At 41.4% G+C, this 144,179-nt stretch overlaps 3 protein-coding genes across 8 annotated transcripts; 1 reads left to right on the top strand and 2 right to left on the bottom strand.

Annotated features, from left to right (window-relative positions):
- Positions 1 to 21,202: 21,202 nt before the first annotated feature.
- Positions 21,203 to 38,602, bottom strand: tfap2c (transcription factor AP-2 gamma (activating enhancer binding protein 2 gamma)). 3 transcript variants are annotated; one of them, XM_014168130.3, is made up of 8 exons: positions 38,151 to 38,602; positions 36,538 to 36,996; positions 36,271 to 36,322; positions 34,508 to 34,591; positions 33,318 to 33,540; positions 27,935 to 28,053; positions 23,157 to 23,298; positions 21,203 to 22,811 (listed from the first exon to the last, which is right to left on the bottom strand). In XM_014168130.3, the coding sequence occupies exons 1-8, from the start codon at positions 38,196 to 38,198 to the stop codon at positions 22,517 to 22,519; spliced, it is 1,422 nt and encodes a 473-aa protein (XP_014023605.1). In that variant the 5' UTR covers positions 38,199 to 38,602; the 3' UTR covers positions 21,203 to 22,516. The 3 variants fall into 3 exon arrangements, with proteins under 3 accessions (XP_014023605.1, XP_014023606.1, XP_014023607.1); XM_014168131.3 differs by having other exon boundaries at positions 34,520 to 34,591; XM_014168132.3 differs by lacking the exon at positions 34,508 to 34,591.
- A 3,962-nt stretch (positions 38,603 to 42,564) lies between these two features.
- Positions 42,565 to 104,420, bottom strand: rtf2 (replication termination factor 2). Of its 4 annotated transcripts, none has more exons than XM_014168125.3 (9): positions 104,208 to 104,420; positions 103,619 to 103,713; positions 99,273 to 99,366; positions 98,756 to 98,895; positions 98,080 to 98,170; positions 61,029 to 61,142; positions 58,613 to 58,667; positions 43,955 to 44,032; positions 42,891 to 43,583 (listed from the first exon to the last, which is right to left on the bottom strand). In XM_014168125.3, exons 1-9 carry the CDS (start codon positions 104,274 to 104,276, stop codon positions 43,372 to 43,374), a joined length of 948 nt encoding a protein of 315 aa, XP_014023600.1. In that variant the 5' UTR covers positions 104,277 to 104,420; the 3' UTR covers positions 42,891 to 43,371. The 4 variants fall into 4 exon arrangements, with proteins under 4 accessions (XP_014023603.1, XP_014023600.1, XP_014023601.1 ...); XM_014168126.3 differs by having other exon boundaries at positions 98,092 to 98,170; XM_014168128.3 differs by lacking the exon at positions 58,613 to 58,667 and having other exon boundaries at positions 42,565 to 43,583; positions 98,092 to 98,170.
- Positions 66,547 to 78,105, top strand: gcnt7 (glucosaminyl (N-acetyl) transferase family member 7). The gene is made up of 4 exons (XM_014168124.3): positions 66,547 to 67,090; positions 75,381 to 76,382; positions 77,105 to 77,200; positions 77,401 to 78,105. Exons 2-4 carry the CDS (start codon positions 75,389 to 75,391, stop codon positions 77,637 to 77,639), a joined length of 1,329 nt encoding a protein of 442 aa, XP_014023599.1. The 5' UTR covers positions 66,547 to 67,090; positions 75,381 to 75,388; the 3' UTR covers positions 77,640 to 78,105.
- Positions 104,421 to 144,179: the final 39,759 nt, after the last annotated feature.

The following is a 144,179-nucleotide window of genomic DNA, read 5'->3' as shown; positions in this document are numbered from 1 at the left end:
ATTCAACGTCTGCTTTTTTAGGTGCCTTTCTTTGTAAGGCATTGGAAAACCTCCCTGGTCTTTGTGGATGAATCTGTGTTTGAAATTCACTGCTTGACTAAGGGACCTTTCAGACAATTGTATGTGTGGGGTACAGAGATGAGGAAGTCATTAAAAAATCATGTTAATCACTATTACTGCACACAGAGTGAGTCCATGCAACCTATTATGTGTCTTTGTTAAGCAACTATTTACAACTGAACTTATTTAGGCTTGCCATAACAAAGGGGTTGAATACTAATTGACAAGACATTTCAGATTTTAATTGATTTGTAAAAATGTCTAAAAACAGAATTCCACTTTGACATTATGGGGTACTGTGTGTAGGCCAGCGAAACAAAATCTTTGTGACACAACAAAATGTGGAAAAAGTCAAGGGGTGTGATGTATATGTTTATGTGTGCTGTAGGTTTGTATATGTACAGTAGCTATATGTATAGTACAGTACCTGTATGTATAGTACAGTAGATATATGTATAGGACATTAGCTATATGTATAGTACTGTAGTTAAATGTATAGGACATTAGTTATATGTATAGTACAGTCGATATATGTATAGTACAGTCGATATATGTATAGTACAGTAGCTATAAGTATAGTACAGTCGATATATGTATAGTACAGTACCTGTATGTATAGTACAGTAGATATATGTATAGTACAGTAGCTATATGCATAGGACATTAGCTGTATGTATAGTACAGTCAATATATGTATAGTACAGAAGCTATATGTAATGTACAGTAGTTAAGTGTATAGTACAGCAGTTATATTTATAGTACTGTAGTTAAATGTATAGGACATTAGCTGTATGTATAGTACAGTAGATATATGTATAGTATAGTAACTATATGCATAGGGCATTAGCTGTATGTATAGCACAGTAGTTATATGTATAGTACAGAAGCTATATGTATAATATAGTAGTTAAGTGTATAGTACAGCAGTTATATTTATAGTACTGTAGTTATATGTATAGCACAGAAGCTATATGTATAGTTCAGTCGCTATATGTACAGTACTGTAGTTAAATGTGTAGTACAGTAGCTATATGTATAGGACATTACCTATATGTATAGTACTGTAGTTAAATGTATAGGACATTAGCTGTATGTATAGTACAGTAGATCTATGTAGAGTACAGTAGCTATATGTATAGTACAGTAGTTATATGTATAGTAGAGTCGATATATGTATAGTACAGTAGCTATATGTATAGTACAGTCGATATATGTATAGTACAGTAGCTATATGCATAGGACATTAGCTATATGTATAGTACAGTAGCTATATGTATAGTACAGTAGCTGTATGTATAGTACAGTAGATATATGTATAGTACAGTAGCTATATGCATAGGACATTAGCTATATGTATAGTACAGGAGCTTTATAGTACAAGAGTTAATTGTATAGTACAGTAGTTATACGTATAGTAGAGTATGTATATGTATAGTATAGTAGCTATATGCATAGTACAGTAGTTATATGTACATTACAACAGCTATATGTCCAGTAGAGTAGCTGTATGTATTGTACAGTTGCTATATGTACAGTACAGTAGCTACAGTACAGTATCTATATGTATAGTATAGTAGCTATATGTATAGTACAGTAGTTATATGTACATTACAGCAGCTATATGTATAGTACAGTAGCTGTATGTTATTGATTTATTTAACTAGGCAATTCAGTTAAGAACAAATTCTTATTTACAATGACAGCCTACCTCGGCCACACCCGGACAACGCTCTGCCAATTGTGCGCCACCCTATGGGACTCCCAATCACGGCCGGGTGTGATACTGCCTGGATTCGAACCAGGGACTGTAGTGAAGCCTCTTGCACTGAGATGCAGTGACTTAGACCGTTGCGCAACTCGGAGCCCATATAGCATATAGCTAGTACAGTAGCAATATGTATAGTACGGTAGCTACGGTACATGTACAGTACAGTAGCTATATGTATAGTATAGTAGCTATATGTATAGTATAGTAGCTATATGTACAGTACAGTAGCTATATGTATAGTAGGGTAGCTATATGTATAGTACAGTAGCTATATGTACAGTACAGTAGCTATATGTATAGTATAGTAGCTATATGTATAGTACAGTAGTTATGATTACATTACAGCAGCTATACGTATAGTACAGTAGCCATATGTATAGTACAGTAGCTATATGTACAGTAGTTATATGTATAGTACAGCAGCTATATGTACAGTACAGTAGCTATATGTATAGTACAGCAGCTATATGTATAGTACAGTAGTTATATGTATAGTACAGTTGCTATATGTATAGTACAGTAGTTATATGTATAGTACAATAGCTATATGTTTAGTATAGTAGCTATATGTTTAGTACAGTAGTTATATGTACAGTACAGCAGCTATATGTATAGTACAGTAGTTATATGTATAGTACAGCAGCTATACGTACAGTACAGTAGCTGTATGTATAGTACAGTAGTTATATGTATAGTACAATAGCTATATGTACAGTATAGTAGCTATATGTATAGTACAGTAGTTATATGTACAGTACAGCAGCTATATGTATAGTACAGTAGTTATATGTATAGTACAGCAGCTATATGTATAGTACAGTAGCTGTATGTATAGTATAGTTGCTATATGTACAGTACAGTAGCCACAGTACATTAGCTATATGTATAGTAGCTATATGTATAGTACAGTAGTTATATGTACATTACAGCAGCTGTATGTATAGTACAGTAGTTGTATGTTATTGATTTATTTAACTAGGCAAGTCAGTTAGGGGCAAATTCATATTTACAATGACGGCCTACCTCAGCCACACCCGGACGACGCTCTGCCAATTGTGCGCCGCCCTATGGGACTCCCAATCACGGCCGGATGTGATACAGCCTGGATTCAAACCAGGGACTGCAGTGAAGCCTCTTGCACTGAGATGCAGTGACTTAGACCGTTGCGCCACTCGGGAGCCCATACAGCATATAGCTAGTACAGCAGCAATATGTATAGTACGGTAGCTACAGTAGAGTAGCTATATGTATAGTACAGTAGCTATATGTATAGTATAGTAGCTATATGCATAGTATAGTAGCTATATGTATAGTATAGTAGCTATATGTATAGTACAGTAGCTATATGTACAGTACAGTAGCTATATGTATAGTATAGTAGCTATATGTATAGTATAGTAGCTATATGTACAGGTCAGTAGCTATATGTACAGTTCAGTAGCTGTATGTATAGTACAGTAGCTATATGTATAGTACAGTAGTTATATGTACAGTACAGTAGCTGTATGTAAAGTACAGTAGCTGTATGTATAGTACAGTAGCTATATGTATAGTACAGTAGTTGTATGTATAGTACAGTAGCTACTGTATATGTGTAGTACAGTAGCTATATGTACAGTACAGTAGCTGTATGTACAGTACAGTAGCTGTATGTATAGTACAGTAGCTATATGTACAGTACAGTAGCTGTATGTATAGTACATTAGCTGTATGTACAGTACAGTAGCTGTATGTATAGTACAGAAGCTATATGTACAGTACAATAATGTTATGTATAGTACAGTAACTATATGTATAGTACAGCAGTTATATGTATAGGTTTATATTTTAGCTCAGCTCATATATATGCATATGTATAGGTTTTAGATCAGTGGGCAGTTTTGTGGTGTACCGGAGGCCCGGTTTCAAACCCCATTTAGTCACATATACAGTATGTTACATTAAAATAACAGAGGAATTGCTTAATAAATGTTTGTGCGTGTGTGTACGTGCGTGTGCATGCGTGCATGTGCGTGCGTGCGTGCGGCATGTCAATAAAACCTTCCAATGGCAGGTTAGCTGACAACATCACAAAAATTATGTGGGTGCTTCCCCTGTGTTGTTATGGTTCTGGATGTCCAGATAGCTATTATCAATGACAAGAAACTGCCATGTGGTAAATCGTAAGTGGCTTGTTTCAGCTTGTTTGATCTTGTTTTTGATACCATGTCTTGTTTTGAGATGATTTGACTGATGTCACATCTATGCTAATATGGCTAAAATGTGCTAGCTACTGTAGCTAGCTAACCAACAACTGTAACAATGTATTTGAGAGACAATAGCTCATTGTGCAACTTTATTTATGTTTTCAATAAACATTGGAGACTAAATATAGTTTACATATTGTTAACAGTCTAAGCCAACCCAGTCTATTTTGCCCCATAGTTGCACATGTGTCGGTTTGGTTGCTAAACAACCAACCAATATATAGGGCGTTGCAATACACCACAAGACTCATTTGTGTTATGATACACAATGAGGTGGTTGCTAGATTTCCACAATGTAATTTGGTACAAGCTCCCTCATGCCCAGACAAAAACTCTTGCAATAAACCCAAAGTGATAACGTGACGTGGTATCATTCCCAATCTGTATTATTAATGTTATGGCACAATAACCTTTACCCCTCGACACATCTCTATGGTGACAACCGTCCGATACACACCCAACCCTCACACCTGCTGTGACAATACCCCAGCCATCTGATAGCACTGCAGATATCAACACAAAGACAGACAAGCACAGGGATGCAAAACAAAACAGGCACTAACACACATGCATGAACATACACACAACGTTGAATAGCTGCACTGATGTCTTGTGAGAATGTGTTTTAACTGGATACTCTGAAATGAGCTCTGGGCATGCTGTTTATCAATGTTATGAGACAGTAGTCCAATGATTGATTTATTATTATTATTATATATACCAAAAAAAAATATATATATATATATATATTTTTTTTTTTTTTTTTTCAGCAACACACAACAATTGGTGCCCAAAGGTTTTGTATAATATCAGCCAGTAGTTTTGAAAGTTGTGCTCAAGAGCCAGAATGGGTCCCCCTGAAAATTGTGTACAATTGTGTACTACAGTACATCATCCATTTTGTATGATATGTAAAAATATATATATATATATATATGCATTTCGTATGATATGTTGCGAATTCCAATTAGTACCCTATGCTATGAGTTTTCAGTTGCTTAAGATTCCTGACAAGACACTATTTCTTTAAGTAGGTGTGCACAATTTTTTTTATAAATAATAATTTAACAAATTAAATGCATAATTCATAATCAAAACAAAGTACAGCTATCAATCACATTATACAAAAAATACACTTGTCATTTTTCTTGCAATGTCATTGTGTTCAGTTAAAATGCACATGACTCCTATTGTCAGGATTGGGTGGTAAGAAACTACTATCAGATAATGCAGACATAAAACCTTTAATCTGTTTGTTTTCTCTGAATACACCTTTGAGATACTATTTTTTTATATGGCAAATATAGAGTGGAGTGCTTTGATGCTGAATCTTTATTTTGATGCTGATAATGAATATTTATACTGTAAGAAAGCTGCAGTTAGACCACAGTGTAATCAGACAATACTGTGTGCAGCATCTCTCATAGTGAAAACATGCTGAGATAAGACGTTTATCAGCCTCACTGTCTCTGCCATCTGGGATCTATCTACTGCTATCTCGCTCGTTATCCTCCGCTAGCCTCTCTCTCCTTATCTCTCTACTATGCTTCTCTCTCTCTCTACCTCTCTCCCCCCTCCACTTGGCTTATTTCCCTCTCTCTCTCCATCTACTCTTCTTCCTGTCAGTCCCTCTCTCTTTCTCTCGGTGCCCTCCCTCTCTTTTTCTCTCATGCTCTACTGTATTTTGGTCATTTTTTCTCTCTGATATACCCATTTCTCCTGAAGTGGGGGCGTCAGCAGAACCGTTGTCTGTGGTAGTCACGCTCATTTAGTCTCTCTTTACCCAGGACAAACAGGTGCACGGGCGGAGTGCTCTCTCTCTCTCTCTCTCTCTCACTCACACACACACACACACACACACACACACACGCACACGCACACGCATGCGCGCGCGCACACACACACACACACACACACACACACACACACACACACACACACACACACACACGCACACAGACATATTGCAAGCACAATCACACGCACACACATGCACAGCCCGCAGATGAGAGAGAGAGAGATTTCTGCATTTGTTCTGTGGTTTGACATTTCAGGCCATCTAAGTGTACCCTGCTGTTCATATCTAGCCATTGATGTGAACTCTCCTCTCCTCTCCTCTCCTCTCCCTCCCTCCCTCCCTCCCTCCCTCCCTCCCTCCCTCCCTCCCTCCCTCCCTGTTTCACTTTCTCTCTCACACAAGGTTTAATATTCAAAGGCATTGGAAGCCTACCACTTTAATCCATGAAAGCTGGTCTACCACAATTTGTTGCAGCAAAGTAAGCCAATTTAATGCCGTGCACATTACAACCATATATCCCTTTGAACTTGCCAGTGAAGCGACTCTAAAGCAAATCTAACGTGATAATATTCCTAAGCCATCGAGAGCCAGAGTTTCAAAGTAAACAGTTGTACCACCAAAAGTGGAAAGATGTTCACCAAACGCTTTGCGCTATCCTGTGTTATTTCAGAAAATGCATGTGTTCTATTATGTTTAGTTAAGTTTTACCTCAAAGTAACATTATGGTTTTACCTCAAAGTAACATGTTTTTACCTCAAAGTAACACAATGTTTTTACTTCAAAGTAACATGATGATTTTACCTCAAAGTAACACGATGTTTTTACCTCAAAGTAACATTATGTTTTCACCTCAAAGTAACATGATGTTTTTACCTCAAAGTAACATGTTTTTACCTCAAAGTAACACAATGTTTTTACCTCAAAGTAACATGATGATTTTACCTCAAAGTAACATGATGTTTTTACCTCAAAGTAACATGATGTTTTTACCTCAAAGTAACACGATGTTTTTACCTCAAGGTAACATGATGTTTTTACCTCAAAGTAACATGATGTTTTTACCTCAAGGTAACATGATGTTTTTACCTCAAGGTAACATGATGTTTTTACCTCAAAGAAACATGATGTTTTTACCTCATAGTAACATGTTTTTACCTCAAAGTAACACGATGTTTTTACCTCAAAGTAACACGATGTTTTACCTCAAAGTAACATGATGATTTTTCCTCAAAGTAACATGATGTTTTTACCTCAAAGTAACACGATGTTTTTACCTCAAAGTAACACGATGATTTTACCTCAAAGTAACACAATGTTTTTACCTCAAAGTAACACGATGTTTTTACCTCAAAGTAACATGATGTTTTTACCTCAAAGTAACATGATGTTTTTACTTCAAAGTAACATGATGTTTTTACCTCAAAGTAACACGATGTTTTTACCTCAAAGTAACATGATGATTTTACCTCAAAGTAACACAATGTTTTTACCTCAAAGTAACATGATGTTTTTACCTCAAAGTAACATGTTTTTACCTCAAAGTAACACAATGTTTTTACCTCAAAGTAACACAATGTTTTTACCTCAAAGTAACATGATGTTTTTACCTCAAAGTAACACGATGTTTTTACCTCAAAGTAACATAAACATTTCACTTAGCTTTTACTGAGCTTTAAGAGCTGGGCATGTTGTGTGTGTGAACTAGAATGGACAGCAATACGCTATCATACCATATCAGACCTCTTTACACCTCTCAAGTCTCTTGACTTAATGGTTACGAGGGGCAGAGAACTTCCTGATTCAGGTAGAGAGATCAGCAAGGGTTTTCTTCCTCCCTCCCCTGTTGTTTCAAGATGGGGAAGCCAATTTGACAGGGCGGCATTGACACTTTTCGTCACCACCTTCCCTCTTTTGGCAGACATCTGTACCCTGGCCGGATGCCAGAGTATACTGTAAGCACTAGTCTTTCTCCAACACATGAATAAGTGGGTGTGGTGGTGAGTATGGAATCTATTACGAAACAGTATTGTCACCGGTTATAGAATGATGAATAACCCATTTCTTAATCAATGTACAGTGGGGTCCGGAATTATTGTATTCCTTGATAAAGATGAACAAAAAAGACTGTATAAATCAAATTATACAGATACTGAGCTCAGTATTTGTATTTTATTTCATACAGTCTTTTTTCTATCAAGAGATGCAATAATAACCCCCCTGTACATACTGCATCCAGCACTACTCTACCAGGTTGCTTCCCATAACAATCCAAGAGTCTATCATACATCAATTGTTTACTTGAGACTAAAACATTTTGCTAGCTCAAATCAGGCATTTCTTTGGAGATATCCAATGTCAATCAAATAAGAATTAAAAAAATACATCCCTCTCATCGCTCTTAGAAGATGTCCTAACATTTTCTCTTTTGGTATTGTCTATCTTGTCTAGTCCCTAAACTATTGTCATACGGTACATTTAAAGCACAGCCATGGCCCTACCCTGGATAATATGGTCCTCTCTGTCAGCTAATCTTTTCCCCCTCGATCCTGCACATTGCAAACAAGTCGGGACAGCTTGTATCACATCTCTGCTGAATAAACACATGCAGGAAATGAATGTGGTTTCCAGTGATTCACTCCATACTGGAAGCATTTATTGTACGAAAGCCCATTCAACATAGCTTTGGCCTCACATGTTCACTATTGCCTCTTTATCAGATACATATCTAATTTTTTACAAATATATATTGTAAGCTTCTGACTTATTAATAGTTTATCGAGGGAATTTTTTTATTTAATATTGGATTAATCTTTGGTAAAGTTTTGATGTAAATGTCTGTTTCTATCTCACTGTAACAATATACTTCCCTCAACGTTTCAATGTAACCAGAACTGCTTTCTTGGTGAAATTGACTTACATATTATTTTTGGGGGGGTTCTCCCTTGCTCTGCTCTGCTCTTCTATCTTTATAGTACAGCTGGTTAGGGACTGTCGGAAGGAGCAACGAGTGTTACCTTTAGCTGAACCATAAAGGCTGATGCGTGCCTATGGGCATTCCCCCCACCTGTTATCTATCGCTCCCTCCCCTTACAGGACAGGCATTTTCCACACATCCAACTGTGCCACAGCAACAACGACCAACACAAACAATAAAACAACACAAACACTGAAAACAAACATGAAAGTGGTCAAGTCAAGACATATCACAGAATAGCACAGAATATCTCATCCAGATTTGTTTTGAGTTATTGCTGGTTGTATTAGTTACATGAACTGTATGGTATTACTGTTCAGAACCTTCAAGAGTCGCTACAATTATCCTGTTGAAGTAAATTCAAATTACGATGATAACAAATGTATTTTATTAAACAACAGTACTGATGAACTTGACTTCCTTACAAGGGTCAACCAGTACACCGTCTATGTGTCATCAAGGCCAAGGTTTCACGGGGAGAAAAAAATATTCAGTATGGCTTATCCCTTTAAAGGCATAGATGACAGTTAAGATAATATCCTGTGAAAAGTGTGTATGATGCAATGGCATGCTACATCTAGAGGTATGACAGCGTATAACATAGACAGGACATGAAGCCAAGTGTTGGGTAGGTTACTTTCTAAATGTAATCCGTTACAGTTACTACTTAACTGTCCAAAATTGGAATCAGTAATGTAATTTTTGGATTACGTAATCTGATTACTTTTGGATTACTTTCCTCCTAAGGGCCATTAGAAAAAGACAAAAAGGATCCATCAAACGCATTTGGTGTGTCATCATAGGGGTCTATGACTTGTGGTCAGACTCACTCAGGTGGAACAAACTTGAATTTGCACCTTTTTTCAATTATTAATTTAATGTCATTGAGAAAACAGAACGGTGTCATAATGTATTTTTTTGCAAACTGAAGTCTGAATTTAAGTAATCATGTAGTTTTTAAAAGTATCTATTGTCTGATTACAATAGCTGGTAACGTAACTGATTACATGTCACCTGATTTTTTTGTAAACAGATTACATGTAACTGATTACATACTGTGCATTTGGAAAGTTTTCAGACTTCTTGACTTTTTCCACATCTTGTTACTTTACAGCCTTGTTCTAAAATGGACTAAATTGTTTTTTCCCCTTCATCAATCTACACAGAATACCTCATAACGACAATGCAAAAAAAGTTGTGAAAAATGTTAGCTAATTTACTAAAGAAAAAAACCTTAAATATCCCATTTACATACGTAAGTATTCAGACCCTTTACTCGGTACTTGTTGAAGCACCTATGGCAGTGATTACAGCCTCGAGTCTTCTTAGGTATGACGCTACAAGGTTGGCACGCCTGTATTTGGGGAGGTTCTCCCATTCTTCTCTGCAGATCTTCTCAAGCTCTGTCAGGTTGGATGGGGAGCATTGCTGCACAGCTTTTTTTCATGTCTCTCCAAAGATGTTAGATCGGGTTCAAGTCTGGGCTCTGACTGGGCCAATCAAGGACATTCAGAGACTTGTCCCGAAGCAACTTCTGCATTGTCTTGGCTGTGTTCTTAGGGTCATTGTCTTGTTGGAAGGTGAACCTCTGTCCACTCTGAGGTCCTGAGCACTCTGGAGCAGATTTTTATCAAGGATCTCTCTGTACTTTGCTCCATTCATCTATCCCTCCATCCTGACTAGTCTCCCAGTCCCTGCGCTGAAAAACATCCCCACAGCATTATGCTGCCACCGCCATGCTTCACCGTAGGGATGGTGCCAGGTTTCCTCCAGACGTGATGCTTGGCATTCAGGCCAAAGAGTTCAATCTTGGTTTCATCAGACCAGAAAATTGTGTTTCTCATGGTTTGAGAGTCCTTTAGGTGCCTTTTTGCAAACTCCAAGTGGGCTTTCATGTGCCTTTTACTGAGGAGGTTTACTCTACCATAAAGGCCTGATTGGTGGAGTGCTGCAGAGATGGTTGTCCTTCTGGAAGGTTTCCCCATCTCCACATTGGAACTCTGGAGATCTGTCAGAGTGACAATCAGGAGTCTTGGTGGTTCCAAACTTCTTCCATTTAAGAATGATGGAGACCACTGTGTTCTTGGGGACCTTCAATGCTGCAGAAATATTTTGGTACCCTTTCCCAGATCTGTGCCTCGGCACAATCCTGTCTCGGAGCTCTACGGACAATACCTTCGCCCGCACTTAGTTTGTGCTCTGACATGCACTATCGACTGTGGGACCTTATATCGACAGGTGTGCCTTTCCAAATCATGTCCAATCAATTGAATTTACCACAGGTGGACTCCAGTCAAGTTGTAGAAACATCTCAAGGATGATCAATGAAAACAGGATGCAACTGAGCTCTATTTCGAGTCTTACATCAAAGAGTCTGAATACTTATATAAATAAGGTATTTCTGTTTTTTATTTTTCATAAATTTGCAAAAAGAAATGTAAAACCAGTTTTCGCTTTGTCATTATGGGGTATTGTGTGTAGATTGATAGATTGATGATGATACTTAAAAAAAAAACAATTTTAGAATAAGGCTGTAACATAACAAAATGTGGAAAAAGTCAAAGGGACCGAATACTTTCCGAATGCACTGTATAATGGTGATGCCTTCACAGACCATGCACATTAGTTCAAGACAGGACATGACTAGGGCTGTCGCGGTGACCACATTACCACCACACCAGCGGTCACAAGTCATGAAAGCAGTCAAATTCCAGTTGACAGTGTAGTCACAGTAAATAGGCTTCTCCAAGCTCATGCTGCTGATGGTCATTAGTAGTCTACCAACCTGCTAACTGCCTGGTACTCAGTACTCTATTGTCCCTCTAATCACTCTGACAGCGATGCTAATTTCATGGAAAATCTATTTAAACACTTAATGAGAGCCCATGTGTTCATGTTGCACAACATTTCTATATGCTATGCAATTGCGCGTGAAAACAGAGTGATGGCCTCTTCTAAAAAGAGGAGGATCCCATCAGCTTTCTATAGGCAAGGCCTACTATATTCATTTCTCAACTTTCCTAATATCAAGCACATTGATCATATTTACAACAGGAGTATAGCCAACCTGGCTGGCATGAAAATGAACCACAGGAAAAGTGTCCTCCATTCGCTATTTAAGTGCATAAATGACATGTATTTTTCTCCCTGCCCCTGTTTCGAGACAGGTATATGATAATGGTCCATTCTAAATCAAAACAAATTTCACACATATATTATTTAGTATATGTAAAGACAATATAAAATCAAGAACAGTCTGATGGGTGAAAATATTAGCCTATAACTTGTGAATTATATATTATCACTTGTGAATAATGCCCAGCTTAAGAAACAATGCATTTTTTGCAACTTTTTCAAATCATAGTCGCACACCTCATGTAGCCTAGCCCATTGGCCTATATGTTTTGATAAGGTTTGTATCACAACTAAAGTGGCCAAATAACTTCTTAAAATTAAGCACATTAATCTGCTTTACAAGGGGTATAGAGCCTAACTGCCATTTGCGGTCACTTTTGATAATGGTGTTTTTCCACTAATGGAACATTCGGGCTTATAGCCTACTGCCATGTGTGCAGTGCTGTGCTTATAATGTGAATAAATAGCCTAATAGTTTATCAACATTTTAAGCTAAATGTTCTGATCTGTTGAGTTCATTTGGGATCTATCGCATCACACAACTGTCTCAGACTATGTTTGGAATATGATGGCCGCAGCCCTAGAATTGATGCCTTCACAGACCGTTCACATTCATTTGAGACAGGACGTGACTCCTTCACAGACCATGCATATTAGTTTGAGACAGGACATGACTCCTTCACAGACCATGCACATTAGTTTGAGTGTCGTCTTCTGAGGAGTAAGAAATATCGGAACAATACGCAGCGTGGTAAGTGTCCATACTTAACTTTTATTTTTTAAATGTGAACACTAAACAAAACAAGAAAAACCGAACGACAGTCCTGTAAGGCTACACAGCTATATAAAGAAACAACCACCCACAAACACAAGAGAAAATAAACCCACTTAAATATGGCCTCCAATTAGAAGCAACGACAACCAGCTGCTTCTAATTGGAGGTCGTTCCCAAAACTAACATAGAAATAGACAAACTAGAAAACCCACATAGAAATAGAAAACATAGAACATAAACCAAAAACCCCGAAACACACAAAACAAACACACCCCTGCCACGTCCTGACCAACTACAATAACAAAATGACCCCTTTACTGGTCAGGACGTGACATTGAGAGGACATGACTCCTTTATAGACCATGCACATTAGTTTGAGACAGGACATGACTCCTTCACAGACCATGCACAATAGTCATGACATTCAATCTATCCTTGGATGTAACATTTATTACTTGAACTAGTCTAACTACCCTTAGATACAGACTGGTTATAGGGCAGTTCTGGAAAATACAAGACGGGCTGGTCCATCTTTAGCCCAGTGGGCCGGTCTAAATTGGGGGTTTTGCGCAGAATAATCCAAATTTGGCTGATAACGGGTGCCTCGAGGGGAAAAAAATTGGCCAGTTTAATAGCACCAAATGGGCGAGTGTGTTAGAATTGCCAAGGGCCAATTTCTGGTCCCAGTCCATCCCTGAAGATTGTTAATCTCAAGTGTTCACTCTACAGTCACAAACATTACCATACTTTGAAACCAAGGAGGTTAAATGTCTCGAGGTTCATTTGAAAGCATGATTGATGGTAAACAGACCAGAGAGGTGCATTTGAAGGCATGATTGATGGTAAACAGACCAGAGAGGTTCATTTGAAGGTGTGATTGATGGTTAAGACCAGAGAGGTTCATTTGAAGGCGTGATTGATGGTAAACAGACCAAAGAGGTTCATTTGAAGGCTGTATCTACCTTGTTTCATGGGTCATTTGAATTCTGCTACAGCACACAGTATCTTTCGCTCTTGCTTATCTTTACTCTTCCTGAAATCTTTGTTGAGCTAGACATTGCCTGGACTTTATTAGATGGTTCAGTGGTCTGTAAAGAAGTTTAATTACAATATACTAAGAGGTTGAATTACAATATACAGTTGAAGTCAAAAGTTTACATACACTTAGGATGGAGTTTTCACCCACTCCCCAAATTTCGTGTTAACAAACTATAGTTTTGGCAAGTCGGTTAGGACATCTACTTTGTGCATTACACAAATAATTTTTCCAACAATTGTTTACAGACAGATTATTTCACTTATAATTCACTGTATCACAATTCCAGTGGGTCAGAAGTTTACATACACTAAGTTGACTGTCCCTTCAAACAGCTTGGAAAATTCCAGAAAATGATGTCATGGCTTTAGAAAATTCTGATAGGCTAATTGACATCATTTGAGTCAACTGGAGGAGGACCTGTGGATGAATTTCAAGGCCTACCTTCAAACTCAGTGCCTCTTTGCTTGTCTGGTTCATCCTTGGGAGCAATTTCCAAACGTCTGAAGGTACCACGTTCATCTGTACAAACAATAGTACGCAAGTATAAACACCATGGGACCACGCAGCCGTTCTCCTAGAGATGAACGTACTTTGGTGCGAAAAGTGCAAATCAATCCCAGAACAACAGCAAAGGACCTTGTGAAGATGCTGGAGGAAACAGGTAAGAAAGTATCTATAGCCACAGTAAAACGAGTCCTATATCGACATAACCTGAAAGGCCGCTCAGCAAGGAAGAAGCCACTGCTCCAAAACCGCCATAAAAAAGCCAGACTACGGTTTGCAACTGCACATGGGGACAAAGATCATACTTTTTGGAGAAATGTCCTCTGGTCTGATGAAACAAAAATACAACTGTTTGGCCATAATGACCATCGTTATGTTTAGGGGAAAAAGGGGGAGGCTTGCAAGCCTGAAGAACACCATCCCAACCGTGAAGCACGGGGGTGGCAGCATCATGTTGTGGGGGTGCATTGCTGCAGGGGGGACTGGTGCACTTCACAAAATAGATGGCATCATGAGGGAGGAAAATGAAGTGGACATGTTGAAACAACATCTCAAGACATCAGTCAGGATGTTTAAGCTTGGTCACAAATGGGTCTTCCAAATGGACAATGACCTCAAGCATACTTCCAAAGTTGTGGCAAAATGGCTTAAGGACAACAAAGTTAAGGTATTGGAGTGGCCATCACAAAGCCCTGACCTCAATCGTATAGAACATTTGTGGGTAGAACTGAAAAAGCGTGTGCAAGCAAGGAGGCCTACAAACCTGACTCAGTTACACCAGCTCTGTCAGGAGGAATGGGCCAAAATTCACCCAACTTATTGTGGGAAGCTTGTGGAAGGCTACCCGAAATGTTTGAACCAGGTTAAACAATTTAAAGGCAATTCTACCAAATACTAATTGAGTGTATGTAAACTTCTGACCCACTGGGAATGCGATGAAAGAAATAAAATCTGAAATAAATGATTCTCTCTACTATTATTCTGAAATTTCACATTCTTACAATAAAGTGGTGATCATAACTAACCTAAGACAGGGAATTTTTACTAGGATTAAATGTCAGGAATTGTGAAAAACTAAGTTTAAATGTATTTGGCTCAGGTGTATGTAAAATTCCGACTTCAACTTTACTATGTAAAGAGAGAAATCTGAGAAATCTCATCTGTAACATTGCTACAAAGTCACAACCAGAATTCCTGCTTCATGATTCACTGCTACAATCTCCACTGTTGGTTTTAAAATGCTTTTATTCCATTGGAAATATCAACACTATAACTGAGAAACAATGATGGTATATGCTTTATGTTCTGTATGTGTCAATAGGCCATCACATAGATCAGGTTTTGTCCCAAGTGACTTTTCTGATGCATAGAAATTAGCTGTGTCATGCACCTCAGTAAATTCCCTTCATTTTATTTCATTTTCTGTAATTTTCCACTTTTGCAATAACAGAATGTACAACAGAATTTCATAAGGTGCTTCGTTTGGCTACATTTGAGTTGTATTCCATAAAACCTTTGCTTTTTGAAAATATGTGTTTGGTAATTCTATCAGCCTAAATTCTTAAATTTATAGTATCTGGGTGTCACACACTGATTGGCAGTTGGCATCACCAAGCCTTCCCATGATGCATTGGGCTGGCCTAGCTAACAGGTGGCTCCTGGGTGACTCCTGTCCCTCTCCCCCACAGAGTCCTCCCACTCAGTGCTAACGGCTAGCACATTACAGCAGCATTAGGAGTCTGCTAACAATCATTAACACCATAGCCTTGGGAATCAGCCATGTGGTCAGTAATGAGGAGGAGACAAATAGAGAGAGAGGGAGACCTAGAGGAGAGAAGTGGAAGAGAAATCAATAATCTCTTCATAATCCATAAGGACCATAATCCATAGAAATTGAAGACAATACTGGACAAATGTCAAAGGATATTACTTATGCGAACAGACATTTCAACTCCATTGTTATGAAGGCTGTGTTTGTCAAGCCATTTGGGCCGTACAGTACCACATCTGTGCACATGTAGTTTGTTGACCAAACAGCTTGTTCCAATTACTGTTGCTGCTCAGTGCTAGATAGGTGGACAGGGCTGCCTGTGTGTTTGTTCGGGAGACGACAGACGCTTTTAATTTGGCTAGAGATGCTGTGTCGGCCATCTTGTAATTTATCTGTTTTTCTGTTGTTGTGCTAAATAGAAAGAGGGAGGAAGAGGAGGCCCTGGCGAATGGGGGGAATCTTGTCCTCGATAAAAGTGACCTCTTTCACAAGTGGCAGAGTCCCAGTTAGTTAGCAGTTCGAGGAAGAGGGAAACATCCTTATTTTGGTTCCTAGAGGAGGTAGCTAGCAAAGCTAGTTCCCTGAGAAATCTAGACATCTGTTGTCTATGAGGGTAGTAAAGGGATAGAAGGGTCGCTGCGGCCCCTGGCGACACTGCAGCCTGGACTGCAGCCTAATTGGTAGAATTTGTGAGGAGCAGGGAAGGGAGGGGTGTTGGGTCGGCGGCCGAGGAGGAAGAGGGACAGGCCACCATGTTCCCACAGAATGAGTCCAAAATAAAATAACAAAAAGCAGAGAAGAGGAGTCACTTAGGCAGTGAGTGCCTCCTCCCTCCCCTTTCCCCACTTCCCTGGGTCTATGCATCCCTCCTCTCCACCCTAGCTAAACCCATCCTTCCCTGGGTCTATGCACCCCTCCTCTCCACCCTAGCTAAACCCATCCTTCCCTGGGTCTATGCACCCCTCCTCTCCACCCTAGCTAAACCCATCCTTCCCTGGGTCTATGCACCCCTCCTCTCCACCCTAGCTAAACCCATCCTTCCCTGGGTCTATGCACCCCTCCTCTCCACCCTAGCTAAACCCATCCTTCCCTGGGTCTGTGCACCCCTCCTCTCCACCCTAGCTAAACCCATCCTTCCCTGGGTCTATGCACCCCTCCTCTCCACCCTAGCTAAACCCATCCTTCCCTGGGTCTATGCACCCCTCCTCTCCACCCTAGCTAAACCCATCCTTCCCTGGGTCTGTGCGCCCCTCCGCCCCACCCTAGCTAAACCCATCCTTCCCTGGGTCTATGCACCCCTCCTCTCCACCCTAGCTAAACCCATCCTTCCCTGGGTCTGTGCGCCCCTCCGCCCCACCCTAGCTAAACCCATCCTTCCCTGGGTCTATGCACCCCTCCTCTCCACCCTAGCTAAACCTATCCTTCCCTGGGTCTATGCACCCCTCCTCTCCACCCTAGCTAAACCCATCCTTCCCTGGGTCTGTGCGCCCCTCCGCCCCACCCTAGCTAAACCTATCCTTCCCTGGGTCTATGCACCCCTCCTCTCCACCCTAGCTAAACCCATCCTTCCCTGGGTCTGTGCGCCCCTCCGCCCCACCCTAGCTAAGCCCATCCTTCCCTGGGTCTGTGCGCCCCTCCGCCCCACCCTAGCTAAACCTATCCTTCCCTGGGTCTATGCACCCCTCCTCTCCACCCTAGCTAAACCCATCCTTCCCTGGGTCTGTGCGCCCCTCCGCCCCACCCTAGCTAAACCCATCCTTCCCTGGGTCTATGCACCCCTCCTCTCCACCCTAGCTAAACCCATCCTTCCCTGGGTCTGTGCGCCCCTCCGCCCCACCCTAGCTAAACCCATCCTTCCCTGGGTCTGTGCGCCCCTCCGCCCCACCCTAGCTAAACCCATTCTGTCTGTAATTTAGATGGATTTCTTCCACATTTTCTCCACACATTTAGTTGTTTATCATCCCCGCTGTAGTTCGATGTCCTTGTTATTTAACTGACCCCTCCACTGACCCCCATGTTTTCAACCTTGTGCTATTAAGTGGTTTCAGTGGTCGAGAGGTTCAGTACCGATTAGAGCGACTACAAATTACTCTTAATGTAAAGCAGCAGAATTAAAAGGCGGTTATGTTGCGTCTGTTAGGAAACGGTTAAGAATTGAGTGGATAAAAGAAGTGATGAGCTTCTAATTGACTTTGACATTTCTTCTATGAAACTGACATTGACATTTTGGAATGCAGTCAATCATACATGAACACATTCCCACTGAGGGGCTGTCAACGGAACCCATTTGTTTAAATCAAGACAGGATAGATAATTTGCCAAAAGAATGTGACACACAACTTGGGTAACAATTGAAGATTCTTGTCATCTTTGAAGCCAGTGAGTGTTTCATGATCTGTCCTCCTCTATCTTGAAACAACAGTGTCATGTTACTTCTCGTGACCTAAATAGAAAGGTCATCGAGTCACGGCTTACATAAAATACGTTTATGGCCCGATGAATTGAGAGTTGATAACTAGCTCCGGGTGTCGAAATGAGATCAAAGAATTATTATATATTAGCTCGTCAATTATGTTTCGGAGAACAGACGCAAATTAGAATCAGTTACAGGTACACGTAACAGGTCCAAACTTGCTTCACATATAAACCACCCTGTGTTGATTGAAAATGTGTGAGTGGGTGCAGCAGTTTGACCATATAGTGATACAATTAAAAAACATAGTTTTATACTGCTGAACTGTCATGCTCCCTTTGCTATCAACAAAACACCATCAAAACAAATAACATGTCTATGAAAAAGGGGAAGGAGGAAAGGGGGTTTCCATAACCCTTACTACCATGTTATGAGTGGAATATTGCCAATGCAAATGAGTATCTAGTTGTGATGAATGTGGGGAAGTGGCAGAGGAAAAACACTTTACAAGTTCATCAACAGGCACAAATGCAGGATCATTCAGCTTTTATTGAATATTGTACATGTTGTCATGTAAAGGAGTGAAACGTGTCAATCTAAAACCTCGCTACATAGAAGGCCAAGCTATCTCTGACCGGTGGCGGTTCTAGACCATTTCAACTGGGGGGGCCAAGCTGTGGCCAGTTGTACTGTTAGAGGGGCCAGTTACATTAGACGTTATTGTTGTCATATCGTTTTGCATGTGGTACGATACTGTTGTGTTCCGCCTAAAGCCATCCCTCTAGAAAATGTGTGGGTTAATTAGTGTTCCGCGTTGCCACTGTCTAATAATGGATGTAAAAAAAGAATGATAGCAAAAATGTGTTATGTAAAAATGATTTCATACTCCACATTTAGGGGGGCCACAAGGGGTCCAAAATTGTTGTCACAGGGGCACTGCCCCCCCCCCCCCCCCCCCCCCCAACGAATCTATGACATCCACTGGCGGCTTTCAAAAGGCCAAACAGCGATGGCAAGAACTATAAACAGTTACTTAGCTAATAACTAGTTTGTGGCTAAAGCTAACAGCAAAAAGCAACACCTGGGAGTAGACAAACATTAACAAGTATTTGATAGTGGAGAAAAAAATAAATAAAAGCTCCTCTGGTCGAAGAGGAAGGAAGTGTTGCCGTAACCGTGCTAGACCAGTAATCAAAGACAATTGAAGCAGTTCCTTGTGTCAGCTTTCAACCCCTCTGGAGAAATAAATAAATGTAACTGAAGGCAGTTACGGACTACCGCTAGCAGAGTGCTCAGCTACAGCGGGGGTGACAGGTCTGGTCAAACAGGTTCTAAGGGAGATGCTCCTACTTGTTGGGCTGCTAGACATGACATGAGTCAAACAGAAAACTATTTGTCCAACTAGGCGGTGTCTGTGTCCGAATACCCATACTAGCGTACTACATACTTAAACTGCATACTCATTTCGGTGTTTGATCTACTGTGGTAGAATTCGCTTGTCTTTTCCGATTCACGTGTTTGACAACAGCTGATAATCAGATAAATTGACGCGCTGTACCAAAATGAACGAATGGCGGGGCTCAACGCAGTTGCACATTAGATGGCGCATTTGGAGTACTAGTTTAGACATTTCGCTTACTATAAAAATTTTTTTTTCGCATACTATTTAGTACGCTAGTATGGGTCTTCGGATACGGCCAATGGTTTCTTAGTGAACAACACCGCAGGACACAGGGTAGTAAAATAGGGAGGTCAGTAGTAACACATTTCAATGAGGCGTTGGATAGCCCAGATAAGAAGTATGTTGTAGGCTTCCTACATACCGTATGTGTCACTTAAGTGAAAGCTACTCTGAAATCCCGCTGTAATCTTGAGTCAAGTGTCTAACATGGATAATCGTATGATACGTTTGTTTCACATGGGGGCAGGGATTTGTGTTGAGAGTTGATGTGATCCATGTAAATAGACTTGCTGCATGAATCAGTGGTAGAGTATTACGGTGCCTTGCTCAAGAGTCAACACATTGAGCACCACAGCACCTTAGTTCAATCGTTTTTTTCCTCACAGATCAAAATGGTCTTCCCCCTATTGTGAAACATCCAACTCACACATTTGTCAGTGTGTCATATGATAAAGTAGAGATCAGCTTAGATTAGGCAACACATGAAAACACCTGTTCCCCAGATGGGCATATGAATGTGAAAAGGGGGAACCTTCTAAAAAATAAAGTCCACAAAATTAACAACAGTTTTAGGGGGACAAACAGGTATGTGTGCTGTGCACCAAACGGTTAACTAAGTGAAAACATAAACTAGCAATGTTTGGCTCGGACCTGAGTGCATGACCCTCAAATGAATCCTTTTTCTACCATTTTCATGCACCAAGCCACATTCCTTATTTGTGTAGCTAAATTACTACAGATAATGATGCCCAATGTTCCCATTATTTGTGGGACTTTTACTGTTTATTAATAGGAAAATCTTCACACACATGACTTGTCCATCATTTATGAAACACAAAGCTGAAAAAACAGGGGCTGTTGTACTTTGTGTGTGTGTGTGTGTGTATGTGTGTGAGCATGAGTGTGTGTGTGTGTGTGTGTGTGTGTGTGTGGTTGCGAGAAAAAGAGAAATGGCGAGAGGGACAGAAGTCCTTGTCTGATAGCTCATTAACGTCTATGCAAGGCTCTCGCCCAGAGAGGAGAAAATCAACAAAGTCCTTATAACAGGGCTGTCTTTTTATTATTTTTCCTAGGACTTTAAAACAGTTTTACACATATTCAAAAAGCATATCATACCCACTGCCTAACCTCTACATTATAAAAACTAACCCATTTATAAAAGTTTAACACATTGTAAAAAGTTAAGCCATACACCAGAATGATACCATTATTTACATATCCCATTAAATTACAACATCAATTAGAAAATATTTACATTCAGGGTAAAGGTAATGGACAAAAATATAAACATTTTGCACACACACACACACACACACACACACACACACACACACACACACACACACACACACACACACACACACACACACACACACACACACACACACACACACACACACACACACACACACACAATGAAACACATACACTCTTGCTGGCATACTGGCTGAAAGAGATACAGTTCAGATGAAAATGTCTTATTAGGATTGGATACATTTAACATCAATGTTGAATAGTTTTTGTACTGAAGGTGAGGGATATCTAATCTGGTCCAGGACTGATTCCTTTTACATTGCAAAGTTTACAAATACTAAAGGAACCAATGGGCAATATGAGTACTTAAAGACAGGATTCAAAGTAGCAAAGAGCCCATTGCCTTTTGTCACAGCCCACAAGTAACCATCCGGTATCAAACACTGAATGGCTGCTATTGCAAATCACCTTTAAGGTTTCTGGGGAAAACAGACAAACACACAAACAGGCTTTTTTCCAGACCTACTAAAAAAACTCCCATGAAAAAAACCACAATAACACTGTACCCATTGAAGCCATTTTGAAAATGTTCTTCTCTTCCGTAGAAAAAAAGTGTCCTTTGGTAAGTCCAATGGGAACTGAGCACCGCGGAAGAGACACAGGAAATCAGAGGCTTTGCCTCCAGACAGAAGAGGGGAAAAAAGCTGAAAAGAATTCACAGCCACAGCAACCCATCTTGAAATGATGTCCTCTAGGGAAACAACAAAGTCTGCTTTCTGTTCCTTACCCCATGTCAACTAAGTCCAGACCCTTTGGCTGTGCACACTTTAAGCACCCACTACTACAGTAGGCACCAAGGTAGGTCGATCTCGCATTGAAAGCAGCCCAAAGGTGGTAGCCGGGCAAAAGCAGTGTTATTTGAGAAACTAAACTTGTAAACATTGGCCATAACGGGGTAAAATGTTCAATTCAACTGGGCGGATACACAAAAAAATCTAGAATCAGAATCATACAGATCATTTTCGCTTCTAAATATCGATGTCAAAGAAGTCCAAAGGGGAAACGGGGGGCTGTACAGTCCAACAGGATAGTATTTCCTCATTTCCTGTGCTTCTCCATTTTGTCAGAGGCTTTGCTACCGTTGTCGGAGGAGCCCTGCGTGTCGCTGCCCGAGCTCAGGTACATTTTGTCCACCTGTTTGAGGGCCTCATTCAGGTAGTTCTGGAGGGAGGTCATGGCGGCGCAGATGGCGGGCGAGCCGAAGCCGTGGGTGATGAGGCTGAAGTGGGTCAGGCAGCCCTGGATGCCCTGATCCAGGATGGGTGCCGGTCGCGTGTTCCCCAGAGGCGAACGGTCCTGAGTCAGCAGATCAGTGAACTCTTTACAGATTTGCCTGGTGAAAAAAAGATGACAGAAATGTTGATAGCGAAATGTACATGACCCAGACTTGGACTACTGGATTTACATCTAGTTGACAATGATCCAATCAGAGAAGTACACGGTTTCATGTTGACACTATGAAATTGGGAGGTCTCAAAAGTAGCATAGTTATCAAGATGTTTTATAAATCAAGAGCAGATTGAAAACTACAGATTTTTTTTTTTTGAAAAACGTTGAAAACCGAGTCAAAACTTCACATACCTTCAAAACCCTGCAGGGCTTTTATGTAAATTACATCCCTTAATTTGGAGGAGAGAGAGAGATAGAGAGAGAGACAGAAAGACAGAGAGATACTCACTTAGCAGCAAGGAGCATGTTCTTGCGGGAGTTGACCTCATTACGTTCCACGTGTGGTCGACCAAGGTATTCAGCGATGGCCTTTGCCGGGAACTCTGTCTCACACGAGTAGCCAAAATCCCTTGCTAAGTGAACGGCTTCTCCTATAAAGACAAAGACACAGTTTGAAAACTCCACAAACAGATGCAAAATAAGACACCAAAACTCTTATCTTGGAGACCGAAATGCAAATGTGGTCTTGCTGACATACCACAGCCCACAGGGGCACTATATGTAGATAGTGGAACAGTGCAAGGAACAATAATCAGTCGTGCTCAGTCTCTTAGCTAGGGTGAAGACAAGCCACTGAGGGTGAATGTATCCCATCTTCAGGGGGGACTTCCTGCATGGTCTTTAATGGGCTGATGTGGCTAACTGCACCCGGACGGCCTGTAGCACCAAACAGAGTCACTTATTGATAAACACGCACATCACATGGGGAATGTAGCAATTCAGAAACGCTAGGCTTTAAGGTCAGTTGGCCCTCCTGGCAAGTGGAACACGTGATAACCAGCCTTGATTCAGACTTTGAAGGTCTCTAAATAACACCGGCCCCGAGTCATTCTCCTGCACCCATTTATAGGGATTAGGGATAAGAGGGAAAAAATGAATTCACACGTGGCTATGAGCGGTTAGACGTGATTAAATTAATATTGGGCACACAGCTATGCGTCATTGTTTAGACATTGTCTAGCCGAGGTATGACTGATGAGGGCGTCAAAGATGGGATTCATAAATAAACGGATGTGACTATTCTGCCTCAAAACAACAAACAAATCTAGACAAGAGACATCTTCATGAAATACTTCATGAGAGGAGATGGGCAGGGTCGTTGCTACATACAGTTGAAGTAGGAAGTTTACATACACTTAGGTTGGAGTCATTAAAACTCGTTTTTCAACAACTCCACAAATTTCGTGTTAACAAACTATAGTTTTGGCAAGTCAGTTAGGACATCTACTTTGTGCATGACACAAGTAATTTTTCCAACAATTGTTTACAGACAGAATATTTCACTGTATCACAATTCCAGTGGGTCAGAAATGTACATACACTAAGTTGACTGTGCCTTTAAACAGCTTGTAAAATTCCATAAAATGATGTCATGGCTTTAGAAGCTTCTGATAGGCTAATTGACATAATTTGAATCAATTGGAGGTGTACCTGTGGAAGGAATTTCAAGGCCTATGTTCAAACTCAGTGCATCTTTGCTTGACATCATGGGAAAATCAAAAGAAATAGAACTGTTTGGCCTTAATGACCATCGTTATGTTCGGAGGAAAAAGGGGAATGCTTGCAAGCCGAAGAACACCATCCCAACCGTGAAGCACGGGGGTGGCAGCATCATGTTGTGGGGTGCATTGCTGCAGGAGGGACTGGTGCACTTCACAAAATAGATGGCATCATGAGGCAGGAAAATGAAGGGGATATATTGAAGCAACAGCTCAAGAAATCAGTCAGGAAGTTAAAGCTTGGTTGCAAATGGGTCTTCCAAATGGACAATGACCCCAAGCATACTTCCAAAGTTGTGGCAAAATGGCTTAAGGACAACAAAGTCAAGGTATTGGAGTGGCCATCACAAAGCCCTGACCTCAATCCTATAGAAAATGTGTGGACAGAATTGAAAAAGGGTGTGCAAGCAAGGAGGCCTACAAACCTGATTCAGTTACACCAGCTCTGTCAGGAGGAATGGGACAAAATTCACCCAACTTATTGTGGGAAGCTTGTGGAAGGCTACCCAAAACTTTTGACCCAAGTTAAACAATTTAAAGGCAATGCTACCAAATACTAATTGAGTGTATGTAAACTTCTGACCCACTGGGAATGTGATGAAAGAAATAAAAGCTGAAATAAATCATTCTCTCTACAATTATTCTGACATTTCACATTCTTAAAATAAGGTGGTGATCCTAACTGACCTAAGACAGGGAATTTTTACTGGGATTAAATGTCAGGAATTGTGAAAAACTGAGTTTAAATGTATTTGGCTAAGGTGTATGTAAACTTCCGACTTCAACTGTATGAGTACACTGGAGGTCAGGAGCACAGTATGTATTATTATTATTATTATTGTTTTTAATAATACTGTTGAGTGTTATAGTAGTAGAATTCACAAGGTGCAATTTCCAAACTTGATTGTCTATCAGGAGTTTTCCTCTTGTTAAATTCACTCACTGACAGTCAGTCAATTAGCCCATGTCAGTTAAAACAATTTAGATTGGTAAAGTAGTCTAGTTAGTCTAGCCAGCTATCTAAACTTGTAGTAATCATGGCTGAAATTACCGACCGGGCACACAGGTCATGTGCCCAGGGGCCCTGACTTCGAGGGGGCCCCCATTGATTTCGTTATTCACTCTAACTTAGATACACTACACTGCCAAAAGTATGTGGACACCCCTTCAAATTAGTGAATTCAGCTATTTCAGCCACACCCAGGTGTATAACATTTTGCCATGCAATCTCCATAGACAAACATTGGCAGTAGAATGGCCTGCACTAAAGAGTTCAGTGACTTTCAACGTGGCACCGCCACCTTTCCAACAAGTCAGTTCGTAAAATGTCTGCCCTGCTAGAACTTCCCCGGTCAACTGGAAGTGCTTTTATTGTGAAGCGGAAACGTCTAGGAGCAACAACGGCTCGGCCGCGAAGTGGTAGGCCACACAAGCTCACAGAACGGGACCGTCGAGTGCTGAAGCGCGTAGGGTGTAAAAATCGTCTGTCCTCAGTTGCAACACAATACCGAGATCCAAAATGCCTCTGGAAACAACGTCAGCACAATAACTGATTGTCGGGAGCTTCATGAAATGGGTTTCCGAGGCTGAGCAGCCGCACACAAACATAAGATCAAAATGCGCAATGTCAAGCGTCGGCTGGAGTGGTATAAAGCTCGCAGCCATTGGGACTCTGGAGCAGTGGAAAAGCGTTCTCTGGAGTGATGAATTAAGCTTCACCATCTGGCAGTCCGACGGACAAATCTGGGCTTGGAGGATGCCAGGAGGATGCTACCTGCCCCAATGCATAGTGCAAACTGTCAAGTTTGGTGGTGGAGGAATAGTGGTCTGGGGCTGTTTTTCATGGTTCGGGCTAGGCACCTTAGTTCCAGTGAAGGGAAATCTTAACCCAACAGCATACAATGAAATGCTAGATGATTCTGTACTTCTAACTTTGTGGCAACAGTTTGGGGAAGGCCCTTTCCTGTTTCAACATGACGATGCCCCCGTACAAAGCAAGATCCATACAGAAATGGTTTAGCGAGATCGGTGTGGAAGAACTTGACTGGCCTGCATATAGCCCTGACCTCAACCCCATAGAACACCTTTGGGATAAATTGGAACACTGACTGACAGCCAGGCCTAATCACCCAACATCAGTGCCCGAACTCACTAATGCTCTTGTGGCTGAATGGAAACATGTCCCCTCAGCAATGTTCCAACATCTAGTGGAATGCCTTCCCAGAAGAGGGGAGGCTATTATAGCATTATTTTGGAATGGGATGTTTGACGAGCACGTGTCCACATACAATACCTGGCCAAAAGTATCATATTAACATGGCATAAGTCATGGCAAAATGTGTAGAATTGCAGGAAATGTGCTTTTAAAACTGAAAACATTTATCCCCACCCTATAGCAAAATGTGTAGAACTGCAGGAAATTAGCTGTAAAATGGCAACATTTTTTTCCCCTATGTAAAGCATTTGCTTACCTATTGTTAATAGAATACTTTTTTTGATAACAGATCCCTCTGTTATATTTTTTAATTCCTGTGCTGAGTTAATGTGAATTAATGTGTATCGGCTAATTAAATAGCTAATAGACTATGCGTTTGTAGATCGACTGAGGTGAATGAAGCTACAGTACCCAATGTGATAATGGCTTGGGTAATTTTAGTTTTTTTGCCATTCTACAAATAGCATTTTAGAGTTATTAAATTGTATAGAAAACCCCACCAACCCCAACACACACACACACACATTAAAACTCACACCCTGGCTACAGCTCTGGAGATGTGTACTGTGTGGTGATTTCACATGTTCCCTTTACATCTTTGAAGAGTTTGTGTGATCTGTAAGACAGGAAGGTTACAAGCTACACATTTCTTTGTCCTTTGGTCATGTGTGTTGTATTAGATAGTGTCACAGCCGTAATAGACAGGCCTGGACTCGATAAAGTTTCAGGGCTATTCTCGTGCTCTTTGGTCTTGCCAGCTTCGTGATAACCTCAAAATATCACCAAGACAGTCAGTGTGGATAACGTCAACGCTGCCTTGATATTCAAAGACAGAGGAATGCCAGCAAGAACTCAAACATCAGATTGGTCACAGCCATTTTGACCAAAAAGGAAGAAATTACAAGAAAGGTACTAGCCACGTTTACTATATACTATATACAGCCAGTATTATAGTAATACTGTCACAGTAGCTTAGGGATCTCAACTTTTCTGTTTATCATAGAAATACTGTATAATGAATAGATAGATGGTAGAAACAACCATGGGTGTAAGCAACGGTGTCTGATCACCATCTCAGACAACTTAATCAGATATTGCTAATCACATCTCTCCGTGCATAATATGTGCAATAATCAATTCAATTGACAGACCATTTTTGGATGAGCCAGCTTGTTCAAAGAGTAAAGATGGAGATGAGTTCTATGCATTGTATTTCTATGGTGTTATATGTTGAGACCACTCTGGGGCACATTTACCACAGTTTAAGTTTGAAGAGGAAATTGAGCGGCGTACCTTCTACCAGTGCAGTTAACAGGGTGACGTTAGCAGCCTTTCTCCTTCCAGCGGGCAGGTTGAGCCCAATCTTGTCCAGCTTCTCTCTCAATGACCGGCCACCATTTTTAGACTTGGCTCTGCAGGAAAAATAGTGTCATCATTAATTGACAATATGTAATCTCTCTCTCTCTCTCTCTCTCTCTCTCTCTCTCTCTCTCTCTCTCTCTCTCTCTCTCTCTCTCTCTCTCTCTCTCTCTCTCTCTCTCTCTCTCTCTCTCTCTCTCTCTCTCTCTCTCTCTCTCTCTCTCTCTCTCTCTCTCTCTCTCTCTCTCTCTCGTTTTTAAAAGAAAGCACATTTTTTTGGTCCATTAAAATAACATCAAATTGATCAGAAATACAGTATAGACATTGTTAATGTTGTAAATGACTATTGTAGCTAGAAATGGCAGATTTTTTTATGGAATATCTACGTAGGCGTACAGAGGCCCATTATCAGCAACCATCACTCCTGTGTTCCAATGGCACGTTGTGTTAGCTAATCCAAGTTCATCATTTTAAAAAGGCTAATTGATCATTAGAAAACCCTTTTGCAATTATGTTAACACAGCTGAAAACTGTTGTACTGATTAAAGAAGCAATAAAACTGGCCTTCTTTAGACTAGTTGAGTATCTGGAGCATCAGCATTTATGGGTTTGATTACATGCTCAAAATGGCTTTTTCTATGCAACTCTGCCTAGAAGGCCAGCATCCCGGGGTCATCGCTTCACTGTTGATGTTGAGACTGGTGTTTTGCGGTTACTATTTAATGAAGTTGCCAGTTGAGGACTTGTGAGGTGGTCTGTTTCTCAAACTAGACTCTCAATTGTACTTGTCCTCTTGCTCAGTTGTGCACCGGGGCCTACCACACCTCTTTCTATTCTGGTTAGAGCCAGTTTGCACTGTTCTGTGAAGGGAGTAGTACACAGCATTGTACGAGATCTTCATTTTCTTGGCAATTTCTTGCATGGAATAGCCTTCATTATTCAGATCAAGAATAGACTGACCAGTTTCAGAAGAAAGTACTTTGTTTCTGGCCATTTTGAGCCTGTAATCGAACTCACAAATGCTGATGCTCCAGATACTCAACTAGTCTAAAGGCCAGTTTAATTGCTTCTTTAATTAGCACAACCATTTTCAGCTGTGCTAATATAATCACAAAAGGGTTTTCTAATGATCAATTAGCCTTTTAAAATTATAAACTTGGATTAGCTAACACAACGTTCCATTGGAACACAGGAGTGACGGTTGCTGATAATGGGCCTCTGTACGCCTATGTAGATATTCCATAAAGAAATCTACTGTTTCTAGCTACAATAGTCATTTACAACATTATCAATGTCTACACTATATTTCCGATCAATGTTATGTTATTTTACTGGACAAAAAAGTGATTTTCTTTCAAAAACAAGGACATTTCTAAGTGACCCTAAACTTTTGAACGGTAGTGGATATACAGTTAAAGACGAAAGTTTACATACATTTAGGTTGGAGTCATTAAAACTCATTTTTCAACCACTCCCCAAATGTCTTATTAACAAATTATAGTTTTGGCAAGTCGGTTAGGACATCTAATTTGTGCATGACACAAGTAATTTTTCCAACAATTGTTTACAGACAGAATATTTCACTTATAATTCACTGTATCACAATTCCAGTGGGTCAGAAGTTTACATACACTAAGTTGATTGTGCCTTTAAACAGCTTGGAAAATTCCAGAAAACGATGTCACGGCTTTAGAAGCTTCTGATTGGCTGGTTGACATCATTTGAGTCAATTGGAGGAGGACCTGTGGATGTATTTCAAGGCCTAACTTCAAACTCAGTGCCTCTTTGCTTGACATCATGGGGAAATCACAAGAAATCAGCCAAGACCCCAGGAAAAACATTGTAGACCTCCACAAGTCTGGTTCATCCTTGGGAGCAATTTCCAAACGCCTGAAGGTACCACGTTCATCTGTACAAACAATAGTACACAAGTAAAAACACCATGGCACCACGCAGCCGTCATACCGCTCAGGAAGGTGACGCCTTCTGTCTCCTAGAGATGAGCGTACTTTGGTGCGAAAAGTGTAAATCAATCCCAGAACAACAGCAAAGAACCTTGTGAAGATGCTGGAGGAAACAGGTACAAAAGTATCTATATCCACAGTGAAACGAGTCCTATATCGACATAACCCTAAAGTCCACTCAGCAAGGAAGAAGCCACTGCTCCAAAACCGCCATAAAAAAGCCAGACTGCGGTTTGCAACTGCACATGGGGACAAAGATCATGCTTTTTGGAGAAATGTCCTCTGGTTTGATGAAAAAAAATAGAACTGTTTGGCCTTAATGACCATCATTATGTTTGGAGGAAAAAGGGGGAGGCTTGCAAGCCGAAGAACACCATCCAAACCATGAAGCACGGGGGTGGCAGCATCATGTTGTGGAGGTGCTTTGCTGCAGGAGGGACTGGTGCACTTCACAAAATAGATGGCATCATGAGGCAGGAAAATATGTGTATATATTGAAGCAACGTCTCAAGACATCAGTCAGAAAGTTAAAGCTTGGTTGCAAATGGGTCTTCCAAATGGACAATGACCCCAAGCATACTTCCAAAGTTGTGGCAAAATGGCTTAAGGACAACAAAGTCAAGGTATTGGAGTGGCCATCACAAAGCCCTGACTTCAATCCTATAGAAAATGTATGGGCAGAACTGAAAAAGCGTGTGCGAGCAAGGAGGCCTACAAACCTGACTCAGTTACACCAGCTCTGTCAGGAGGAATGGGCCAAAATTCACCCAACTTATTGTGGGAAGCTTGTGGAAGGCTACCCGAAAAGTTTGACCCAAGTTAAACAATTTAAAGGCAATGCTACCAAATACTAATTGAGTGTATGTAAGCTTCTGACCCACTGGGAATGTGATGAAAGAAATAAAAGCTGAAATAAATCATTCTCTCTACTATTATTCTGACATTTCACATTCTTACAATAAAGTGGTGATCCTAACTGGCCTATTCTTACTAGGATTAAATGTCAGGAATTGTGAAAAACTGAGTTCAAATGTATTTGGCTCAGGTGTATGTAAACTTCCGACTTCAACTGTATGTATATGTATATATACATATATTATGTATATTATTATGTATATTCTCTTTTTGGGGGGGCAAACTCAATATACTTTAAAATGACTGAAACCAAATAGAAACTGTGTAGAAATATAATGGACCTACATTCATACAGTTTCTTGACTGTGTCCAGCTCACCAAATAATCACTAATATGAAATCTAGACAGTCAGGGAACATTTTTAGTGTGGCCCTCTGGGCATCTTTGAAAACCGAATGTGGCCCCCGGGGCAAAATGAGTTTGACAAATCTGCTCTAACTTTAGAATTTAGCATGTTCCATTCTATAGGCTATTTGTGATGGAATGGTTTTTCTATAAAGCGCAGAGACAGCAACTCCAGACTTCCTGTCACCCTAACTCCAGACTTCCTGTCACCCTAACTCCAGGCTTCCTGTCACCCTAATTCCAGGCTTCCTGTCACCCTAACTCCAGGCTTCCTGTCACCCTAACTCCAGGCTTCCTGTCACCCTAACTCCAGGCTTCCTGTCACTTTGAGAGAGCATAGCAGTGAAAGGCCCATCCCTGAAGGAGGCCACATCATACACTTTTGAAAACAAATAAATCAAATGAAAAAGAGCCTCCGATACCCTTCCTGACCTAAAAATAAATAAAACACTGACACAAATTATGCTTTTCCCGCCTTAAGCACATAGCAGGGAAATCACACACACACACACACACACGATTCAGTTTTCCGCATGACTGATTGGCAGGCTTCGCTCCCTCTGTGGTGGGTGAGAGAGACAGCGTCTTTGGGGAGGCATGTGTGTGACTGCCTCCCTCTCTCCACAGCCCCCACTCTATCCTATCGCTTCATGACCTACTTAACAGTGTGTGTGTGTGTGTGTGTGTGTGTGTGTGTGTGGTGTGTGTGTGTGTGTGTGTGTGTGTGTGTGTGTGTGTGGCATGTGAGAGAGGCGTTTAACGTCTGTGGCACTGGCAGGGGCACATGGGAAGTGAGAAACATGCCTTCCCAGCAGAAACAGGCAGGGGCCCTGGTCAGAATCCCATAGTCCCTCAACAGACTGCCTGCTGACATATGGGGCACAAGGTCAACTACTCAGCAGCAATTAAAATAGCCCTGCAACCCCCCTGAACACACACTCTGTCTCCCTCACTCTCTCATATACTGGTGCTAACTACTCTGATGTAACCTTTCCCCAAAGTGAAGTACCAGGAATTGCAGAGTATACAAAAAGGTAGTCAAGATGCTTTCAACCACACAATTACTGAAGAGGAACAGCTGCTTTTAGAGAACCCCTTTTTTACGAATCAGTCAACGTTGCTTTACTGACCTACTGTCTGTCTATGAACCAGGTCAGAACTTTTCTTCACACTACAGACCTGCAACTGATACCAAGCTTTCATTAGTTTAGTATCCAGCAGTATCCTGAAGCTTTCATTCACTTAGTATCCAGCAGCACCCTGAAGCACTGTGCCTTCACAAAGTATTCATACCCCTTAACTTATTCCACATTTTGTTGTGTTACAGCCTGAATTCAAAATGGACAAAAATAGATTTTTTGTATCACCCGTCTATACAAAATGCCCCTTAATGACAAAGTGAAAACATGCTTTTAGAAATGTTAGCAAATGCATTGAAAATACATAAATATGTAATTTAATTTAGCATACATACCCCTGAGTCAACACATCTGAAGTAGCTCACTATTTTAAAAAATATATATATTCTAAAAACCTGTTTTTGCTTTGTCATTATGGGATATTGTGTGTAGATTGATGAGTTGTATTTATTTTTTATCCATTTTAGAATAAGGCCGCAAGGTAACAAAATGTGGAAAAAGTCACGGGGTCTGAATACTTTTCGATTGCACTGTACATCTGTAGCTCACTAACTATAGAACAGCAGCATTATCCAATTTACCAGGGACATCTCTCGGAGACATGCATGTTATGTTTCGTATGGACATCTCTCCATCATTTCCTAAATATACCATATCAGCTAGACCAAAATCAGTGATCCTTTGAGCTGCTGTCAACCATATTGTAACAGACTAGATGTTGGGCATTGTTCACAATTGCACCCAATGAAAAAACAGTAACACCTGCCATTATAATGCATTATGATGCAGTTATAATGGATTTGCTTATTTAAATCTTTGGGGTAACACTTTACCAGGTATAGCACATTATGATTGATGTTATATTGCTTTGCAAGACCTGTCATAAGCATGTTTAACACCCTTAAAATGTCTTATAACCATCTCATAATGGATTCATATTGTGCGGATACTGACCTACGAAGGACTCCCCCCAGCAAAGAGGCGTTGAGGCATTCGGGAGGAGACAGACGCCGCTGCACCTCTGCCACAGTCACCTTGTACTTGGAGGTGGAGCTGAGAAGCGAGAGACGTCCAGGCACTGAGCAGAACACCTCGGTGGGGTTGGACACCATGCCTAACAGGGACTCCTTCTGGAAGGGCAGGCCCAATGAGTTGCCCTTGGGGAGGGACACGGGGCCTGGGGAAGGGGTGGAGAGAGAGGAGAGGTTAGTATGAGTGTTGGTTAATAATGTTAATAATGTGAAGAGACATTATAATGAGAGGAAAAGTACGAGGAAAAGTTGGAGTATCAAGGTTAATGTAGAGTATCTTTACTGTCCCATTGGAAATTATGGTTTGCAGAGAGGATAGACAGAAATTAGACAACATTATTGGACTTTATGGAGGCTGTGCTACATTGTAAACATGTTCTGGGTGAAGAGACTGTTTCTTTGAGAAACTCCAGAAAATGTTTAGTTTTTTAAAAGGATTTGAGTCATCAAGACTGGTTGCATTTGCCGACAGTTGTAAAAATCCCTCTCCACTGTCTGTTGCCGCCCCATACTGCAGCTTGGATTCCAACTTTAACATGCTTTCTCTTATAATAAACTGTGAAATGTAACATCATCATAATGATTTGTAAAAAAAATCTGTATAACTCAGAATTATTACATGTACACAACAAACCTGTTTCCTTTGCGGAAGCCAAGATGTACACCATAAGTGGCCATTCACTAGATAACTATGATGAACTGGTGTGTTTTTCACCAACAGTCATTCCTGAGGTTTCACAGCTAAAAGTCCCCTCATTCCTACCACCCACTGACATGACATCCATACGCATACACAACTGTTCCATGCTACTTCACAGAGAGTCCCTTCTCCCTGCCTTGCCGTAGACCAACCCTATCGCTACTTCTAATTGAGTGACTAAAATAAAGACTTGTTTTATAGAAACATGGCCCAAATTGGATGGCCATTTTGGATCAAATGTTCAATGGTCTGTAGCTTCTAATCGAGTGAATAATAAGAACCTAACCTAAAAACTTCTGTTGTACAGCAACAGGGCCCAAACTGGCAAACTGGGTGGCCCTTTTAGATCAACATTTCAAGGGTCAAACCACACAAGTTACACCCAGACAAACATACAAGTACACTACATATACCTTCGTCCTCACCCGCAAGAATGCCCCCCTCATAATAAGTCCTCTGTAAGCGATCAAGGTTTCTGCCCCCTCGTAGTCCTAGTACTGAGACAAGAATCACAAAGGGGGACAAAATTACAATTTACAGCTCATCTATAGGGTACAAGGCTAAGAGTGAGGTATTGCTGCCGCCGTTTACAAGAATGTAGGCTACCCAGTCTGACCTTGAGTGGAGATCAATAAAGTGAGCCAGCACACACTGTAACGAAGACTATATGTCCTTTATCGTGCTGTACAACTTGCTACCTCCTTGATATTGTATGTTTTTTATCGGATTGTCGAATTGATTTAAAACGAATCATCAAAGACGTCCACCAATTTAATACAATCCAAAATGGCTGCCATTGAGAAAAATATGCAAAACAAAGCATTAATACCATTTAGGTAGCTTTAACACAAATGCTTATACTGTAGCTGGATTTAATATTTTATTCAAGCTTTCAACTGCCTAAAAAAAATGGCCATCAAAAATCCGGCCGAGTTTTGTACTAATTTTGTTTATTTGGGCTAAAAATACAAATAAATGTGTGCGTGCACGTTAGGCTATTCATTCTAAATACTGTTTACTATACATTTTTTACACTGTATCAGTCTCATACTTCATCCTGTGAAGCAAGCAGTTTAGCATTATACATGTAGGCTTTATTACAGAAAATACATGAACTATTCTTTACCGTTCTTGCCAATGTTGCGAAGGACATACCATTCACACAAACTCTAGTCACCCACCACATCACAATAATGTTATCTAGCGTCACAGTTCCTGAACCTGTATGTTCACAGTGATGTTGTTTTAACAAACCTCACTAACATCTATTATCAATTTACTACTAATATGATAGCCTTGAATTCAATATCTACAATTCATTCATCTATACATTCATTCGGTTACAAAGGTGGTGCAGAATTTCAAATCAATGCACAAAATGACTGAATGAAAGACTGTTGAGGGTAGGGCCTACTAGATAACACTGAATCCTGCTCATTCAAAATATTTCATGTCCCAACAAATTACTGAATTGTCCTTCGCATGCAAGGAGGATGCCACACCCCAGCTAAAGCTTGTTCTGCAGAAAGTCAGCCAGCGAGTCTCGAGAAGAGCAACGACCCACTGGACTGCTTTCAACTGGAATTCAAAAGGAGTCGAATGCACCAGCTTAGACCTCTAAAGACTTTCCAAAGCGCTCCCTCTACCTCTCAATGCAGTATTTCAACGGTTGCACAATGTCCTCAGTCCCATCTTGTCAGCTATAGGCTGCCATTTTGAAAAGGTTATTTTTCTGATGTTCTATTCAAACAACCTCAGCACAGGAATCCATAGAGGACCAAACTAGGCTTAGCTAAGTGAACCTCATGACTACTGGGATTATCAATGTATGTACCAACAAGTATAACTACCAGGCTTTCCAACTCAGATTTTCTATCATCAAATGCAAAGACATGTCACTGTACAAATAATTGCTAAATATTTGTAGAAGTAGAATTTTCCAGGTATGTACTTAGAAACAAGCAATCTCAGCTATGGAGTAAATGTAAACAGCTCTCAATGTTTCTCTATTGCATTTTTGTTACCTGTTGCACACCAATTTCTGGCACTGTGCCCTTATACATCAAGCATGTGTAACTCACAAACCAGTAAGGGAATATGGTCTTGAAATTGTGAAAGCATTTCTCATATGTCAATATATTGTAGGCTACATATTTGGAAAGTAAAATAAACCCACCTTTTTTGATGACTGTCTGATCTGCCATTATAATACTGTGGTCATCTACATGCTGAAAAATAAGTTTAAAAAAAGCAATATGTAATACTTATTCTTAGAATAATAATTAAGGGAGTTAATTATGAATATGACATTTCCATTCCATTCATGACAATAAAACCATGCCTTTCATTTGCAAGTCTATTTAGTTTTAGCCTGACCATTGTTTTAGACAGCATGCCTCATTCAATTTCACTCAGACAACAAAATCACAATCAAATCACTCACTTGAACATCATCCAGGCCATGGCCCATTTCATGCAGTCCTATGTTATCACCAATGATGGTTGACTCAATGCTATGGGCGTGAGGCGGTAACAGCTCTGGCCGACGGAAGCCTTCTCTCCTCAAGCCGGACGAGCCGCCGTCCAGGCCCAGAATTTGGCTCGCGAGTCCGCTTCGCGAATGAGGTCCCAGTCCTTCTTGACCATGTCGCCCCGGCCATGACTGCTGTTGGTTAGAGGACGACTGGTGTATGGAGTTGATGTTGAAAGGGTCGCCGAGGTGCGAGTAGGGGTCACTGGACTGGGGGTATGATATAGGCTGGTATGGAGGGGGGAAGTACGGGGGTTGGAAGTCTGAGTTGGCGGAGTGGGAGAGGGACGGTGACGGGCTGTAAATGTGCTGGCTCACCGCGGGGAGGTGAGGTAAGCGGGGGTTCCCATTGCTACTCCCGTCGTGCCTTTCCTGGGGACAGAAGAGAGACCTTAGTTTAGGTTGATAATGATATAGGGATAAATTATAATATATTGTGCCCCTTGTCAACTAGACAAATTCGTAGTGAATCAACAGTCCTCGACAGAATTTATTGGAAAGACAACTGTTGACAGCTAAGCCTGATGCAGATGTCAATATTTATTTTTCACCATCGATTAGGAAAGCATTTGGTGAAATGTTTTACACATTCATGCATAATATTTAGAGGCTGAAATTAATCTATATTTATAATGTTATTTCAGTACACAATTATCAGAAGAAGGCTGCTTAGAACAGCCTTGAAAAGGAAGACATGTTTCACAATTCAAAGAAAAAATGCATATTTTGTTGCACAGAAAAATAACAAAAATAATTGTCTCATTTCTGATAGCATACAATCTATGTGGACTGTTGTGATATTGCTGTTACCACATCACCTCTCAAAAGACAGTCTGGAGGGGACTATTTTACTACCCTTGTGGCCTATATTATTATTATTATTATTAATAATAATAACAACAACACTTTGGTAATTGTAATTATTTACAATAACCTGACTCGGCTCAGAAAAATAGGCCTGCCTAAGTAAATCAAAATGCTTTATACTATCACCTAAATCCAACTCAAGTAACACAAAATATACTTTATTTAACACAAAATAAAATGTTATTTACTGAAATCAAACCACATGTCGTCAGTAGCCAATGCACAGGTCGAGATACTGCGTGAAGAGTAGCCCATCTAGAATAGCCTATATACAACTTATAATGTTACATTAAGAAACATATTCAGGCTACCATTCAAAGAAGAAAAAAAAAACATTTCTGCTAATGCACTTGAACTTACACTCGACAATGAAAAATAGCATAAGCTAACCACTGATCTTTTTTATTCAAAATATGCTTCATAGTTATAACCATTTACCATTAAAATAATTTTCATTCCGTCAAGCTTTTATCAAGTAGTGTGTCTAAAAGGGATTGCCGCGCAACAAATATCTATAAACAAAAAGTCTACCTATTAAAGACGCGATAAAGCGATGGGGCGCATGAGGGCCACAATATTTTTTTATGAAATAATGTTCTTTCATATTTTCGAACCTTGTTGAAACGTAATGCCGTGCGGTTTGTGTCGCTAAAACTCACCTCACAGTCATCCTCGTACTTCACGTTATCTGCTAGTTTCCACAGCATAGTTTCTGACAGACAAAAGCTTTAAACAAGAAGGTTGACCAGGTAAATTGGTGGTCGTCTACGAGTTAATCCAGGTGGGAAACAAAGTTAGACTGTAGCCCACTTCCTAGAAATCACGAATAGACTTATTCAACTCGAGTGGGGCTGCGGTTCCTTGAAGCGCACTGACGTTGGAGCGTAGCTTACTGACGTTTGAGCGTGATTCGGGCGGCTATCAACATAAGTCTTAAAAGCAACTATGAGTGAAAACAGTTTTTCAAGCAAGATCCCTTCCAGTCTGACGCGGTAAGCAGTTACGCAGTGACTATGGGACGAAGCGCTGAATATATGAAACTCGACTCCCTCTGACGGACAAAGTGATGATGTTCAAACCTTTGCTCCTTACTGAATCCGCTTGAAAGTATGTGTACTATATTTACATAGGTTAGATATTTTTAGGGGGCGTGCATTCGTCGTGATGTCATCTTGAATATGGCAGAAGACAAAGTTTGCTGATTGGTTATTATTGGAATAAGGAGCCAATCATATTGCTGTCCGTCTGCAGTTGCTCTCTTGACAAAAACATTATAGGCATATACTTTCGATAATACTATTTTATTATTATTATTATGCTATTATTAGTAATTGTGGCCGAATAACTGAATGCAGAATATTGCATAGCCTACAATAATATCATAGTTAGAAACCTTGATTTAAAAATACTGTAAGTGATAACAATAGCCTTTGAATGTAATCGAGAAAATTGATATTTTTTAGCCATGTTAAGTTGACAATAAGATCTTCAATAGAAATTTGCAAAACAATAGCCTACGAAAAGGCTTTAAACATGAATTAACCAATTTTGCTAAAAGCTAGACTCCTTAGTTGGAACAATAACAACCCCCCCCCCCCCCCCCCATAGTTTTAACCATGTTTTGAGGCTATACCGTGTTTGTTTACATTTACGTTGGAGAAAACACTGGAGAAAAAAAGCTTATATTTGGGGTTCTGATGGGTTCTGACAGTTGAACTAAGCTCGCGATGCATTTATAGGTTACATTCTTCAAGAATCAATGGGTCAAAAATGGATCTAGGATTCCAGCTTTAATAAAGCAATAGTCAACGCGCTCATATCAAATAATCAGATTTCCATGCTAAACATTTTAAATAATTGACACCTAGACTACTTATACGTACTTAAAAAGGAATAGCTGCATTTCGAGGCTTTACCTTGACGTTTGGTACCTTCAAAACCTTAAAGCCCCAAGGCTTAAAAGCATAGTTCTTTTTCAAACCACTAAGCACCAGGCATCTTAACGAAAATCTCCCCCTTAGAGCTTCATTAACATTTTTGGTGGAGCATTGCAATGTCCAAAATAAAGGTGTCCTTGATGTTTTGATATGCATAACATCACGCCAATAAAGAAGTTATAGCCTATTTTAAAGACCATATTTGTGTTTTTCTTTTTGTTGTTTCCAATATCATTGTGAAATATGATTTACCCTATAGATACAGCAGTTAGTTAAGCTAAGGGTTTGAATAATTTTCTGTCTGATAATTGTTAATATGCATGGGAAAACAATACACGTGTCTTTATCATTAAGGTTTTGGGAATGCTTAATAATGATTCGACGCCTGGGAAACAATAACGATTGGGGAAGATCAGCTCATCCATGAACGACGCAGTGGCTTTAAGCTGCGTGTGCTTCTTCTGAGCGTGTTAAGATATGAACCAGAAATGAATGCTCACTAATTAAGGGATCTTTACATCGCGGTGGCAGAGTAAATGAGGTTAGACACGCAAGAATTGCCTAGCCGTTGTGTTTTGAACAGGGGTTTTTATCATGTCAATGACAATCATGCCAATGCCAATTCGTTTAAACAAGAACTCTTGACAGAATAGCCCATTTTAAAGTAGGCCTAAATTGTTATCCATAAAGGCAATTAGTTACAAATGTTAGGCTTCACGTGGACCATGTGGTTTAGCGTTAATATGAAATCCTCTTTCGAAATAGAACACGTAGGTGAATTATGCAAAAATTCTGTCACACTGAAGAAGCTAAACTCATGTAGAATGTATAGTATGTTTGACTATATTCAGAGACAAATTACCAATTTTGATGGACATGCAATATTAATGTAACAGATTTTCTATTAATAGTCTAATATTATTTAGGCTACTAATTTATTAGTGTAGCCTATATATTACTATTTTAAAGGTGCACATTTGGTCTAGGCTATAGGCTACTGTGTATTGTGAGACATAATGTTTTTGAAACGAATATTGACAACTGGTTTATCAGAAATCCAGTTGCCAATATGAACTATAAATCTGAGTTGACGTTGGTTATATATTTTTAAATCATACACGATATGTAATGACCAAGGTGTATGGCAAATGTAGGCCTCTCTCTTCTGCAGGGCTTTAACCTCCGAAGTCGTGAGCACCCGAGTATTTCAATAGATCAACGTTATAGGGTCTATTATCATAATTATTGGTTTAATAATAATAATTAATTGAAATGGTATATTTAGCAATAGTAAAGCCACTGTCAATGGCCGCGCAGTAGCCTAGTACAAACGACCACAAGGTCCTAAAAACCTGTAACCTACAATTAATGTAACGTGCTGACTTATTAGGTCGAAAGATAGACAAGTAATAGTCATAATCATTTAAAATAAAAAGCAAAACATGCATTTGCTTACCCGCCAGTCTGATTCGAGCCTCTCGAGTAAAGACATCTGTGAGGATCGCGGTATAATTCCAGTGGAGAGGCTATGAAAGAGGGAATTCGCAAGTCTATATTGCTGACTACACCTGGTTCTCTTGGAATGCGCATGCGCCCTGCATGGTAACGCACCTGAGTGAAACCCTATGCACATTCCTGTGATAGGCCCACTCTAAGGTTGTTCGACTTTCCTACAGATCTCTGCAATTACATTGCAGTTGAATCTACACATTCGAGGGTGGCCTAAACGACGCTTATGGAAGTGTATCTTCATAGAATAAACGCATTTAAACCATCAGAGGAGCTTCTGAATAGCCAATAGGCTTATTTATTTTAGTTTCTTTCCATTTAAATTAACTACAGTTACATTTTCTTTTCCAGTGTGTTTTGTGGATTCCTTAGGCCTAAAATACTAGACACTCAATTGATCCAGTCTCATATAAACGTTAAACGTATTTTAGCCAATCGTAAACTTGTGTAGGGTAGACCTAATTAATAACACAATACAGAAAGGTCGCTGGTTGGAATCCCCTCGCCGACTAGGTGAGAAATCTGTCGATGTGCCCATGAGTAATATACTTATTAACCCTAATTGCTCGTAAATCGCTCTGGATAAGAGAGTCTGCGAAATGACTAAAATGTCAAACGTACAGAGATTCAAATATGTATCCTGAAATAGTCGCAACTCCAAAGCCTAGTGCCAGAGGATAACCAAAACGCTTTATTACAAAGGATAGCTTGCAGCGAAATACCGATAATTGCCGCCTACAACATCAAGAAAGTTGCATTGATGCGTTCCAAGTTTCATTCAACGAACGACTGAAGGCTTATAAGGCTAGCCTTTACATCCACTGTGACAATGTAATGACTTAGGTGAATAAATGCATGGTCGCTCTATTTTATTTGATCCATCTTTAAGGAATACATGAAGATGCGTATGAACATACAGTATCTGTAAAAAAAACGGAATAATGAACAAAACATTTACAAGATAGAAATGACAAGGGCAAAGACTATCTAATTTATTTACTTGAATGGGAAACAGAATTTCCCCAATGTGACTTTTTCAAGAGGTCATAGGTGGCATTTGCACAATTGTTGGCAAAAAGAGCTGATATGATTGGTCAAAAGACCAATTAGTGAAAAAAAAATATCAGAATTGGTCTACCTGCGTAAACGCAGCTGCATATCCTAAATTAGTTGACTCTAGCCACCTGCAGAGTAGAATTCCAGAGGTCTGTCTGCTCAACACTAAGTAGATTCTAAAGGCAAAGTTAAACCTCTGCTGCCATCTTGTGGCTTGACTCAATTATTAAAGCCAAGCACATCTTTTTCTGTGCTATCAATGTTTCCTTCACACCTTTGTGTGACCCTAAAATACATCTTTGCACACCATTTTGGTTACATTTCACACTTTCATGGTGTGTCCTAGAATAAGAAATAATATAATATTAATTTAATATGAATTGAAATATAAAGCAAACGCTTTAACCCCAACACAAACCTGAAAACACAGAAGAACATGAGACACGGCAGTAATTTGGGGATATCACTAAAATACCAGCAGAAGGGAACAAATTAATTGTTTCATTCGACTTAATGCACCTTAACTTGTACACAGTACTATATGTTGTCCTATAATAAAAAGGAATACCCATTTTTAAGGAAAAAAATACTTTATTTTGACATTGTTTGGGTTGAGGGTTGAACAAACATGCGTGGGAAAAGTATTTAAAAGGTATCCGTTTAAATAAAAATCAAATATGAACATTAAAATGTTTATATCAATCTATATTTGGATTGCTGACAAGTTATTTGGAGGAAATGTCAATATTGAGTATAAACAGTGTTTACTTACATAAGCAATAAGATTTTATGAATAAACACTCACTATTCCACTTTCTTTAAACTAAGTCCTTGTAATATAATTTCAAAACATTTTTATCATATATTGCATAGCAAACCATAATCTAAAGATGAATCATAGTGATCCACATCTATAAAAAACAACTAGATAGATAGCCTAGATAAGACCAACATATAATACAGCCAATTCATAGAAAAAGGAAAAGGAGAATTAGTAACCCTAACCTATAGCACATGTATTGATTCACCAAGGATACCTACAAGAAAAAGTAATCTGTCAAATGAAGTAACACTTTATTAAAATGACAGCACCATAAGGGCTCCATCACCTACGTACAACACATTCATAAGCAGTAGCAAGTTGATATTCCCTTTGTCACAGAAATGTGCACTTATACTGCATATTTCAACTTGCCGTTGTTGACATAAGCATTTATGAAACGGTCATGTGCTCATGAATGCATTAAGTATAGATTATAAATAAAAAAAATGTTTTAGGTACCCTTCAAATAAAGGGTTACCTCAAATTGTTTCTCACTGCAAATACACAGCATCACCTGGCTGTGTGTGCTGCCTGCCATGACCACTGGGGGGTCATTTAGAAGTGGTAGGGGGTGTGGGTAACCCAGTTGGACGTCTGGGCTTTGGTGCGCTTGGCTGAACTGTGGCTGGTGAAGAGAGATTTGTAGGTCTCCGACTTCTCTTCCATGGACTGGATGGACCTCTTGCTCCCGGATTCCGCCAAGCTTCCGGATGCTGCCAAGGGTTTGACCACCTTGGAGGTGCTGGAAGAACCAGAGGGTCCAGGGACTGCTCGGGTGAGAAGACAAAATGACCTATCATGACCCCTATTGTGTAGCATAAAATAGAATACTTTGCCACTTTTGTGAAAAACAGAAATTGGTCTCCTGTCTATCACAATGCCTTCAAATGAGCACGCACACACAGGGATCCGGTCCAGGATGGGGAACACTTTAGGGGTTATGTGCCTTGCTCAAGGGCACAGTGACAGTTTTAGGGCTAAGACATCATGCTGCTGAGTTATGAACTGTAAGGGGAGTATAGTGTCGGAAAGGCAATAAAAATGAGTGCAAGCTACACATTATGGTGCACTGCATTGAATGATTGTTTGTTCAACGTGTTAATATCTCTTCCTAGTTAAATAATCCACAAATAAACACCTGGCTGGCTGCGGTCTTCGCCATTTTCTGTTGAAGTTTTGCCCTCTGCAAAAACGGTTTCGGTGGAGTCTGGATTTTCTACATAGGAACAAAACAGGTGAATGTGAACAAGAAATACATAAAAAGTTTGAACAACCTTTAACATCAATCATTATCTGTAAAGTCCCTCAATCGAGCAGTGAATTTGAAGCACAGATTCAACCACAAAGACCTTTCAATGCCCTGTTGGGCCTACCTCTCAAGGGAGAACAGATCCTAGTGCCTTGTTCATTTGTTGTGATGTACGGTTTGATGTTGTGATGTACGGTTTGATGTTGTGATGTACGGTTTGATGTTGTGATGTATGGTTTGTGTGAATCGTATCGACAACCGCTTTACAAAGTCATAAAATGAAGATAAGATCAAGCTAAGTTAAGACCAAGTTAATTTATAACTAATGTTTAATGTATTCAAAGCATTTGGGAATTTCCATGAATAGCTACACTTCCTTTACAGTGAACAAACACGTTTTGGGTAAAAAAAATGTATGCTGTACGATTTCCATAAACAAAGCCCTTGATAATATCATATGTTAAATCAATTGTGTTTAAATAATTTGAAAATGGTTTGATGTCAAAGTGGAAGTTGAATACCATAACAGCCTCTTCCTAATTTCCATTTGTTGGACCATGTTCTCTTAAATTGAGAACATAGACAATGTAACAATATTCCATGGTGGTGCAAATGTTTAGGCCTTGTTACAGTTTTGACTTAAATCAGCTTGAAAAGCTATGGCAAGATTTGAAAACTGTTTTAACCTGTTATGGCTAGGGGGCAGTATTTTCACGGCTGGATAAAAAACGTACCCGATTTAATCTGGTTACTACTCCTGCCCAGTAACTAGAATATGCATATAATTATTGGCTTTGGATAGAAAACACTCCAAAGTTTCTAAAACTGTTTGAATGGTGTCTGTGAGTATAACAGAACTCAAATGGCAGGTCAAAACCTGAGAGATTCCTTTACAGGAAGTGGCCTGTCTGACCATTTCTTGAACTTCTTTGCCATCTCATTCAATTACAAAGGATCTCTGCTCTAACGTGACACTTCCTACGTCTTCCATAGGCTCTCAGAGCCCGGGAAAAAACAGAATGTCGTCATCCCAGCCCCAGGCTGAAACACATTATCGCCTTTCTCAAGTGGCCGATCAAGGGACTGTGGGCTTAGGCGCGTGCCCTGGCCGCCCCCGTCTTTGTGATTTTTCCTCTGTTTGCCGAAAAGGAGATTCCCGGTCGGAATATTATCGCTTTTTAACGAGATAAATTGCATAAAAATTGATTTTAAACAGCGGTTGACATGCTTCGAAGTACGGTAATGGAATATTTAGAATTTTTTTGTCACGAATTGCGCCATGCGCGCGACCCTGATATACCATTTCGGATAGTTTCTGGAACGCACGAACAAAACGCCGCTATTCGGATATAACGATGGATTATTTGGGACCAAACCAACATTTGTTATTGAAGTAGCAGTCCTGGGAGTGCATTCTGACGAAGACAACAAAGGTAATAACATTTTTGTAATAGTAAATCTGATTTTGGTGAAGGCTAAACTTGCCGGGTGTCTAAATAGCTAGCCCGTGATGGCTGGGCTATGTACTTAGAATATTGCAAAATGTGCTTTCACCAAAAAGCTATTTTAAAATCGGACATATCGAGTGCATAGAGGAGTTCTGTATCTATAATTCTTAAAATAATTGTTATGCTTTTTGTGAACGTTTATCGTGAGTAATTTAGTAAATTGTTAGTAAATTCCCCGGAAGTTTGCGGGGGGGGGGGGGGTATGCTAGTTCTGAAGGTCACATGCTAATGTAAAAAGCTGTTTTTTGATATAAATATGAACTTGATTGAACAAAACATGCATGTATTGTATAACATAATGTCCTAGGTGTGTCATCTGATGAAGATCATCAAAAGGTTAGTGCTGCATTTAGCTGTCTTCTGGGTTTTTGTGACATTATATGCTAGCTTGAAAAATGGGTGTCTGATTATTTCTGGCTGGGTACTTTGCTGACATAATCTAATGTTTTGCTTTCGCTGTAAAGCCTTTTTGAAATCGGACAGTGTGGTTAGATAAAGGAGTCTTGTCTTTAAAATGCTGTGAAATAGTCATATGTTTGAAAAATTGAAGTTTTTGTATTTTTAAGGAATTTGTAATTCACGCCACGCCTATCATTGGATATTGGAGCAGGTGTTCCGCTAGCGGAACGTCTAGATGTAAGAGGTTAAACAATGGTCAACAACCAACCTGACAGAGATTGAAGAATATTAAAAAGAATAATGGGCGTACTATTGTACAATCCAGTGTGCAAAGCTCTTAGAAACATACCCCAAAAGACTCACAGCTGTAATTGCTGCCAAAGGTGTATTGTCCCAGGGGGTTAATACTTATGGGGTATTGTTTGTAGGCCAGAGACACAAAATGTCAATTTAATCCATTTTGAATTCAGGCTGTAACAAAACATTTTGGGAAAAAGTCAAGGGATGTGAATAGTTACAGCTGAAGTCAGAAGTTTACATACACCTTAGCCAAATACATTTAAACTCAGTTTTTCACAATTCCTGACATTTAAATCACAGTAAAAATTCCGTGTCTTAGGATCACAACTTTAATTTAAGAATGTGAAATTTCTGAATAAAAGTAGAGAGTGATTTACTTCAGATTTTATTTCTTTCATCACATTCCCAGTGGGTCAGAAGTTTACATACACTCAATTAGTATTTGGTAGCATTGCCTTTAAATTGTTTAACTTGGGTCAAACGTTCGGGTAGTCTTCCACAAGCTTCCCACAATAAGTTGGGTGAATTTTGGCCCATTCCTCCTGAAAGAGCTGGTGTAACTGAGTGAGGTTTGTAGACCTCCTTGCTCGCACACACTTTTTTCAGTTCTGCCCACAAATCTTCCATGGGATTGAGGTCAGGGCTTTGTGATGGCCACTCCAATACCTTGACTTTGTTGTCCTTAATCCATTTTGCCACAACTTTGGAAGTATGCATTGTCCATTTGGAAGACCCATTTGTGACCAAGCTTTAACTTCCTGACTGATGTCTTGAGATGTTGCTTCAATATATCCACAAAATTTTCATGATGCCATCTATTTTGTGAAGTGCACCAGTCCCTCCTGCAGCAAAGCACCCCCACAACATGATGCTGCCACCCCCGTGCTTCACAGTTGGGATGGTGTTCTTCGGCTTGCAAGCGTCCCCCTTTTTCCTCCAAAAATAACGATGGTCATTATGGCCAAACATTTCTATTTTTGTTTCATCAGACCAGAGGACATTTCTCAAAAAAGTACAATCTTTGTACCCATGTGCAGTTGCAAAATGTAGTCTGGCTTTTTAAATCGCGGTTTTGGAGCAGTGGCTTCTTCCTTGTTGAGCGGCCTTTCAGGTTATGTCAATATAGGACTCGTTTCACTGTGGATATATACTTTTGTACCTGTTTCCTCCAGCATCTTCACAAGGTCCTTTGCTGTTGTTCTGGGATTGATTTGCACTTTTCTCACCAAAGTACGTTCATCTCTAGGAGACAGAACGCGTGTCCTTCCTGAGCGGTATGACGGCTGCGTGGTCCCATGGTATTTATACTTGCGTACTATTGTTTGTACAGATGAACGTGGTACCTTCAGGCATTTGGAAAGTGCTCCCAAGGATGAACCAGACTTGTGGAGGTCTACAATCATTTTTTTCTGAGGTCTTGGCTGATTTCTTGTGATTTTCCCATGATGCCAAGCAAAGAGGCACTGAGTTTGAAGTTAGGCCTTGAAATACATCCACAGGTACTCCTCCAATTGACTCAAATGATGTCAATCAGCCTATCAGAAGCTTCTAAAGCCATGACATCATGTTATGGAATTTTCCAAGCTGTTTAAAGGCACAGTCAACTTAGTGTATGTAAACTTCTGACCCACTGGAATTGTGATAGTGAATTATAAGTGAAATAATCTGTCTGTAAACAATTGTTGGAAAAATTACTTGTGTCATGCACAAAATAGATGTCCTAACCGACTAGCCAAAACTATTGTTTGGGATTGGTTGAAAAACGAGTTTTAACGATTCCAACCTAAGTGTATGTAAAATTCCGACTTCACCTGTACGTTCCCCAGCAAGAATAATGTCGCCCAAACAGAAAGGGAAACTAACAAAGAGTTACTGACAACAATCAAAACATAACAGGTGGTTTTAGGAGGGGTTCTGAAAGACAAGCATGGGTGTGTCCACTGACTAGCAACAAAAACTGGAACCTAAAAGACACCCACAACAAGCGCCCACTAAATTTGCAGAAGAAGAGGCAATCAAAAGAAAAACCTACACAAAACTTAACAGGAAGCAGACCAAAAAGTGGAGCAAAATTTAAACAGGGAAGATCAGATAAAGGATTGTTTGTCTAGAAATCAAAATAGGCAAAATCGGGCGCACATCTATTAAGACAACTGAAGCACTGGTCCAGCCACTTTTATTTAATATAACTAGGCAAGTCAGTTAAAACCTCTCTTGGGCAGGTGGGACGCTAGCGTCCCACCCACGGTTCACACTATTCAACAGCCAGTGAAAAATCAGAGCACCAAATTCAGAACCACAAAATGCCATAATTCAAAGTTCTCAAACAAAGGACTATTTTACACCATTTTAAAGGTACACGTCTCCTTAATGTAACCACATTGTCCGATTTAAAAAAGGCTTTATGGCGAAAGCATAAAGTTAGATTATGTTAGGACAGTTCCAACACAAGAAAAAGCACACAGCCATTTTCCTAGCAAGGACAGGCGTCACAAAAACCAGAAAACCAGCTAAAATTATGCACTAACCTTTGACGATCTTCATCAGATGACACTCCTAGGACATCATGTTACACAATACATGCATTTTTTGTTCGATAAAGTTCATATTTATAGCCATAAACCCCATTTTACATTGGCGCGTGATGTATTTGGATTTGCCTCCAATACTCCTGGTGAATCAGCACAACAATTTACAAAAATACTCACCATTAACGTTGATAAAATATTAAACTGTTATTCAAAGAATTATAGATGAACATCTCCTTTATGCAAACGCTGTGACAGATTTCAAAAAAGCTTCACGAGGAAAGCACACTTTGCAATAATCTGAGTACTGCGCTCAGAAAAATACACTAGGCAATACAGATACCCGCCATTTTGGAGTAATCTAAAATCATAAATAGCATTAGAAATATTCACTTACCTTTGATGATCATCAGAAGGCACTTCCAGGAATCCCAGGTCCACAATAAATGTTGCTTTGTTCGATAAAGTCCATAATTTATGTCCAAATAGCTCCTTGTTGTTAGCGCGTTCAGTTAGCTACTCCAAGTGTAGGAAGCGCGCGGAAAATGTCACGACAAAAAGTAAAAAAAAGTTATATTTACGTTCGTTCAAACATGTCAAACGTTGTATAGCATCAATCTTTAGGGCCTTTATCACTTAGAACTTCAATAATATTCCAACCGGACGATTGCAGTGTCTTGAAAAACGTTTTGGAACACAGCTAACGCTCACGTGAACGCGCGCCAATGAACGCCAGTACCTTCCTGAGTCAACAACTTCCAACTTCCTCTGTTCGCTCTCTGTTCATCATAGACCTCTCAAACAACTTTCTAAAGACTGTTGACATCTAGTGGAAGCCTTAGGAAGTGCAAAATGAACCATAAGTCACTGTGCGTTCGATAGGCAATGACTTGAAAGGACTACAAGCACCAGAATTCTCACTTCCAGGTTCGATTTTTCTCAGGTTTTTGCCTGCCATATGAGTTCTGTTATACTCACAGACATCATTCAAACAGTTTAAGAAACTTCAGAGTGATTTCTATCCAAATCTACTAATAATATGCATATTCTAGTTCCTGCGCCCGAGTAGTAGGCCGTTTAATTTGGGTACGTTTTTCATCCGGCCGTGAAAATACTGCCCCCTACCCTAGAGAGGTTAAGAACAAATTCTTATTTACAATGGCGGCGTATTCCGGCCAAACCCGGACGACGCTGGGCCAATTGTGCGATGCCCTATAAGACTCCCAATCACGGCCAGATGTGATACAGCCTGGATTCGAACCAGGGACTGTAGTGACACCTCTTGCACTGAGATGCAGTGCCTTAGACCGCTGCCAATAGCACTTGGGCCAGCACAGGTGAAACACCTTCCTACTAACGAGATGGCACATGTCGTGAAACACATACTTACGAGGTGAAACCAATCGCTACGCCCTACGTGCTAAAGTCAAACCTCAAAACATAAATGGAAAAAACATAACTTGTTTTTCAGCAAACGCCTTGTTCACTCATCAAGTAGTGCATTGCTTAATCATTTTAGGCTAAAACAGGAAACCACAGAGAGAGAAAGAGAGCTGAGCAGGGAGTCTTGCCTCCCTCCAAGCCAGACCGCAGAAGAACCTGCTCAAAATATGACTGTCTGAACCAAATTCACACTTTTTGTGCAGTGGTGGATAATAAGGCGTATACTACTTTTTTTGTGCATATTCTCACTTCTTAATCCCCACTAATGCGAATCAAAGTAGTGTAGTGGAGGTATAAGCTGTATAAATTAATAAGGCTGATGGAAAAGATCATGCATGTTTATCGTAAAAATTGATTAAAAAATTTTTATTCACATTTTAAGCGCAGCAATATACACACGGCCTACGTGTGTGTAAGCCTACGCGCAAATGATCCAAAATGCAATTTATGGGAAAAAAAAGAGTTATACAATGCGCACGCACTGTGACCGGTTTCATGGACAGATGGAAATATACATTACAAATGTACAAACGGGAGATCTAAAGATGCAACAACTATCATGGGTTTCTAATATGACTAGGATAATGCCTTTGGCTGCTAAACAATTAAATGTTTTAAAAATATTTCCAACAGATATTTCTATGGTCGGATTTTGGCTGGGTATGGAAAAATCCAGGTTTCAAACAATGAAGGAACAGGAAAAATAATGATGCTAATGATAGACCTAACTGTCTTCTGGTATATGGAAAGGCTTTCCCAAAAACCTAAATTTAACAAATTAGCCTTCCTGGCAGGATAATATCATGATTATTTGCATCAATCCAGTGGCCATTTGTTTTGCAAACTCCATCTAATGTGCAGTACAGAAACACCGGACAGTTTCAGCTTCCAGGAATTGTGTACAGATCCTTGCGACATGGGGCTGTGAATTATCATACTGAATCATGAGGTGATGGGAGCAGATGAATGGCACAGCAATGGGCCATTCAATGGGCCTCAGGATGAATGGCACAGCAACGCACCCCTCCCATGCCGTCCATGGGAGGGGTGCGTCACTTGAGTGGGTTGAGTCACTGACGTGGTCTTCCTGTCTGGGTTGGCGCCCCCCCTTGGGTTGTGCCATGGCAGAGATCGTTGTGGGCTATACTCGGCCTTGTCTTAGGACGGTAAGTTGGTGGTTGGAGACATCCCTCTAGTGGTGTGGGGGCTGTGCTTTGGCAAAGTGGGTGGGGTTATATCCTGCCTGTTTGGCCCTGTCCGGGGGTATCATCGGATGGGGCCACAGTGTCTTCTGATCCCTCCTGTCTCAGCCTCCAGTATTTATGCTGCAGTAGTTTATGTGTCGGGGGGCTAGGGTCAGTCTGTTACATCTGGAGTATTTCTCTTGTCTTATCCGGTGTCCTGTGTGTATTTAAATATGCTCTCTCTAATTCTCTCTTTCTGTCTTTCTCTCGGAGGACCTGAGCCCTAGGACCATGCCTCAGGACTACCTGGCATGATGACTCCTTGCTGTCCCCAGTCCACCTGGCCGTGCTGCTGCTCCAGTTTCAACTGTTCTGCCTGCGGGTATGGAACCCTGACCTGTTCACCGGACGTGCTTGTTGCACCCTCGACAACTACTATGATTATTATTATTTGACCATGCTGGTCATTTATGAACATTTTAACATCTTGACTATGTTCTGTTATAATATCCACCCTGCACAGCCAGAAGAGGACTGGCCACCCCTCATAGCCTGGTTCCTCTCTAGGTTTCTTCCTAGGTTTTTGGCCTTTCTAGGGAGTTTTTCCTAGGGAGTTTTTCCTAGCCACCGTGCTTCTTTCACATGCTTTGCTTGCTGTTTGGGGTTTTAGGCTGGGTTTCTGTACAGCACTTTGAGAATATCAGCTGATGTACGAAGGGCTATATAAAAAGAAATTTGATTTGATTTGATTTGATCTTGTCAGTGTACATTTGCATTCAAATTTCCATAGAGAAAATTGTGTTCATTGTCCGTAGCTTATACCTGCCCATACAATAACCCCACTGCCATCCTGGGGCACCCTGTTCACAACGTTGACATCAGCAAACCGCTGGAGTAGGCTTATGGTAGAGAAATTAACATGAAATCCTCTGGCAACAGCTCTGGTGGACATTATTGCAGTCAACATGCCAATTGCACGCTCCATCAAAACTTAAGACATCTGTGGCATTGTGTTGTGTGACAAAACTGCATATTTGAGTGGTAATTAATTGTCCCCAGCACAAGGTGCACCTGTGTAATGATCATACTGTGTAATCAGCTTCTTTATATGCCACACCAGTCTCATGGATGGATTATCTTGGCAAAGATGAAATGCTCACTAACAGGGATATAAACAAATTTGTGCACAAAATTTGAGAGAAATAAGCTTTTATTTCAGCTCATGAAACATGGGACCAACACTTTTACATGTTGAGTTTATATTCAGTGTATGTCTATCTTAATTATTTTTGCACTGACCCCCTTGCTGGCTCTATGCACACTAACTAGACTCTGCCCACACACTCAAAACACACACACTTTACGTACACTGCAGCTACACTGATTATTATATATCCTGATTGCCTGGTCACTTTTACCCCTACCTACACATAGATACTGTTACTTTGACTACCCCGTACGGCTGTACATTGACTCAGTACTGGTACTCCTTGTATATAGCCTCATTAATAACTTTACATCGTTTTTTAATTAAAATGTTGTGTTACTTTTTAACTCTGCACTGTTGGGAATGGGTAAGCATTACACAGTAGTCTACACCTGTTGTATTCGGTGCAGGTGACCAATACAATTTGATTTGACTATGTCCACATGGCCCATTTGAGTTTTGTAGATTAATAAGATATGTATAAAACAAAAATAAGATATGTCCTCCACACTTCCTACAAGGAATGCACAATATATCGGTGAACATATCGGAATCGGACGATATTAGCTAAAAAGGCTAACATCGGTATCGGCCTCGATGTCTAGTTTAACGCCGATGTGAAAAACCGAAGTCAAAGCTGACATGCATACCTATATAACGTAGGTACATGACGTAATGACGCCACGTAAAATTTTGCGCTACACATGCAACACAGCATTCAAACCTAGCCCACAATGTCTGCTGTGTGGATTAGAGGTCGACCGATTATGATTTTTCAACGCCGATACCGATTATTGGAGGACCAAAAAAAAGCCGATACCGATTAATCTGCCAATTTTTTTATTTATTTGTAATTACGACAATACTGAATGAACACTTATTTTAACTTAATATAATGCCTCAAATAAATAATGAAACATGTTCAATTTGATTTAAATAATGCAAAACCAAAGTGTTGGAGAAGAAAGTAAAAGTGCAATATGTGCCATGTAAGAAAGCTAACGTTTAAGTGCCTTGCTCAGAACATGGGAACATATGAAAGCTGGTGGTTCCTTTTAACATGAGTCTTCAATATTCCCAGGTAAGAAGTTTTAGGTTGTAGTTATTATAGGAATTATAGGACTATTTCTCTCTATACAATTTGTATTTCATATACCTTTGACTATTGGATGTTCTTATAGGCACTTTAGTACTGCCAGTGTAACAGTATAGCTTCCGTCCCTCTCCTCGCTCCTACCTGGGCTCAAACCAGGAACACATCGACAACAGCTACCCTCGAAGCAGCGTTACCCATGCAGAGCAAGGGAAACAACCACTCCCAAGTCTCAGAGCGAGTGACATTTGAAACGCTATTAGCGCGCACCCGCTAACTAGCTAGCCATTTCACATCGGTTACACCAGCCTAATCTTGGGAGTTGACAGGCTTGAAGTCATAAACAGCGCAATGCATTGTGAAAGCTGCTGGCAAAACGCAGTAAAGTGCTGTTTGAATGAATGCTTACGAGCCTGCTGTGGCCTACCACCGCTCAGTCAGACTGCTCTATCAAATCATAGACATAATTATAATATAATAAACACACAGAAATACGAGCCTTAGGTCATTAATATGGTCGAATCCAGAAACTATCATCTCGAAAACAAAACGCTTTTTTCTTTCAGTGAAATACGGAACCGTTCCGTATTTTATCTAACGGGTTGCATCCCTAAGTCTAAATATTCCTGTTACATTGCACAACCTTCAATGGTATGTCATAATTACGTAAAATTCTGGCAAATTAGTTTGCAACGAGCCATGCAATGAACGCAAGAGCAGTGACACAATTTCATGTTAGCAGGCAATAGTAACTAAATATGCAGGTTTAAAAATATATACTTGTGTATTGATTTTAAAGAAAGGCATTGATGTTTATGGTTAGGTACACATTGGTGCAACGACAGTGCTTTTTTCGCAAATGCGCTTGTTAAATCACCCGTTTGTCGAAGTAGGCTGTGATTCGATGAGAAATTAAAAGGCACCGCATCGATTATATTCAACGCAGGACACGTTAGATAAACTAGTAATATCATCAACCATGTGTAGTTAACTAGTGATTATGTTAAGATTGATAGTTTTTTATAAGATAAGTTTAATGCTAGCTAGCAACTTACCTTGGCTTCTTGCTGCCCTCGCGTAACAGGTAGTCAGCCTGCCATGCAGGCTCCTCGTGGAGTGCAATGTAAGGCAGGTGGTTAGAACGTTGGACTAGTAACCAGAAGGTTGCAAAAACGAACCCCCTAATCCCTCCTGAACAAGGCAGTTAACCCCCGTTCCTAGGCCGTCATTGAAAATAAGAATGTGTTCTTAATCTGACTTGCCTAGTTAAATAAAGGTGTAAAAAAATATAAAGAAAATCGACAAATCGGTGGCAAAAAATACCGATTACAGATTGTTATGAAAACTTGAAATCGGCCCTAATTAATCGGCCATTCCGATTAATCGGTCGACCTCTAGTGTGGATCAAGCAGTCAAGTCGAGCAGTCACTTGAAAGAGTAAGAACATTTCAGCGAGACAACTCAAAGACGAAATTCATTAACGCCAAGATAATATAATTCACTGCCCTCGACAATCAACCGTCCTCTGTCGTGGGTGATGTTGGCTTTCGTGACTGGTCGAGCACCGGTACACACTAATGTTACCAAGTGCGCAATTGTTCAGATGTTGCCCTACCAGAGTTACACAGTAATAGCATCACTACTATTAACTTCACAACATACTATGGAACGTCGTTTGGGTCTTTGCCTGTCAAAAAAGATACACGTCAAATAACACTATTTGACAATAACACTATTTGACGCATTAAATAAGCTTTTAATTTGACACGTCAAATATCACCGTTCTATTATAAAATGTTGTGTGTTCTGAATTTGCACGTGCAAGCCAAGCGCCACCACTACTATCAGTAGCACTGTCAAAGCTGTACAAAAAAGTGTGCAAACAAGCAAACACCGGTCATGAACGATGTGTTTACAATACCACGTTGGTAATAAAGCATTATTTGTTTGACCGCAACTTCTGGGGTAGCTAGCTAGCTTTATCTTGGTACCTAGCTAGCAGTAATACAACCAGCCTGAAAACAATGACAAGTAGAAACTGCAGTCATTTTCACGATTCTTAGCAATGATTTAGGAATCCTTGTGAGTAAGTATTAGCTAGGTAGCCACTTGTTGTTCGCCTATTGAAATTGAACTTCAGTTCATGAAAATAAATAGTTAGCCAGCTACTTAACCCTGTTGCCCAAAGCTAACGTTATAAGCAGCCAGCTAGCTTCATCTGGCTAGTGAGGCTCAACCTGACCGGGTTATGTGTTGTGAAGCTAGCCACAATAAGGATTAGGCACAATAGTGGAATTCACGGTTTGCCTTCAAAATAAAAGTACCTCTTTATAAGTGATGCAGAAGGTTACAATTGGTGGAATCATGACTTATTTAGACTAGATAATGTTAAACAATGTTGGAATGTGAAGCAATGAAATGGGGTATCAGTCTATTCGGTGACACCCACAGAACACAACTGTGAAGAGTTTACGCAAATATTCATGTTGTAGCTCTTATCGCGGGACTCTGACTGTGTGAAATCACCTCCCCAGTCCGCTTATTGTGTGTATTGACATTCATATTGCACTGTACAGCTTTACCTAAGGATTGGGGATGAATGAAATGGGGTATCAGTCTACTCAATACCCAATATATTTTTCCCAACGCCTCCTCAGACTACAAAACATCCACGCAGTATTGTTTTTCCTCTGGAATAGTGTTCAATACACATAGGTTGACAATAAATGTGGCTCATTTCCGCAATAAGAGCTACAATTTTAATGTTCTCTGGGTGTCACTGAGTAGACTGATACCCCATGTCATTGATCCACAATCCATAGGTAAGACTGTACAGTGAAATAAGTACGCCCCCAATACAATTGTAAAGTATAATACATCTATGGTGTGATTTCAACAGATTTTTGTCAAATTAACCTGTTAGGGCTAGGGGGCAGTATTGACACGGCCGGATAAAAAACGTACCCGATTTAATCTGGTTACTACTCCTGCCCAGTAACTAGAATATGCATATAATTATTGGCTTTGTATAGAAAACACCCTAAAGTTTCTAAAACTGTTTGAATGGTGTCTGTGAGTATAACAGAACTCAAATGGCAGGCCAAAACCTGAGAAGATTCCATGCAGGAAGTGGCCTGTCTGACAAGTTGTGTTTCATCTTGGCTCTTTTTATTGAAGACTGAGGATCTTTGCTCTAACGTGACACTTCCTACGGCTCCCATAGGCTCTCAGAGCCCGGGAAAAAGCTGAACGATATCGAGGCAGCCTCTGGCTGAAACACATTATCGCTTTTGGCAAGTGGCCAATCAGAGTACTATGGGCTTAGGCGCGTGCCCGAGTCGACCGAATGCTTTATTTTCTTTCGTCTGTTTACCTAAACGCAGATTCCCGGTCGGAATATTATCGCTTTTTTATGAGAAAAATGGCATAAAAATTGATTTTAAACAGCGGTTGACATGCTTCGAAGTACGGTAATGGAATATTTAGAAATGTTTTGTCACGAATTGCGCCATGCTCGTCACCCTTATTTACCCTTTCGGATAGTGTCTTGAACGCACGAACAAAACGCCGCTGTTTGGATATAACTATGGATTATTTTGAACCAAACCAACATTTGTTATTGAAGTAGAAGTCCTGGGAGTGCATTCTGACGAAGACAGCAAAGGTAATAACATTTTTCTTATAGTAAATCTGACTTTGGTGAGTGCTAAATTTGCTGGGTGTCTAAATAGCTAGCCCTGTGATGCCGGGCTATCTACTGAGAATATTGCAAAATGTGCTTTCACCGAAAAGCTATTTTAAAATCGGACATATCGAGTGCATAGAGGAGTTCTGTATCTATAATTCTTAAAATAATTGTTATGCTTTTTGTGAACGTTTATCGTGAGTAATTTAGTAAATTCACCGGCAGTGTTCGGTGGGAATGCTAGTCACATGCTAATGTAAAAAGCTGTTTTTTGATATAAATATGAACTTGATTGAACAAAACATGCATGTATTGTATAACATAATGTCCTAGGTGTGTCATCTGATGAAGATCATCAAAGGTTAGTGCTGCATTTAGCTGTGGTTTGGGTTTATGTGACATTATATGCTAGCTTGAAAAATGGGTGTCTGATTATTTCTGGCTGGGTACTCTGCTGACATAATCTAATGTTTTGCATGTTCAAATTTATGAACGTGTTAAATTATTATGTGAAGTACAGTCATATTCAGGTCCTGATTGGTCAACAAGCTTATTTGACATGTCAAATAGTGTTATTTGATGTGTATCTTTTTTGACATGCAAAGACCCAAACAGCGTTCCATAGAAATCCTGGTTGAGAATGAAACGACTGAACAAATGAACAATGAAACAGCACAGCAAGTAAGTGAAAGAAATAGGTTTTGCTTATGTTTTACTGGTAATGGGGACATACGTAAATGCCAACAAAATAACTTTTTGGTCAGTGTGGTGAATGTGTGTGTGTGTGGTGTGTGTGTGTGTGTGTGTGTGTGTGTGTGTGTGTGTGTGTGTGTGTGTGTAACCTTTATTTAACTAGGCAAGTCAGTTAAGAACAAATTCATATTTAAAATGACGGCCTACCCCGGCCAAACCCGGACGAGGCTGGGCCAATTGTGCGCCGCCCTATGGGACTCCCAATCACGGCCGGCTGTGATACAGCCTGGATTCAAACCAGGGACTGTAGTGACGCCTCTCGCACTGAGATGCAGTGCCTTAGACCGCTGTGTCCATGTGTGTGTTAACTATCTAACTGTAATAGAATGCTTAAAAGGCTGCCAAAATGCTAAATATTGGTTATCGGTATCGTTTTGTTTTACCAAGGAAAATATTGGATGTCGGTATCGGCCAAAAATGTCATATCAGTGCATCACTACTTCCTACCTTTTGACTCTGATGGCTTGGAAACAGTCTCAGCAAATTTGCTTTTCTTTGATTTCTAAAAAAAAAAAAAAATGAAAAAAAAAATGAAAAAAAAATATACACATTTTACCGTAAATTCCAGGCAACTCACATAACTAGTGGGGAATCCTAACTTCTACCTATGGTGAGTCAAATCTACACTTTGACATCAATGCATCATGCAAGCATCATGAATAGGTGGAAAATTTACTGAAAGGGATAGTGATAGGGTTTCCTTACCCTGTCAACCAGATGTGTCAAATTCATTCCATGGACGGCCAAGTGTCTGCAGGTTTTCGCTCCACCCTTCTACTTCATTGATTAATTAAGTTCACTAATTAGTAAGGAACTCCCATCACCTGGTTGTCTAGGTCTGAATTGAAAGGAAATCCCAGAAAGCCGCAAACACTCGGCCCCCACGGAAAGATTTTTGACACCACTGCTGTAAACAGTCTATGGACAAAGTTTCAAATGCTAACTTTTTAGCATTTGTGGCACAAATCCGTTGCAAGTCAATGGTACCTATATTACAATTTTTGCGCTTCATCTCCAAATCATCCTAAAGTATCTTAAAATTGATTGTGTAACTCAATTAAGTTACTTAAATATGATTTGGACATGAAGCGCAAAAATGCTAATATACAGTGGCAAGAAAAAGTATGTGAACCCTTTAGAATTAATTACCTGTACTTCTGCATAAATTGGTCATAAAAAAAATTCTGATCTTCATCTAAGTCACAACAAGACAAACACAGTCTGCTTAAACTAATAACACACAAACAATTATATGTTTTCATGTCTTTACTGAACACACCGTGTAAACATTCACAGTTCAGGATGGGAAAAGTATGTGAATCCCTGGATTTAATAACTGGTTGACCCTCCTTTGGCAGCAATAACCTCAACCAAACATTTTCTGTAGTTGCGGATCAGACCGACACAATGGTCAGGAGGAATTTTGGACTATTCCGCTTCACAAAACTGTTTCAGTTCAGCAATATTCTTGGGATGTCTGGTGTGAACCGCTCTCGAGGTCATGCCACAGCATCTCAATCGGTTTGAGGTCAGGACTCTGACTGGGCCACTCCAGAAGGCCTATTTTCTTCTGTTGAAGCCATTCTGTTGTTGATTTACTTCTGTGTTTTGGGTCATTGTCCTGTTGCATCACCCAACTTCTGCTGAGCTTCAATTGGCAGACAGAAAGCCTTACATTCTACTGCAAAATGTCTTGATAAACTTGGGAATTCGTTTTCCCGTCGATGATGGTAAGCTGTCCAGGCCCCGATGCAGCAAAGCAGCTCCAAAACATGATACTCCCTTCACCATACTTTACAGTTGGGATGAGGTTTTGATGTTGGTGTGCTGTGCTGTGCCTTTTTTTTCTCCACACAGTGTTGTGTGTTCCTTCCAAACAACTCAACTTTAGTTTCATCTGTCCACATAATATTTTGCCGGTAGCACTGTGGAACATCCAGAAGCTCTTTTGTGAACTTCAGGTGAGCAGCAATGTTTTTTTTGGACAGCAGTTACTTCTTTCGTGGTATCCTCCCATGAACACCATTCTTGTTTAGTGTTTTATGTATCGTAGACTCGTCAACGGAGATGTTAGCATGTTCAAGAGTTTTCTGTAAGTCTTTAGCTGACACACTAGGATTCTTCTTAACCTCATTGAGCATTCTGCGCTGTGCTCTTGCAGTCATCTTTGCAGGACGGCCACACCTAGGGAGAGTAGCAACAGTGCTGAATTTTCTCTATTTATAGACAATTTGTCTTACCGTGGACTGATGAACATCAAGGCTTTTAGAGATACTTTGGAACCCTTTCCAGCTTTCTGCAAGTCAACATTTCTTAATATTGGGTCTTCTGAGATATCTTTTGTTCGTGGCATGGTTCACACCAGGCAATGCTTCTTGTGAGTGTTTTTTCTAGGACAGGGTAGCTCTAACCAACATCTCCAATCTTGTCTCATTGATTGGACTCCTCATTAGCTGACTCCTGACTCCAATTAGCTTTTGGAGAAGTCATTAGCCTAGGGGGTTCACATACTTTTTCCAACCTACACTGTGAATGTTTAAATGATGTATTCAATATAGACAAGAAAAATACAATAATTTGTGTGTTAGTTTAAGCAGACTGTGTTTGTCTGTTGTTGTGATTTAGATGAAGATCAGATCTAATGTTATGACCAATTTATGAAGAAATCCAGATAATTCCAAAAGGGTTCACATACTTTTTCTTGCCACTGTAGGTACCATTCTTGCATTGGAATTGTAGTGTACCAAAAATGCAAAAAAGTTAGCAACAAACATGTCATTTTGTAATTTGGATGAACTCTCCCTTTAAGTGGAAGTTAGGATTACCCCTTAAAATTTGATTTGAAAACTCTAGGAACACAAACCTTTGTTGCCTTGGCCTTGGCTCTCTTCTCCTCCATTATCTTTCTCAGTTTCTCCACCTCCTCCTTGGTCCCATTGAGGACGACGAGGTCTTCTTCTTTGAACGGGTCGCCACACTGCAACCAAGAGAAGGTTTAGCTAAGCCCTGACATTTTTCTACATTATTTTATGACATACATGCTTTTCAGTATCTTATTTTAATTCATGAACATAACAGTGATGGCTTAATGAAAACCTTCATTTAGGGCTTCTCACCGACGGTATGTCTATTTTATGCACAATGTTCAAAAAAAAAAAGTTAAACATATGAAATACATTTGGTGTACTTTAGAGCCGCAACAACAAAGACATGAAGCAAAGGTCATAGTTCAGTCAGTGTACTGAGGATCAATAATACAATCCAAATGTCAGTGGTACATTGTTACAATCACAAAACAATAAATAGTTGAATAACCTAAGCCTAGTACTAAGATATTACAACCCATAGAGATCCTATTATAGTACTAGAGGGGCTATGTCATAAACCCGCAAAGTTCCAAAATGGGGACAAAATGGCAGCCACCTTCGTCAGGGAGAAATCCAAAACCAGTCTAATTGGAATGAACGTCAGTAGAGGCATAGGTGCAGGAAAATAAAAGTAAGACGTGATGTATCAGAAATTGTGTGATGGAATTATAGTTAATTATAAATACAGTTTATATGGGTTTTATACACATTCTCTATTTATAGCCTCTAAAATATATGTAAACAGACCATAAATGTCTCAGATTGTGTTTTCTTGGAAAGCTGTGGAAAGCTTATGATATGATCCATTATATGGAAAGCTTATTATATGATCCAATATCAGTACCTGTTGCATTTACAACTTGTCTAAGTCCTATCATCAACTGATTTGAGCCAGTGTATGGCTGTCGATTGACTGCATTGTCTGAATGGAATGTTGCCATATTTGCAGTTAATTAAACAAAATTATGGAACCATTCCTCTAAAACTGGCTGGCTGTCTAGCTAAAGACACATACAGTGTAGATAAATTCTTCACATTCATTGTTTTGCACAATATCTTATCACAGCAATAGAAAACCATGGTTGACCAACTCCCTGACCAACATGGCTGACCTTTGGACCATCATGAGAAGGCTCATGTCCATTCCAGTATTCTACTTCTATGTTACAACCCCAGTCACACAAAGCTAACAGGCATGAATGGCATATGGGAATTTCCCTAACTTCCCGAGTTAGATCGGGAAGTTAGGAACCAATATACACAAGCAATTAGGAAAGCTAAGGCTAGCTTTTCAAGCAGAAATTTGCATCCTGTACCACAAACTCCAAAAAGTTCAGGGACACTAAAGTCCATGGAGGAGAAGAGCACCTCCTCCCAGCTGCCCACTGCACTGAGGCTAGGAAACACTGTCACCACCGATAAATCCACTATAACTGAGAATTTCAATAAGCATTTTTCTACGGCTGGCCATGCTTTCCACCTGGTTACCCCTACCCCGGTCAACAGCCCTGCACCCCCCACAGCAACTCGCCCAAGCCTCCTCCATTTCTCCTTCACCCAAATCCAGATAGCTGATGTTCAGAAAGAGCTGCAAAATCTGGACCCCTACAAATCAGCCGGGCTAGACACTCTGGACCCTCTCTTTCTAAAATTATCTGCCAAAATTGCTGCAACATCTATTACTGTTCAACCTCTCTTTCGTATCGTCTGAGATTCCCAAAGATTGTAAAGCTGCCGCGGTCATCCCCCTCTTCAAAGGGGGAGACACTCTAGACCCAAACTGCTACAGACCTATATCTATCCTACCCTGCCTTTCTAAGGTCTTCGAAAGCCAAGTTAACAAACAGATTACCGACCATTTTGAGTCCCACCGTACCTTCTCCGCTATGCAATCTGGTTTCAGAGCTGGTCATGGGTGCACCTCAGCCACGCTCAAGGTCCTAAACGATATCATAACCGCCATCGATAAGAGACAATACTGTGCAGCCGTATTCATCAACCTGGCCAAGGCTTTCGACTCTGTCAATCACCGCATTCTTATCGGCAGACTCAACAGCCTTGGTTTCTCAAATGATTGGCTTGCCTGGTTCACCAACTACTTCTCTGATAGAGTTCAGTGTGTCAAATCTGAGGGCTTGTTGTCCGGACCTCTGGCTGTCTCAATGGGGGTGCCACAGGGTTCAATTCTCGGGCCGACTCTCTTCTCTGTTTACATCAATGATGTCGCGCTTGCTGCTGGTGATTCTCTGATCCACCTCTACGCAGATGACACCATTCCGTATACATCTGGCCCTTCTTTGGACACTGTGTTAACAAACCACCAGACGAGCTTCAATGCCATACAACTCTCCTTCCGTGGCCTCCAACTGCTCTTAAATGCAAGTAAAACTAAATGCATGCTCTTCAACCGATCGCTGCCCGCACCTGCCCACCCGTCCAGCATCACTACTCTAGACGGTTCTGACTTAGAATATGTGGACAACTACAAATACCTAGGTGTCTGGTTAGACTAAACTCTCCTTCCAGACTCACATTAAACATCTCCAATCCAAAATTAAATCTAGAATTGGCTTCCTATTTCGCAACAAAGCCTCCTTCACTCATGCTGCCAAACATACCCTCATAAAATTGACCATCCTACCAATCCTCGACTTCGGCGATGTCATTTACAAAATAGCCTCCAACACTCTACTCAACAAATTGGATGCAGTCTATCACAGTGCCATCTGTTTTGTCACCAAAGCCCCATATACTACCCACCACTGCGACCTGTACACACTCGTTGGCTGGCCCTTGCTTCATACTCGTCGCCAAACCCACTGTCTCCAGGTCATCTACAAGTCTTTGCTTGGTAAAGCCCCGCCTTATCTCAGCTCACTAGTCACCATAGCAGCACCCACCCATAGCACGCGCTCCAGCAGGTATATCTCACTGGTCACCCCCAAAGCCAATTCCTCCTCTGGCCGCCTCTCCTTCCAGTTCTCTGCTGCCAATGACTGGAACGAATTGCAAAAATCACTGAAGCTGGAGACACATATCTCCCTCACTAGCTTTAAGCACCAGCTGTCAAAGCAGCTCACAGATCACTGCACCTGTACATAGCCCATCTGTAAATAGCCCATCCAACTACCTCATCCCCATACTATATTTATTTATTTATCTTGCTCCTTTGCACCCCAGTATCTCTACTTGCACATCTACCATTCCAGTGTTTAATTGCTATATTGTAATTACTTCGCCACCATGGCCTAATTATTGCCTTACCTCCCTTATCTTACCTCATTTGCACACAATGTATATAGACTTTTTTTCCTACTGTATTATTGACTGTATGTTTGTTTATTCCATGTGTAACTCTGTGTTGTTGTATGTGTCGAACTGCTTTGCTTTATCTTGGCCAGGTCGCAGTTGTAAATGAGAACTTGTTATCAACTAGCCTACCTGGTTAAATAAAGGTGAAATAAATAAAATAAAAAATAAATATATCTGCAACCAAAGTGATTTTATACAGTGTGGAAGCAAATAGGGCTGTGAGGCTCTTGGAATTTTGGATGACAGTAATTGGCCAGCCTAGCCACAGAAAAAGACAGGAATGTTCCCGCTAGACATGATCGGCTGAGATAATGGATGGGCTGGACATGCCGAGAGATTAGTTTGGATTGGTCTGACTTGTAGCATGCTTCTGTCTATAACATGAGCTGCTCAGTATGTGTAGTTAATTTTTGCAACTGTGGCTTTTTTTAAAGATATCATGGAGAACTGCAATAGTGTTGCTACTGCTATCAACATTATTGCTGCCCTGAATTTAGCTGGCGCTATTGACAAAGATCAGTGGGAAAAATGTGCGATGGACTGACTACTTTCTGGAGGACGATCGTGCCATGCGCTGACTTTCTCTGATTCAGAAAATGAATTAGACGATGAGGAAATCCCTGACTCCATAACATTGAACCAGACATTGTAGAGTCTTCTGGTGACAGCGATGGGGAAGAAATGGCAATCAACAGTGTTGTTGTCACAGAAGTTGACCAAGTTTTGAAATCACTACAATGGCCGGTGGAAGCAGAGTATGATGGCTAAGCAGATGGAGAAAGTTCTGGCATTTGATTGCAAATGCGGAGGGAGTCGAAAAGAGAACAAAGATGGCTGTTGTATAAAACACCTGTCTTTCCGGATTATATCTTCAAACTAAGGGCAACCATGGCATCCGTGACAGAGAGGGAGAAGCGTTCATCCATGTATGCGAACATAGCTAGCTAATACTGCCTGTGTACCAGTGCTGGTGTTGTTCTTGGTAAGCATGTTTCCATTATATTTCCATGATTCTAACAGTTCACATATTAACTAGGCCTATATTTTTTGCCAAAATGCTGCATGGACGAGTGTGGAAATTATAATAAAAGTGCAGGAATTCATTGTTTTATTTAACTAGGCAAGTCAGTTAAGAACAAATTCTTATTTACAATGACGGCCTACCCCTCCCCAAACCCGGACGACTCTGGGCCAATTGTACACCGCCCTATGGGACTCCCTATCACGATTTTTCCATAAAAACAAAACACTGACCTTTGTGGATCACTACTAAATGTTTAATTCATTAATAAAACGAGAGGTTAGACACATGCAGACTAATAACGTCACACTCAGCCAAAGGAAGACAAAAGCCAACCAGCAGGGGGGACCTATTGTGTCCTGGTGGCAGCTCAATGTGACCTCTGAACATGTGGCTCTGTTAACACAACGAGGGCTAATCTCAGTCGCTGATCAGGCAGCAAACAAACCTTGGCTGGGGCTGTCGTCGCTGCTGGCCTCCCTCTACTCAGTACTAAACAAACCACAGGCAGCATAACCACCAGAGAGGTCTCAAAGAAAATCAAGAAACAGACAGAGACAGAAAGAGAAACAGACAGAGGCAAGGAAATGAGAAAGGCAAAGAGAAAGGCAAACAGGCAAGTAAATGATACTCCATGCTGTGACTGCTGCACATCTGAAAATGGAAGAAAGGAGATTGGGGTGGCTTTGTTTTTTTGTTTTTTTTCAGAAATAGGTAAATGAAAGGGAGGGAGATGGGGTGAGAGAGGAGAGAAAAAAGAAAGAGAGAAAGAGAGAAAGAAAGAGAGAGAACGAAAGAAAGAGAGATGGGGTGAGAGATGGTGTGAGAGGATGAGAGAGCGAGAGCGAAAAGAGAGAGGAGGAAGAGAGTAAAAAGGAAGTCAGGAGTAGTTTGAATGGGGGAGGAGACTGTTGGTTGCTGGTGCTTGTGTGAGAGAGCGAGAGCGAGAAAGAGAGAGGAGGAAGTGAGTAAAAAGGAAGTCAGGAGTAGTTTGAATGGGGGAGGAGACTATTGGTTGCTGGTGCTTGTGTGAGAGAGCGAGATCGAGAAAGAGAGAGGAGGAAGTGAGTAAAAAGGAAGTCAGGAGTAGTTTGAATGGGGGAGGAGACTGTTGGTTGCCGGTGCTTGTGTATGAGTCTGTGTGTGTGTGCCAAATGAGAGAGAAGCCGCCTGTTACCAGGCAGGGCCGGCCAACGTCTCAGGGGAAATGCAGAGGGAGTGCTTCAAAAACAGACACGAGGGCAAGAAATGCAGATGCAGTGACAGATACCGGATACAGATACAGATACCGGATCAACTGATCTATAGTGACATACTGGATCAACTGATCTATAGTGACATACCGGATCAACTGATCTATAGTGACCTACCGGATCAACTGATCTATAGTGACCTACCGGATCAACTGATCTATAGTGACCTACCGGATCAACTGATCTATAGTGACTGATCTATAGTGACCTACACACACAAAACAAAACAGCTGGGAAACACGCAGAGCACAGCGACCTTGCGAGCCACGTGCTGCCCAGAGACAACTACAACAAAAGCAGGGCGCAGCAACAGCTTCAGCTCCACCCGCCCATCGCTTGCCGACCAATGGTTCCAGCTCCCTGTGTGCACCTGGCTTGACTCCCTGCTGGTTTCGGCTCGCCATGTTTTGGTCAGGGGCTTAATGTTTAAGATCTTCTTCAGCAAAAGGACCCGGGCAGAACTGCAATTAAGGTAACTGGCTAGCCTTAGCCTGAGGCTCTTTCTCTGTGCGTGTGTTTCATCAACTCTTGGAAGTGATGAAAGATTGTATTTATTGAAATGGTGGTGGTAACACACATCGCCCCGATGAGATTTTAATTACAAACACCTAAGAGTGTTTGAATATTGAGTTCATTAACTGGTGATAAAAATAAACGTATGGCTCCATGAGAACTAGCAGTGTTTAATCTAATAACGGCAACAGGTGGTGTTAAAGTCAGCTCTTTTTGGAAATCATGTCTTCATATACTGATCTATAGTGACCTACCGTATAAACTGATCTATAGTGACCTACCGGATCAACTGATCTATAGTGACCTACCGTATAAACTGATCTATAGTGACCTACCGTATAAACTGATCTATAGTGACCTACCGGATCAACTGATCTATAGTGACCTACCGTATAAACTGATCTATAGTGACCTACCGTATAAACTGATCTATAGTGACCTACCGGATCAACTGATCTATAGTGACCTACCGGATCAACTGATCTATAGTGACCTACCGGATCAACTGATCTATAGTGACCTACCGGATCAACTGATCTATAGTGACCTACCGGATCAACTGATCTATAGTGACCTACCGGATCAACTGATCTATAGTGACATACTGGATCAACTGATCTATAGTGACCTACCGGATCAACTGATCTATAGTGACCTACTGGATCAACTGATCTATAGTGACATACTGGATGAACTATAGATCAGTTAATGCAATATGTTACTATAGATCAGTTTATCCAGCATGTCAGTACCGATCAGTTTATCCAGCATGTCAGTACCGATCAGTTTATCCAGTATGTCAGTACCGATCAGTTTATCCAGCATGTCAGTACCGATCAGTTTATCCAGTATGTCAGTACCGATCAGTTTATCCAGTATGTCAGTACTGATCAGTTTATCCAGTATGTCAGTAGACCGGTTTATCTGCATTCTCCAGTTGTCGAAATTACATTTGTCATAAGCAAACAAGACAGCTACTCTACTTCATGAGTCAATATGCCTAGACAGCTTTCTCTGTCTGTTGACGTAGTTACTGCAGAGATCAAATTAGTTTGTTCTTTTCCTAATGTCACAATGGCCTGTGTCCTTTCTGTGGGAGACCCTTGTGATCTCATTACACTCTCACACGTTTCCATAACAAGCCCGATATCCAAATCTCTGTGACGGGTTGCCACCGATTACAGGGTTTCAGCAAGTCTCAGGTGAATACGTCTCTCTAGTGTGCTGTTAGGCGACTTTAGAGGGTGTTAAAGAGCAAAATGTCTCCCTTTTCTAGACGATTCTTATTGACTCTCGGTGAACGAAGCGAAGCAGTGTAGCTCACTTCTTAGGGAGATAATTCATCTGTTAGCAGGAGCAACTGGTAGACCTACGTGATGATTAAGCTGTGTCCACTTATTAATGAAAAATGTAAATGAATGAAGGTAATGACGGCCATGTGCTTCTATTTAGAGAAGGGATATTGTATTTAGGAGCTAGAGTTGGTCAGTGTTTCCGCTGCAGTCATTTACATATGGCGTGGCGCCACAGCAAAATCATTGCTAGATCCTCCAAAGAAATATGTAATATGAAGAAAAAAAAACACTTTCAAGATGCTAGAACAGGCAATATTTACTTTTCTTCTGCAAACAAAACAAGTAATGAATATAAAAATCAGACTACTACATAGTAGAATAGTTCATCTATTTACAGTGCCTTCAGAAAGTATTCACACCCCTCGACATTTTCCACATTCTGTTGTGTTACAGCCTGAATTTAAAATTGATAAAATTGTGATTTTCTGACACAATACCACATAATGTCAAAGTCATGTGAAGTGTTGGTCCCATGTTTCATGAGCTGAAATAAAATATCCCAGAAATGTTACATAAGCACAAAAAGCTTATTTCTCAAAATGTTGTACACAAAATGGTTTACATCCTATATAGTGAGCATTTGTCCATTGCCAAGATAATCCATCCATCTGACAGGAGTGGAATATCAAGAAACTGATTAAACAGCATGATCATTACACAGGTGCACCTTTTGCTGGGGAAAATAAAAGGCCACTCTAAAATGTGCAGTTTTGTCACACAACACAATGTCAAAGATGTCTCAAGTTTTGAGGGAGCATGCAATTGGCATGCTGACTGCAGGCATGTCCACCAGAGCTGTTGCCAGAGAATTGAACTTACATTTCTCTACCATAAGTCGCCTCCAACGTAATTGTAGAGAATTTGGCAGTACGTCCAACCGCAGACTATGTGTAACCACGTCAGCCCAGGACTTCCACATTCGGCTTCTTCACCTGCGTGATCATCTGAAACCAGCCATCTGGATAGCTTATGAAACTGTGGGTTTGCACAACCAAATTTCTGCACAAACTGTCAGAAACTGTCTCAGGGATGCTCACCTTCGATGGCCACTGGCACGCTGGAGAAGTGTGCTCTTCATGGATGAATCCCGGTTTCAACTGTACCGGGCAGATGGCAGATAGCGTGTATGGTGTTGTGTGGGCAAGCGGAGTGCCCAATGGTGGCGGTGGGGTTATAGTATGGGCAGGCATAAGCTACAGACAACGAACACAATTGCATTTTATCAATGGCAATTCGAATGCACAGAGATACCCTGACGAGATCCTGAGGCCCATTGTCATGTCATTCATCCGCCGCCACACCTCATGTTTCAGCATGATAATGTACAGCCCGTGTATCTGTACACAATTCCTGGAAGCTGAAAATGTCCCAGTTATGTCATGGCCTGCATGCTCAATGTCACCCATTCAGCATGTTTGGGATGATCTGGATCGATGTGTACGATAGCGTGTTCCAGTTCCCGCCAATATCCAGCAACTTTGCACAGCCGTTAAAGAGGAGTGGGACAACATTCCACAGACCACAATCAACAGCCTGATCAACTCTATAGGAAGATGTGTCATGCTGCATGAGGCAAATGGTGGTCACACAGAATACCGACTGGTTTTCTGCTCCACGTCCCGACCTTTTTTTCTAAGGCATCTGGGACCAACATATGCATATCTGTATTCCCAGTCATGTGAAATCCATAGATTAGGGCCTAATGTATTTATTTTAAATTGACTGATTTCCTCATATGAAACTGCAACTCTAAAATCGTAGACATTTTTGCATGTTGCGTTTATTTTTGTTTAGTCTAAAAATTAAAAGCTGAAATGTCGTGAGTCAATAAGTATTCAATCCCTTTTATGGGAGTAAAAATGTGCTTAACCTGTTTGGGCTAGGGGGCAGTATTGAGAATTTTGGAAAAAAATATGTGCCCATTTTTAACTGCCTCCTACACCAACTCAGAAGCTAGAATATGCATATTATTGTTCAGGTTTGGATAGAAAACACCCTAAAGTTTCTAAAACTGTTTGAATGGTGTCTGTGAGTATAACAGAACTCCTATGGCAGGCAAAAACCTGACAAGGTTTCATGCAGGAAGTGGCCTGTCTGACAAGCAGTCGTGCGTCTTGCATCTGTTTATTGAAGAGTAAGGATCTTAGCTGTAACGTGACAATTCCCAGGGCTCCAATAGGCTCTCAGAACCCGGGAAAAACCTGAACGATGACGAGGCAGCCTCTGGCTGAAACAGATTATCGCCTTATCCAAGTGGCCGATCAGAGGACCATTGAATGAGGCGCGTGCACGATTCGCCCCCGTGGAGAAATTTCATTCGGCTGTTTAGCTTATTGCAGATTCCCGGTCGGAATATTATCGCTTTTCTACGAGATAAATGGCATAAAAATTGGTTTTAAACAGCGGTTGACATGCTTCGAAGTACGGTAATGGAATATTTAGACATTTTTTGTCACGCCATGCGCACGACCGTTATTTACCATTCGTATAGTGTCTAGAACGCACGAACAAAACAGAGGATATTTGGATATAACGATGGATTATTTGGGACCAAACCTACATTTGTTATTGAAGTAGAAGTCCTGGGAGTGCATTCTGACGAAGAACAGGAAAGGTAAGAACATTTTTCTTATAGGAAATAGGATTTTGGTGAAGGCTAATCTTGCCGGGTGTCTAAATAGCTAGCCGTGATGGCTGGGCTATGTACTTAGAATATTGCAAAATGTGCTTCATCCGAAAAGCTATTTTAAAATCGGACATATCGAGTGCATAGAGGAGTAATGTATCTATAATTCTTAAAATAATTGTTATGCTTTTTGTGAACGTTTATCGTGAGTAATTTAGCAAACTGTTAGTAAATTCCCCGGAAGTTTGCGGGGGTATGCTTTTTCTGAACGTCACATGCTAATGTAAAAAGCTGTTTTTTTATATAAATATGAACTTGATTGAACAGACATGCATGTATTGTATAACATAATGTCCTAGGTGTGTCATCTGATGAAGATCATAAAAGGTTAGTGCTGCATTTAGCTCTGGTTTGGGTTTTTGTGACATTATATGCTAGCTTGAAAAATGGGTGTCTGATTATTTCTGGCTGGGCACTCTCCTGACATAATCTAATGTTTTGCTTTCGTTGTAAAGCCTTTTTGAAATCGGACAGTGTGGTTAGATTACGGAGAGTCTTGTCTTTAAATAGCTGTAAAATAGTCATATGTTTGAGAAATTGAAGTAATAGTATTTCAAACGATTCAAAAATCGCGCCACTGAATTCAGGTGGCTGTTACGTAGGTGGGACGAATTCGTCCCGCCTTGCCCATAGAGGTTAACAAGTCACATAAAAAGTTGCATGGACTCACTATGTGCAATAATAGTGTTTAACATTTTTTTTTATGACTACGTCATCTCTGTACCCCACACAAACAATTATCTGTAAGGTCTCTCAGTCGAGCAGTGAATTTCAAATACAACCATAAAGACCAGGGAGGTTTTTCTAATGCCTCGCATTGAAGATCCCCCATTGGTAGACAAAATAAATAAATAAAAGAAGCAGACATTGAATATCCCCTTTGAGCGTGGTGAAGTTATTAATTATACTTTGAATGGTTTATCAATACACCCAGTCACTACAAAGATACAGGCGTCCTTCCTAACTCAGTTGCCTCAAGAGGAAGGAAACCGTTCAACGATTTCACCATGAGGCCAATGGTGACTTTTAAACAGTTACAGAGTTGGATGGCTGAGATAGGAGGAAACTGAGGATGGATCAACAGCATTGTATTTACTCCACAATACTAACCTAAATTACGGAGTGAAACGAAGGAAGCCTGTACAGAATACAAATACTCCAAAACATGCATCCTGTTTGCAATAAGGCACTAATGTAAAACTGCAAAGAATATGGCAATGACATTCACTTTATGTCCTGAATACAAAGCATTATGTTTGGGGCATATCCAACAACACATCACTGAGTACCACTCTTCATATTTTCAAGCATGGTGTTGGCTGCATCATGGTATGGGTATGCATGTCATCGGCCATGCATACCCATACCATGACTAGGGAGTTTTTTTAATATAAAAATAAATGGAATAGAACTAAGCACACAGGCAAAATCCTAGAGGAAAACCTGGTTCAGTCTGCTTTCCAACAGACACTGGGAGACAAATTCACCTTTCAGCAGGACAATAACGAAAAACACAAGGCCAAATAAACACAACGTTCCTGAGTGTTACAGTTGTGACTTAAATTGGCTTGAAAATCTATGGCAAGACTTGAAAATGGATGTCTAGCAATGATCAACAACCAACTTGACAGATCTTGAATAATGTGCAAATATTGTACAATCCAGGTGTGCAAAGCTCTTAGAGACTTATCCAGAAAGACTCATAGCTGTAATCACTGTCAAAGGTGATTCTAACATGTATTAAATCAGGGTTGTGAATACTTAAGTAAATTAGATATTTCTGTATTTAATTTTCAAAAAACATTTTTACTTTTTCATTATGGGATATTGTGTGTAGATGGGTGAAAAGAAAAATCTATTTAATCAATTTTGAATTCAGGCTGTAACACAACAAAATGTGGAATAAGTAAAGGGGTATGAATACTTTCTTTAAGGCACTGTACCTAGTCAGCTTTTTGTTGTGTGTTCTATACAAGATAAATATTCCTCTACAGGTGCATCCATGTGCCATAGGGGGGAAACATGCATTCTGACAAGCACTCAATGCACAAGTTTTGCAATCGCGGGGGAAAACAGCAGGTTTGATGGCCATTGTTAAAAATAGGGGGATCCTAGTTTTCCATTCCTACTTTATTTATTTCTCAACTCCTAAATATGCAGTGCCATGGTTAATTAAGCATGTTACCGCTCCACAATTTGCTATGAGTGCATAGAGGAGAGTGGGGCTAGAGGTAACAAGGCTCAATTGCAGGGTAACTTGGTGTAAAACACCACCCCACCTAAAAATATGTTTATGTGAGAAGTAGAGTTACCCCGGGTAGCAGTTTACCAAGTTACCCTAAAAGGTAGTGCTACATTACATTCACTGTGTTTATGTATGTTTTTTTGGGACATAAAATTCATCAGTAGGATGCTAACTAGTCAAAAGATCACATTTGGTATCTTGAAAATGATTAGCCAAACAGGGTACAGTGGGTAAATGCAGATTGGAAACACCATGCTTTAATCAAATCAAATGTATTTATATAGCCCTTCTTACATCAGCTGATATCACAAAGTGCTGTACTTAAAAACCCAGCCTAAAACCCCAAACAGCAAGCAATGCAGGTGTAGAAGCACGGTGGCTAGGAAAAACTCCCTAGAAAGGCCAAAACCTAGGAAGAAACCTAGAGAGGAACCAGGCTATGAGGGGTGGCCAGTCCTCTTCTGGCTGTGCCGGGTGGAGATTATAACAGCACATGGCCTAGATGTTCAAATGTTCAGAAATGCCCAGCATTATCAAATAATAATATTCATAGTAGTTGTTGAGGGTGCAACAAGTCAGTAACACAAGAGTAAGTGTCAGTTGGCTTTTTCATAGCCGATCTTTCAGAGTATCTCTACCGCTCCTGCTGTCTCTAGAGAGTTGAAAACAGCATGTCTGGGACAGGTAGCACGTCTGGTGAATAGGTCAGGGTTCCAACAGGTCTGGGACAGGTAGCACGTCCGGTGAACAGGTCAGGGTTCCATAGCTGCAGGCAGAACAGTTGGAACTGGAGCAGCAGCACAGCCAGGTGAACTTTAGCCTATTTATTTATGGCCAAAATACTGCATCAGTTGGGCAACAGGTGATAATGCTCATTGCTAAAAGCATACCTGAAATATGGAACATGCATAGGCTATATGCATGCTCCAATATGTTAAAAATAATTTAAACAAATATTTTAACCAATATGGTGTCAACATAATTTAAACAAAAATCATTTTAGACTAGAATGTCCTTTTAAAAAGTCACCAGAACTGAGCTTCTCAGTGCATCTTCATACATATTTTTTTTATGTTTTATTTAACCAGGAAGAAATCCCTCTTTTGCAATGGAGACCTGACCAAGAAAGCAGCAGCAGTCAATACAACATTAAAACATTAAAACATTTCGACATACAATACGGGGCGGCAGGGGCGGCAGGGTAGCCTAGGGGTTAGAGCGTTGGACTAGTAACCAAAAGGTTGCAAGTTCGAATCCCCGAGCTGACAAGGTACAAATCTGTCGTTCTGCCCCTGAACAGGCAGTTAACCCATTGTTCCTAGGCCGTCATTGAAAATAGGAATTTGTTCTTAACTGACTTGCCTAGTTAAATAAAGGTTAAAAAAAAATAATACAAACAGCACGTCATTAAGAGTAGATTAGGACTACAGGAAACACTGACACACCTCCTCAACAGAATTTTGGGCCAGAGTTTTAAACTCACTGAAACGTAGTTTGCAGACTGTTCCATGCCTCTGTGCAACAGAGGCATGGAACAGTAAAGGAAGCAATTACCTAGTAGACCGCGTCTGGTAACTGCTAGTGGTAAAGGAGAGCAAGCTACCTGTGATTAGTGATTAATTTCTTCAACTTCCTGAGCCGGGTTCCTAAGTCCATCTAGCAGCACTGGCTATGTATTTTCACTCTAAACACTTGTTTCATGAGTCATCTGTTATTATCGGACTACTACGAGCTCCACAGAAAGCTGCTCTTTCTTGCTGTGTGCTGGATCGTTAAACACCTCTAGAAAGAACCCCAAACTAAGCAGCAACAAGGAAACAAAACAGAGTCTCAGATTGTAAAACATTGCCATGGATAATTTTGGTTCTTCTGTATGGAAGGGTCAGAGTCTTAGAGACTTTTAATGTCTCGAGTCGGGCTTTGTTGTTTCAAAGCACAGCCTAACCTTGGTTTTTTGTTGCAGGTGGTTGCATGGTGTCCGTCCGGTGCTGGACTATTATGCTCCAGCTGGAAGGCACCAAGTGCAGTTTCCTGTTCTGCCTGGGAATCTGCATGTTCATCTGCTCTGTGATCTACCTGAGTACCAAGGCCCCTACAGATCCCCAAGCTCAGCACGGGCCCTTGGGCTGCAGGCCCTTCTCCCAGTACTGCCAAGCCTTCCTCCCCAGCACTGAGGGCTCTCCAGCATGGCAACGCCGCGACTGCCAGGTGGAGAGAAATCTTCTGGGTATGGGGGGTGGAGGTGGGGACCTGGACTGCTCCCGCCTGGTGAGGGAGCTCCACTTCATCACCAGTCCGCTGAGTCGTGAGGAGGAAGACTACCCTCTGGCCTTCATCCTCACCGTCCACAAGGAGCTGGAGCTGCTTGTGCGCCTGCTGAGGGCCATCTATGCACCCCAGAATATCTATTGTGTCCATGTGGACGTCAAGGCTCCACAGGAGTACAGTGAAGCCGTGGAAAGCCTGGTGGGCTGCTTCCCCAACGTGTTCCTGGCCAGCCGCAGCGAGATGGTGACCTACGCCGGCTTCTCGCGGCTACAGGCTGACATCAACTGTATGAGGGACCTGGCGGCATCTACGGTGCCCTGGAGGAAGGTGGTCAACCTGTGCGGCCAGGACTTCCCCGTCAAGAGCAACCTGGAGCTGGTGCGCTACATGCAGAGCAAGGAGTGGAGGGACAGGAACATGACCCCGGGCATCAAGCAGCCGGCGTCCATGAGGCACCGGACTCAGCTAAGCTACAGGGAGATCAGGGGCTCCCACGTGGCCCCCAAGCGAGGAGCACCAAAGAAGGGTGCTCCACCCCACGGGGTGCAGATTTACTTTGGAACAGCCTACTACGCGCTAACAAGGACCTTTGTGGAGTTTGTACTGAGAAGTCAGGTGTCCAGGGACTTGCTGGAGTGGTCCAAAGACACATTCAGCCCAGATGAGCACTACTGGGTGACACTCAATCACATCAAAGGTAAAGGCCAGGCTTTAGAACCGCTCATAAAAAGCAACTTTGTAATACAGTGGCCAATAGAAGTTAATCTCCACAACACAATTGATACTGAGCTTATGTCAATATATAGGGACATTTAGAACTGTTACATCCCTGAGGAAAACAGATGAGACTTCTACAACCCTAGACCTTTCCATATGCTACACACAACCTTTCCAATTTGAAATGCATTCCAAAAGAAAACACCTAGGAGACGAAAAAGCTATGAGAAGTCAATAAATCCTGGTGGCCCAGTACCTGTGAGTTCATGTAAGTTCATGCAAACAAATTTATTTGGGGTGTTCACTGTTCAAAGATTACTTTTAGCCTTTATAAAGCTTGAAACTTAAAGGAATGGGTTCAACATCCCCACATTGTTTCAAGTACAGTAGGCCAGCCTAGCTCAATCAATTTTATAAAGCCATTTTTACATGAGCAGTTGTCACAAGTGCTTTACAGATACTCAGCCTAAATCCCCAAAGAGCAAGTAATGCAGATGCACAGTGGCTAGGAAAAACTCCCTAGAAGGACTTAAAATTAAGTTTGGGGGAATTCATTCATACGGTAGGCTCTGATTTATTTGCAGCTTGCTTATCTACAGTATATGAGTAGATCAGTGTCCCATGAATCATTGATGACAATCAAAAGGCTATGAATAATGAGAATGAGATTTAATCTGTTTTGGATCGGTTATCTGCTCCTAGAAGCGCCAGGAAGTCATGTAGACGGAGGTTGGAGCGGCGAGATCCGGGCGATAAAATGGAGGGACCAAGAGGGGACGAAACACAATGGATGCAAAGGTACAACAACTCCTGATCCCAGTCATTGTCAGTTTACAGTCTTGACCTCACGTGTCTAGGGCATGTTTTGCTCTTTGGTTCCAGATTAGATTAGCCTTCTGATTAGGAAGTAAACAGTTTACACAACAGCAGTTGATAGATTTTGACACTGATCTGATCTCATCTTGATGCCCTTTCTGCTGCTGCTCGTCTTTCCGCAGGTCGTTATGTCAGGGACATCTGCATCTACGGTCTGGAGGATTTGCAGTGGATCATCAACAGAAACAGCATGTTTGCCAACAAGTTTGAGAGCAAGACCTTCCCAGATGCTTTGGACTGCCTGGAGCAGTGGCACAGGGAAAAGGTCCTGCAGCAAGCCACGGTTCCCATTCAGTCATGGTGGCAACTTGCCACGCAAGGCAACAAAACTGGTCTTTTCAACGCCACAGTGGGACTTTGACGAGGCCGTGGGGTTCCTCCTGACCGGAATGGATGTACATCTCAAATAGACTTGTTGGTTACTGTATCGCTTTAGAGGGCTGTACTAAAGTGTGCTGCTAGGGTGTGCGAGGTGGCCGGAGAACACTTGTTATTGACATATCTCGGTTGTCCTGAAACGCTTTGTGATAAAAAATAGACTTGGTGTATCACTGAAGCCGCATGCCTGCCAGTCGAAATAGTTTCTGCATATATTATGACAACTTTGTGAACATTTTGTTCGTTTTTTCGGCTGTTTGAGCACACCACATTTTTTTTATTGAGACAAATCAAAGTTCAGTAGCCAAAGTCTACGCCCGTTCGTCAGTGATTGGTCTACAGTACTACTTCTACTAGGAGTGGGAATAGGGCTGGGCGATATGGACAAAATATCATATTACAATATTTTGGACGGTATTTTATGTTTTTGAATAAAGGTTCTAAATATGCTTTATGAGTAGTTATAGGATGTCAACACATTTCAGTGGGCGTTCTCTCTATTTATACCACGTATCAAACTCATTCCACGGAGGGCCGAGTGTCTGTTGGTTTTTTCTCCTCCCTTGTACTTGATTGATGAATTAAGGTCACTGATTAGTAAAGAACTCCCCTCATCTGGTTGTCTAGGTCTTAATTGAAAGGAAAAAACAAAAACCCCTTATTCATACTGTTCTATCCAACTCCAAACAAGAATAATTTTCTGAGTTTTCATACATTTCAGCAGGAAGCCTAGTGGTTAGAGCATTTGGCCAGTAACCAAAAGGTTGCTAGATCGAATCCCCGAGCTGACAAGGTAAAAATCTGTCGTTCTGCCCCTGCCCCTGTTCCTAGGCCATCATTGTAAATAAGAATTTGTTCTTAACTGACTTTATAAGTTAAATAAAATAAAATATTCCTGCGCTTTTATTATCATTTCCACAGTGGTCCATGTAGCATTTGGGCCCAAAAAATATAGGCCTAGTTAATATGTGAACTGTTAGAATCATGGAAATATAATGGAAACATGCTTACCAAGAACAACACCAGCACTGGTACACAGGCAGTATTAGCTAGCTATGTTCGCTCTGTACATTTAGCAAGCTAGCTAGCGAGCTAACTAGTAATTAGCATGAGCGGTTAAGAAAAGACAAACTGGCAGATAGTTGTTTGCAGATAGTAAGACACACAAAACTAATAATGTATAGAACGCTTGTGGAAAGGAACATGTCACCAATATTTGAACATGCAGAGTTAACGGCAAGAAAATGCTTGTGGTCGAGCAACTGTTCTCTCCTTGAGTGACAGTAGGCAGGTAGGGCTTGGTGTGGTTAGCAACATGCAGCAGCAGGAGGAGAGAGAGGACTCAAGTAGCAAACAGAGTAACTATAAAAACCAATATTATACACGCTAGAGTTTCGTATCACATTTAACAAACCAAACATTGAAATACTGTTATAGAAGGTAAAGTAAAAACTCAAACCGGTCCATGCATCAATACTGGTACTGTATATAGTAAAATAGGGTATACTGCCCAGACCTAAGTGAGAAGTATGGACGGGATTCTTCAATTATGTGTTTGTTGTCATTCAACGAGAGATGACTAGTTTTCACGCACATTTTTTCACTTGAGAAATACTCCACCAAACATCTTAGATGTAAAATTGCATGACTAAGACAACCTCTGCAAAAATGTCAACATTTATTACAGATTTCTTGATTAATTTTACATTAATTTGGGATATTTTGAGGAAGTGTACTGGCTATGTTGTTGCTAGGGTGGCTCAAGAGGGACAAATATTCATTATTGTAATATTGCCACTTTGTTTCTAGACGAGTTCTGCTTGGAGCAAACCAAACCTCGAACTATGTATGCAGACGCCTTAAGGGGCACATTGGTTGAGAGGATGACGCAACCATAATCAGTAAGGAATTCATAAGTCCCCCCCGCTGCGCCACACAAGGCCCTTCAGAGACATGTGGTGCACTTTGACAACAGACCCAAATAGGCCACTGTACCAAAGGGATTCAGTAAACTTTACAGGCGAGACCAATACACAACTCTCTGAACATGGCTGCTTAGAGGTGTGGCAACAACTTGAATATTTATTGCCATTTCAAAAACTAAAATAAAAATGTTATTTTTTTGTTACACTGGATTACATGTTAAGAACACTGGATTACATGATAAGAACAATCTATTTAAAGTAAACTATTATATTTGTCCTTGTGTTCTGGATTATTGTCCTGCTTAAAAAGGTGAATGTCTCCCAGTGTCTGTTGGAAAGCAGACTGAATCAAGTTTTCCTCTAGGATTTTGCCTGAGCTTAGCTCTATTCTGTCCCGTCCCGCCCGTCCCCCGTCCCCCCCCAACAACCTCCCTAGTCCTTGCCAAGCATACCCATAACATGATGCAGCCACCACCATGCTTGAAAATATAAAGCGTGGTACTCAGTGATGCGTTGTGTTGGATTTGCCCCAAACATAACATTTTGTATTCAGGACAAACATTTTTTGCAGTTTTATTTGAGTGCCTTATTGTAAACAAGATGCATATTTTTGTAATTTTTTATTCTGTACAGTCTTACTTCTTTTCACTCTGTCATTTCAGTTAGTATTGTGGAGTAACTACGTTGTTGATCAGTCCTCAGTTCTCTCCTTTCACAGCCATTAAACTATGTTAATGTCACCATTGGCCTCATGGTTTCCTTCCTCTCCGGCAAAGTCTCTTGCAAAGCCTGTATCTTTGTAGTGACTGGGTATATTGATATTCACTGCTCGACTCGGTGTTTGAAATTCACTGCTCGACTGGGACATTATAGATAATTGTATGTGTGGGGTACGGAGATGAGGTAGTCATTCGCAATATCATGTTAAACACTATGGCACACAGAGTGAGTCCATTTAACTTATGTGACTTGTAAAAAAATTTAAATAACCCCCCCTTCACATATTTAGGCTTGCCATAAGAAAGGGGTTGAATACGTATTGACTCGACATTTGTTTTTGATTTTGTAACAATTTCTAAAAACATAATTCCACTTTGAAATTATGGGGTACTACATGTAGGCCAGCGACAGCACTGTGTAAAGCTGTCATCAAGGTGAAGGGTGGCTACTTTGAAGAACATCAAATATAAAATATCTGGATTTGTTTTATACTTTTTTGGTTAATACATGATTCCATGTGTGTTATTTCATAGTTCTGATATCTTCACTATTATTCTACATTTGCACCACCAATTGAAGAGAACAGGTTCCAACACATGGAAATTAGGAAGAGGCTTATATGGTATTCAACTTCCACATCAAACCATTTTCAAATGATGTAAAAACAATTGATTTAACATATGATATTATCAAAGGCTTTGTTTATTGAAAACGTACAGCATACATTTTTTTACCCAAAACATGTTGTTTGTTCACTGTAAAGGAAGTGTAGCTATTCATGGAAATTCCCAAATGCTTTGAATACATTAAACAGAGTCAGAGAGGTGACCTGTTGTGTTGCTCCCTCTGCCTATACCACAGCAGCATCTGTTTCCCATCATCTGGCAGCTTCCTCATATAGCATGGCTCAGCCTCTGCTCAGCTGGCAAGAGGCATCATGGGAATAATGACAGGCATAGATCTGGGGGTTATCTGGTTTCCATGACACCGAGGGGCGCTCAGCATTAAAGCACCGCTAGCGTGGTGGACGGCTAGGAGGTGGGTGTTACTGTCGTACGTTCACAGCACATAGATTTTCGGAGGCCATCTGTTGTTTCTCAATAGGACTCCCTGTGTATTGTGTGTCCTATTTCTCTTATCACATTCTTACCGTAAATAGAACATGTCATCAATAAAAGGCGAGAACACTATGGGGCAGGCATGGCGGATGGCATGGTGGATGGGGCAGGCGTGGCGGAAGGGGCAGGCGTGGCGGAAGGCATGGCAGATCGGGAAAACATGGTGTATGGGGCAGGCGGAAGGATGGGGCAGGCATGGTGGATGGAGAAGTAGAACTGGGCGATATAGACAAAATACCTATCGCGATAAAATGTACCCATTTCTTGCGATAACGATAAAATCAGCGATAAATTATGTTAAATTATTTTGGGGGAAGTGCAAGAGCTGGGTGATATGGACAAAAAGGAAAATTGTGACAAATGTAACTATTTTGCTCGTTAACAATAAATACAAAGATTTGAAGAAAGTTTTAATATATGGCGTCAAATCAGCCTCTAAAGTCCATTGCGTGCAAGATGGCACTGTCGAGCAAGATGACACATAATTGAGCAAGCGAACACTGTGTCGTAAGTGCAGAAGATGGGTCACGCGAGCAGAAGATAGGTCACGCCAGCACACAGACCGGTCAAGAGCGCAGAATGTGGTCGAGCAAGCAGAGGATGGGTCCCAGGAGCACACTGGCAGGTCGAGAGCTCAGAATGTTGTCGAGCAAGCAGAGGATGGGTCCCAGGAGCACACTGGCCGGTCGAGAGCTCAGAATGTTGTCGAGCAAGCAGAGGATGGGTCCCAGGAGCACACTGGCCGGTCGAGAGCTCAGAATGTTGTCGAGCAAGCAGAGGATGGGTCCCAGGAGCACACTGGCCGGTCGAGAGCTCAGAATGTTGTCGAGCAAGCAGAGGATGGGTCCCAGGAGCACACTGGCCGGTCGAGAGCTCAGAATGTTGTCGAGCAAGCAGAGGATGGGTCCCGCCAGCGCACAGACCAGTCGAGAACGCAGAAAGCGAGCATACTATTCAAGCTGGCTAGCAAGCTAAACATACGGCTCTGAAGCGCATCTGTTTGACATCATGCACCCAAGAGGACTCAACCAATCACATGACAACACTGGACTGAAAAATGGCAAGCATTTGTTAGTTTGTCCATCACTCCAATGAAAGTGACCAATTTAAGCTGTTCTAGACACGCATGCGACTAAGTCAGCCTCCATCAGCCTGAAATCCAATCAAGAAAAAAGAGAAATTGAAACCCAAAAGGTGTCAAGACTTGAGAGCAACATCAGAAATTTAAAACGAAGACAGTAAAGTATGGTTTAGAAACTCTGTGGTGAAAATTTGACAATTTGATGCTTTCAAATAAAAAATGTACACATTTGAATCATGTTTCTTTGCTTAAGGTTCTATATTTTTTGATTCATACATACTTCTTTTTGATCTGCGGCAATGATGTTCTGCTTGCCCAAACTCACACTTGCCAGCTCTGAAGTTTGGCATGTCCACTCGAGGAACATCTGTTCTCTCAAACAAATTTCTGCGCACTCGACCAATATTCCCTCTAAGCTGTGCACGCGGGTACGCAGCTCCCCCGGGACTGGAGAACAGAAGAAATATCAGCTCGCACAGAGAAGCACGAGATTGAACTTCACTCAACTTTCTAGAGTTTTCCCCCTTAATTAACACTAATCAACCTTTCTCTTCTGTGGGAATTGTGATCAAATCATCGCAATATTAGCCACTTTCAATGAAACATACCGAAACAAAACTAACTATGCAAGATTTTGTTGTAGGCAGAACGCATCGAAGTATGATTCTATTGCATTGACATACACGACTCAGCCAGTACTCTACACAGACCATAACCAATCAGAGCTGCAGTAGAACTATATGCAAATAACTATTGCCATATATGGATCGGTGCCATTCGCTTTGAACTGGATTGTGTTATAGCATGAGCAGTTGTGAGTATTCTCTATAATAATGGTATGGGAATATTAATGCATTTTATTTTGTATAGTGGTTTCTTGCATCAAACACAACATTTTCAGTCACCTCCTTGTCTGAAGGACAAACGTCTCATGGAATGTAGGCCTACATTGAACACCACACATGATGGTAGGCCACTCTGTTAGGCCAACATTATGATCAAATAATAACAGTAGGTACTTGACCACTGTCTGAAACTGTAAATTAAAGCAGGTACAGCCTCAGTGTATTTTTTTATTTTTTTTTTAACCTTTATTTAACTAGGCATATCAGTTAAGAACAAATTCTTATTTACAATGACGGCACACGGTAAACACGCGCTGGAAATTGCACCGAATTTTCCAAATGTTCAAGTTTGCCCTCAGCAGACATGAAATTTGCTGAGTGCCGAATTTTTTTTGAGGGAACATTGCTCTGGACTGGTCTATGCGCTTGCGGCACTTATTCTCTGCTTGAGGGACCCATCCTCTGCGCGTCGACTCAGTGTTTGGTTGTTCAATGAGGTTTCATCTTGCTCGACAGCGCCATCTTGCGCGCAATGGACTTTAGATGCTGATTTGACACGATATTAATGGACGGTTACTTTACAACTGAGATGGCCTACTTTTGAATCATACCATTTCATCTAACATATCCAGGGAATGCATGATTGATATTTTGGATGTGCAACCTGTCAAAATAGGATACAGAATTACCTTCTTTTTTTTTTTTGCTCTACAGAGAAACTTGCCAACATATATAGTGTATATTGGCCTATAGGCTATATTGTTCACCACCAGGAAGTGGGAACTCAAAACACTTAGGTAGATTGCTAACTCTAAATATGATATTGTTGCTATATAACCATGTAGGCTAATTGATTAACCAAATCAGTAAATGTTGACTAATGTCCTACAAAAACCTTTTTCCCAGGAATTTACTTTTTTTACCCCCCACACCATTAACAAACATACACATACGAAAAACAAACAACATCTACCTCTCCTCTGCCCAGACCCACATGCTTACACCCCCATCCCTAGTGCATGCATTATTGTTTGCCACATGGCCTTAAATTGTAGCAATTTGTTTTTCCTCGGTCGTCCATACTATTTCAATATTTCAATAATAAAATCATTAGATTTTTCTATTTTGGTAATGATGGCGGATTGACTTTTTCAGCGCTAGGCCTAGGCTACTTGATGAAGGCCTATTCACTGCAAACGTTGTGCTCTACTCCGCAGGCCCATCAAAGCCATACTTACAGCCTACCTCGGTTGTAAAGTGGTGCCATGAACTCAATATTAACCTCTTGACGTTACCCTAGGATAGGGGGCGCCACAGCGCATTTTGGAAAAAATTCGTGCCCATTTTCAACGGCCTACTAATCAGACTCAGAAGCTAGGATATGCATATAATTAATACCTGTGGATAGAAAACACCCTAAAGTTTCTAAAACTGTTTGAATGGTGTCTGTGAGTATAACAGAACTCATATGGCAGTCAAAACCCCGAGACCGATTGAACCAGGAAGTGGAATTCTGAATTGTGGACTCAACTTCACGTAGTCGCCTATAATTCACACCATGAGATATCGTTTATTGAGCACTTCCTATTGCTTCCACAAGATGTCGCCAGTCTTTTCAAAGTGTTTTGATCCTTCTACTGTCGAAACTCAGTGAATGAGACGCGTTGGAAATTGGTCACAGCGGGAGGGCCATCACCATTATGACGCCGGCGGCCCTGTCTACCCCCACCTTTGGAAACGTTTTGAAACACATTGAAATCGTCCCCCTCGAATCTTATTGGCTCTCTTGTTGAAACAGGCTCTGAAGATTTATGTTATACAACGTTTGACATGTTTGAACGAACCTAAATGTGAAAAAAAAGTACTATTTCGAAACCACTGTGGCGCGCAAGGCAGATTAGTTGGATATGCCCTTCGGACACACTAACATCAGCAAGCTAATGGAACATAAAGGATGGACTTTTTCGACCGAAAATACATCTGTTGTGGACCTGGGATTCCTGGAAGTGCTTTCTGATGAAGACAACTAAAGGTAAGGGATTATTGACAATATTATACAACATCAGATGTGATATGCGATTGTTCCAAGATGGCGCCGAGCTGTATTTAATTGCTCATTTTCTGAGTATCGCATCCCCTTTTATCGCTAAGTGTGATTACCCAGTAAAGTTATTTTTAAATCTGGTATGACAGGTGCTTTCAAGAGATATTCATCTATAAATCTTAGAATGACAATATTACATTTTAAAAATGTTTTCGAATAGTAATTCAGTAAAATGTAGCACTGTTTCCCTGGATGCATTTGACGGGAAAATAGTTAGTCAACGTCAGACGCCGATGTAAAATGCTGTTTTCATATATAAATATGAACTTTATTGAACAAAAGAATGCATGCATTGTGTAACATGATGTCCTAGGTGTGTCATCTGATGAAGTTTGTAAAAGGTTAGTGCTGCATTTAGCTGTTTTTTGGTTATTTGTGATGCAAGTGGTTGGTCGGAAAATGGCTGTGTTTCTGCTTTTTACGATGGACTCCTCTAACATAATCTAATGATTTGCTTTTCCTGTAAAACCTTTTGGAAATCGGACGACGTGGGTCGATTCAGGAGAGGTGTATCTATAAAACGAAAAAAAAAAATATATATATATATTCTAATTATTAAATTTTGTTATGCTAATGGCGATATGATTTTTCGCTGGATTTTGATCCCGCTGACGGGATGAGACGCTGAAGAGGTTTTAAAGGTTAGAAATACATTATATACTCACAGAAAGCTGTGAGACTCTCCTTTATAACTATAACAGTAGCTGCTTTGAAAAATGTATTTTTTCACACAATTGCATTTTGAGCAATGGTCATATGCTTTTTCTTCTCAGAATGTATCTCTCCCTCCTCCATGCACACAGTGGGGAGAGGGAGTAAGAGTGGCTCGCTCACACAGCAGACGACTGAGAAACAGGGACAGGCAGATGCTTTCATAGCAGGAATCAACGGAATGCATAGGCTATTACTGTGGACCAAATAATGGTTTTAGAGCCACCTACAGAAACATTGTGTAGAAGGGAAAAAAAATGGCGGAAATTACAGAAGTACACAAAATAAGGGGAGGGCAACGTTGGTGTCGGTAACTTTGGGTTCATGGTCACAGCTTTATGGGGCAGGCATGGTGGATGAGGCACCATGGTACTTTTCTATGTGCACCATGGTATACAGAAACGGTAGCTCCTACCTTTTATTTGCTTATTTGGCTAAACAACACATTGTATCATTAACTCAAAAAAGGGAGAGTTGTATGTTCATATCAAGGCAAATTATTGATGCATTAGCAACGGAAATGTGGCCAACTCTATGGAGTCAAACAAGTGGAAAAACAGTTACTCATTCACAAGTGAGCACAAACAGCTAAATGTTCCACAGATAGAACCCCCCCCCCCCCCACCTCCACCTGACAGAAATTCCGCAGGGCACGACAGAGGACAAGCTGTACTAAAGGTTGAGTAATCTACAGTAGAAGAGTCACACAAACAGCACCACTCTCCATTAGCAAACTACCTGAAGTGACTGACTGACTGACTATAACAGCAGGTTTTGTGTAACAAAGAAAACCATGGGGCCTACACCATCACAATAAATCCATGTAATATAGCCTACACCATCACAATAAATCCATGTAATATAGCCTACACCATCACAATAAATCCATGTAATATAGCCTACACCATCACAATAAATCCATGTAATATAGCCTACACCTTCACAATAAATCCATGTAATATAGCCTACACCATCACAATAAATCCATGTAATATAGCCTACACCATCACAATAAATTAGAGGTCGACCGATTAATCGGAATGGCCGATTAATTAGAGCCGATTTGAAGTTTTCATAACAATCGGTAATCGGTATTTTTGGCCACCGATTTGCCGTTCAAACAGCACCTTCGTGCGTTTTGCCAGCAGCTCTTCACAATTCTTCAAGCATTGCGCTGTTTATGACTTCAAGCCTATCAACCCCCGAGATTAGGCTGGTGTAACCCATGTGAAATGGCTAGCTAGTTAGCGGGTGCGCGCTAATAGCGTTTCAAACGTCACTCACTCTGAGACTTGGGAGTGGTTGTTCCCCTTGCTCTACATGGGTAACGCTGCTTCGAGGGTGGCTGTTGTCGATGTGTTCCTGGTTCGAGCCCAGGTAGGAGCGAGGAGAGGGACGGAAGGTATACTGTTACACTGGAAATACTAAAGTGCCTATAAGAACATCCAATAGTCAAAGGTATATGAAATACAAATCGTATAGAGAGAAATAGTCCTATAATTCCTATAATAACTACAACCTAAAACTTCTTACCTGGGAATATTGTAGACTCATGTTAAAAGGAACCACCAGCTTTCATATGTTCTCATGTTCTGAGCAAGGAACTTAAACTTTAGCTTTTTTACATGGCACATATTGCACTTTTACTTTCTTCTCCAACACTTTGTTTTTCCATTAAACCAAATTGAACATGTTTCATTATTTATTTGAGGCTAAATTGATAGTATTTATGTATTATAATAAGTTAAAATAAGTGTTCATTCAGTATTGTTGTAATTGTCATTATTACAAATTTTAAAAAATCGTTTAAAAAAAAATATCGTCCGATTAATCGGTATCGGCGTTGAAAAATCATAATCGGTCGACCTCTACAATAAATCCATGTAATATAGCCTACATCATCACAATAAATCCATGATTTATTTTAGACAGGTCTAAAGAAACATGATATGAAGAAAATGTAGTCTATTTCAGAAGAACAGAATAACATACTCTGAGTTGTCCTTATGTTAGTTCCTTATCTGGCTATGCCATATGGCAGTGGGCTATACTAGTTCATTTAGCAGACAAGATTTGCTTAGAATTCTGTGACATTATTTCATAGTATGAAGAACACAATTGAACAAAGCGATATTTTCTCTAAGCGATTTGAGGGAATGCGCACATGCAGCTATTCTGTGTTGAGCAGTTAACAACGAAATAGGTACTCCATATGCTTAATTTATAGTTATTAATTTAACTTAAGTTGTTCTACAAACGTTGGGCTATATATTTTGATTTTTAATACATTGTAAGGCTTCATGATGTGACTAATGATGATTTGAAAAAAGTCGATTGAAAGGCATGATCTCTGCTTTGTTTTTTTGCGCAGGCTGTACACACTTCGTCAGTCTCTCATTCACAATTTCAGAACCACTTGATAATGCCTCGAATTTCCCGGTGGCATTCCCTTTGTGTGGCCATAATACACCCTAGAAAAACCCATGCCTGCCTGCCCCGAAGCACCTCTCATCTCACTCACATGGCTCTCCATCACGTGATTGGGTCTTTCTCACAGGCTACAAGTGAAGACAGACACATCCGGGACGCAGCTGCGTACGTACTTATCCAATTCCGAGGTGCATACTGAAGATATTGGAAGAACTGTCTACATTTACTTTTCATCAGCCAACAAGATGAGTAGGCCAAAGCACTAGCCTATGTCAATCAACTATCCCCCACAGTACAAAAGTCGACCTATTCTATTCTGTGTGAGAAATAAATATTCCAAACATAGTCTGGGACAGTTGTGGCATGCGATAGATCCCAAATTAAAACAACCACTAGCATCAAACGAACGTTTTGAAGCAATGAGGCTGACACAGCAGATCACAACATTTAGCTTAAAATGTTTAAACTATTAGGCTATTTCTTCACAGTATAAGCGCAGCAATGCGCACATGGCTAAGCACAAATGTTCCATTAGCGGGAAAACATCATTATCAAAAGTGACCAAAAATGCAATTATGCATATAATGCTTTTATTAAAAAGGTGCATTTTTATGGTGAAAATTATCTTCCCCAAACTTGAAACTCACGCGCTGCTTATGTATGCCAGTTAGGCTCTACACCCCTTGTAAAGTGGATTAATGTGCTTAATTTTAAGAAGTTATTTGGCCACTTTAGTTGTGATACAAACCTTATCAAAACATATAGGCTTATGGGCTAGCCTACATGAGGTGTGCGACTATGCTTAGAAAAATTCGCAAAAAAAGGCATTGTTTCTTGCGTTTATCTGGGCATCATTCACAAGTGATAATATATAATTCACAAGTGTTAGGCTAATATTGTCACCCATCAGAATATTCTTGATTTAATCTTGTCTTTACATATACTAAATAATATATGTGTGAAATTCATTTTGATGTAGAAAGGACCATTATTATGTACCTGTCTCGTAACAGGGTCAGGAAAAAAAGTCATCTCTGCATCTCTGTCATAGCGAATAGAGGACGCTTTTCCTGTGGTTAATTTTCATGCCAGCCAGGAAGGCTATACTCCTGTTGTAAAGATAAGCAATGTGCTTAATATTTGCTTAGTATTAGGAAAGTTAAGAAATAAATATAGTAAGCCTAGCCTATAGAAAGCTGAAGAGATCCTCTTTTTAATATAGGCCATCACTCTGTTTTCTCACAAAATTGCATAGCCTATAGAAATGTAGCGAAACGTTGAGCTCATGGGCTCTCATGAAGCGTTTGATTTTCAAACGCATTTGCATTGATGTCAGAGTGATTAGAGGGACAACAGAGTCCTGAGTACCAGGCAGTTAGCATGTTTGGTAGGCTACTAATGACCAGCAGCATCAGAACTTGGAGAAGCCTAATTACCGTAACTAAACGGTCACATGAAATTTGACTGCCTTCATGACTCGTGACCGCCGGTGTGCCAGTAATACGGTGGCTGCAACAACCCTAGCCACGGGATGGTTTTTCAATTCCGTTGAAACTATTTACTTTAAGTTTTTTTAAATAAATTTGAATATTAGTAGATACCTTTTATGTACAGTGCCTTCAGAAAGTATTCTTAGCCCTTGATTTTTCTCTCTCACCCATATACACACAATAACCCATCATGACAAGGTGAAAACATGTTTACAGAAATGTTAGCAAATGTATTGAAATAAAATACAGAAATCTCATTTACACAAGTATTCATGTCACACTCCTTTGCTATGACACTCCAAATTGAGATTAGGTGCATCCAATTTCCTTTGATCATCCTTGAAATGTCACTACAACTAGAGCTCTGGTACCCAACATGAGCCAGACTGACTTCATCAGGAAATGCATCGCCGACATTGTACCCTCAGTGAAGATTCACTGCTTCCCCAATCAAAAGCCCTGGATTAACACAAAGGTTGGCACTAAGGTAAAGGACAGGGGCACCCACACACAAAGCTATCACAGCCAACTCCGATGCTAGGGCTGAGGACACAAACAAGTACAAGAAGTCCTGCTACGACCTCTGCAGAGCCAAAAGGACAATATAGGCTTAAAGTGGAATCCTATTACACAGACTCTGATACCTGCTGCATGTGGCAGGGGCTACAGTCCATTACGGATTACAAAGGAAGAGACAGCTGGGATCTGCCCAACAATGCCTCTCTACCAGACAAACGTAATGCACGTTAAGCACTCTTTGAAAAAAACAACACCAAGCCTTGGATGAGGGCCCCCGCCAACCCAGAGGACTGGGTGATCTCGCTCTGAGGCTGACGTGAGTAAGGTTTTCAATCAGGTCAACACTCGCAAGGCCACGGGGCTGGACGGTTTTCCAGGGCACATCCTCAGAGCATGTGCAGAAGAGCTGGCAACCATATTCCTGGTAATTTTAAACCTCTCCTTGTCCCAGTCTGTAATCCCCAAGTCTCAAGCTGAACACCATCGTTCCTATTCCCAAGAACTCTAACATGCTGACCACACCCCCCGCGTTGTATGCATGAGCATTGCAAAATAAATGTACACATACATGTTATTCAATCATTGCACCCACACTGCTTGCACGCGTCTGCGTAGCCAGGCGCTAAAATAGAACTTGGTTCTATTTGTGACACTTGACACTCTGCAAGTTCCACCTCTCCCATCTCCTCATAGTTTTTTAGGAGCAAATACCCACGTGGGTGAAAGATGAACTGAGGTCCACACTCCAGTCCAGTTGGTGGTGGTAATTCACATTAAAGTTGTAAAGCCAACATAAAGTCCAAAGAAGAAGAAGAAGCCTGAAGGAGGAGAGATTACTGGAAACAAACTTAGTTTACCCTTTTATCTGTGGATTAATTGTCGGCATTGAGGACATTGTGCATTTCAGGTAAAATAACAACCCAACGCTTATATCCCAGGACAAATTAGCTATCAACATTAAGCTAGCTAGCTAAATTGCCCCCCAAAAATGATGCTTTTCGACCTGTCCCCAAATGAATATAGTTTCTTCAGAGTTCTTTTTGATATCTCAACCTGTGTGTCCTGATCACGTCTGGTGTGGGTGGAAAAAAATCAACATGCGCACGAGCGGTGTGGTCAGCACGTAAGGCTACCTGCCACAATGACTACGGCCCTGTAGCACTCACGTCTGTAATCAGGAATCGCTATGAAAGGCTAAGTATTGCACACAACTCCATCATCCCAGACACCCTAGATCCACTCCAAATTGCATACCACACCAACCAATCCATAGACAACACAATCTCAATTGCACTCCACACTGCCCTCACCCACCCTAGATAAGTAGAATGCCTTGCAAAAGTATTCAGACCCCTTGGATTTCTTAAAATGTGTTAAAGTGTGATTCAAATTAATTTAATTGTAATTTCCTTGTCAATCTACACAAAATACTTGAATGTCAAAGTGGAAGAAAAAATATACAATTTAAGGGAAAAAAAATGCATAACTAAAATATAGTCATTGCATAAGTATTCAGGCCCATTGTTTAGGCAAGCCTAAATTAGTTCAAGAGTAAAATTTGGCTAAACAAATCACATGGAGTCCATGTAACTTAAACAACATCTGTAAGGTCCCTCAGTCAAGTATTGCATTTCAATGCCAGATTTACCTACAAAGACCAGGGAAATTTTTGAAAGCCTCAAAGAAGTTCAGTGATTGTTAACAACAACAAACCAGACACTGAATATCTCTTTAAGCATTACCAACTTCATAGATATGCTATGGATTAGGTATTAAACCACCCAGACATATCAAAGATACAGCCGTCCTTCTGAACTGAGCAGCAGGACAGGAATGAAACTGCTTAGGGATATTACGATGGGGCTATTGGCTACAGAGTTCAATGGCTGTGATGGGAGAACACTGAGGATGGATCAACAACATTGTAGTGACTCCACAATAATGACCTAAATTACAGAGTAAAAAGAAGAAAACAAATATACAGAATACATTTTTTTCCAACCATGCATCTTGTATGCAAAGGCGCTGAAGTAATACTGTGAAAAAAACACAGCAAGGGAGGTCCCATTTTAAATACAAATGCCAGTACATCACTGGGGCCGAGCACCCTGCCATCCAGGACCTCTATATCAGAGAGTGTGAAAGGAAGGCCCGGAAAATTGTTAAAGACCCCAGCCACCCAAGCCATAGAATGTTCTCTCTGCTTCTGTGCGGCAAGCGTTACCGGAGCAACAAGTCTGAAACCAACAGGCTCCTGAACAGCTTCTATTCCCAAGCCGTAAGACTGTTAAATACAGTGGGCTCTAAAATGACTGGCACCCCTGACTGGCAATGCACAAACAATACTTTAAAAATATAAACAATATAATTATAGAGATAAACTCAAAATACCAACATGTGAGAAATACTGTACTTTATTAATCTTTCAATGGAACCCACCAAAATCATACAATTATTTAATACAATTATTTAATACAAAATACATTTCACCAAAATCAAGGTTTCATAATTATTGGCACTCCTCATTTAGTACTTAGTGCCACCACCACTGGCAAGGATAACAGCATGGTCTTTTCCTGTAATGTTTGACAAGGTTAAGGAACACATTTGGAGGGATTTTGGACCATTCCTCTATGCAGATCCTTTCAAGATCCTTCACATTCTTGGGTTTGCGCTTATCAACTGCCCTCTTCAACTCAGCCCACAGGTTTTCGATTGGATTCAGGTCCTGCGACTGAGATGGCCATGGCAGAACATTGATTTTGTTGTCAGAGAACCATTTCTGTGTGGATCTTGAGGTACGTTTTGGGTCATTGTCCTATTGGAAAGTCCACATACAGCCAAGTCCCAGCCTTCTGGCAACCAGATTGTCAGCCAAAATTGCCTGACACTTGGTGGAATTCATTATGCCATCAATCTTAACCAGTGCCTCTGGACCTCTGGAATTAAAACAGCCCCAAAACATCGCTGACCCACCACCATATTTCACCGTGGGTATGAGGTGCCTCTCCTTGTATGCATCTCTGTTTCGACGCCAAACATGCCGATGCTGTATCTGACCAAAACGTTCAATTTTGGTCTCATCTGACCAGAGCACCTTCTTCCAATCATAATTTAAATGACATTTGGCAAACTCCAAGCGCTTGCGTCTGTGTCTTGGGGTCATTAAGGGCTTTCTTCTGGCAACCCTTCCAAAGAGTCTATGGTTGTAGAGGTGGCGTCTGATGGTGCTTTTTTAAACCTGGTGACCCCAAGATGCCACCAAGGCCTGGAATTCTTTCACAGTGATTCTTTGGGATTTTGTTGCTTCTCTCACGATCCTCCCCCCTATCCTGGGGGGCAAAATGCATTTGCGTCCTCTACCCGTGAGGTTTTCAACTGTTCCATATCTTTTAAATTTTTTAATAATCGCCCTGACAGTGCTCAGTCATATATTCAATCGTTTGTGGATCTTCTTGTAGCCATTAACAGATTTATAAAAGGTCTACGACCATCTGTTTCTTTTGAACTGCCAGTTCTTTTCTTCATGGTGTTGGATGACAGTGGGATATTGCATGCGTGTTACCTCATTTTTATACCCTAGTGAAAAAGGAAGTGATGTAATGGCTCAATATAGTTTCTTAACACTTAGATAAACTTAAATAAGTGGAATTTAATTCCTGGTTTAATTTTGGTAGATGTTATTTACAATAATATTTAAGGGTGCCATTAATTGTCAAACCTTGATTTGGAGGACATGGATTTTTAATTAAATCAATAAATGATTTTGGTGGGTTCAATTGAAACATGAATAAAGTACAGTATTTTTCACATGTTGGTATTTTGAGTTTCTCTATAATTATATTGTTTATATTTTTTTTAAAGTATTGTTTATGCATTGCCAGTCAGGGGTGCCAGTAATTTTGGAGCCCACTGTAGCTAACAAAACGGCTACACAGACTGACTATGCACACAAACAGGATTGACTGTGTCCAAATACCCATACTAGCGTACTACATACTTTAACTGCATACTATGTACTCATCATCGCATACTATTTAGCACATAACGTTTAGTAAAAAGTATGTAGTATGCCACGGCTGCAACGCAGTAGCGTCTCCTGACTGGCTGAGTAGATGGGGCTAGGTGGATTTTTCCAAATTCAACAGACATGCATCGCATTAACCAGCCTTATAATAGCTCATTTCCATTTCAATTAATTTCTCCAAACTCTGAATAGAATAGGAATAGAGTTATAGGCCTACTCAGGCTGGTTATAGGCAGACTATCGCCGGACAGCAACATAATAAAGTAAAGCACGGATCATTGGGAGCAAGATCAGAACGACTGCAAATACTTGATCCATGAATTAAATAATTAAACAGGAAGCCTAACATCCATAAGTTTAAATCAAAAGGCCTGATTAACATGACGTCAAAAACGCAGCCACATCCCGAGTCCCCGATGCCGACACGTTCAGGGAAAAAAAATATGGCTTAATATTTCGTTTAAAACGGCCAAGAGAACAATAAACACTTTTCAATGAGAAAAAATAAATCCAGTATGGGTAAAAAATAATAATAATATGCCTATGATGAAATACTCGTTATTTTATGCAGACCAAAAAACGACTTGGCCTACAGTACCAGTCAAAAGTTTGGAAACGCCTACTCATTCAAGGGTTTTTCTTAACTTTTGCTATTTTCTACATTGTAGAATAATAATGAAGACAATGAAATAATACATATGGATTCATGTAGTAACCAAAGTGTTAAACAAATCAAAATATATTTCATATTTGAAATTCTTCAAAGTAGCCACCGTTTGCCTTGATGACAGCTTTGCACACTCTTGGCATTCTCTCAACCAGCTTCACCTGGAATGCTTTTTCAACAGTGTTGAAGGAGTTCCCACATATGCTTAGCACTTGTTGGCTGCTTTTCTTTCACTCTGCAGTCCAACTCATCCCAAACCATCACAATTGGGCTGAGGTCAGGTGATTGTGGAGGTCAGGTCATCTGCTGCAGCACTCCATCACTCTTCTTCTTGGTTAAATAGCCCTTACACAGTCTGGAGGTGTGTTGGGTTATTGTCCTGTTGAAAAACAATATGATAGTCCCACTAAGCGCAAACCAGATGGGATGGCGTATTGCTGCAGAATGCTGTGGTAGCCATGCAGGAAGCCACGGTGGGAATTACACATGCGGAGATCATCCATTCACCTACTCTGCGTCTCAGAAAGACATGGAGGTTGGAACCAAATTTGGACTCATCAGACCAAAGGACAGATTTCCACCGGTCTAATGTCCATTGCTCGTGTTTCTAGGCCCAAGCAAGTCTCTTATTATTATTGGTGTCCTTTAGTAGTGGTTTCTTTGCAGCAATTCAACCATGAAGCCCTGATTCACGCAGTCTCCTCTGAACAGTTGATGTGTCTCTTACTATAACTCTGAAGCATTTATTTGGGCTGCAGTTTCTGAGGCTGGTAACTCTAATGAACTTATCCTCTGCAGCAGAAGTAACTCTGAAGTCCTCATGAGAGCCAGTTTCATCATACTGCTTGATGGTTTTTGCGACTGCACTTGAAGAAACTTTCAAAGTCCTTGGAACTTTTCCAGATTGACTTACCTTCATGTCTTAAAATAAGGATGGACTGTCGTTTCTCTTTGCTTATTTGAGCTGTTCTAGCCATAATATGGACTTGGTCTTTTATCAAATAGGGCTATCTTCTGTATACCACCCCTACCTTGTCAGAACACAACTGATTGGCTCAATCGCATTAAGAAGGAAATAAATTCCAGAAATGAACTTTTAACAAGGCACAGGTGTTAATTGAAATGTATTCCAGGTGACTACCTCATGATGCTGGTTGAGAGAATGCCAAGAGTGTGCAAAGCTGTCATGAAGGTAAAGGGTGGCTACTTTGAAGAATCTCAAATATAAAATATATTTTGATTTGTTTAACGCTTTTTTGGTTACTACAAAAGTGATAACTAAGTGGCTCGGGGAACAAAACATCGATATTTTGGGTCCATGGCCAGGAAACTCCCCAGACCTTAATCCCATTGAGAACTTGTGGTCAATCCTCAAGAGGCGGGTGGACAAACAAAACCCCACAAATTCTGACAAACTCCAAGCATTGATTATGCAAGAATGGGCTGCCATCAGTCAGGATGTGGCCCAGAAGTTAATTGACAGCATACCAGGGCGGATTGCAGAGGTCTTGAAAAAGAAGGGTCAACACTGCAAATATTGACTCTTTGCATCAACTTCATGTAATTGTCAATAAAAGCCTTTGACACTTATGAAATGCTTGTAATTATACTTCAGTATTCCATAGTAACATCTGACAAAAATATCTAAAGACACTGAAGCAGCAAACTTTGTGAAAATGTATATTTGTGTCATTCTCAAAACTTTTGGCCACGACTGTACTATTCATCTTTCTTTTGTCACATACTCAAGCGGGACACAAACAAGCAGGCAGCTGAGTCCTGTTTTACCACCTGAGTAAGTACTATTTAGGACACAAGTATGGGTAATCGGACACGGCCACACACACACACACACACACACACACACACACACACACACACACACACACACACACACACACACACACACACACACACACACACACACACACACACTTCATTCTGACTCTACACAAACAGACTCATATACAATCATCAAATACACTGCTGCTAGTCTGTTTATCATATTTCCTGATGCCTATTCATACAAGTGCCTTCAGAAAGTATTCACACCTCTTTACTTTTTCCAAATGTTGTTGTGTTACAAAGTGGGAGTCCATGCAACCTATTGTGTAACGTGTTAAAGGAAAACTCCATCCAAAAACTATATTCTGGTATTTGTTTGTCCATTATCCATTGTTGACATAGTCCTAAACGTTTTGAAAGATATGTAACTTTCAAAATACAGGAAGCATCCCCGTATGATGCATTTTAATTATATGCAACTTATTATGTGACATGTTAAGCACATTTTTACTCCTGAACTTATTTAGGCTTGTCATAAGAAAGTGGTTGAATAGTTATTGACTCAAAACACTACAACTTTACATTTTTTTATTACATTTTAAATATTTAAAAAACATAATTCCACTTTGAAATTATGGGGTATAGTGGGTAGGCCAGTGACAAAAAAAATAATCACAATTGAATCCATTTTAAATTCAGGCTGTAACAACAACATTTGGAAAAAGTCAAGGGGCGTGAATCATTTCTGAAGGCACTCTATCTACCACTACCACTCCAGTATACCTGCACATTGTAAATAAGGTATAGGCACTGACCATGGAACTGACTCTGTATATAGCTTATCTACTTCCTCATGTTCTTCTTACTTCTACTTCTCATGTGCACTATGGATATTAGTTACTGCATTGTTGGGCAAGAGATTGCAAGAAAGTGTACAATAAAACTTGAAAGTTGACCAACAGCAGAACAGCAGATAGCTTGTTGGAGAGGATGCTACATACAGTCTGACCAACCTTGTGACATATCTCAGTCTTGACTTCCTTCAGGGCCCGGTCGGAAAACACACAACCACAGGTACGCAGAAAACAGAACCTGAGAGACAAGATCACACATAAGGGTTAAGGTTGTCATGCAACAAACCTCTATTGTCCCCTTTTACTCTGTCTACCTGCCCGTCTCCTTATTTCTATTCCTATCCAGAAGGAGATCAGAATTATATTCTCCTTAAAAAAATGATTAAAGAAAGTGACAATGCTCAAATAGTGGAGTGGCTCACGTTATCACTCAATCTCATCTTTAGCACTGAGTCCTACTGCACATACCCTGGTCCCAGATCTGTGTGTGCTCTTGCCAACTCCGTTACTGTCATTGTGAAGTAATGCAGACACTCAGGGTAGAGGCAACTGCACTAGACTCAGTGCCAGTACTCCGTAAGATGCAGATATTGTGAGATGACACTTTGAGACCAAACTGCACCCATCTACGCTTCTCATTGAAACCCATTGATAAGATGGTGAGAAGTTGACGAGATGCTAGTATCTAGGGTCCTATACATTAGTGCACACCGTAGCAAAACATTTTGCAAAGGAGAACAAGCCTTACTAATTGGACAAATTTAGGTAGGTCCCTGAGAGTGATGAAGAAATCCATGAGGAATAACGTGCACGCACACAGTACCTATGTTTGCCATTCATCTCCAGGCCCACCACAGGACAGATGAACATGGCACAGTGCATGTCCTCGTAGCGGTCCCCTTTGGTGTTCCTCCGCTCGCCTTCCCAGGCTGGGTTGTCAGTCAGGTTCAGCTCCTTTATATCCTGTGGAATGACACACACACACCATAATATTATGGGTTATTATTTCATTTCATTCCCTTTAGATAATGCAATGATATTAGGGCTGGGAATTGCCAGGGACCTCACAATAAGAGATTATCACGATACTTATGTAGCGATACGATATGTATTGCGATTATCATGATTCTATATGTATTGTAATTTGGTACTGAGATTTTATTGCAAAGTGATGTTCCAAACATATTGCTCACTATATGTCTGCTGCGGAAATACAAGAGAGCACGAGAAAACGAGTTCTGCTCAATCAGGGAAATAAAAGTGCAGGAAAGATGTTGGCTCGCTATTACAAAAGAAGATGTAGAACAAGATACAGGTGTGGCCACGGATAATTACCATACCTTAATGCCACGAAGGTGTGATACAACCTCGCTGTTGGGTCTATCTGCGGATTTATCCAGAAGGAACTCAATCACGGCATCTTTGTTATAAAGTCTGTAAACCAGAATAACATTTTGATTACGGAATACATGTGTGTTAGTTCTATCTAATAGACCTGTTTTGACCAAAATTTGAGAACTGTTAAATGTTAAATCTTGGCCCCTGACCATTTCCTGTTGCATGGGGCAAGATTTTTGATTTTATTTAACCTTTATTTAACTAGGCAAGTCAGTTAAGAACAAATTCTTATTTACTACTACTACTGTATACTGACAGGGCTAGCTTGCCAGTAGATGGTGAGCAATTGTGGGAGGTGTGATGCCTTGCTCATGGGCATAGTGGTAGCAGATGGTACATGGTATCAATGACCAGCAGCCTTCCAGTTGCCAGTTCAGTTCCATTCCCATATTTGTGTTGCCCCAGTCCGGGTCTTAAACCATCAACCTTCCAGTTGCTGGTCTGCCTCGCCAACCTCTGTTTCTCAATCCTGGTCCTGGGGACCCAAAGGTGTGCACATTCTTGTTTTTGTCCTAAGACTACACAACTGATTCAAATTATCAATGTATCAAGCTTTGATGATTTGAATTAGGTGTGTAGTGCTATTGCAAAAAGTAAAATGTGCAACCCTTTGCGACTCTAGGACCAGGAAACACTGCTCTACAGGACCAATAAATGAGTGTGGTGCATAACTACAATGGTTTCTGCCCAGGATGACTCTATGCCCACAATTGTTCTCCACCCAGGGGTGCTGCACTGCAGGCAGTTGGGAAAAACAGAAGACATATTTCCGTTCTAACCAACGGACAATAAAGTATCTATTCTCTCCATGACGATGTCACAAGATGACTCATTGCACATCTCTACACCCACAACACTGTTGCGAATGTCTTTTACAATAACTACTTTGAGTATTATTGTGAATTACTTGTTTATTGTGAAAGAATAATATTGTGAGAGACTAAAATATTGCATTATAACATGTTTACTTTGCCAACAAATGAGAGAGTTGAAATGAGAGAGCTAAAATGACACCTTTGAACTTGAGATGGGTTAATGGAATACTAAGTGAAATCTGGACACTGACAGGGCTAGAACATCTTACATGTAGCCAAATATAAAATGAACTCCTGCAGAATTAAGTATTTCTTCCAGGATAATGATACACCAAATGTTATTTTTGTCTCAGGAAAAGTGGAGCAATATGGCAAGATGTATTTCTTACAGTATCTCAAGCAAAAGCGAATATGCATTCATTCAGTCAGCTCTATAAGGAAATAAGAAAACAGGAAACTGCTCACCCAGAAGCAGCGCTACTTGTCCCCTCTGGGGATTTTAATGCAGGGAAACTTAAATCAGTTTTACCTTATTTCTATCAGCATGTTAAATGCGCAACCAGAGGGGAAAAAAATTCTAGATCCCCTTCAGTCCACACACAGAGACGTGTACAAAGCTTACCCTCGCCCTCCATTTGGCAAATCTGACCATAATTCTATCCTCCTGATTCTTGCTTACAAGAAAAAACTAAAGCAGGAAGCACCAGTGACTTAGTCTATAAAAAAGTGGTCAGATTAAACAGATGCTAAACTACAGGACTGTTTTGCTAGCACAGACTGGAATACGTTCCGGGATTCTCCCGATGGCATTGAGGAGTACTCCACATGATTGTGGAGTACAGGAAAAGGAGGACCGAGCACGCCCCCATTCTCATCGACAGTGCTGCAGTGGAGCAGGTTGAGAGTTCAAGTTCCTTGGTGTCCACATCACCAACAAACTAGAATAGTCCAAACACACCAAGTCGGTCGTGAAGAGGGCATGACAAAAACTATTCCCCCTCAGGAGACTGAAAGGATTTGGCATGGGTCCTCAAAAGGTTCTACAGCTGCAACATCGAGAGCATCCTAACTGGTTGAATCACTGGCTGGTACGGCAACTGCTCGGCCTCCGACCGCAAGGCACTGTAATGCGCACAGGCCAGTACATCACTGAGGCTAAGCTGCCTGCTATCCAGGACCTCTACACCAGGCGGTGTCAGAGGAAGGCCCTAAAAATTGTCAAAGACCCCAGCCACCCCAGTCATAGACTGTTCTCCCTGCTACCGCATGGCAAGCGGTACCGGAGTGCCAAGTCTAGGACCAAAAGTCTTCTCAACAGCTTTTACCCCCAAGCCATAATACTCCTGAACAGGTTATCAAATGGCTACCCAGACTATTTGCATTGTGTCCCGCCACCCCCCTCTTTTACGCTGCTGCTACTCTCTGTTTATCATCTATACATAGTCACTTTAACTATACCTACATGTACATATTACCTCAATTAGCCCGACTAACCGGTGCCCCCGAACATTGACTCTGTACCGGTACCACCTGTATATAGCCTCGCTACTGTTGTTTTCACTGTTTTTTTGTTAGTTTTTTTTTCCTTTACTTATCTATTGTTTACCTAATACCTATTTTTTACATAAAAATTGCACTGTTGGTTAGGGATTGTAAGTAAGCATTTCATTGTAAGGTCTACACCTGTTGTTTTCAGCACACGTGACAAATAAACTTTGATTTGATATGTCTGGGTATCTTATTCAGTGATTGAACCTTTTATATAACAGCTGTCAATATTTTAACGAAGGAAAATATGCATCAATGAAGAAGTGAATTCTTAACAGAAACATTCATTTTCATTTTTATTGCTTTTAATCTGATAGTCACGCAGTCAATTTATGCTACAATTTGCCAGTCGCTACTAATACCACTACTATTGAAGTAATTACTACCACGATAATCCATCCGCCTGACAGGTGTGGCATATCAAGAAACTGATTCAACAGCATGATCATTACACAGGCCCACCTTGTGCTGGGGGCAATAAAAGGCCACTTTGAAATGTGCAGTTTGGTCACACAACGCCACAGATGTCTCAAGTTGAGGGAGCGTGCAATCGGCATGCTGACTGCAGGAATGTCCACCAGAGCTGTTGCCAGAAAATTGAATGTTCATATCTCTACCATATGCCACCTTCAATGTCGTTTTAGAGAATTTGGCAGTACGTCCAATCTGCCTCTCAACGGCAGACCACGCGTAATAACACCAGCCAAGGACCTCCACACCTGACTTCTTCACCTGCAGGATCATCTGAGACCAGCTGATGAAAACTGAGAAGTATTTATGTCTGCAATAAAGCCCTTTTGTGGGGAAAAACTCATTCTGATTGGCTGGGCCAGGCTCCCCAGTGGGTGAGTCTGGCTCCCCAGTGGGTGAGTCTGGCTCCCCAGTGGGTGAGTCTGGCTCCCCAGTGGGTGAGTCTGGCTCCCCAGTGGGTGAGTCTGGCTCCCCAGTGGGTGAGTCTGGCTCCCCAGTGGGTGAGTCTGGCTCCCCAGTGGGTGAGTCTGGCTCCGTGACCAAACTGCACTGGGCCTATGCCCTATCAGGCCCACCCAGTTATGTAAAATCCATAGATTAAGGCCTACTGAATTTATTTCAATTGACTGATTTCCTTATAAAACTGTAACTCAGTAAAATTGTTGAAATTGTGGTTATATTTTTGTTCAGTGTAAATACATAAGTGTCACACCAGCTATATGACTAGTACACAACAACGGAGATGTCATTTATAGATCGGCAGGTAAGGGTGCTCTCAAGCGACTAGATGTCCTTTACCATTCGGCCATCAGATTTGCCACCAATGCTCCTTATAGGACACATCACTGCACCCTATAATCCTCTGTAAACTGGTCATCTCTGTATACCTGTCGCAAGACCCACTGGTTTATGCTTATTTATAAAACCCTCTTAGGCCTCACTCCCCCCATCTGAGATATTTACTGCAGCCCTCCTCTTCCACATACACCTGTTCTGCCAGTCACATTCTGTTAAAAGGTCCCCAAAGCACACACATCCCTGGGTCCCTCATCTTTTCAGTTCGCTGCAGCTAGCGATTGGAACGAGCTGCAACAAACACTCAAACTGGACAGTTGTATCTCAATCTCTTCATTCAAAGACTAAATCATGGACACTCTTACTGACAGTTGTGGCTGCTTTGCGTGATGTATTGTTGTCGCTACATTCTTGCCCTTTGTGCTGTTGTCTGTGCCCAATAATGTTTGTACCATGTTTTGTGCTGCTGCCATGTTGTGTTGCTGCCATGCTATGTTGTTGTCTTGGGTCTCTCTTTATGTAGTGTTGACTCTTGTCCCCGCAGGAGGCCTTTTGGTAGGCCATCATTGTAAATACGAATTTGTTCTTAACTGACTTGCCTAGTTAAACAAAGGTAAAATAAATAAAATAAAAAACAAACTGATATAAATAATCCTCACCTTCCCAGATCACAAGTAACAATAGGGCGCCGGAGTTTCTCCGTGCTGAGAGCACAATACTTCCACCGAGCAGCAAGCGCTGCATTTTTGTCAACCTTGAGTGGAGAGATTCACACTTTCAACTTAGTTCATGCCCACTGCTGTTACGTTGTATTTGGTTATATCTTAAATACTTCGTCGCTAGCTAAATACCGTTAGTGAAAGGGGACAACCAAGGAAGGAATTGTTACAGTAACTCTGATTGAGATGCAGGACCACTGCACTACCACCTGTGCCATAATGCTCCGTATTAACTAGCTAATTACACAACCATGTCAAAGTATCTCATCAACTATGATGAATGTTGATGGTTTGTTATTTCTGAAACTAGCATAACAGGCTAGCTAGCTAGCTAGCGGACTTTACGTGGGCATGGCGAGTTAGTAAGCGAACTAACTGATGAATAAAAGCAAGATAACTGTTTATATGTAACGTTATGTGGTACACTATCGCTTCTCATTTTTTTTTTTAACAAAACATCCATAACGTTAGCTAGCTCATATGCGTTAACTAACGTTAGCTAGTTTAAGCTAGCTAGCTATAAGGTTACCTTCTCAACTTTCTTTGGGCCTTTCACCAACTCATGCCTTTTAGGAATTGTTCCACCATCACATCCCATTTTGACAAAGAGCACAAAAAGTGATTTCTTGGAATGGCCTGATAATTTTGCACGGAGAAAATCCAAAAAGGCTGGTTGTAAATAAACAAAGAATATTCAAAGAACATCTCTCAATGTTCCACAAATTTAGATGTCGCTCTCTAGTGTTCAGAAATAGGTTTGCCTGTTATAATATTTTCCAGTAATGACCACCAGGGAGCAGCATATAGGTTTTTACTACGACTTCAACTAGTTCAAAAACTTTGTCAAGAGGAAATTATACCAAAATAAGATGAATAGCTATGCTATTGTTAAAAAAAAAAGGCATTTAAGTTTACATTGTTTTCCAAAATATGTTGTAAGAATTGCAAATTTTTTGCAAGCTTCTTTCTTGCACTTAAACTACAAGACGTGTTCCCAAATAAACAAATTAATATGAATATTTCATCAGGTCACTTCTAACGCAATACTTAGAACTTTACAGATCTCCAGCATTCGATTGTAACTAGAAAAATTACATTTCCTGAAGAAAATGTGGTTTGCTTGCTCCTTTTGAGGTGTTTTTCATGGTAATTAAAGAAGTAGTAGTGGTAGTGGTAGGGACGGTGTTAGAAATTGTAGTAAAAGGGTTGTCATAGGCTATGGGTTAGTCATAGTGACCTATTTTGGGATGGTTTGTAGGTGTGGAGTTATTATAGTGGGTTATAGAGGGCTAGTAGTAATGGTAGTGGTACTATAGTAGTTGTTACTGTATCAGTAGTGGTGGTGGTGGTAGTAGTAGTAGTAATGGTAGTTACTTCAATAGTAGGTATTAGTAACAACTGTGGTAAATTGAAGATTTATTGAAGCAATCTTAGTTGAGTCAGTCTGTACACCCTGGACCAGAGCTAGTTATTGAGGACCAGAGCTAGATCAATGCTACTAGCTACAGGCTGGACAAGAGCAGGACCAGTACCAACCAGCGCTAGCTAGCTACTAGTGTAACAGTGTAGGTTCCGTCCCTCTCTTCACCCCAACCTTGGCTCGAACCAGGGACCCTTGCACACATCAACAACTGACACCCCACGAAGCATCGTTACCCATCGCGCCACAAAAAGCCGCGGCCCTTGCAACGCAAGGGGCAACCCTACTTCAAGTCTCAGAGCGAGTGACGTCACCGATTGAAACGCTATTAGCGCGCACCACCGCTAACTAACTAGCCATTTCACATCGGTTACACTAGCTACGTCCTGGACCAGAGCTAGTGCGGACCAGAGATAGCTATGTACTAGCTACACCCTGGACCAGAGCTAGTGGTAGTGGTAGTCACAGCAGTAGTAATGGTAATAGCAGTAATTGTAGTAACAGGGTTGTCATAGGCTATGGGTTAGTTATAGTGAGTTATTTTGGGGTGGTTTGTAGGTTTGGAGTTATTATAGCAGGTTATACAGTAGTTGGTTAGTATAGTAGGCTAGAGTGAGTACTACAGAATGTGTTTTTAAGCTTTATAATTGTTTTAGTTTGAACATTCTGAAAGTTCTGTGACAGTGATTTCAGTTTGTAATGTTGAAGCCTGCATTCCACCATTGAAATGAATGAGGATACAACAAGCTATATAGTTTATGAAATATGAATGGTAGCGAAAAGCTTTGTTGAAGCAATCTATGTTGAGTCAGTCTGCACATTTTAACTTTGGGGTGGTGTTTGTAACAGGAACGGTTCAACATCAGTGGCAAATCCACATTTGCCTTTGAAGTCGATGGAGTTTTTATGCCCGCATTCCGTCATTGAAATGAATTGGGATACAAAAAAGGTCAATCGTTTATAAAGTATAAATAGTATCAACCAGAATGCGAATTATACCGTGACATTCAAGGGCGGGGGGTCTTTAACTTTCCACGGGTTTGCGCCATAACATAACCATGTTAATTTTGTAACATTTCATTAGGAATCAAACCCAATTCACTAATTTGGCCATTTTTCCCGCCATTTCTGGGCATTTTTTTCATAAAATGTCAAAACACAATGGCCACAACTCACAAATTAGCAAGCCTCTTGGGCTCACCGGACACTGACATGGACTCTGACCCCCAACTTAGCCAAGATAATGGCGGCTATCAATAAGTCTGAACAGACTATGCTGGCTAAGTTGGAGTCACTATCCACTGACCTATCCACATAAATAGCCACTCTCGCCACTGAGGTCAACACAAAGATTGGCTCTACAAGACGTGGCGAAACAGGACACCCGATCATAGTCTGCCGATGGAAAAACGTATGTGCTATGGCTTTACACCCACTGCTATATTGTGATAAGAGTTACCTGTCTAACAGAACACAGATGGTGTTCTTTAAAGGAAGCCTCTCCAACATAATAAAATAGAATAAGGAATTCCCCAAGGCAGCTGTCTAGGCCCCCTACTTTTTTCAATCTTTACTAATGACATGACTTTGAGTAAAGCCAGTGTGTCTATGTATGTGGTTGACTCAACACTTTACATATCAGCTACCACAGCAAGTGAAATCACTGCAACACTTAACAAAGAGCTGCCGTTAGTTTCAGAATGGGTGGCAAGGAATACATTTGTCCTAAATATTTATAAAACTAAAAGCATTGTATTTGGGACAAATCATTCACTAAACCTTAAACCTCAACTAAATCTTGTAATAAATCATGTGGAAATTCAGGAAATTGAGGTGACTAAACTGCTTGGAGTAACCCTGTATTGTAAACTGTCATGGTCAAATCATGCTGATGCAACAGTAGCTAAGATGGGGAGAAGTCTGTCCATAATAAAGCACTGCTCTAAACAGCAGGTCCTACATGCCCTAGTTTTGTCACACCTGGACTACTGTTCAGTCATGTGGTCAGGTACCACAAAGAGGTACCTCGGAAAATTACAATTGGCTCAGAACAGGGCAGCACGGCTGGCCCTTAAATGTACACGGAAAGCTAACATTAATAATATGTATGTAAATCTCTTGTAGCTCAAAGTGGAGGAGAGGTTGACTTCATCACTATTTGTTTTTGTAAGAAGTGTTGACATGCTGAGTGCACCGAGGTGTCTGTTTAAACTACTAGCACACAGCTCGGACACCCATGCGTTCCCCAGAAGACATGCCACCTGTAAGGGATGCGTACTGGCGGCAGAGAAGTCAGGCGCAGTAGAGCAAAAACTGTGTTTACAACGGTGCAGTTTAATAATAAAAACCACCGGAAACAGAACAATCAATCAATGGGTACAAAACCCGTCGCACACCAGACATTATGTGCACAAGCACTTACAATAAACAATTCCGGACAAGGACATGGGGGGGAACAGAGGGTTAAATACACAACATGTAATGATGGAATTGAAACCAGGTGTGTGGAAAGACAAGACAAAACAAATGGAAAATGAAAAGTAGATCGATGATGGTCAGAAGACCGGCGACGCCGACCGCCAAACGCTGCCCGAACAAGGAGAGGCACCGACTTTGGCGGAAGTCGAGACACCACCAAATGTCTCGTCACAATCCCCAAGTCAAGAACAGACTATGGGAGGTGCACAGTGCTACATAGAGCCATGGCTACATTCCACATCAGGTAACTGATGCAAGCAGTAGAATCAGATTTAAAAACAGACAAAACTACACCTTATGGAACAGCGGGGACTGTGAAGAGACACACACACAGGCACAGACACACATACACATGATAACACGCTCACTCTACACACACGTACAGATGGATTTTGTATTGTAGATACAGTGCATTCTAAAAGTATTCAGACCCCTTCCGTTTCTCCACATTTTGTTTTGTTACAGCCTTAATATAAAATGTATTAAATAAAACATTTCCCTCATCAATCTACACACAATACCCCATAATGACAAAGCGATAACAGGTTTTTAGAAATTCTTGCAAATGTATTATTACAAATAAAATACACAAATACCTTATTTACAGAAATATTCAGACCCTTTGCAATGAGACTCAAAATTGAGCTCAGGTACATCCTATTTCCATTGATCATCCTTGAGATGTTTCTACAACTTCATTGGAGTCCACCTGTGGTAAATTCAATCGATTGGACATAATTTGGAAAGGCACATGTGTCTATTTAAGATCCCACAGTTAACAGTGCATGTCCGAGCAAAAACCATGCCATTAGGTCAAAGGAATTGTCCGTAGAGCTCTGAGACAGGATTGTGTCGAGGTACAGATCTGGGGAAGGCTACCAAAACATTTCTGCAGCATTGAAGGTCCCAAGAACACAGTGGCCTCCAGAATTCTTAAATGGAAGAAGTTTGAAACCACCAAGACTCTTCCTAGAGCTGTCCGCCCGGCCAAACTGAGCAATCGGAGGAGAAGGGCCTTGGTCAGGGAGGTGACCAAGAACCCGATGGTCACACTGACAAAGCTCTAGAGTTCCTCTGTGGAGATAGGAGAACCTTCCAGAAGGACAACCATCTCTGCAGCACTCCACCAATCAGGCCTTTGTGGCCAGACGGAAGCCACTCCTCAGTAAAAGACACATGACAGCCCACTTGCAGTTTGCCAAAATGCATCTAAAGACTCTCAGACCATGAGAAAAAAGATTATCTGGTCTGATGAAACCAAGATTGAACTCTTTGGCCTGAATGCCAAGCATCACATCTGGAGGAAACCTGGCACCATCCCTACGGTGAAGCATGGTGGTGGCAGCATCATGCTGTGGGGATGTTTTTCAGCGGCAAGGACTGGGAGACAAGTCAGAATCGAGGGAAAGATGAACGGAGCAAAGTACAGAGAGATCCTTGATGGAAGCCTGCTCCAGAGCACTCAGGACCTCAGACTGGGGTGAAGGTTCCCCTTAAACAGGACAATGACCCTAAGCACACAGCCAAGACAGCACAGGAGTGGCTTCGGGACAAGCCTCTGAATGTCCTTTAGTGGCCCAGCCAGAGCCCGCACTTGAACCCGATCAACCATCTCTGGAGAGCCCTGAAAATAGCTGTTCAGCGACACTCCCCACCCAATCTGACAGAGCTTGAGAGGATCTGCAGAGAAGAATGGGAGAAACTCCCCAAATAGAGGTGTGCCAAGCTTGTAGCATCATGCCCAAGAAGACTCAAGACTGTAATCGCTGCCAAAGTTTCTTCAACAAAGTACTGAGTACAGTGTCTGAATACTTAAGTAATTGTTATATTTCAGTATATATATTTTTTATAAATTGGCAAACATTTCTAAAAACCTGTTTTTGCTTTGTCATTATGGGGTATTGTGTGTAGATTAGAAAGTTAGAAAGTTAGAAACCAATATACACAGGCAGAAAAGCCAAGGCTATCTTTTTCAAGCAGAAATTTGCTTCCTGCAACACAAACTCAAAAAAGTTCTGGAACATTGTAAAGTCCATGAAGAATAAGAGCACCTCCTCCCAGCTGCCCACTGCACTGAGGATAGGAAACTCTGTCACCACCGATAAATCCACTATAATTGAGAATTTCAATAAGCATTTTACTACGGCTGGCCATGCTTTCCACCTGGCCACCCCTACCCCGGTCAACAGCACTGCACCAGAGCCGGTCATGGGTGCACCTCAGCCACGCTCAAGGTCCTAAACGATATCTTAACCGCCATCGATAAGAAACAGTACTGTGCAGCCGTATTCATTAACCTGGCCAAGGCTTTCGACTCTGTCAATCACCACATCCTCATCGGCAGACTCAACAGCCTTGGTTTCTCAAATGATTGCCTCGACTGGTTCACCAACTACTTCTCCGACAGAGCTCAGAGTGTGAAATCGGAGGGCCTGTTGTCCGGGCCTCTGGCAGTCTCTATGGGGGTGCCACAGGGTTCAATTCTTGGGCGACTCTCTTCTCTGTATATATCAATGATGTCGCTCTTGCTGCTGGTGAGTCTCTGATCCACTTCTACGCAGACGACACCATTCTGTATACTTCTGGCCCTTCTTTGGACACTGTGTTAATAACCCTCCAGACGAGCTTCAATGCCATACAACTCTCCTTCCGTGGCCTACAACTGCTCTTAAATACAAGTAAAACTAAATGCATGCTCTTCAACCGATCGCTGCCTGCACCTACCCGCCCATCCAGCATCACTACTCTAGACGGTTCTGACTTAGAATATGTGGACAACTACAAATACCTAGGTGTCTGGTTAGACTGTAAACTCTCCTTCCAGACTCACATAAAACATCTCCAATCCAAAGTTAAATCTAGAATTGGCTTCCTATTTCGCAACAAAGCATCCTTCACTCACGCTGCCAAACATACCCTCGTAAAACTGACCATCTTACCGATCCTCGACTTTGGCGATGTCATTAACAAACACCCTACTCAACAAATTGGATGCAGTCTATCACAGTGCCATCCGTTTTGTCACCAAAGCCCCATATACTACACACCACTGCGACCTGTACGCTCTCGTTGGCTGGCCCTCGCTTCATACTCGTCGCCAAACCCACTGGCTCCAGATCATCTATAAGACCCTGCTAGGTAAAGTCCCGCCTTATCTCTGCTCGCTGGTGACCGTAGCTGCACCCACCCGTAGCACGTGTTCCAGCAGGTATAACTGACTTGTCACCCCCAAAGCCAATTCCTCCTTTGGCCGCCTCTCCTTCCAGTTCTCTGCTGCCAATGACTGGAACGAATTACAAAAATCTCTGAAACTGGAAACACTTATCTCCCTCACTAGCTTTAAGCACCAGCTGTCAGAGCAGCTCACAGATCACTACACCTGTACATAGCCCATCTATAAATAGCCCAAACAACTACTTCTTCCCTTACTGTATTTATTTATTTATCTTGCTCCTTTGCACCCCAGTATTTCTACTTTACACACTCATCTAGTGTAAAATCTACCATTCCAGTGTTTTAATTGCTATATTGTATTTACTTCGCCACCATGGCCTATTTATTGCCTTTACCTCCCTTATCTCACCTCATTTGCTCACATTGTATATAGACTTACTTTTCTACTGTATTATTGACTGTATGTTTGTTTTACTCCATGTGTAACTCTGTGTTGTTATATGTGTCGAACTGCTTTGCTTTATCTTGGCCAGGTCGCAGTTGTAAATGAGAACTTGTTCTCAACTTGCCTACCTGGTTAAATAAAGGTGAAATAAATAAAATAAAATAAATAAATAATAGATTGATGAGAAAAAAAAACTATTTAATCAATTTTAGAATAAGGCTGTAACGTAACAAAATGTAGAAAAAGTCAAGGGGTCTGAATACTTTACGAAGGCACTGTATAATACTCTGTATATACTTTACCAACAATGACGAGACAGCCGACAGGGAAGAGGGGAGGGCCCTGGTGGAGTGGTGCCAGGAAAATAACTTCTCCCTCAATGTCAACCAAACTAAGGAGCTGATTCTGGACTTCAGTAGAGAGCAGAGGGAGCATGCCAACATCTACATCGACGGGACCACAGTGGAGAATGTGAAAAGCTTCAAGTTCCTCGGCATACACATCGCTGACATCTGAAATGGTCCACCCACATACACAGTGTGATGAAGAAGGCGCAACAGCTCCTCTTCAACCTCAGGAGACTGAAGAAATTCGGCGTGGCCCCTAAGACCCTCACAAACTTTTACAGATGCACCATTGAGAGCATCCTGTCGGGCTGTATCCTCGCCTGTTACGGCAACTGCACCGCCCACAACCACAGGTTTCTCTAGAGGGTGGTGCAGTCTGCCCAAAGCATTACCGGAGGCACACTGCCTGCCCTCCTGGACACCTACAGCACTCAAATAACAGCCTGTTCACCCACTATCATCCAGATGGCGAGGTCAGTACAAGTGCATCAAAGCTGGGACCGAGAAACTAAAAAACAGCTTCTATCTCAAGGCCATCTGACTGTTAAATAACCATCCAGCCAGCCATCCTCCACCCAGCACCCTGCCCTGAACTTAGTAACTTTCACTAGCCGGCTACAACCCGGTTACTCAACCCTACACCTTAGAGGCTGCTGTCCTATGTACATAGACATGGAATCACTGGTCAATTTAATAATGGAACACTGGTCACTTTAATAATTTTTACATACTGTTTTATTCATTTCATGTGTTTATACTGTATTCTTCTGTATTTTAGTCAATGCCACTCTGACATTGCTCATCCTATTATTTATATATTTCTTAATTCCATTCTTTTACTTTTAGATTTGTCTGTATTGTTGTGAATTGTTAGATACTACTGAACTGTTGGATTTTGATCACACAGAATTCATTCACAGAATTCTCAAGATACCAAACAATAAAGACACCACTTTATTCAGTTTCAATATTTTAATATCTTTAATATCATAATCTTCTCACACAAAACACAAATATGGGGAAAAATGTACATTACGTGAGACAAATTCAATAATTCTAATTCAACATTTTAAAGGAAAACAATTGTTTGAAGTAAGGTACTGTATATCAAGGTAGACCTATTTGTTGAATTAGACCTGTTGTCTGTGTTTGTGGTTTAATAACTATAGGATAGACTACCAAATACTGATGCCCTAAAGAGATTTATGATTGAGCTTATTAATAATGTCAATATTTTCTTGAATCTATGATAACCATGGATAAGAATGAGAAAATAATGTTATTGCTGAAATCATTTATTTACCTTGTGGTGCTATGGTGTATCTTTCAGCGTGGACACCGAATGACACGGTCATATGCCAATGCTTTCATTGGCTTGGAACAAGACTACATTCTAACTCTGTGTGCCATGTGGAGATATTCGGTGATAAATACCTCTATTCTCCAGAATCTAATAACATCTCTCTATGGGTTTATGAGATAGATGTGTGGGAGCCAATCGGCAGTATTGGATCAACCTCCGCCATACAGTTCCTCCTAAAGGACCTGAAAGACGAGGCCGTCAAGCCCATTGCTGAAACAGCTTCAAGTGGCCTGATTCAGGATCTAAACATGGGCTGTCATGCCCATTGTCGTGTCTTTACTATCATTAAATGTGAAGACTGTTATTTTATCAAATCAATTCTCTATGTGTAATTATTATTACATGATTAAACTAATCATGTAAACTTAATTAAGTAAGAAGTCGGTGCACCACGGGAAAATGTTGATTTACAGAGCTATAATTTTCCAAATATAGCTCTTCAGATATTTTAATATCTAATAGATTAGTCATAGCATAAATTATGAATCAGTGATATACAAATTGTCTTAATTATTTATTTACAAACTAATCAAAACACAGAAATACATAAAAACACACACAAGTAGTTCAGACATTGGGTTGCTATATGATACAAAGAAAAGTCCCTGGCGGACGAAACTGATATGACAGCTTGGTAGACAAAGAAAAGGGGTGTGGCAGTTCAAGAGCGAGAAACTCATAGAGGATTACTACACTCATAGAAATTGCTAATACTTTACACGAATGACCGCTCATTTGAAAATAAATTGCAATTTACATATTTACGAGTATTTCTTGCTGTCTCTCTCTGTGGTAACCGGTCCATCTGTTGGAGAGAGTCGGCAGAAAAGTCTCTGGCTGCGTTTACCAGAAGATCAAAGTCGTAGGTGGTTGTAGGTGGTTAGAATGGATACTTCAGAGTATCATCCGGAAATGTTCTAATAGAATTGATGCTTCGGCGGTTGTTGGTATTCTCATTCTAGGTTTACGTAAGTTCTAGCTGCAGACTAGTAATTAGTGTCGTCTAGAATTTGCTCCTTCTGCAGTGAATCAATAGTCTCAGAGTTGAACCATTTCCAGCCGTGTAGCCAATGCTCCACGTGGGATGGTTTTCTAGTCTTACAGTTTGTAGATTTCTTAACCATTCAAGACGTCCATCTTAACATGGGTCTCTTTGGTTTGTTGTAGTTTAAACCATTTCACACACCAGCGTCGCCCGGCATGTTTTGGTCTGGTGTGAATTTCTTCAGGAGTGGTTTTATCCTCTGTCGAAGAAGGGGCGGTTCTATGACACCTAATGTGATGTCTGGGCTCATGGAGGTGTGGCCACTGACTAGTTCATCTTGATATGAAAATCCAGACTCTCATTAAGAAGGTTAATATCACATTACATCTTTTCACAAATAGTTTCATGTTTAATCACATACGTTTCAGATTTTTAGATGAATTTAGATGTAAACCTGACAGCTGGGAAATGTACACTTTAAGATATACTATTATGTGTGTTTCCTGTCCTCCATGAGATCGCCAAATGAAACACACTCGTCATAACTGTCCCCTAACTGTCCACGGACCATTCCCACATTCTCAAAAGTATAAATATTGTTTAATTCTCCCATTTTGGGGATTCAGGAGCTTTTCCAAGTTAAGTCCTTTGTTCTCTCTCTGTGCTCTGTCCCTCTCTTCCTGCATGACCTGGGGGAGAGAGTCTCTGCCAGGAATTTATGACCTGAGATAATAAAGCCTGGGTTGAGAGAGAGAGAGAGAGAGAGAGAGTTTATATTTGCTAGATCTAAGTTTTTATCTATTTTCAATAAACGTTTTTAAACAGGAGAAGTACCTTCCAGGATATAAAACAAGGATGAGCTGAGCGATGATACCTGCAAGAAGAAGTCCAAGGAGGCAGAGGGGAATGTAGACGTCCTCAACCAAGGGGGAAATGGACTTCCTTTCAACTGCATCTAATCACCCATCATGGTTCAGCCCTGTTTAGACAGCCTCACCTTTATGTTTATTGGAGAGACCCTCATGGTTCAGCCCACTGTTTAGAACACCTCACCTTGCTGGTGTCTGTCTGTCTGTCTGTCTGTCTGTCTGTCTGTCTGTCTGTCTGTCTGTCTGTCTGTCTGTCTGTCTGTCTGTCTGTCTGTCTGTCTGTCTGTCTGTCTGTCTGTCTGTCTGTCTGTCTGTCTGTCTGTCTGTCTGTCTGTCTGTCTGTCTGTCTGTCTGTCTGTCTGTCTGTCTGTCTGTCTGTGTACAAGGTGTTAAACATATTCCACAGGGATGCTGGCCCATTTTGACTCCAATGCTTAGCTGGATGTCCTTTGGGTGGTGCACCAGTCTTGATACACACAGGAAACTGTTGAGCGTGAAAAACCCAGCAGCGTTGCAGTTCTTGACACACTAAAAATGCAGCGTTGCAGTTCTTGACACACTCAAACCGGTGTGCCTGGCACCTACTACCATACCCCATTCAAAGGCACTTCAATCTTCAATCATTCACCCTCTGAATGGCACACATACACAATCCATTTCTCAATTGCCTGAAGGCTTAACAATTCTTCTTTGACCTGTCTCCTCCCCTTCATCTACACTGATTGGATATACCAGTGACATCATTCAGGGATCATAGCTTTCACCTGGTCAGTCTATGTCATGGAAAGTTCCTAATGTTTTGCACACTCAATGTATATCATATTACATATTTCTGTATTATTTATTATCAATTAATTTCTTTGTAACAATGTGCACAATAACCTTGTAAGAGGTTAGTTATGTTTTTCACTGAACTGTTTCGATCATGGATACCAAAAATTACTCTCACAAAAATAGACCTTTATTACGGCAATCATTAGTTAGGCATGAATGATAATACACTTTTACTTTTTACAGCTACTATATACAGCACCAGTCAAAAGTTTGGACACACCTACTCATTTAAGGGTCTTTCTTTATTTTTCCTATTTTCTACATTGTGGAATAATACTGAAGACATCAAAACTATGAAATAACACATATGGAATCATGTAGTAACCCAAAAAGTGTAAAACAAATACAAATAAAAATATATTTTCTATTTGAGATTCTTCAAAGTAGCCACCCTTCGCCTTGATGACAGCTTTGCACACTCTTGGCATTCTCTCAACCACCTTCATGAGGTAGTCTCCTGGAATGGATTTCAATGAACAGATGTGCCTTGTTAAAAGTTAATTTGTGGGATTTCTTTCCTTCTTAATGTGTTTAACCCAATCAGTTGTGTTGTGTTTTGGTACAGACCTGGATAGTAAGACAGAACTCTGCAGGATATCTCTGCAGTAGATTGCAACACCGCCCCCTTTGGCAGTTCTATCTTGGCGGAAAATGTTATAGCTAGGGATGGAAATTTCTGGGTTTTTGGTGATTTTCCTAAGCCAGGATACAGACACGGTTAAGACATCCGGGTTGGCAGAATGTGCTAAAGTAGTGAATAAAGCAAACTTAGGGAGTAGGCTTCTAATGTTAACATGCATGAAACCAAGACTTTTACGGTTACAGAAGTCAACAAATGAGAGCACATGGGGAGTAGGAGTGGAGCTAGGCACTGCAGGTCCTGGATGAACCACTACATCACCAGAGGAACAGAGGAGAATTAGGATAAGGGTACGGCTAAAGGCTAAAAGAACTTGCCGTCTAGCACGTTCGGAACAGAGAGTAAAAGGAGCAGTTTTCTGGGCACGATAGCATAGATTCATGGCATAATGTACAGACAAAGGTATGGTAGGAAGAGAGTACATTGGAGACACTCTAGACCCAAACTGCTACAGACCTATATCTATTCTACCCTGCCTTTCTAAGGTCTTTGAAAGCCAAGTTAACAAACAGATTACCAACAATTTCGAATCTCACCGTACCTTCTCCGCTATGCAATCTGGTTTCAGAGCTGGTCATGGGTGCACCTCAGCCACGCTCAAGGTCCTAAACGATATCATAACCGCCATTGATAAAAGACATTACTGTGTAGCTGTATTCATCGACCTGGCTTAGGCTTTCAGCTCTGTCAATCACAACATTCTTATTGGCAGACTCAACAGCCTTGGTTTCTCAAATGATTGCCTCGCTTGGTTCACCAACTACTTCTCCGATAGAGTTCAGTATGTCAAATAGGAGAGCCTGTTGTCCGGACCTCTGGCAGTCTCTATGGGGGTGCCACAGGGTTCAATTCTCAGGCCGACTCTCTTCTCTGTAAACATCAATGATGTCGCTCTTGCTGCTGGTGATTCTCTGATCCACCTCTATGCAGACGACACCATTCTGTATACCTCTGGCCCTTCTTTGGACACAATGTTAACTAACCTCCAGATGAGCTTCAATGCCATACAACTCTCCTTCCGTGGCCTACAACTGCTCTTAAATGCAAGTAAAACTAAATGCATGCTCTTCAACCGTTCGCTGCCCGCACCTGCCCACCCATCCAGCATCACTACTCTGGACGGTTCTGACTTAGAATATGTGGACAACTACAAATACCTAGGTGTCTGGTTAGACTGTAAACTCTCCTTCCAGACTCACATTAAACATCTCCAATCCAAAATGAAATCTAGAATCGGCTTCCTATTTCACAACAAAGCATCCTTCACTCATGCTGCCAAACATACCCTAGTAAAACTGACCATCCTACCAATCCTCGACTTCGGCGATGTAATTTACAAAATAGCCTCCAACACTCTACTCAACAAATTGGATGCAGTCTATCAGAGTGCCATCCATTTTGTCACCAAAGCCCCATATACTACCAACCATTGCGACCTGTATGCTCTCGTTGGCTGGCCCGCGCTTCATACTCGTCGCCAAACCCACTGGCTCCAGGTCATCTACAAGTCTCTGCTAGGTAAAGCCCCGCCTTATCTCAGCTCACTGGTGACCATAGCAGCACCCACCCGTAGCACGCGCTCCAGCAGGTATATCTCACTGGTCACCCCCAAAGCCAATTCTTCCTTTGGCCGCCTCTTCTTCCAGTTCTCTGCTGCCAATGACTGGAACGAACTGCAAATATCTCTGAAGCTGGAGACTCTTACCACCCTCACTAGCTTTAAGCACCAGCTTTCAGAGCAGCTCACAGATCTCTGCACCTGTACATAACTCATCTGTAAATAGCCCATCCAATTGACCTCATCCCCATACTGTATTTATTTATTTATTTATCTTGCTCCTTTGCACCCCAGTATCTCTACTTGCACATTCATCTTCTGCACACCCTACCATTCCAGTGTTTAATTGCTATATTGTAATTACTTCGCCACCATGGCCTATTTATTGCCTTACCTCTCTTATCCTACCTCATTTGCACATGCTGTATATAGATTTTTCTACTGTATTATGTGTGTTTGTTTATTCCATTTGTAACTCTGTGTTGTTGTATGTGTCAAACGGCTTTGCTTTATCTTGGCCAGGTCGCAGTTGCAAATGAGAACTTGTTCTCAACAAGCCTACCTGGTTAAATAAAGGTGAAATAAAAATTAAAATTAAAGGGGTGGTATACAGAAGATAGCCCTATTTTTAAAAAGACCAAGTCCTTATTATGGCAAGAACAGCTCGAATAAGCAAAGATAAATGACAGTCCATCATTACTTTAAGACCAAGAAGGCGAGTGATGGAGTGCTGCATCAGATGACCTGACTTCCACAATCACCCGACCTCAACCCAATTGAGATGGTTTGGGATGAAATGGCCTGCAGAGTGAAGGAAAAGCAGCCAACAAGTGCTCAGCATAGGTGGGAACTCCTTCAAGACTGTTGGAAAAGCTGGTTGACAGAATGCCAAGAGTGTGCAAAGCTGTCATCAAGGCAAACGGTGGCTACTTTGAAGAATCTAAAATCTAAAATATATTTTGATTTGTTTAACACTTTTTTGATTACTACATGATTCCATATGTGTTATTTCATATTTTTATGTGTTCACTATTATTCTACAATGTAGAAAATAGTAAACATTTAAAAATGCCCTTGAATGAGTAGGTGTGTCCAAACTTTTGACTGGTACTGTATATGCGAGTTCTCAAAGTATTATAATTTCAATGTATCATTATTTAGTGAACAACTTCTAAATTGGCTATGGGGAGGCTGAGAGGACAATATTCCTTTCTGTTCTCATGAATTTTTTCAATGCCACAAATTGGTGTGCAGATGGAGTTATTATAAAGAGTACCAAACGTCTCCAGAATGGACACAAAGGGTAATTACTGGACACGTGATGTTGAGGGATAAACCTAAGACAGAAACGGCTCTGGATAACCTCTTTCTTAATGTGCAAGTTATATTTTCCCTCCCACACTAAAAACCTTTAACAGTCTAAGCTGTTGGGGGGGTGGGGGGTCTACCAATTGAACATATGGAATTGTTTTAAGATGGTCCTATCATGGATCATTTAGCTATTTGATTATGAATTTTTGAACCCCTTTAGGTATAACAAATATATATTTAAGCATTATTTGATAAAATATTGAACTTGGCCTTTATTACACATAGAAACGCATTGAATAACATATTCATAAACGGCAACAACAAAAAAATACATAAATAAATCATTAGGAATAAGGTTTTGAAGTGTCTGTCCTATATCTAGGAGATATAAGAAACCTCAGGAAATATTTTTGTTTTTTGGGACACATATTTAACCACTTATTTTTGTTGGCACAAAACTACCTCCATACTTCCATTCATTTGCATGGGTTACCTTCAGATGAAGGTTTAATATCTATATATATCTCCATACTTCCATTCATTTGTATGGGTTACCTTTAGACGGGTCCCATGAGTCCCGTGGCACTCTACAGACATTTTCGTGAGAAGACCGATTTTTGGGATGTCTCATGGTCTGACAAACACCACTGTAGCGCGGCCACCTTCCACCGCAGATGCGAAAGGCTGACATAGGCTGATGCAAAAAAAATGATATCTCTATCTTAAACTGACAGATTTTGATGGGGATTTTTAATTATGTTACTTAGATTGACACACAGGTGCATCAATAGACTCTTAATTAAGTTGAGTAAAAGTAAAAGTCACCATAATAGTTTTAAGCAACAACACCTTAATTCAAAATAACTACTCCTTTTTTCTAGTTCAGAGGTTTCCAAACTGGTTCCCCACTTTAAAAAATACTTTGGATTTATTTCACGAAAATGGCAGGCCAAAAAGACAATGATGCACGAAAATCACATATCGATCACAAAATCGATATTATAACCTACTTTTACAATGCCATGTCACCAACAAATGTGCAATGTGTAGCCTACTCTCATATTAATCAATGTTTATATTTTCATGTGCAATTGATCTGACATTAGCTACCACTAGCTACATTAGCTAATAGGACAAATATAAACACCCACCAAATTATTATTATACCCTTTGTGTTTAGGCCTAATATTCTATTGGGGGTCTACTGAGACCTTTATCTATTTTTGTTTGGGGCCATGGGAGAAAACAAAGGTTTAGAGCCACTGCACTGCTTGATAATGTTTTCAGCCTGTTATTGACCGACTCATCCGTAAGTATAGTAGGTCTCAACACAGAAGTGGTAAGTGACATTAGACTTGCTCTTAGGCTTTTTGTCAGGGTGGTTCGAAGATAAAAGTTTCCTTGGAAGATAGCTCATTGAGTGCTATCAAGATCGGCTTCCTGTGCCTTCCAGCGTTAAGATTAGTTTACCATCGACGTCCTCGTTGGAGAGTGACCATTAGTTTGTGGAATGGTACCTTTGTGTAGACGTCTGCGGCCACATGATTGATTCGCTGTTTAGAAATGCAGGTCAGAAAAAAAACAAGATTTTAACTTAATATGGGGCAAGAAATAGATTTCTGGGGATTTCCTAGGTCACCATCGTAATGCAGTAATTTCTCGTTATGCAAAAATACTAAATAAAGGAATAGACAAACAAAGACATATGCTCCTCCATTATGTTGGCTGGTTCGATTAGGCCTTCCTGTAATTCAGAAATTGTGTTATGTGTCTTATTACATTTCCTTCTCTCACACACAGCTAAATGTTTTGAGGTATGGATTTTCATTAGGCAATGGAGTGCTCTCACTGTTAGTAAACTCTCTTTCGAAATACTGAAACTCCCTAGGCTGAAGCAAACCAAGCCTCCAAGCTTCATCCTGGTGTTCTACCACTGTGTTATTTACCCATTTACTTAGCTCTCAACCCACTGGGCAAAGACGTCAGATAAACCATCCAATTTTGGTTGATATTTGATTGAGCAGTCAGCAAACTTGAATTCAACCTGCAATAAATAGAACATTGAGACTTGTTGATTTCTGGTTAAAATTTGGGTTTAAATTGACAGAAAACTATGCAGGTTGATGACTTTTTGAAAATCCAACCAATTAGCTACATTCATGCAACAGGTGTTTGTTAATACATTGAACTGTACATACTGTAATAACAACAAAACTATCTTGAACCATGTTTTGCCCAGTGGGAAGCCACAATGTGACAGCGATGTACCAAACACTGATGTAAACAAAATGTAGCATATTTACAGCAGCACGTTAAAATTATTACGAGTCATTCACATCAAAATCAAGTGACATTTTCACATTGTTGTGATAGTACATCCCTGTGTAATGGTACAGTTATCAATGTTTCTATAGTCCATCCTCTGTGGCGATGTAATGTCATCATCAACTGCCCTGCAGTACTTCCCCTCAAACCCTGCAGTACCTCCACTCTAAATGTAAATGTAAGCCCTGATGGCTACAACAACAGATAACTGTGTGCTGCTATTAAGGTCACACACGGCTGCCACAGCCCCTGAACGTCCACGTCACCTCTGACCCCCCCAGCTGGCCTTGAACTGTGACTGTATGCATCTGAACCAGCCAGTGGCGGTTTAGACTGGGCAGGGCAACTTGTCAAATGCATTTAGTGTTTCTGATTGGGAAGGAATTACTCTGTTTGGATTGGCAAGCGCTGCCAGAACTAGACCCCAGTCCAGATACACATGCACACACACGAACCAAATACACAAACATACTACAGACAGTTCTAGACAGAGGGATACTTCAGCCAGTTCTAGACAGAGGGATACTTCAGCCAGTTCTAGACAGAGGGATACTTCAGCCAGTTCTAGACAGAGGGATACTTCAGCCAGTTCGTGTTAGAATAAAGTGAGGGTCTTTTGAAAAGCTTTTTCATGATTCTGTATGGGTACAAAGATGGTCTAGGATATGAGCTATCGTAAAATTCTGTTTTACTGTATTGCCCCTCTATAACTGTACAATTTATTGATGCGCTTACATTTCATAAGTGGAATATTTTAAATATCATACTTACAGTTCCTTCAGAAAGCGTTCATACCCCTTGACTTGTTCCACATTTTGTTGTCTTACAACCTGAATTAAAAATGGATTACATTTGTTTTCTTTTCTCACCAATCTACACACAATGCCCAACCCGTAATGACAAAGTGGAAACATGCTTTTAGAAATGTTAGTACATTTATTGAAAAGGAAATACAGAAATATCTCATTTACATACAGTGGGGGAAAAAAGTATTTAGTCAGCCACCAATTGTGCAAGTTCTCCCACTTAAAAAGATGAGAGAGGCCTGTAATTTTCATCATATGTACACTTCAACGATGACAGACAAAATGAGAAAAAAAATCCTGAAAATCACATTGTAGGATTTTTAATGAATTTATTTGCAAATTATGGTGGAAAATAAGTATTTGGTCAATAACAAAAGTCTATCTCAATACTTTGTTATATACCCTTTGTTGGCAATGACACAGGTCAAACGTTTTCTGTAAGTCTTCACAAGGTTTTCACACACTGTTGCTGGTATTTTGGCCCATTCCGCCATGCAGATCTCCTCTAGAGCAGTGATGTTTTGGGGCTGTCGCTGGGCAACACTGACTTTCAACTCCCTCCAAAGATTTTCTATGGGGTTGAGATCTGGAGACTGGCTAGGCCACTCCAGGACCTTGAAATGCTTCATACGAAGCCACTCCTTTGTTGCCCGGGTGGTGTGTTTGGGATCATTGTCATGCTGAAAGACCCAGCCATGTTTCATCTTCAATGCCCTTGCTGATGGAAGGAGGTTTTCACTCAAAATCTCACGATACATGGCCCCATTCATTCTTTCCTTTACACGGATCAGTCGTCCTGGTCCCTTTGCAGAAAAACAGCCACAAAGCATGATGTTTCCACCCCCATGCTTCACAGTAGGTATGGTGTTCTTTGGATGCAACTCAGCATTCTTTGTCCTCCAAACACGACGAGTTGAGTTTTTACCAAAAGGTTCTATTTTGGTTTCATCTGACCATATGACATTCTCCCAATCCTCTTCTGGATCATCTAAATGCTCTCTAGCAAACTTCAGACGGGCCTGGACATGTACTGACTTAAGCAGGGGGACACGTCTGGCACTGCAGGATTTGAGTCCCTGGCGGCGTAGTGTGTTACTGATGGTAGGCTTTGTTACTTTGGTCCCAGCTCTCTGCAGGTCATTCACTAGGTCCCCCTGTGTGGTTCTGGGATTTTTGCTCACCGTTCTTGTGATAATTTTGACCCCACAGGGTGAGATCTTGCGTGGAGCCCCAGATCGAGGGAGATTATCAGTGGTTTTGTATGTCTTCCATTTCCTAATAATTGCTCCCACAGTTGATTTCTTCAAACCAAGCTGCTTACCTATTGCAGATTCAGTCTTCCCAGCCTGGTGCAGGTCTACAATTTTGTTTCTGGTGTCCTTTGACAGCTCTTTGGTCTTGGCCATAGTGGAGTTTGGAGTGTGACTGTTTGAGGTTGTGGACAGGTGTCTTTTATACTGATAACAAGTTCAAACACGTGCCATTAATACAGGTAACGAGTGGAGGACAGAGGAGCCTCTTAAAGAAGAAGTTACAGGTCTGTGAGAGCCAGAAATCTTGCTTGTTTGTAGGTGACCAAATACTTATTTTCCACCATAATTTGCAAATAAATTCATAAAAAATCCTACAATGTGATTTTCTGGATTTCTTTTCTGATTTTGTCTGTCATAGCTGACGTGTACCTATGATGAAAATTACAGGCCTCTCTCATCTTTTTAACTGGGAGAACTTGCACAATTGGTGGCTGACTAAATACTTTTTTTCCCCACTGTAAGTATTCACACCCCTGAGTCCATATATGTTAGAATCACGTTTGGAAGCAATTACAGCTGTGAGTCTTTCTGGGTAAGTCTAAGAGCTTTGCACACCTAGATTGTACAGTACTTGCACATTATTATTAAAAAAATTATTCAAGCTCTGTCAAGTTGGTTGTTGATCATTGCTAGACAGCCATTTCAAGTCTTGCCATACATTTTCAAGCTGATTTAAGTCACAACTGTAGGTCACTAAGGAACAGTCAATGTCATCTTGGTAAGCAACTCCAGTGTATATTTGGCCTTGTGTTTTAGGTTATTGTCCTGCTGAAAGGTGAATTTGTGTCACACCCTGATCTGTTTCACCTGTCTTTGTGCTTGTCTCCAGCCCCCTCCAGGTGTCGCCCATCTTCCTCATTATCCCCTGTGTATTTATACCTGTGTTCTCTGTTTGTCTGTTGCCAGTTCGTTTTGTTTGTGAAACCTACCAGCGTTTGTTCCCATGCTCCTGCCTGTTTCTTGATCCTGTTTTCTAGTCTTCCCGGTTTTGACCATTCTGCCTGCCCTGACCCTGAGCCTGCCTGCCGTTCTGTACCTTGCCCCACCTTACTGGATTATTGACCCCTGCCTGCCTTTGACCTGTCGTTTGCCTGCTGCTGTATTGAAATAAATGTTTGTTTCTTTGACACTGTCTGCATCTGGGTCATACCTGAAACGTGATAGTACGAACTGGCCATAACTGACCCAGCAGACTCGGACAAGCTCCGCAACGTCCTCTCCATCCAAGGAGCCACCATTGGAAGGCATGAGGAGTTGTTTCGTGGTCTTATGGAAGGGTTGCAGACCTTGGCCGAACGCCATGACCAAGCATTGAACACATTGCTGGAGAAATTCCGTGGGTTGTCTACTATGCAGCCTACCACAATGGTAACCTCCCAGCCCCTCAGTAACCCGGCTGTTAGCAGCGCCGTCACCCCGGTTTCCCGGGAACCCCGCTTACCTCCCCGGAGCACTTTGATGGAGAGTCGGGCACCTGTCAGGAGTTTCTCACTCAGTGTTCACCTATCATCGACGCTGGGTACCTCTAAGTCCCACGGTGTAAGCTTGCAACTTTTAAAGGAGGAACCATTGTATATTCATATGGATGAGTGACGTCAGACAGACTAAGATACAGTAGAATAGTATAGAAAACAGTATATGAGATGAGTATTGCAAGATATGTAAGCATTATTAGGTGAATGAGATACAGTAGAATAGTATAGAAAACAGTATATACATATGAGATGAGTAATGCAAGATATCTTAAAGGAGCCGCCCTTTTTTCCAATTTTTGACTTAAATGACATCCCCAAATTTAACTTCCTGTAGCTCAGGCCCCGAAGCAAGGATATGCATATTCTTTGTACCGTTTGAAAGGAAACACTTTGAAGTTTGTGGAAATGTGAAAGGAATGTAGGAGAATATAACACAATAGATCTGGTAAAAGATAATACAAAGAAAAAAACAACCATTCTTTTTTTTGTACCATCATCTTTGAAATGCAAGAGAAAGACCATAATGTATTATTCCAGCCCAGGTGCAATTTAGATTTTGGGCACTAGATGGCAGCAGTGTATGTGCAAAGTTTTAGACTTATCCAATAAACCATTGCATTTCTGTTCAAAATGTTGTATCAAGACTGCCCAAATGTGCTTAATTTATTTATTAATAACTGTTCATGTTCAAAATTGTGCACTCTCCTCAAACAATAGCAGGGTATTCTTTCACTGTAATAGCTACTGTAAATTGGACAGTGCAGTTAGATTAACAAGAATTTAAGCTTTCTGCCAATATCAGATATGTCTATGTGTCACGCCCTGACCAGTGAGAAGGGTCATTTTGCCATAGTAGAATGGTCAGGGTGTGGCAGGAGGGTTGTTTTGTGTGTTTTGGGGTTGGTTTGTTTTTAGGGGAATTTGTTTCAGTTTTCTGTTTCTATGTTTCATTTTCCTTGTGTGGCCGAGTAGGGTTTCCAATCAGAGGCAGGTGTCTTTCGTTGTCTCTGATTGGAAGCCATACTTAGGCAGCCTGTTTTTCTTTGGGTTTTGTGGGTGTTTATTTTCCGTTTAGTGATTGTACCTGACGGAACTGTTGAGCGTTTATTATTTTGTTGTGAAGTGCTTTTCATTAAAAGTAAAAGATGAGCACTATACACGCTGCGCCTTGGTCTAATCCTTTCGACGCTTGTGACACTATGTCCTGGGAAATATTCTTGTTACTTACAACCTCATGCTAATCGCATTAGCCTACGTCAGCTCAACCGTGCCGTGGAAGGGACACTGATCCCGAAGAAGTGACTAGTGTTCCATTCCTTAAAGTGGGCAGTGATTTCTAGTCTATGCCTATAGGTAGCAGGCTCTAATGTGCTAGTGATGTCTGTTTAACAGTTTGATGGCCTTGAGATAGAAGATGTTTTTCAGTCTCTTGGTTCCAGCTTTGATGCACCTGTACTGACCTCGCCATCTGGATGATAGCGGGGTGAACAGGCAGTGGCTCAGGTGGTTGATGTCCTTGATGATCGTTTTGGTCTTCCTGTGACATCGGGTGCTGTAGGTGTCCTGGAGAGCGGGTAGTTTGCCCCCGGTAATGCGATGGGCAGACCGCACCACCCTCTGGAGAGCCTTGTGGTTGCGGGTGGTGCAGTTGCCATACCAGGCGGTGATACAGCCCAACAGGATGCTTTCAATTATGCATCTGTAAAAGTTTGTGAGGGTTTTAGGTGACAAGCCACATTTCTTTAGCCTCCTGAGGTTAAAGAGGCTCTGTTGTGCCTTCTTCACCACACTGTCTGTGTGGGTGGTCCATAGTGATGTGTACGCCAAGGAACTTGAAGCTTTCCACCTTCTCCACTGCGGTCCCGTCAATGTAGATGGGGGGGTGCAGCCTCTGCTGTTTCCTGAAGTCCACGATCATCTCCTTTGTTTTGTTGACATTGAGTGAGAGGTTGTTTTCCAGGCACCACACTCCAAGAGCCCTCACGTCCTCCCAATAGGCTGTCGCGTCATCAATGGTAATCAAGCCTACTACTGTTGTGTGGTCTGCAAACTTGTTGATTGAGTTGGAGGCGTGCTTGGCCACGCAGTCATCGGTGAACAGGGAGTACAGGAAAGGGCTGAGCATGCACCCTTGTGGGGCCCCAGTGTTGAGGATCAGCAGAGTGGAGGTGATGTTTCCTACCTTCACCAACTGTGGGCAGCCCATCAGGAAGTCCAGGACCCAGTTGCACAGGGCGGGGTTCAGACCCAGGGCCTCGAGCTTAATGATGAGCTTGGAGGGTACTATGGTGCTGAATGCTGAGCTATAGTCAATAAACAGCATTAATACACAGGTATTCCTCTTGTCCAGATGGGATAGGGTAGTGTTCAGAGTGATGGCGATTGCAACGTCTGTGGATCTATTGGGGCGGTAAGCAAATTGAAGTGGGTCTAGGGTGGCAGGTAAGGTAGAGGTGATATGATCCTTGACTGGTCTCTCAAAGCACTTTATCATGACAGAGGTGAGTGCTACAGGGCGATAGTCATTAGGTTCAGTCACCTTTGCCTTCTTGGGTACAGGAACAATGGTGGCCATCTTGAAGCAAGTGGGTACAGCAGACTGGGATAGAGTGAGATTGAATATGCCCGTAAACACACCAGCAAGCTGATCTGCGCATGCTCTGAGGACACTGCTAGGGATGTCGTCTGGATCGGCAGCCTTGCAAGGGTTAACACGTTTAAATGTTTTACTCACATCGGCCACAGAGAAGGATAGCCCACAGTCCACACTGTGTTATCCTCAAAGCGTGCAAAGAATGTGTTTAGCCTGTTCGGAAGCAAGACGTTGATCTCAGCAACGTGGCTGGTTTTTCTTTTGTAGTCCGTGACTGTCTGAAGTCCCTACCACATACGTCTCATGTCTGAGTCGTTGAATTGCGACTCCACTTTATCTCTATATTGACATTTAGCATGTTTGATTGCCTTGCGGAGTGAATAACTACACTGTTTATATTCTGACATATTACCAGTGACCTTGCCATTGTTAAATGCGGTGGTTCGCACTTTCAGTTTTGTGCGAATGCTACCATCTATCCACGGTTTCTGGTTAGGGTAGGTTTTAACATTTACAGTGGGTACTGTATGCATCTAGATTATTTTCGCTACCCTGAACATATCCCAGTCCACATGATCAAAACAATCCTGAAGCGTGGACTCCGATTGGTCAGACCAGAGTTGAATAGCACGAAGCACGGGCACTTCCTATTTGAGTTTTTGCCTATAGGACAGGAGGAGCAATATAGATTTGTGGTCAGATTTGCTGAAAGGAGGGCGGGGGAGGGCCTTGTAAGCGTTCCAGAAGTTTGAATAGCAATGGTCGAGAGTCTTAGTAGGATAGTCAATATGTTGATAGGATTTCTTTGTTAAAATCCCCAGCTACAATAAATACAGCATCTGGATATGTGGTTTCCAGTTTGCATAAAGTCCAGTGAAGTTCTTTGAGGGACGTCGAGGTTTCGGCTTGAGGTGGGATGTAAATGATCGTGGCCATGACAGAGATTAATTATTTTGGGAGATAATATGGTCGGCATTAATTGTGAGGTATTCTAGGTCGGGTGAACAAAATGACTTGAGTTCCTGTATCCTAGAATTACACCATGAGTCGTTAACCTGTTAGGGCTAGGGGGCAGTATTGACACGGCCGGATAAAAAACGTACCCGATTTAATCTGGTTACTACTCCTGCCCAGTAACTAGAATATGCATATAATTATTGGCTTTCGATAGAAAACACCCTAAAGTTTCTAAAACTGTTTGAATGGTGTCTGTGAGTATAACAGAACTCAAATGGCAGGCCAAAACCTGAGAAGATTCCATGCAGGAAGTGGCCTGTCTGACAAGTTGTGTTTCATCTGGGCTCTTTTTATTGAAGACTGAGGATCTTTGCAATAACGTGACACTTCCTACGGCTCCCATAGGCTCTCAGAGCCCGGGAAAAAGCTGAACGATATCGAGGCAGCCTCTGGTTGAAACACATTATCGCTTTTGGCAAGTGGCCGATCAGAGTACTATGGGCTTAGGCGCGTGCCCGAGCCGACCGAATGCTTTATTTTCTTTCGTCTGTTTACCTAAACGCAGATCCCGGTCGGAATATTATCGCTTTTTTTATGAGAAAAATGGCATAAAAATTGATTTTAAACAGCGGTTGACATGCTTCGAAGTACGGTAATGGAATATTTAGAAATGTTTTGTCATGAATTGCGCCATGCTCGTCACCCTTATTTACCCTTTCGGATAGTGTCTTGAACGCACGAACAAAACGCCGCTGTTTGGATATAACTATGGATTATTTTGAACCAAACCAACATTTGTTATTGAAGTAGAAGTCCTGGGAGTGCATTCTGACGAAGACAGCAAAGGTAATAACATTTTTCTTATAGTAAATCTGACTTTGATGAGTGCTAAACTTGCTGGGTGTCTAAATAGCTAGCCCTGTGATGCCGGGCTATCTACTGAGAATATTGCAAAATGTGCTTTCACCGAAAAGCTAAAATCGGATATATCGAGTGCATAGAGGAGTTCTGTATCTATAATTCTTAAAATAATTGTTATGCTTTTGTGAACGTTTATCGTGAGTAATTTAGTAAATTCACCAGCAGTGTTCGGTGGGAATGCTAGTCACATGCTAGTCACATGCTAATGTAAAAAGCTGGTTTTTGATATAAATATGAACTTGATTGAACAAAACATGCATGTATTGTATAACATAATGTCCTAGGGTTGTCATCTGATGAAGATCATCAAAGGTTAGTGCTGCATTTAGCTGTGGTTTGGGTTTATGTGACATTATATGCTAGCTTGAAAAATGGGTGTCTGATTATTTCTGGCTGGGTACTCTGTTGACATAATCTAATGTTTTGCTTTCGTTGTAAAGCCTTTTTGAAATCGGACAGTGTGGTTAGATTAACGAGAGTCTTGTCTTTAAAATGGTGTAAAATAGTCATATGTTTGAAAAATTGAAGTTTTTGCATTTTTGAGGTTTTTGAATAACGCGCCACGGGATTACACTGGCTGTTACGTAGGTGGGACGATTTGGTGCCACCTACCCTAGAGAGGTTAATCATGAAACAGAGAGATATTTATTCCTGTCTGCGCGATGTACTGAGAATATTGCTGGCTTTACTGACTCCAATAGAGCATCCCGAGAGAGCCATGTTTCCGTGAAACAAAGTATGTTACAGGCCCCGATGTCTCTCCGGAAAGAAATCCTTGCTCGAAGCTCATCAACTTTATTATCCAAAGACTGAACATTAGCGAGTAATATACTCGGAAGCGGTGGGTTGTGTGTGCGCCTCCTAAGTCGAACTAGCAGGCCGGCTCGAGTGCCTCTAATCCACCGGCGAAGTTTTGGGTCGGCATCTGGAATAAGTTTGATTGCTCTGGGGAGAGTGAATAAAGGATCTGCTCCAGGGAAGTCGTATTGTTGGTCGTAATGATGGTAGTTCTGGTGAGTTATCGCCGCTCTAATATCCAATAGTTCTTCCCGGCTGTATGTAATGATACAAAACATTTCCTGAGCTACTAATGTAAAAAATAGTACATAAAAAATCTAAATACTGAAAAGTTTTCTAAGAGCTAGTTGCGATGCTGCCATCTCCGTCGGCGCCATCTGCAGTCCACCAGAGCTGTTGCCAGATCATTTAATGTTAATTTCTCTACCATAAGCCGCCTCCAACGTTGTTTTAGAAAGTTTGGCAGTATGTTCAACTGGTCTCACAACCGCAGACCACGCGGAACCACGCCAGCCCAGGACCTCCACTTCTCCGGCTTGTTCACCTGTAGGATCGTATGAGGGGGTGCTGAGGAGTATTTCTGTCTGTAAGGAAGCCCTTTAGTGGGGAAAAACTGATTCTGATTGGCTGGGCCTGACTCCCCAGTGGGTGGGCCTGGCTCCCAAGTGGGTGGGCCTATGTCCTCCCAGGCCCACCTATGGCTGCGCCCTTGTCCAGTCATGTGAAATCTACAGATTGGGGTCGAATGAATTTATTTCAATTGACTGATTTCCCTATATGAGCTGTAACTCAGTAAAATCTTTGAAATTGTTGCATGTTGTGTTTATATTGGTGTCCAACCGGCTTGATTGAGTCTTATGTAGCAACTTTTGAAATTGTGTTTTTTACAATGAATAAAAGTAGAGACTCAGAGCTAGAAAATGGTATATCATACACTACAGTTGAGGAGCAATGGGAAAGTAATTCTACTTTGAAAGTTGATAAACTTTTAATGCCACTAGAGTCCCAAATAGTCTGGATAAATCAGACACTGTCGACCTGGTGATTAAGAAATATGGCAGTGATGGTTCCCTGTCCGTCATGCTGCATGTCTTGAGGAGCGAAACCCTGCTCAGGAATGATCTCGCTAAATCACTGGAGGAGAAGCATAAGAATGGTGAGTTTCAGAAGAACATGACAAAACTGAATAGAATGGAATATAATTGATTATATTGGTGAAGTCTGAGGGATTTTTCCATTATTGGGTGGATAACATAGTCACTGATTGGTTGTGTTTTGATTTACTGACCACCCACTGAACATTGTGTAGTGTCAGCACTGTCCAGAATCACTATGTTTACATGCACACGTTTAATGACCCTTTTCCTGCTTATTTGTTTGTGTTTTATATATATTTCCACGCAATGAGGTTGGGATAATACTGTGAAATAATGAAAATGATGATAATACTCCCGAGTGGCGCAGCGGTCTAAGGTACTGCGTCTCAGTGCAAGAGGCGTTACTACAGTCCCTGGTTCGTATCCAGGCTGTATCACATCCGGCCGTGATTGGGAGTCCCATAGGGCGGTTCACAATTGGCCCAGCGTCGTCCAGGTTTGGCCGGGGTAGTCTGTCATTGTAAATAACAATTTGTTCTTAACTGACTTGCCTAGTTAAATAAAATAAATAATTCACTTTTAGTGTGAGACTGCCTAACATTTCTGCCAGTTTTGGTGGGATGGAGTTTTGGCCCACCTGGTGACCCGCGGTAAATTAAACCAATAAGAAAGAGAATTCCAAACCTCTCTGCCAATAACAGCTAGTTTTCTGTTTTCCTCTCTCCACTCAGACCACTCCCAGACAGTCCTAGGAAAAATTTTGCCTGAGTAATTGCTCTTTGCTAAGAAGCATTTTTTAAATTATTTTTGACCATTGGAATTGAAAATAATCGCAGTAAGATACTTAATTGTTACCCAGAAATGATTTTATATTGAGATAAAAACAGCTGCATTGGACCTTTAATAAGGGATTGTGCCAAGGGTGTCATTGCCATTGTGATTCCTATTTTGCATGACTTCCTATTCTGACATTGTCATTTTCACTGTGGTCTCCAGTGTCTAAAACAGACGCCCCCTGGGAGGAAGCCCAAAGAAAACACAAAGCAAAATTGAAGAGCAAGTATAAGTACATACATCAGGGAATTGCAAAATGCCCGGCCCGTCTTGAAGATATCTACACAGAACTCCACCTCACAGAGGGTAGAACCAAAGGCATCAGTTTTGAGCTCGAGGTGGTATTGGTTGAGAATTCACATTATACTCTAATCCAAAGTGACGGCATCTTTAATTTGTCTCAAGCCCAGAAGATCAAGACTGTCTTGCCAACAGGGATTGCTGGAATAGGCAAAATTATTACAGGGCAAAAGTTTGTTCATGACTGGGTTGAGGGACACAGCAATAAGGACATTCACTTCACCTTCGTCCTTCCATTCCGAGAGCTGAATCTGATGAAAGATGACAAAAGTCTGCTTCAGCTTCTTCAGGTCTTCCACCCAGAGGTTGAAGACATCAAAGACAGCAAATTCAAAGACCTGAAACCTTTGTTTATTTTCGACGAGATGGATGAGAGTCAACTTCCTTTCGATTTCACAAACAACAAGGTTTTGAGTGAACTTTGCAAGGTTTCGTCCATTGACGTGCTTCTGACCAACCACATCAAGGGTCACTTGCTTCACGATGCACACATCTGGATCACTTCACCGGCTGCAGCCAGTAAGATCCCACACAAGCATATTGATCGGTTCACAGAGATAAGGGGATTTAACAATCACCAGAAGGCCGTCCGTGACCAAAAGCTGGCAACCAAGATTATCACCTATATCAAGTAATCTCGAAGTCTGCACATCATGTGCCACATACCCATCTTCTGTTGGATCTCAGCCACTGTCCTTAAAGAAATTATGTCAAACACTGGAACAGAGTCAGATATCCCCAAGACTCTGACCGAAATGTACATCCACTTACTTCTCACTCTGACCAGTATAAAGAATGAGAAGTACCATGGTAGAGATCAGAGAAACCCCAAAAAGCTCTCAGAAGATGACAAAGCACTCCTTCTTAAACTTGGAGAGCTTGCCTTCCATCAACTGGAGAGTGGTGGACTCCTGTTCTATGAAGATGACATCAGAGCTTGTGGCATTGATGTGGACACAGCCTCAGTATGTTCTGGGTTGTGCACCGATATCATCAAGGTTGAGTCAGGTCTGTATGAAGAGCAGATATTCTGTTTTGTGCATCTCAGCATTCAGGAACTATTTGCTGCTTTGCATGTGTTCCGTGCATTTGTCAAGAGCAATCAGAACCTTCTTAGCCTAGCGGAAATTATCAGACTAAGACATCCGAAGCAGATACCTCCTGGGTTGCCAATGACAATTGGTGAAAAAAAGGAATTTGATGATGAAATTACACCTATTTTCCAGGTCATGGAATTTCTGAGTATGAAACAGTGAGCTTCAAGTTCAGAAAGATTCAGGGAACAAGTCATGAGAAGCTTTGAAAGTTGCAATGTGTTCACATCACTGTCAGGCTTGCTCAGAAATGCGGTGGACAAATCCTTGGAGACCGAGAATGGACACTTGGACATTTTTGTCTGCTTTCTACTTGGAATCTCAGGTGAGAGCAACCAAACTCTCTTGAAGAGCCTCTGGACAACAGTGGATGGGAATTTTGACAGCATCGAGGAGACCAACAATCACACCATGGAAACAATTAAGCACATCAAGCACAAGATCTGTGAAGATACCCGCCGAAAGGGATGCGGGCATGTTATGAATAAAAGCAATTCAAATTTAGTTCCAGAGAGATACATCAATTTGTTTCACTGTCTGGCTGAGCTACATGACAATGCTCTACAGGAAGCGGTGCTAACCACCTTGAACTCAAAGAGGGAACTGATGGCCCCACAATGCTTAGCCCTGGCTTATGTGCTAACGGTATCAGATAGCACTTTGGAGGTCTTCGACTTAAAAGCCTACAACGCGCACTTAGATGGCCACTCAAGGCTCTTGCCACTCATCAAGTTATACAAGAAAGTTATGTGAGTAATTTCACTTGAATGAATGTGGTTTGATGTTTGCACTTCCTACAACAGATTTACCACTCATTTGCCTCTGATCACACTTTCTGTGGCGCTTTTCTCAGGTTGGACCATTGTCAGATTCAACCAGACACCTTTGAAACCATGGCATTGTCTCTCAAATCAGCCAATAACTGCATCGGGGAACTGGACCTGAGCAAGAACATAGTCTCAGATGACAGCATGAAGTTGCTCTGCGATGGTCTCAAGCATAAAAGTTGTATACTACAGACACTAAGGTGAGTCCACTGTTGATCCTTCATGATCAACAGTTTCCTGAACAAGAGTGACAGAGAAAGAGGGGGGATTAAGAGAAATAGCGAAAGAGAGCTGCATAGGGCAAGGTATGCAGAGAGAGGGATTTTACATACAGTACTAAGGTGAATTACAGTCATTGTTTGGATGTACACTGTTGCGTCAAATTCTCTATCTTTTCCCTCATCTCTAATCTCTGAAGACTGGAGATGTGTCGTCTAACTGAGAAGGCTTGTGACGGTCTGGCCTCAGTGATCAGATCAAACCAAACAAAGCTGGACTACTTGAATGTCAGTGACAACAACCTGCGGGATTCTGGAGCTGAACTGATTTTTTTATGGGTTGATGGCTCCTCACTGCAAATTGCAGACACTCTGGTGAGTTCCTTTGACACTGGCTCTGTATGCAATTCTGCAGATTTCTCTGTATACTGTAAAGTAGTTGAACTTGGTGCCTTTACACAGGGAGGATATGGAGCCAATGAGGAACCTCTATATTGTTAGTTTGTTATGCCAACCCCCTCCCCCACCACCCACCTGTACCCCCTCAAAAGTGTCTTTCTCATGTTTGTGAGCAACTGTATAACAGTTGTGAATATGGTGTATCAGATGCAGATGAAAACCACTAATGACATTTGCCTGTGATGTATCCAATGAGTAATCTAAAATGAAGTGCCTTTGTCTTGTTGAAAGCATGGCGTCCTGCGGCGTCTCTGAGGAGCTGTGTGAGGCTGTGGCTGCAGCTCTCAAACTCCACAGACTCACCACTGAGGAAGCTGGACCTGAGCTCCAACGACGTGAGAGACTCGGGAGTCCAGTGTCTTTGCAAAGCACTGGCGGGTACACACTGTGCCTTACAAACCATGAGGTAACCCAGGGGATAACGCAATGCTCTGTATGGAGTGGTATGTGTGTGTGTGTTTTAGATGTTTCTGTAGAACTACCTGTTCTTACATTCTTGTAAAAACCTCTCTCCCTCCCTCTCTCTCTCCCTCTCTCTTTCTCTCTCCTCATCTGCCTCTCGCTTTCTCTCTCCCCTCCTCACCTACTTTCTCTCTCCCCCTCCTCACCTACTTCCTCTCTCCCTCTCCTCACCTACTTCCTCTCTTCCCCTCCTCACCTACTTTCTCTCTCCCCCTCCTCACCTACTTCCTCTTTTCCCCTCCTCACCTACTTTCTACTTCCTCTCTCCCCTCCTCACCTACTTCCTCTCTCCCCCTCCTCTCCTACTTTCTCTCTCCTCCTCCTCACCTACTTTCTCTCTTCCCCTTCTCACCTACTTTCTCTCTCCCCCCTCCTCACCTACTTCCTCTCTCCCTCTCCTCACCTACTTTCTCTCTTCCCCTCCTCAACCTACTTCCTCTCTCCCCCTCCTCACCTACTTTCTCTCTCCCTCTCCTCACCTACTTTCTCTCTCCCCCTCCTCACCTACTTCCTCTCTCCCTCTCCTCACCTACTTCCTCTCTCCCTCTCCTCACCTACTTTCTCTCTCCCCCTCCTCACCTACTTTCTCTCTCCCCCTCCTCACCTACTTTCTCTCTCCCTCTCCTCACCTACTTTCTCTCTCCCCCTCCTCACCTACTTCCTCTCTCCCCCTCCTCACCTACTTTCTCTCTTCCCCTTCTCACCTACTTTCTCTCTCCCCCTCCTCACCTACTTCCTCTCTCCCTCTCCTCACCTACTTTCTCTCTTCCCCTCCTCAACCTACTTTCTCTCTCCTCCTCCTCACCTACTTTCTCTATCCCCCTCCTCACCTACTTCCTCTCTCCCTCTCCTCACCTACTTTCTCTCTCCCCCTCCTCACCTACTTCCTCTCTTCCCCTCCTCATCTACTTTCTACTTCCTATCTCCCCCTCCTCACCTACTTCCTCTCTCCCCCTCCTCTCCTACTTTCTCTCTTCTCCTCCTTACCTACTTTCTCTCTCTCCCTCCTCACCTACTTCCTCTCTTCCCCTCCTCACCTACTTCCTCTCTCCCCCTCCTCACCTACTTTCTCTCTCCTCCTCCTCACCTACTTTCTCTCTCCTCCTCCTCACCTACTTTCTCTATCCCCCTCCTCACCTACTTTCTCTCTCCCCCTCCTCACCTACTTCCTCTCTCCCTCTCCTCACCTACTTTCTCTCTCCCCCTCCTCACCTACTTCCTCTCTGCCCCTCCTCACCCACTTTCTCTCTCCCCCTCCTCACCTACTTTCTCTCTCCCCCTCCTCACCTACTTTCTCTCTCCCCCTCCTCACCTACTTCCTCTCTCCCTCTCATCACCTACTTTCTTCCCCCCTCACCTACTTCCTCTCTCCCCCTCCTCACCTACTTCCTCTCTCCCCCTCCTCACCTACTTTCTCTCTTCCCCTCCTCACCAACTTTCTCTCTCCCCCTCCTCACCTACTTTCCATTTATTTCTCTTTATCTTCCAGAGAGAACACCTCGATATAGCTATACAGACTGACATCATTTTTATACCTCTGAATCAGTGAGTTGTCTGTCTGTCAGTTAATGAACTACAGTTTACGTGGTGCTGAGGGAAAAGGCGCGTGTTTATGACGCCCTCCTGACCAGAACACAATGACGTCATATGTTAATGTTGATTTATATGTTTTTTCACTCGCCTCAAGATCTCACCAAGGACCCTTAAAGCTAATGCCGGGCCTAATGACCTGCATTCAAGATGTCAGGCAATCATAATGCAAGTCATTATACCTCGGTGCCCATTCCAGTATGTCATTTAACCTTAACATGACACCTAATGACCCATCTCATGGCATGAGTTTGACAGTTTGTCATTACCATGTCATAACATCCATGACAAATGATATAAATGATAAACTCTATTAAGTTGTATTTTGGGAATTTGAAAACCACCGCCTGACCTTCGACTCAACAAAAACTAATTTCAATACATTTTAGTCGGAGGAAATTATTTTCTCTGACTCACCTTTTCTCAGGTTCCATTGGAAAACTCCATATTGGTCCATTTGAATAAACATGATGTTTATTGGTCTTCGATGACAACATTTGACATAAAATCACTTTCCTTCACAAAGTGTACAGTAAATCACTTTGACTATTTGTGGATCTTGAAAATATTTTCCCCTGTCTGTTGATTATGTAAGCCTTTGTTTATACACCTGAGCCAATCAATATAATCTTGCAAATAACTGTCACACACACACACACACACACACACACACACACACACACACACACACACACACACACACACACACACACACACACACACACACACACACACACACACACACACACACACACATACACACACTTTGGCTGTGTTACGCATGATTCTATATGAACCTTGTGATATTGTCAATGTTTCTCTTAGTTAAAGAACATTTCAACAAAGCTTAATTGTTTTCATATTCAAATTATATTATGTGCCAATTTTTTGGTTCCAAGCAACCTTTGTCACGTCCTGACCAGTATAAGAGGTTATTTGTTATTGTAGTTAGTTTTTTGTATACGTATTTAGTTGTTTCTCCTTCTTCAAAATAAAAGAAGATGAGTATACAAATCCATACGACACCAGTGACAACCTTTTTGCTTTTAGAATCACATTCTCTTCCTTTACTGAGTATATATATTTAAAAAAAAACTAATAATAAATACATTAAAAAAATATATGAAATATGCATCACAAAGTAAATCATGTTTTCAAGCCACTGGAAAAACATTGAATAATCCAACATGAAGAATACATCTGCACTATACCACATGACCTATTATAAACAGGGTAGTTCAAGCCCTGAATGCTGATTGGCTGACAGCTGTGGTATATCACACCGTATACCACACATATGACAAAACATTCATTTTTACTGCTCTAATTGCACTGCTAACCGGTTTATAATAGCAATAAGGCACTTCGGGGGTTTGTGGTATACGGCCAATATACCACGGATAAGGGCTGTATCCAGGCACACCGTGTTGCATCATGCATAAGAACAGCTCTTTGCCGTGGTATATTGGCCATATACCATACCCACTTGTGCATTATTGCTTAAATATGCCACACTCATTCCTTACTGTGTGTATTTATTTGAACGCTATATTCACACAGCTGATACCTCCTCATTTAATTTAAAAGCAAATACATTGACACAATTTTCTAATCCATCTGTCTTGAGTGGAATAAATGTGGTAGACAATTTTGATTAGGTCTGGTCGTCTCTCATTCGCAATTAATGACAAGGCTATGTAGTGGGCATAGTCAAGATCTTAATGACGAGGCTATGTAGTGGACATAGTCAAGATCTTAATGACGAGGCTATGTAGTGGACATAGTCAAGATCTTAATGACGAGGCTATGTAGTGGACATAGTCAAGATCTTAATGACGAGGCTATGTAGTGGACATAGTCAAGATCTTAATGACGAGGCTATGTAGTGGACATAGTCAAGAACTTAATGACGAGGCTATGTAGTGGACATAGTCAAGAGCTTAATGATGTATTAGTCTTCCTTGCCAGGGAGCCACTCTATATGGTGACAGACAGTGGGACAGGGAACCACTCTCTATGGTGACAGAAAGTGGGCCAGGGAACCACTCTCTATGGTGACAGACATGGGGAGAGGGAACCACTCTCTATGGTGACAGACAGTGGGACAGGGAACCACTCTATATGGTGACAGACAGTGGGCCAGGGCACCACTCTCTATGGTGACAGAAAGTGGGCCAGGGAACCACTCTCTATGGTGACAGACAGTGGGCCAGGGAACCACTCTCTATGGTGACAGACAGTGGGCCAGGGAACCACTCTCTATGGTGACAGACAGTGGGACAGGGAACCACTCTCTATGGTGACAGACAGTGGGACAGGGAACCACTCTATATGGTGACAGACAGTGGGACAGGGAACCACTCTCTATGGTGACAGACAGTGGGCCAGGGAACCACTCTCTATGGTGACAGACAGTGGGACAGGGTACCACTCTCTATGGTGACAGACAGTGGGACAGGGAACCACTCTATATGGTGACAGACAGTGGGCCAGGGAACCACTCTATATGGTGACAGACAGTGGGCCATGGAACCACTCTCACTGCACCTGCCCACACTTATTTAACAAAGTCCCAATTTGACATGTTCTTTTCCACAGCCACAAACCAAGAGACTCTGCACCACACAGCCCATTCAGCTAGGCAGTTGAGACTGAAACCGAAAGGGCACATATATCAGAATGGTGTGTGTGTGTGTGTGTGTGTGTGTGTGTGTGTGTGTGTGTGTGTGTGTGTGTGTGTGTGTGTGTGTGTGTGTGTGTGTGTGTGTGTGTGTGTGTGTGTGAATGGAACAAATCCCCCAAGTTGCTGGCTGCTCGGCTCTGGTCACATCTTGTTAGCGTGAGGAGAGAGCCCGAGAGTTTCTGACAGCTGCTTGGCCGGCCCAGGGGTTGCCCGGGGCGACGGGGACATACCTGTGGCCATGCCTGTGTACTCTGTGGGCGCGTGGCAGGAATCGCACACAGAGTTTGGCGGCCATTTTGGAGCCAACGCGTCCCAGTTGCCAACCGCCTCCTCACCGTACACCTCGGTAATAACACACTGCTGCATGCTGGGGGAATGTAAATTAGCCTTACTTTCCATTTTTAGCCTCAGACACATGTGCGAGAAATGGCGAAATGGTGATTCCACAGACTGCTGCAGGGAATGAGCTCAGTGCTAACTTTGAATTGTCCAATATGCAGCGAAGATTTTATTATTTGGTGAGTTTCGACGTCAACACCGGTAGCCTGGCGACAAGGTCTCCTGAGTCACATCCACTTGGCCTTGTTTATTTTACTACGTGCTCCACGGCCAGATGAAACCCACCACCGCTTTGTCCTTTCTGATGTTCTTACCAGTTCCACACAACTCTCCAATGAACTGCAGCAGCCCTCCTTTCTGATCAGTAGTAGTCTCCGCTGGGACCCTTGGGTATGGGGCTATGGAGGAACACGTGTTTCTCATAAGGGTCTGTGTGTCTGGCCTTGCATAAATGTTTTGCAGCACTCCTTCTGGAACGGGGGCCGGCTATACAGAGGAGCTTAATCAGCTGTAAATTTTGTTTAAAAAAAAGAAAAAAGAAGGGAAGGCAGGGAAAGAGTTAATCTCTCAGCCTAGCCTGCCCAGCCAGTTGGTTGCACAATAACTCTCACCGAAGAGAAGGAGGGGATGACAAAAAGAAAAGAGAGAAGAAAAGCTATGGGCTTTGACAAATGATCTAATAAACGGGGAAGGAGATTAGAGCCTGGGTGCCCGTGGGGAGAGGAAATGGAGCAGTAAATATTTTTAAAGGCTGTCAATAAATTTGCAGTGTTGAGTTGAGAGTCCAGGGGCTCCAGCCCCATCCCCAGCCCAGCCCCATCCCCAGCCCAGCCCCATCCCCATCCCCAGCCCAGCCCCATCCGCAGCCCAGCCCCATCCGCAGCCCAGCCCCATCCCCAGCCCAGCCCCATCCCCGTCCGCAGCCCAGCCCCATCCCCAGCCCAGCCCCAGCCCCATCCGCAGCCCAGCCCCATCCCCAGCCCAGCCCCATCCGCAGCCCAGCCCCATCCCCAGCCCAGCCCCATCCCCAGCCCAGCCCAGCCCCATCCGCAGCCCAGCCCCATCCCCAGCCCAGCCCCATCCCCAGCCCAGCCCCATCCGCAGCCCAGCCCCATCCCCAGCCCAGCCCCATCCCCATCCCCAGCCCAGCCCCATCCCCAGCCCAGCCCCATCCGCAGCCCAGCCCCATCCCCAGCCCAGCCCCATCCCCATCCCCAGCCCAGCCCCATCCCCATCCCCAGCCCAGCCCCATCCCCATCCCCAGCCCAGCCCCATCCCCAGCCCAGCCCCATCCCCAGCTCAGCTCTAGCTCCAGCCCGTCCAGCTCCAGCCCAGCTCCAGGCACAGCTCCAGCAGTGACTGTTGTGCACACAACATACAGGGTAAAGAGACCGGTATGTGGTGGAAACAAAGAAGGAGACCCACTAGCATTGTTCACATACATGATTGACACTAGTATTGTACATACTGTATACATGATTGACACTAGTATTGTACATACTGTATACATGATAGACACTATTATTGTACATACTGTATACATGATAGACACTAGTATTGTACATAATGTATACATGATTGACACTAGTATTGTACATACTGTATACATGATTGACACTAGTATTGTACATACTGTATACATGATAAACACTTATATTGGGCTCTTGAGTGACGCAGCGGTCTAAGGCACTGCATCTCAGTGCAAGAGGGGTCACAACAGTCCCTGGTTCGAATCCAGTCTGCATCACATCCGGCCGATATTGGTCGTCCCAATCCTGGGACCCCCCTGTGTTTGGTTGGAGTAGGCTGTCACTGTAAATAAGAATATGTTCTTAACTGACATGCCTAGTTAAATAAAAACATTTAAACAATTCTACACAATATATACATGATAGACACTAGTATTGTACATAATATATACATGATAGACACTAGTATTGTACATAATATATACATGATAGACACTTGTATTGTACATGATAGACACTAGTATTGTACATAATATATACATGATAGACACTTGTATAGACACTTGTATTGTACATAATATATACATGATAGACACTAGTATTGTACATGATAGACACTAGTATTGTACATAATATATACATGATAGACACTAGTATTGTACATAATATATACATGATAGACACTAGTATTGTACATAATATATACATGGTAGACACTAGTATTGTACATAATATATACATGATAGACACTAGTATTGTACATAATATATACATGGTAGACACTAGTATTGTACATAATATATACATGATAGACACTTGTAACGAGTGTGCTGAGAGTCGGGAAGCAAGTTCAGGGAATGAGTGTTTTAATAAATAAATGAAACAAGCAACACAAACAAGGTGTGCGGGATAATCAGCAGCCTGATGACCTAGAGGTCAGAAAGGGAGCATACGTGACAACACTAGTATTGTACATAATATAGACATGATAGACACTAATATTGTACTTAACTTATACCTGATAGACACAAGTATTATACATAATAAATACATGATAGACACTAATATTGTACTTAACTTATACATGATAGACACAAGTATTATACATAATAAATACATGATAGTGTCACATTTGCTATCTTCAAACTCCCTGTCATATATCAGCCAAGGCGCAGCGTGCCGGTAATTCCACATTCTTTATTGGAGAAAACCGAACAAAACAATAAACAGGTAAACAGAAAGAAACGTGACGCAACTGTGGCGCACACAAAACACTCACAGAAATAATAATTACCCACAAACACAGGTGGGGAAAAGGCTGCCTAAGTATGATTCCCAATCAGAGACAACGATAGACAGCTGCCTCTGATTGGGAACCATACTCGGCCAAACAAAGAAATACACAACATAGAATGCATACCCCACATCACACCCTGACCTAACCAAAATAGAGGAAATAAAACGTCTCTCTCAGGCCAGGGCATGACAGATAGACACTAGTATTGTACATAATATATACACTACCGTTCAAAAGTTCGGGGTCACTTAGAAATGTCCTTGTTTTTTAAAGAAAAGCTATTTTTTTTTCCATTAAAATAACATCAAATTGATCAGAAATACAGTGTAGACATTGTTAACGTTGTAAATGACTATTGTAGCTGGAAATGGCTGATTTCTTATGGAACATCTACGTAGGTATACAGAGGCCCATTATCAGCGACCATTACTCCTGTGTTCCAATGGCAAAGAAAATGTTTGAAATTTTAATATGCTAATAATGTTAATGTTAATAAATGTTAATAATGTTGCTGAAATGATTATTGGTAGTGCAATACTTTGATTCTTTGTAAGTTCATTAAATATGGCTCCCATCAGTTCTGCCCATCAGCCTAGTTTCTCTATACCTTCGATCATGAAGGATAATTTACTATATTTCCCTCTGCACTCGGCTGGCGGTCATTTGTACCCCATGAAGACAACTCAACCAAGCTTGTTAGTCATCAGCTAATTAAAGCTGATTTAGAGGTTCACCTGCTTGTCTACTGGCAAAGGTGCCCCGGTGGCGGTGCTTTCCCCCCCAGGTGACCCAGGTGAGATGATTGATAGGATGATGAGATAATGACGGACAGCCACAAGACCAAATTATTGAGATACGGGAGAGTGTACTGAAGAAAGGTCAAACAGGCAGCAGTCTGACTACACAGAAATAGGCCTTTATACTTTGCCCCTAAGGTCCACCATGCTTGTATGAGTAGTATGTTTGTTTGAGCTCAGGTTGCAAACAAACGTCTCACTTTTTCCTGCTTAATAAACAGTTATGTTGGCTTTATTTACGTTGATTTTCATTGTCATACTGATACAGTCATCTCTTTTGCTATCACAAAACCGTATTTGTGGTAGAAAAAGTTTGTGATGTTTTTTTGTTGTTGACATTCTTCGGGAAAGTATTTAGATCCCTTCACTTCTTCCACATGTTGTTACGCTACAGCCTTGTTCTAACAACAATCTAAACAGAAT

The sequence above is a fragment of the Salmo salar genome, chromosome 22 (genome assembly GCF_965601325.2).
Source record: "Salmo salar chromosome 22, fSalSal1, whole genome shotgun sequence".
Taxonomy (NCBI): Eukaryota; Metazoa; Chordata; class Actinopteri; order Salmoniformes; family Salmonidae; genus Salmo; species Salmo salar.
Note: the sequence above shows the minus strand (reverse complement) of the source record. Positions and strands in the feature narration are given on the sequence as shown.

What these genes read in the sequence shown, in the direction of transcription:
- gcnt7 (XM_014168124.3), top strand. Translation starts at nt 75,389, where the DNA reads ATGGTGTCCGTCCGGTGCTGGACTATTATGCTCCAGCTGGAAGGCACC. An exon ending in GACACTCAATCACATCAAAG is followed by an intron (nt 76,383 to 77,104) that starts GTAAAGGCCAGG and finishes ATCTGCTCCTAG; the next exon opens with AAGCGCCAGGAAGTCATGTA. An exon ending in GAAACACAATGGATGCAAAG is followed by an intron (nt 77,201 to 77,400) that starts GTACAACAACTC and finishes GTCTTTCCGCAG; the next exon opens with GTCGTTATGTCAGGGACATC.
- rtf2 (XM_014168125.3), bottom strand. Translation starts at nt 104,276, where the DNA reads ATGGGATGTGATGGTGGAACAATTCCTAAAAGGCATGAGTTGGTGAAA. An exon ending in CAAGCCATCAGAGTCAAAAG is followed by an intron (nt 44,033 to 58,612) that starts GTAGGAAGTAGT and finishes GTTCCTATGTAG; the next exon opens with AAAATCCAGACTCCACCGAA. An exon ending in CGAAGACCGCAGCCAGCCAG is followed by an intron (nt 43,584 to 43,954) that starts GTGTTTATTTGT and finishes TCACCCGAGCAG; the next exon opens with TCCCTGGACCCTCTGGTTCT.
- tfap2c (XM_014168130.3), bottom strand. Translation starts at nt 38,198, where the DNA reads ATGCTGTGGAAACTAGCAGATAACGTGAAGTACGAGGATGACTGTGAG. An exon ending in TCAGACAGTCATCAAAAAAG is followed by an intron (nt 34,592 to 36,270) that starts GTGGGTTTATTT and finishes TTCTTGTCTCAG; the next exon opens with TACTAGGACTACGAGGGGGC. An exon ending in GTTAACTGCACTGGTAGAAG is followed by an intron (nt 23,299 to 27,934) that starts GTACGCCGCTCA and finishes TTGTCTTTATAG; the next exon opens with GAGAAGCCGTTCACTTAGCA.